The sequence below is a fragment of the Phyllostomus discolor genome, chromosome 1, assembly GCF_004126475.2.
Source record: "Phyllostomus discolor isolate MPI-MPIP mPhyDis1 chromosome 1, mPhyDis1.pri.v3, whole genome shotgun sequence".
Taxonomy (NCBI): Eukaryota; Metazoa; Chordata; class Mammalia; order Chiroptera; family Phyllostomidae; genus Phyllostomus; species Phyllostomus discolor.
Window position 1 is genome coordinate 157,972,483 of NC_040903.2, and position 137,616 is coordinate 158,110,098.

Below are 137,616 nucleotides of genomic sequence, written 5' to 3' on the forward strand. Positions count from 1 at the left end.
ATTTGTAGCCAGTCAGTTGGAAACATAGGTAATAACCTGGACTTGAGACTCGTATCAGACTGGAGGGTGGTATTCTGGGGCTGAGCCCTTAACTTGTAAAATCTGATTCTTATCTCTATGTAGATAGTGTCATAATCAGTTGATGCTTGTTGGTGTGGAGAAGCTTCCACACACACGGGTTGGTTCTGGAAACACTTTTCAGCTTCCTTATCTGTAAAATGAGGAGAAAGGGTAACACCTACCTCATAGGTTTTTCTAAAAACTGAGTTAATACATCTAAAACACTTAAAATAGCACTGGACACAGAGCAAGCCTTGTGTGCATTAGTTGTTATAATCTTATAGTCACCTTCTTGGGGCCTTCCCTTAATCACCTTATCTAAAGGCCCCCCCTTCATCACTCACTAGCATATTACATATTCTATTTTATTACCTACAAGGCTCTTTATTGTGACCTGGAATTACCTTCTTATTTACTTGTTTCTTGTCTGTTTGCTCTAACACATACATTCATAGGAGCTGGGCCTGTGCCTAGGACATAATAGATACTCAGCACATATTTGTTGCATTGAACTGAATTATAGTATTGGATTTTCCCAAATTCTATGAAGCAGATTTTCATGTTACCCCATTTTATGGAAAAGCAAATGGGCACCAAAAGTTTCCTTTGTCTGTTCAAGGTCACTCAACTGGAACTCAAACCCAGTTTGAAGCAATAGCCCTTACTTTTAACTACTATGCTAGATTGGCTCCTTCTACTCAAAAATTCTTAGCAAGTGGGTGGGAAGATTGCCACATCTTGTCAATTTTCTTCCTTCTAATTTGGGGCAGAAGCTGGGTCTGAAAAGTTGGAAAAAGAAGCAAAAATCTAGCCATTATTCCTCTCTTACAGAGCTCAGCCTCAGCATCTCCCTGTCCTCTTCCACCTCCTTCCCACTCACCCACCAGAGAAGTCCTTCTGTCCAACCTCATCCTCATCTTCTCCATTCCCAATCCCCTCACCATCCAGTTCCATCTGATTCCTTCTCCCTGTTCCATTCTCATTCTCTTCTCTATCTCTGTGTAGCAGGGCTTGGGTTGGGCTTTGTTCCTGGGCTTGAGACCAATATCTGTGTCCTGGGATAGAGAAAATTTGTTTTCTTTTACATTGTTTAATTTTTAAAAATCACATGAATTTCCCTGGAATCATTTTTCATCAGTCCTATTTCACAGAAATATTTTGTGGTTGCTCTTGTTTACATATTTTCCAGAGTCTAACTAACCTTTTCCCTCACCCGCTTGTGCAATGACTCATTGTCTCAACCCAAAAGCATGTTGGGTGATAGATGCCTGATCCTGCCTTGCAATCCACTTCCTGAGAAGAGTTAGTCACAAAGGCCCAAGAAGAGTGGGGTCAGTTGAGGGTTCTAGCGAATGCCCAGGCTGAAGACACTTTTACTCTCTCTGTAAGTCCTTAACTTTTATCCCAGTGACGACTGGGAATCTGGGCAAGGTTAGACAGAGCAGCCCAAGAGCCTGAATAAATGCCTCCATTTAGAACCTGGCTAGGGTGTGGAGTCAGGACTGAGGCCAGGCAAGCCAAGTGCCATCTCAGGCTACTCAAGATCATGATGGCACCTCTCTATGTCCAATTGGACATGTGCTTGGCATTGTCTGGCATCTGGGCAAGAGTGATCATGGAGTCTTTAAGAGACCCTCACTCAAGCCCTAGCAGGGCAGAGGGTAGGATTGAGTAGAGAGTGTTACAGATAATCATGACAGCCATGTTGACAACATACTCTAGTCTCACAAGGAGAGATTGAATTAGGATGGGACAGGTAAGAATTTTGAGTGGTCTTTAGAAGGAATAAGGAAGGCACTGATGGGCCAGATTTGGGCCCCCTTTTTTCTCTTCTGGAACTTTAAATTCCCACTCTTATGTTTTAAGTTCACCAAACATGAGCCTGTGAAACTCTGGGCTCCTCCCATTCTACCCCAATAAAAACAACCCTAGGCTCCCCTCTCTCTGCTCATGACCTTACTGTGTGGCCCCAGGTGTGCCACGTAACTCTAAGGACCTGCAAGAACTGAACCCTCTCTTTTTCAAAGTTTCCTGATGGTTATTGTTGAGGGCATCTCACAGTCACAATAGGAACCCCAAGGACTGGTCCAGCCACTACACTGGTTATCAATAAGCTGCAGTTGGCACACAACACCTATATTTCCCCATCTGTATAATTTCCTGGGCCAGTATCATTAAGTGGCTTCCTAAGACCCACACAGACAACTTAATAGGTGAGGAAACAGATTCAGGGAAGGTAAGAGATTTTTCTTTGTAGCTACATAAGGGTAAAATTGACACTAAAGCCCAGGTCTCTCAGCTCCTGATCCAACACCCTTCCAGTTCTGTCAGATATTACTTTATTTTATTTTTTAAGGATTGTGTTTATTTATTTTTACAAAGAGGGGAAAGGAGGGAGAAAGATAGGGAGGGAAACATCAATGTGTAAGAGATGCATTGATCAATTGCCTCTCATATGCCCCAAACTGGGGGCCTGGCCCGCAACCCAGGCATGTCCTGACTGGGAATTGAACTAGTGACCTTTTGGTTCACAGGCCAGTACTCAACCCACTGAGCCACACCAGCCAAGGAAGATTCCTTTAACGTAGAGGGCTTCAAGCCAAAGGCATGTGGCCTGTCGGAAGAGGTATGGTAGGACAATGAGGAGAGGGTCAAGGGGCCTGGGGCAGGGATGTAGAGATAGCCTGAAACTCCCTGCCACAAGGTCCTATTGGCTGTAGAACTCCATGACTCAGCAATTTCACTCCTAGATATAGTGTGTCCAGAAGGTATCCAGCCATGTAATATGAAAAGTAGAGACATGCATTAAAGAAGATAGAAGATACAAGAAACATTGCACATAGGATAATCAGGCCTCAGTCCTTTTCAAAGTAGGTACCTTGGGACCTTGCACAGTTCTCCAAATCACCATTAGCTGCCCTGTTGGATTTTCCTGAATCTCGTCAACAGTATGAAATCTCTCCCCTTTCAAAGGTGATTTTAGTTTTGGGAAAAGCCAGAAGTTGCAGGTCACCAAATCTGGGCTCTAGAGGGGCTGAGTCACCTGAGTGATTTGACGTTTCAACAAAAAAACTCTGCATGAGATGTGATGCATGAGTGGGCACATTGCGGTGATGAAGCTGCCAATCATCAGGTGCCGATAGCTGCGTCCTTCTCAATAATCCGAATAGTTTCCATGGAGGAATGTTTAAGCTTAACACAAAATTTGATGCAGATTCAATTGAAATGCTCAATCATTTTGAATATGATGGCCACACAGTACACATGCTCACTCAACTGGAGTGTACCATCCCCACTGACAAGTACACTGAGGTTGTCATGGTTCACACATGTGCATTCCAGTCCACTCTCCTTGGCTGCCAATTTACATAGCTGTCATGCAAACCATTCTCATTCTACTAACAATGTTTGGACTTTTTCCAGACAGGTGTCATAGACCCAAGAGGAATGAGTGCATCATTTCCACCAAAAGACAGATACAAGAATGTAGATAGCAGCTTTATTCCTAATTTAAAAAAAAACTAAAAACAATCCAAATGTCCATCACCAGAAGAATGGGTGAACAATCTGTGGTACATCTCTAGAATGGAATACAACTCAGCAGTAAAAATGAACAAACTACTGATATATACAATGATATGGATGAATCACAAAAACGTTTTGTTGTGTGAGAGAAGCCAGTCTCAAAAGAGTACATTCAGTATAAGTAAAACTACCCCAGAGAAATCACAGCAGTGGTTGCTTCTAGGGCTTAGGGAAGACTGAACGGAAGGGCTACAGGGGAGGTTTCTGGAATGATGCAATCATCCAGAATGACCAATGTAGTGGTAACACACAATACATGGTGATTCTAAGATTTATATACTTTGCTATATGTAAATTATACCTAAATTAAAAAAAAATTAAAGCTAAGGTTTTAGGGAAAACCAGTTGAAAAAGGAAAAGGAAGGGTCTTAAAGAGCTAAAATTGGAGGTGAGACTCCAGATCGACTCCTGTGTAAGGTAACCAACTGATTTTGTAAGGTGACTCCGGGATTTGCCTGGAAGTAAGGGGTTTGTTTCCAAGGGTAAAAGACGTTTGGTGCTAAAACTGGGAGAGTCCTGGGTAAATCAAAGCAGCTGTCACCCAACTGCTATGGAAGTGGGGAGAAGGAGTTATAGATGTCTGGCCCATGGACTGGACTCCCTTGCTCCCAGAATCCCAAGGTTGTTCCAGTGGCTCAGAGAGGGGGTGCCGAGAGGTCAGGACAGTGGGCATTGCTGGGTGACACCAGGAACATCATTGCTGGGGAGATATCTTTGTTTCTATAGATTCCTGAGCCTCTAGGAGCAGAAAAGGCTGGAGATGGGGGTGGAGGAAAAAAGCCTCAGAGACCGACTTTAGGCACTTGGGCTGGCCAGGTTCTAAGCATCACAGCTGAACTGGGCTCTCAGGATGTTCTCATTCAGCCCTGTTTTCACATCCCCACCCCATCCTCCCTCAAATTCCCAGGCCAAGAAAATACCAAAGCAAATACATCAATTTCGTGGGAGAAAATCAGACTTGGGGAACTATCAGAGGAAAGAGCTATTGTATCTCTTCACCTCCATAGCTGTCATACAGCAGGGACTGTTTTCTTCCCACTGGGTCTGCCACAACCTGAGGTGGCTTGAGCTGGAGGGGTCTCCTCTACCTTCTCAGAGCACGGGGCATAAAGAGTAATAAGGCAAAGGCTCTTCCAGCTCTCCAGCTGAGGCCAGAGGTGGATTGTGACAAACTTCCAGAAGGGCCAGTGCACAGATGGGAAGCAGGCATCAGGGAGGGCGGGCTCAGAAGTTCTCGTAGTGGTGAATGAAGTGGGCCTTGTCCTGTCTGTTGATGAGCTGACAGGCCTTCTCTACATTCTTGGTCATTCCTGGAGGGCCACAGCTGAATACGCCAATCTTTCGTACCTGTCAAGTGTGTTGGGGGAGAGTGGTTGCAGAGAGGACAGGCCTGCCAACTTCCCAGGAGGAAGCTGCTTCTCAAGCCTGGCTGGAATGACCAGAGCATCAACCCCAGGCCCCGAGGAGGAGACTTGAGCTAAGGATGGGAAGGTATGTGGGGGTTGAAGCCTTCCTCTGACACTTGACCTTATCCTGGGGCCAGGTTGGGGGGTTCTCCACTCAATATAGAGCCACAGGGTGCTTAAATGTCAGAGTCCCAGGATGGGTGTGCGTGGGACTGACCTGTGGGTGAACCTCCTGCAGGGAGTTGAAGAAGAGCTCGAAGGGGGGGCGACCAAAGTGGGTGATGGAGCGCAGGCCTGTGAACAGACTCCGATTGAGCACCTTCTGGAAGTGCCGTTCACAGATGTACTGGTGGGGAACAAACGGAGGAGGAAGTCAGAGCCAGGCAGAGCATGGTCAGCTCCTAGCCCAGACAGAGCCCCGCCCAGACGGAGCCACGCCCATCCGGCCTGGCTGGCACTGCCGCACCAGCATGGTGGTCCTGAGGTCGAACTTCTCAGCCAGCTGGGTGATGTAGATGTGCACGGACACCAGGTCCTGGTGGTCATTCTCCTCCACCTCCCGGATGATGTCAGCCAGCCACTCGAACTGCCGCTGGGTCCGCGTCACCCAGATGAAGTAGATCTGGGGACAGGGTTGGAGCTTAGGACTCAGTTCAAAATTCCTCCACCCCAGATGCCTTCACCGGAGAGGCTGGGAAGCCCCAGACCACACACAGACACTGAACCTCTGTCAGAACCCACAAGGTTGATCTAAGGCTCCTCACTGACAGACCCAGGCAGAGGCCCTTCTCGCTATACTTTCTACCCTCCCTCCAAACATTTCGTATCTGGAAAACTGGGTATAAATGGCCCTGGCAGACCTAGGGATTATAAGCCAGCAGCTTTTTCTAATGCTAATCTATTGTTATATGGAAACACAATTAGTCCATCCATTCCCATTCCTTTGAAGAATAGGAGAGAGACACTCACCTTTTTACAGAGCATTTGGCTGCCCACGGATGACTTGAAGACCAGATCTTTGAGGATAGATGCAAAGGGGGTGACCCCAATGCCTCCTCCCACCAGCACTGAAACCTCAAACTTATGCCACTCCTGGTGGCCCTCTCCAAATGGTCCATCAAGGTACAGCTGCCAACAGAATTGGGGATGAGGTGAGCCTGGCCCTGCACCAGCTCTGAGGCTAGAAATGATGTAAGGGGACAAGGAGAAGAAAAATGCAAGTATATCCTCGCCTGTTCTAAGGCACCCAGCTCTCTCCCTGCCTGGCTTTGGGGTGTCCAGTGCTTCTGATCCCAAGGTGGGGGAGGGCAGGGAAATGTCTGCCAATGCCAGAGCCCAAAAGTGTTTCCCAATGATGGGCACCTTTGGGTATCTGGCACAGCCGTCCGGTGAGGGTGAGTAGATCTCCCTGAGGCGAATGGTCCAGGGCCCCGCCGCTCGGATGTGCAGGCTGAGCGTGTCCTCATGGGGAGCCGAAGTCAGTGTGAAAGGGTGGTACTCGGTGGTCCCCAGAGCCAAGCAGGCAATCCTCACCCACTGTCCTGACTTGTAATCAAAGCCTTGGGGCCGCTGGAACTGCAGGTGGGTCACTCCTGGGGGGTCCATGATGGGCAGAGAAGGGCAGGGATCAGAAGGCTTGCTCTGGTAGCTGAGGACTGGCAGGTACCCTGTCCTCTCCACATGCCTGAGGCACAGGGAACAGTCCCATGGTCTGAACAAGTGGGGCTCCTGGGGCTGGGAGCTGGAGAATCCCCTCTGCTATATCCTGGGTAACCTGAGAGCTGGGCTTCTCTGCTCCTCTCTTCCAGCCCCTCTTCCCCTCCCCAGTCTCTCTCCCCACAAAGGGCCCAGGTTTGATACAAGCCTACTGGGTCAGAGGACGAAGGGTTCACCATGGACCGTTTCAGTGTTTGCCAAACCTCTACTATTATAGCCATACTGCCACACCTCCTACACTATCTTTTATGTATTTTTCTTTAAATTGACTTACTTTTTCAATTTGATATACCTTGACAAGAGGTTTAGGTCACTAAGGTAAGTGGAAAACCGGTATCATGTACTCTAAATAGAAGGCAGTGTGTTTTATCAAATTTTTGCTGGACACTCTTTGTGGCCTGACCACAGCTGAGCCTCAGGCCTGCTCTCTCTTTGTTGCACTTGCAAGTTTTGGAGAGTGCAAAAGGCATAATAACACCATGCGGACACTTTGTTCTTAAGTAATCTGAATTGAAGTAACATAAAAATGAAATTAATTTTCTTACTATGTGAGTCCTAAAAGTTGGATGGTCCCTGGACACCTAAAATCATCTCCACCACCCTCTACGTTGATGTGAACCCCTACTTTAGCCAACACTGACTCAATAGCAGACTTTCGAAATCTGGCCATTTGCCTGTCTCTGAAAGGGGGTTGTTCTGCAGAAAAGGGTGTGCGGGGGCATATGGCTCCCTGCCCTGAACCCAGGCCGAACATGTGGGAGAGTCTTTCTTGTCCTTAAATCCCTTAGTTTTCACTTTCAGCTTCCTCTTCTCAGAGTCACTTCTCACTGTCTGCAGATACCACTGTGTGCCCTGGCAGGGCCCCCTGGCACCACCCCCCCTCACCCCCACCCCTACATTTGCATCAGGAAAGCTGCAGCGGACCCAGAGAGCCTATCAGGAACCACAGTCTGGGGCAGGAGGCCTGGAAGCAATCTCCCCACATCCCCTAAGTTGACTTCCAGTGCTCCCCACCCAGGGTCAGGCCAGGCCTGGTACCTGAAGGCAGCAGCTCCGCCTTCACCACGCTGATCTCCACCTTCTTCCGGCTCAGGCTCACCAGCTTGTCCCCCCCATAGATTAGTGCCGGGATCAGGAAGTAGATGTGGAAACGGGGAAGCTGGATCAGGCCAAAGCTGCCATGGATGATGAGCTGGAGACATGGCCAGTTAGGATAGCTCAGGCCGAGCCAGGCCCCCTCCCTTCTTGCCCCTTGCCCAGACAATTTCTGCTTGGGCCCTGGGCCTGAGCTAGGTAAATGGGGATGGCATCAGCTTTAGAGACTGGGGTCTCAAAGGTCAGGGTCTCAGTGTGAGACCTTGGGTCCAATTCAGCCTGCTTTCCTAGCCATCGTGAGTGTTCACCCCACCCCGTGGCTGGGCCCTGCCCAGAGAAATCTCTCACCAGGATGTAGAGCAGAATATAGAGGTGGTGGGTCAGCCAGAAGCCCCGGAAGCTGCGGCGCCGGAAGTGATGGGAAGCAAAGACGTACATGATAGCCAAGACCAGAAGCAGAAGCACCCCTGTCATACCTGGGGGTATGGAACACAGAGACAGAGAAGAGTCTCAGGGCCTCATCCTGGGCTGAGAACACAACAGGATAGTCCCCCCATTCTGTCCTCCTTCCCTGACCACTGTCATCCCTCCTTGGCCCCGGTATAGCTTGCCTAAAGGGGCTGCAGCCGGGGCTTGTCCTAGAGGCTAGAAAGGGACCATTATACACAAGTGTGTGTTCATGGAAAGATGAAAACAAAAGCAGAAGTCTTCAGACAGAACCCCCCGAGCCCTCACACAGCTCCATTCCCTACCTGGGACTGTCTGGAAGAACCACCAGTAGAACTTCTGGGGAAAGTGGGACCTGTGGGGCAAAGGCACATGGAACCTCTAGCCGGGGCAGAAGGTCCTCCATCACTCTTATAACATGATTCTTTTTCCATCAGCCCAAACCACTCAGATTACTGGGCACCCACCCAGATGGACAGCCAACCCATCCTTCTGAGGAGCATGGACCCAGTCTCCCACAGTTCAGCCTCTGCTCTCTCAGCAATTCCTCCTCCTGTGTTGTCCTGAACTCTCCTAATGTGGCCAATCTTTGCCGCCTCCAGTGCTTGATTCATATTCTATAAACTCTGGGAGGGCAGGGGTATGTGTTTTGCTCAGTGCCCTATCTCTATGCTCAAACAATGACAGGCACATAATAAAAGCCCAGTAAGTATTTGCGGAGTGATTGCATGTATCTTGGCCTCTTTAATCTCTGGCTGCTGGAGGGACACATAAAACACTTGCCCACTGAATGGATGGCAAGCTGAGATCTGTGTTAGGTACATGTGGGAAAGAGTTCCCAACTTTACCACCCAAACTTCCTTCCTGGCTAATCACGGTCAGCTTCCTTCCTGAGGGCAAGGAATGCACCTCTCAGCATCCCCAAGGAGGTTGGCCTCTCAGCCTCACTCAGTGAGGGGGTGAAGAAATAGAAGGACCATCTATTTCTTTTCTGTTATACCCTTAGGCCTGCCCAGGTGTCCCTAGGGGACCCTCCTTAGAACTGACCCATCATTCACAAAGACGTTGGGGAAGAGGCAGGTCAGCAGGCTGAGGGGGCTGACGGAGAAGATGTAGACATTGACTGCATGGCCAGCGCTGTGCAGAACTGAAAGAGAAAGACCATTAGAGACCCCATCCAGGGCTGACTCTACATCTAACCCCAAGGGAGGGGGAGAGGAGGAACAGCCAGGGGAAAAGATGGAAGTAAAAGTAGCTCCAGACACCTCACTTTTTCCCCTACAGTTAGCCCCAGGGGGCTGCAGCAGTGAGGAGATTGCCTGGGAGCCACATACTGGCCAGGATGACAGCAGCCATGGCGATCCAGCGATGGAAGTCCACGGCAGCGTCGAAGGGCACGTAGCGGTTGAGAAAGGTCTCTCGCAAGAAGGTGATGAGGTTGCGGCACATGGTGAGCAGGATGTAGGAGAACATGAAGGAGATGCTGGCGGCTGTGCCCCGAGACAGGATGATGCCCACGAAGGTGGTCTCAGCGATGCCCGAAGATGGTGAGGCGAAGGAGTAGTCTGGGGACAGAGTGCGACGCTGAGGAGCAGGAACAGCAACCAGAAGGCTTCCCCTCCCCCTTCCCACTGCCTGAGACCTGGAACTCATACAGTAGGCACGCTCTGCAAACAGGCCGGCACAGATGGCTGAGAAGACTGCAATGCACATGATGTGCCGCAGGTAATTCTCCACAAAGCGCTTGTACTCCTTCAGCTTCTGGGCCAGGAGGCCCTGCTGCATCTTCTCCTGCAACGCCTCCGTGTACAACCTCGGAGAGGGCACCACTATCCTGCAGCATGGGGGAGCCGGGTAGCTGTAAGATCAAGGCACCTTGGCTTCCCCTAAACACCACCCTGTGAAGGAGACCTGGTGGCTTTGTGGGGGCCAGGATGGACCACAACAGAGAAAGGGAAAAGCATTCGTGAGGGCAGACTCCCAATCACCCAAACCTTCACCTCTCATCTTTATTTGTTCCATCCACCCCCTTTTCTGTCTCCCACTACTCTACTTCATCTTCTTCCTGTCTGGTCTGTCCTTCCCTCTGTCTGCTCCCTGCACAGGCCTCACTGCTGTGCCCAAAGCAAGCAGAAGCCAGGAGACTCCTTCCTGCCATCTTGGTGTTGCATCTGAGTGCCAGACTGTAGCCCCAAGATTAGGATGTTGATCATTTGATTGTACAGCCCACCAGTAGGGTTAGGTACAAATGGTATGAGACTCAGGATGGTCCCTAGTGTATTGAGGTGGTGTGGGCAGGGCCCAGAGACCCCGAGATCTCTCCTGTGTCTCCTGGGCCCCAGGGATCTAGGAAACACTCACTTTTTGCCAAACCTCTTCTTCAGCCCAGGGCCTCCCAGCTCTGGGGCTTCTGAGGTGGGAATTCCCACTTCCTGGGGGCAAGAACTGAGAAAAGGTAAACAGGTCTCATTCTTCCCTTGTCTTTGCAGCCAGGGGAAGAACTGTGAGATCAGAGCTTTGGGTGGAGTGAGGTAGGGTAGGGGTGAACACAACCAGCCCATAAAACTGGTCAGAGAGAAGCAGACAGGAAGCAAGGTGGAATGAATAAATATGATCTAGTCATCTGTTTGATAGGATGATTCTGTCCTGCACTGGCCGGGAGAGAGCCAGGCTCCTTGTAGCATGGGATATGGGAGGCAGCTGGAATTTGTGCTAGGACTGGCTGTGCACTAGGAGTTACTTTCAGAGGTCAATGTCTGACCCCAGGGTCAAATTCAACCAGCCCTACTTCTTTCATTTCTCTGCAGGGGACTTGGCCAAAGGGATTTCCCAACGCCCCATTCCTTCTCACTGTTTCCCAGAAGTCCGAGAGATGAATGAGACTCGAGAGCTGATGTTTGGTTTAAAGATGTCTGCAACACCTGGAGAGGAGAACAAGGGGCTAGGCAGGCTTCCCCATGAGGGTGGTGGGGTGGGGTGGGTTGGGGTGGGGTGGGGTGGGAAACTATCCCTCCATCATGACCACCACCACTGCCTACTACCCTCTGGGAAGGCTGCCACGGTGCTTGCCAGTGACTTGGTCATGTCCTCATCTCCTGCTCCAGCTTTGTTCCCCTCACTCCCCATACTGAGTACCCACTGCACACAGGGCAGCCACCGCTAGACACTGTGACAATCCCATGCAATTAGAAAAAGGAATCCCCTCCAGGTACACGCCTGGGCCCTGCAGATTCTTTGTGTAAAAAGTAATGCCTTTTCCCCTAGGCAGATACACCCCAGACCAATGCACATGACTTGGTGAGCAGTATGGATTTCATCTCACTCTTGAACCCTCAGTGCACTGCTTTGTGCAGTGCCAAATTGCACAGCTGTATGTGATACCCTTGATTATGCATACCAGGCTCTGTGCTAGGCACAAGGGCTAAGAGGGAAATGAGATCTGGGTCCTATGCTCCAGGAACTCTCATTCTGAGGATGCACCCTTCCTTGACTGTGACCATTCCTTACATACTCACACACCTCCACCTCCACCTCTGACACAGAGCTGTGTGCGGCGGAGCTCGCTGTCGTGGTCCCGCAGCATGAAGTGGAAGTCCTCCCACGTCAGCTCCTCCTTGTCCTGGAAGCCCGACTCCTGGAACATGGACTCCACCACCTCAGCCAGCTGGGCCTTGGACAGGCAGTTGTTGGAGATCTCGATGAAGGACCTGGTGGATGACCAGAGACAGAGCAGCTTGTCACCCGGTGAGGTCAGGCTTAGGCAGGTGCAGGGTGAGGCAGGCCCCAGATGATCTCATGCCGCTACCAGTGACACAGAAAATAGCACTCAGAAGGTGTTCATCCAGTCTGCACCTGACACTAAGCTGGGTGGGGTGGCCACAGGCTCAAAGGGCAGAAAAAAGCTGAAAGTAGCCTTGACCCATTAAAGATAGCAGCCCTCCAACTGGGGGTGGCAGGCATCTGGCAGCACAGACAGCCAGGGGAGGGGATGTAGCTGCAATGGCTGCTGCTTCCTTATGCCAAAACCCCAGGGCATGGGGAGGAGTGTGTCCAACCTAATCTGACAGTGTCCTTCGTGGCAGCAGCAGTGGCCATACTCTCTTAGGCTGTGTCTTGGGATGAAACAAACTAACCATGCAAGTTTGTGTGAGTCCAGAAGAAAAAGACCTCCCCCCACACGACAGAGCAAGTGCTGCCATTGCATTAAAAACAAAACAAAACAAAACCCAGCACACACATCATCCCACTGAGACTGAGCAAGATCCACGTACTGAGAATAGGAGGAGAAGGCAGGAGCTCACCCCTGGAGGGCAGGGACCCACTGCATATGCCCTGGGCCCAACCCCGCTCCGGGCCTGCAATGGCACAGCCAGTGAGGCACAGTCTGCAATCAGCTGGCTTCACCCTGGCCCTCCGAGAAGCCCATGTCCAGTTGTGGCATCTGGACTGTAAGAAGGATGTGACAGTTAAGGGGAATGCAGAAGTCAGTGGAAAGGTTTAAAGGAGCAGAAAAGTTATAAGGATCTGGGTTGTTGTATGAATTCTGTTCATTCTTTGTTCGTTTAGTTCATCTTGTTCAGTTAACTATGTGCTGATTGCCTGTTGTGTGCCAATCACAGTGCGGAGGAGGTGCATTCAGCAGGGAGCGACGAAAGATGTGAACCCTGTCCTTAAGGAGCTGAAGGAGACTGTGTTATTGGAGCATTATCTTCAGGAATAAGAAGTCTCAAAACTGATTTTTATCAGGACAGTACAATCTGAAATGGCTTAAGAAGCAGTAAGAGAGAAGGGTTGGAAAACTGAGGAACTTTCTAATGTTTTTCCTCTTACCAATCATGGTGATTAACACTGGAAGAGTGACCAAGGTCTTCCATCCTCCACCCACCCACTATTTCACTCTGTGAAGCAGTGTTTGGCATGCTGTGGACTTCACAAAAGTCCAAAGGCATCCAAAAGGGGTTAGTGGATTTTGTTAGTGGTCATATTGGTGTTGGTTGTGCCTTTGTTGTTGCTGTTTCAATAGGAGGGAGAATTTTCCAGCTGGCGTTGAGAGTGCAGATACAGACCCTCCTGGGGGCAGGTGCCTAGCCAGATAAACTTTTGAAGCTGGCTGCTCTGAGAGTCTAGGATGCACTGAGGGCCAGCTCTCTGCGCAGATCATCTCCTCACCTACTCTCCTCTGACCTGACTTGTTTTCCTGTATAAAACACCAGAAAGTCTCAGGACCAGAAGGGCCCAGCCCATACCTCATCATAGTGAAGAATTCCTCCTTGGAGAGAAAGCCATTTCCATCAAGGTCATACATGGTGAACATCAGCCGGGACTTGTCTTCTGGGGAGCCTGGGAAGAGAAAGGGGAATGAAGACCACCTGTCTGCTGAAATAAACCTAGCTCCTGGGATGGCCCAAGGCCTCCTACCTTTCATGAAGACCACCAGGATGTCCAGGAACTCCCGAAAGGACAGGTAGCCGTTGCCATCTTTATCGGCCAGAGAGAACATGTACTCCACAAACATGTCCTGGGGCTTGAGGCCCAGAGAATCGGCAAACTCAGCCCTGCTCAGCTCACATGTCAGAGCCTCTCGCACCTTCTGTGACGAGTCCAGGGGCAGGGCCCCTGCGTCTCTCTGGTTGATGTCCAACACCTGTACCCGGGAAGCAGCACAGGGAGGGAGAGAAAGAAGTGAGGCCTGGCTGTTTACAGTTCAGGGACCCTCACATCTCTCCAAATCCAGCTCAGAAAAGGTAAGCCCTGGTATCTGCTACTGGTCCTCAGATATACCCTTGACTTGGGCCTCTGCTCTCCAGTAAAGGGGGATGACTCAAATCTCTATCATCAGCTCATTTTTTTCCCTGGACTCAAGATCCAGGAACTTTATACAATAGGATTAGTGCTGGGTCTTCGGGGAGCAGAGGTTGGGATCAGGGAGGGGCAAACTTTGGGAGTGCAAAGTGAGCGAGCCTATACTCAGACAGAAGATGGAGCAGACAGGGGTGCACAGGCAGGGAGAGGCTAGGGCTATCTATGTTCTCTTGCCAATTCAGACGGGCTGCCACGTGACTGATTTGATCTCCACAAATTATGCAAAGATCTTAAAAGTCATGTATGTGTAACAACCATTTGTTAAATGCCTACAATTTACAGTTGAGTCCTCACTTAACAACATCAATAGATGCTGTGACTTTAAGCAAAACGATGTATAACAAAACCAATTTTACCACAGGCTCACTGATACAAACTTGAGTTAAGTTCCTATTTCATCAACTATGGAGTGCATTAGAATCCCCTGGTGGTCTTGTGGGCCCCAGCTCCAGAGTTCCAGACTCACTAGGTGGAGAGTGGAGGCATGGGTTGGGAAGGGTTGCTGAGGACTTGGATTTTTTTTAGGGAATTTGCATTTTTAACATTCCCAGGTGAGGCTACTGCTGTTGGTCTAGGGGCCATACTTTGAGAACCACTGATGTAGACTGTCTCACTGAATCCTCGCAACAACCCAAAGAAATGGATCCTATTTCAATACACTGTTTTGTAGATGAGGAAACTGACATGCATAGCGGAGATGATGTGATTTCCTAAGCTCACACAGATAGTGAGTGGCAAAGCTAGGATTCAACCAAGGCTATGAGGCCAAGGTTCCCTCCAGCTCTGGATTGGTCCTATCTCCCAAAGGCATGGCCATGGCACCTGGGCAAAAAGGTGTCTGAAGAAGACCTCCAGGATGCGGCCCCGCTGCTGCTTGGTCACAGCCTTCCTGAACAGCTCATTCTCGGCCATCTCAGCCACGTTGATGCCCAGAGCCCAGTGCACACAGAAGTCTTGCAGATGCTGTACAAACATGCCTCGCTCCTCCTCGGAGTTAAACAGCAGCACCTGGGTGGGAGGCAGACTGAGTCAGTGCTCAGAGCTCCAGCTTCTGGTTCAGCCTCCCTTCAAAGAACCTTAGGTTGGGGGTAGAAGGAAAAAGCTGCCTCCATCCATCCAGGTTGGGGACAGGTGAGTGGCCCATGAGGGCCAAAAGGAGGGTCAGGTTGAGTCTGGGGACCTCTGAAAGGAGAGTTTCTCCCATCATCAACCTTCACAGGTGAGCTCTACAGCAAAGAAGAGGGTAACCTGAGAGGACTCGCTGTGGGAGTAAAGGCAGGATGGGCCGTACCAGGTCGTACTCCTTGGGGATCTTGAGCAGCAGAGCACGGCTTCCACGGTTGCTGGACAGAATGAGGTTGACCTGCTGCGGGGGCCGCAACTGAACAGTGCGCAGCACAGAGAGACGCCTATCCAGAACCTGCAGACGCCTGTCTGGGAGCAGCTGAATGGTGACGGGGTAGCTCCTCTCCTGAGGGCCTGGCCACTCCATCGCTGTGAAGGAGATAATTGTGCAGAGCAGTTCAGCGTAGGTTCCCAGGCCCCTGCCCTCAGGCCAATTCCACTCTACCAGTCCGAGCAGGCATCCCAAAAGCTGGCTTGTGAAAGCCAGCTCTATAACCCACATCTGTAACCTGGTTCTTTCTGCCAGCACCACTGCCCATCTGTCCCTACCTCCTCACCTCCTCAGCTCCATCTCACCTGGTACTCCATCTTTGTCTGCCTCCTTCTTCACACTCTCTTTGCTTTTCTTTTGTAACTTCTTGAGTTCTTGGCTCCGGAAATAGGCCACCACCCCAGAGATAAGCAGACTCACTAAAGGGGATTAGAAGGAGTCAGTGGGTTGGGGAGACCCTCACTTGGAGCTTCACTGAGGCTTGGCTGTTGCCCCTCCCTTCTCAAGGCCATTGTGTCTGGCTTTAACTGTAACCAGGAACTAGCCCTGCAAGCCAGCAGGTAATGAGGGGCGAGGACAGTCTGTGGAAAGTGGGGAGACATGAGAAGAGAGATGGGAGGGAAAAGGGCTCACCTAGTGGAAGACAGCAGAGAGCCACAATGGTGATACCAAAACCAGGACCACTGCCCTGGAAGTAGTTAGACACGGTCATGGGCACACAGGGTGGCAAGCTGTCAGTTGTGAGCTGCTGTGGCTGAGGGCAGGGTGCACCTGAGAGAGAGGGCACAAAAAATCTCAAAGCCTGAGTATCTCACTCCTTGTGCAGGTGCCCTTCCCTCTCTCCTGTGAAGAAGCAGTAACCCTTTTTTCTCCCTGGAACATGTTCCCCTCAAAAAGTCCCCTTCCATATTTCTCAGCACCCACCGCAGCTTGACCACAGGGTACAGCCTGCAAACCAGTCCGGTTCCTACTGAGGGAGGCAGCCTAATGTAGACCCCCCAGACTGACACAGGAGGGGCTGCCTGGTGCCTGACTCCCTGGACAGCACCAAGAGACCCCCCAAACCTTGTTCCTTTCTCTGGAAGCATTTCTTGTGTTCTCCCAGGCCACCCACCTTCATGCCAGAAAAAGACATTGGGCTGCAGGGCACTGGGGTCCACACTGGTGACAGCCACCAGCACATCCCGCAGAGTGGTGTTTCTGATCTCTGCAATTTCCTCCTTGGAGAACAGCCTAAGTTGGGGGAGGCCAAGCATTATTGGGATGGGGAAGGGTTCCAGGCCTCCAGAACCTCAGTCCCAGGGACCCAGATAAGGAAAGAGACCCAGAGGGGCGGGGGAGGGGCGGGGCCAGCTGGAAATCAAGGGCCCATGGGGGCTGTTTACAGGCAGAGGGCCTGAGCCCAGGCCAAGGTGCAGTCTGAGGTGGGGCCCGGGCAGGCCTTACCCATTCCTGGTGTTCTCAAACCAGTAACGGTCACCATCCCGCAGCCGCACAAACTGGTCAAGGACAATGGTGCTGAAGAGGGGCCCGGGGTTCCCATGGCTCTCCAGGAGCCCCCCAGGGAGCAGCTCCAGCAGGGACAGGTCCTGGTTGTACAGGGCGGCTGTGGCCTCCAGCACCTGGGGCACCACAGGAGGTGAGGAGTGTATGTACACATGTGTGAGTGTGTGTGTGTGTGTGTGTGTGTGTGTGTGTTGCCCCACCCCTCAATCACAAGACCTCACCAGCTACTTGGCTAGCTGCTCAGGCCTGAGGAAGTCTCCTTTTCCTAGACAGCCCCCTTGGTTGTTGGCAAATATTGTGAGAAGACCAGTGTATCCCTGCTCATGGTGAGACTACTGTCAGATCCCTAAGGACCACATCTTGTGACCATCGCTACTCAGACTGCCTGGCCCCAATGATTAGCAGCTTCAGAGTCACCCAACTCATGGAGGGAGGGAACCCTGTAGGAATAGGGCAATGGCACCCACTCGGGGGCCACCCTGCAGGAACGGTACAATGTAATGGGGAGGAACATACTCTGGAATCAGGTGGCTGAATTTAAATCCTGCCTCTGTGGCTGACTTAACAACTATGTCATTGGAAAGATGGGGATAATGGTATCTACCATACGACATTCCCTACGTAGATTAAATGAGCTACATGTGCAGAGGACTTGGAACAGTGGGGCCACAGGAAAGCTCTACCCGTTATTATCATCATTACTGCTCCTGACCTGCGGGTCCACATCGGGGTTGAGGTCACTCCAGTTCTTCGGGGCCTTTAACCCCAAGGCCAGTAGAGCTTGGTTATAGCTGGGCAGCCCCATATCCCGGCCACGTTGGATGCTGCTGGCCACATAGTCTGTGCGGGAGAACCTGCCAGGGCCAGGCCAGTAATCTAACGAGGGGAGAGGACTAGGCTATAGATTCAGTTGCTTCAACCCTTCTTTGCCCAATAGCCTTGAATTGGACTGTTGGCACTAACTCCCAACTGCTCCTCCCACCACCCCCAGCTCTTGTCTATACATGACCTGTATCCATACCAACCTCGCCTTGGTGTGGGGTCAATGTCATCATGTGTGATTGTGGGCAATTTTTGTGGCAAAACTCTTCCCCTAAGACTCAAGACTATTTCAGTTACCAAGTAGGAAACTCCCTGGCCTTTACCTCCTTAACCTCAAGACAGAGCTACATGAAAACCTCTAGAAACCTAAGCACCAAAGAGATTGTGGTGTGACCCCTCCCCTCCTTACTCCGATTTAGGTATTTTTGAATGAAAACAACATTAAACTGTGAGTCGAAGGGAATTTTTCAAAGCCTATTTTCTTCTAATGGCTATTTGCAGCGTATGTATCTGTGTTTCTGCATTGCAGGTTCCCTAGGTCTGCCTGATGATTAATCTAGAAGAATCCCCAGGCAGCCCGGCCCCTGGGCACCCATGCCTTCTGGCTCCAGAGCTCACCCCTCAAGTCTTCAACCACTATCCTGTCCTCCAGCTCTGAAATCTGGGAGGCCATTCCCAGCAGCAGCTGGTTCACTGCCTGGGCACTGTTCAGGTCAGGGTTCTGGAAGTAAACACACTCGGTCAAAGTAGGCTTTCGGGTCTCTTCCCAAAGCCCAGTCCCTCTCATCTGGGACTACCGCAGTACCTCAGGACAAAGGTCCCTTGGCCAGTCTCAGGCTCTCTGGAGCTGTTGTCCCCAGATAATTTTCTGATCACTCTACCCTTCATCTCCCACCACCCTGGGGCAGCAACAGTCAAGAACTGGAATTGTTGCTTTTCCCAGCCTGTGTGATGAGACTGACTTTGACTCACCTTCCCCTGACCCTGAACCCAAGCTGACCTGACGAAGCCAGTAGCTGTTGCAGACTCTGACAGCTGGGGAGCTGCCAAAACCCTTGTTCACGATCTTCTGGAAATGACAGCTGGTATTTCTGAAGTGGGGGATCAAGAATTGGTAAGGGAATTCAAGGAGGAAGCTGAGATGAGGTTGAGTAAGGTGAGGGACTCCGAGGGGGTTGGCCAGGACTGAGGGATGGCCCCTAAACTTCCTTGAACAGAGCAGGGACCTGGCAATGTGTGGGGGTTAAAGGTAGAGGCTGCTTTTTTCCCACACAAGGTGGAAAGGGAAGGGGGGAAGTGGGTGGACCAGATGCTGAACACATCCAGCTCTCAGCAACTGAAGTTCAGCCATTAGGAGGAGTTGGGGAGATTTCTCTACTAAGACTGAACCTCCTGCCTCAGGGTGCTGTTTCAGGACCCCAAATTCTGCTTCCTCCATGACACTGTAGAGGCATATAAAAGGCTCCAGGAACCCCAGAGTCTCTGATTTGCCACCTCCACCAGTGCTGTGCTTCGTCTCCCACCACCAGCCCCTCCCTCACCTCATGTAGACGCCAGGGGGCACCATGGTGGAGAAGAACTGTTCAGAGGCCACCAGGAACTCTGGAGAGATGCTGGGGTCCAGGAAAGGGCGGTACCCTGCTCCACGGGAGCAACAGGACAATAAGCTCCTTACCCATCCCCCCTCCTACCAGAACAAGCACCACCTGTCTTTCCCACTATGGATCCCAACCACCACCTCCCCTCAGCCCAGGTGCCCCCAGTGCCCTCACCTGTATATTCTGGGGGTGTTTGCTGCAGGAAGCTGGGCAGCCACTCATACACAGCAATGTTCTGAGGGCCAAGAAAGAGGAGAGGGAAGGTAAGTGCTCCAGCTGCCAGGCCAGGGGGGATGTGAGCCCAAGGAAGCCTTAAGTGGGAGAGGATGACCAGGCAGGGGCAGTCATGGGGAAGGCGACCCAAACAGCAGAGATGCTGAGGCCATCCCCTCACGGCACAGGGGACTTCAGGGGGTGGGTGCAGCTCAATTTCTTGCATAAGTGACATTTTGTCTCCTTATCATTTCAGAGTCTATTCCTGGACATTAGCTCTCTGGGCAGGGGTGGACTCCCGGGAGAGGGTGTTTCTGGGCGGGGGATGTCCGAGGATGGAGGGCTCTGCAGGGAAGCAGAGTGTCCCGTGGACCAGGAGATGGGCTGGGGAGGAGGGGGCAGTGCCACTGACCTGGTAAGTGGCGATGACCCTCTTGCGCGCGTGCTGGAACAGCTCCTCGTCGCCCCAGTGCGGGTGCTCGCCAGCCAGCTTCTGTGCCACCAGATTGTGGTAGCGGAACCAGAGCAGGCCCAGCGCCTGCAGGAAGGGCTCGCGGTTCCCTCGCTCCGCCCCGAAGGCTGCAACCGACGTGGGGACACAGGGGAGGACATGAGCGGCTGTGGGACCCAGGGGAGTGCCACCTCGCAGACCCCAGTCTGTCCTCCCACCAGCCGCGCGGACGCTCCAACCCCAACCCGCCCGCGCCCCTGCGGGGCCCCGCGGCCTCACCATACAGCCCCTGAGGCCCGCGCTGGCCCGTGGCGGGCTCGGGCGCAGTCCACATGAGCAGGGGGGCCTGCGCACCCCGGGGGAAGGCGGGGTCGGGGCCAGACGCCAGCTGTCCCCCAGAGAAGCTCCGCAGCGCGTCGCTCCAGGAGTGCGAGGAGCCGTAGATGGCGCTGCCGTCCAGCCAGCCCGTCACCTGGTTGATCTGCGAGGGCATTGGACAGGAGAGCGGGGGTCGGCTAGTCTGGGCGGGTAAGGGAGGGCCAGGGCCAGGCGGGTGTCTGCGGGTGGGGGGATGGGGTGGGAGCCTTTCCCCACCGACGCCTGCAGACCCAGAGCCCAGAGCCCCACCTGCCTGGGATCCAGCTCGTGCCCCGCCTCCCGCCTCGTCTTACCAGGTCCCGGGGGTTGCTGGGGCTCTGCCCGGTCTTGGGGTCCCAGTGGCTCCTCTGGAAGGGCAGCACCACGTCCCCGCGCCAGTCGGGGTCGAACACGGGGTCTCCGGGCGGGATGCGGATGTTGAGGAATTCCGCGGGGCAGCCGGGTCTCTCTACACTCACCAGGTCCGAGAGCACGTGGTAGCCTGAAGGCGAGGGGTGCAAACTGGTGAGAATCGCCGCTTCCCATGGCCAGGTTTCTTAAGAGCAAAAAGACAGAGATTCGAGTGCAGGCTCCGAAGCCAGCTTTGCGGCATTTTTTTTTTTCTAATCTGCAAAGTTGTTACGAGGATCAGCATAATTAATGTAAGGGAGACTCCGCATCCGTCCCCATCTCCTAGCAGATCCTTGCATCTACCCTCCCTGTTCGGGGGAAAGAGAGTAAGTCATATCGGGAGGAGAGTGGTGGCAGGGGACTCAGATCCTAAGAGCAACAATAGGGGTCCGGTGGCACTCCTGGGTTTCGAGTGAGGGGGTAAAAAAAATTAACGAGCGAAATGTCCCCGAATCCACAGGCCAGGTCGCTCCGAGATGGAACAGTGCTCGGCCTGCTGCTAGGTTGGTGGAAGAGGTCCTTCGGCGCCTCAGATGGGTCTCCTGTGCACTTGCAGAGGGGCTTCAGGGGTCAACACCAACGACTCCCCACTTTCTCTCACCAAAGAAGACCCCCAGCACGGTGCGGTTGTGGCGGGATGCCAGCCCGGCTCTGCCTCGCGTGGCGGCGTCGCTGAGTTGGCGCGGGTTGGGTAGCAGAGGCTCTTTCAGAGCTTGATACACTCCGTCCGCGTAATTGGCTGGTACAACGCGTTGCAGTCGACAGCCTGCAGGAAGCAGGTGGGAGATGGGCAGTGTTAGAGCACTCGGTCCCCAAAGAGCCTACAAACCTCGCTCTACTCCTTCACTCCTCCACTCCCAGTGACGAGACCCCCTTTCCCCAGTCTCCTGGTCCCAGGAATGGACAGGAGTTCGAGGCTCAGGCAGCCAAGAGGCTGGCGATGCGCCCTCTCCTTTTCTCCGTCCCTGGACTCACCTGCCGCGCCGCGATCGTGGTGCCTCAGGTTGTTGAACCAGCCGTCATAGCGCTGCACTTCCCAGGGCAGAGTGAGTGCGTCCCGGCCGCCTGTGAGTCGGACAGTGGTCCCCTCAGTGCTAGCCTCCCTGCCACGCCCAGGGTGCCCCACGGCCTCAGTCTGTCCTTCTCCCGCTCCTCGAGCGTCCCCAAACCATCCAAGTGGCTGCTGTACCCGTGCGGCGTGGAGGCTGCGCTGGGAGTTTCCCATCCTGCTGAGCCAAGCAGCAGTCTGACCTGATCTTCCAGCCTTAGGGAGCCGCTTTACGGCAGTTCTCCCTTCCTTCATTCCCATGGGGTACTAAGTGACTTCCCGAAGCTGGGGATGCGAGATACTTACCTGCTGGATTCGGGGAACCAGTCAGGAGAGCTCCCAGGAGCACCAGCGTCTCTGGTCTTGCGCAGAACATGCTGAGCCTGCAGCCTGGGGGATAGGAGGTGGTATGTGAGGGACAAAAAGCTGGTGTCCCCAATGCCTGTGGCTGGCACAGAGGGAGGAAGCGCCAGCTGTTTTCACTTCTGGAGTGAAGATTTTAGAAGCATTACCAAGAACCCACAGGCCACTGTTTTCCGGGCACATGACAACCATCCCTGCTCTCCATTCTGTTGAAGAAACACTTAACCCAAACACAGAAACCCATGGGGCCCAAGCCTCCTGGGGCATGTCAGTCGTGGGCAGGACTTTACCTCCAGCTTCCTGGAGCCTGCCCAAAGCCTGGAATCCTTGCTCCCAGCCCTCCAGGAACTGCTTCTAGAAAAAGCAGAAATGGAAAAGCAACTAGTAAGCTGGGGGGCTGAGACATGCAGCCCTTCATACTTTGCAATGAATATGTGTGCATGGACACGAGGAGTGGGAAGACCAGGCCTCACCCCCCAGTCCGGACTCTGGGGTAGGGCCCCAATCTGGATCAGAAGTCTTTCCTTTTGGACTCTTCTTTTTTGCTCTGCTTTCTGCCTCCACCACCCGGCTGCCACCCCTACCCACCAGCTCCTGAGAGGAGAGCACCTTCCCCGCTGCACTCTCACCCTACTCTCTGGATCCTGTGAGACCAGCTGCGAGGGTGTCCACTCCCGCCAGGCCAGCACTAGGTGTGAACCTCTGGCCTCGGGGCTCGCCCTCCAGCTGAGAAGGCAGTGCTCTTCTCATTTGCATAGCGGCCGCCGCCTCTAATTTGCATGATCTCTTCCCACAATGACTGGCCTGCCAGGTCCCGACATCCTTGCTGGGCACGCTGCTCACGCTGCTATAAAAGGGGTCCCGGTCCCACACGGCTTCCAAAAGCTGAGCAACCCGCAGGCCCGCGAAGGTAATTGCTCACACACAGAGAGAAATAATTCCACTCTCCCGCCTCTCTGACTCCTCCTGGACCAACCCAGGGAGCTTGAGGGCAGCCAGCTGCTGCGCTTCTTCAGAGGTGAGCCGCCGGGCTCAGACTTGGCCAGCCCATTGGATCGCGCCCCAGCACGCAGGGGTTGGGGGGTGAAGAGAAGTGGGTCCTGGGCTCCGATGCTACAGATGCCACAGATGCGCTATCCCCTCTCAAGCAGGGTCCGCTCCCGGCTTGGCCACCCGCCGGTCAAAGCGCAGCGCTCCGCAGTGTTACAGCATGACTCTCTGGGATGGCGAGCTGTCTTTCTATCCCCAGCCCCGGCATGCCGCCGGCATCAGCGTCCCGCTGCTCATTGTCATTGTGGTGTTCTTGGCCTTGGCGGTCAGCTTCTTGCTCATCTTGCCCGGGATTCGTGGCCACTCGGTAAGTGGGGTTAGCAGCTCAGGTCTGGGGATGAAGAGTGCCACGGATGGACGGCTTGTTGCTGAAGGATAGGGAATAGTCAGATGAGCATAGGTGGAGCAGACCCAGAAGTCTAGTGTAGGAAGCACACCTTCCCAAGGACAGGGAGGAGTCGGGTTCAAGACATCGTAGAGACTGATGCAGCTGGAATCATTCGGGAGGCTGCTGCAGAGAGTAGGAATCTGGTCCAGTAATCCTGGGAATGATTCCAGTTTTCATGTCCTGCTGGAACTCCCACCTCTCCCCAGACTGCAGTGCCACTCCCACCCAGTCCCCCCAAAATCGTTATCTTTGGGCCAAGAGGACAGAAACTGGCAGCTCAGACTGCTGTGTTTCAACCGTGTGCTGGGCTAAGAGGCATGTATATGGGTGTCCCCATCCTAAAGACTCAGATGCTTTGACACAGGATTCAGAGCTATAGCAGACTGAGTACTTTCCCTTGGATTCCCCCCTCTCCCAGAACCTAAGTCGCCTGTTTTCAAGTCTAGAAGGACCTCGCCTCCCAGAACCTTGGTTTCCTTAGAAACTGATGCACCTAGGAATATGTGAGAGGCTGTCTTTCCACCTCCTGTACTTGGCCACCAAACCAGGGCCTCCGTCTCTTGGGGGGAGGTGACCCTGCCTACTTAAGCACTTTTGGAATCACTGAGCCATACCATAGCAGTGACCTGAGCAGGAGGTGGAACATAAGTGGGGGAATGAAGGTTGTGGGAGAGTACCAGGCAGAGCAAGATAGTCCACTTGCAGGGTGGATTGGAAAATGGGGTTGGGGAGGCACAAGCTCATGGCCAGAAAACATCAGAAATGTGAGTGGCTCAGAGAGACTTGCATGAAAGGCAAGTCTGATTTCAGCCTCAAAATGCCAGGAATGTAACTGGGAAGAGGGCATGGGTCAAGAGCGGGCAGTTGCAGGAGCACTAAATATCCAGGTGGCATGGGGTCAGGGGAGGTCTTGGGGACTCTGGTTGAGCAATACCCAGGCCTGACCTGGTGTCTGTTCCTGCAGCGCTGGTTCTGGTTGGTAAGAGTTCTCCTCAGTCTGTTCATAGGCGCAGAAATTGTGGGTAAGTATGTGGTGCATCAGGTGGGGGGAAGACCTGGGGTGAGGAAGGAGGCTGTCACAGGGCACCTCGGATTGGTTTCCATCTCCCTCTCCATTCTCCAGCTCTTTCTAGCGCCCCCTCGTCTTTCCCTACCATGTATATATACCACATTGGACTCCTGGACCCCTGCTTCCATTTCTCTTCACAGTGTCCCACCTTCCATCACCACCCTCCCAATTCTATCTCTCCAAATGTTTCCCTAACCACCCTCCACCTTGTGCCTCTTCCCCACAGCCGTGCACTTCAGTGCAGAATGGTCAGTGGGTAGAGTGAATACCAACACATCCTACAAAGCTTTCAGTGCAGCCCGCGTCCGAGCCCACGTCGGTCTGCACGTGGGCCTAGAGGGAATTAATATTACACTCACAGGTGAGGAGACTGGGGGGAAGTGAACTTCTGGTATGGGCAGACCCCAGGGTGGCCGGGGTGGGGGAGCATGGCAGAGGCAGCTGCAGGAACTCTCAGATCCCACAGGTTCAAACAGCTTTCCGTCCTCATGAATTTGTGTTTTCCCCAACCGCTGCCAAACCCGTTTCTCTTGAGCCTCCACTTTACTATCAGAATCGGCTTAATTGCCTGGTCCCAGGCTGCGCGCAGCCAGATGACCCTGCCGCCCTCCGCAGGGATCCCAGTGCAGCAGCTGAATGAGACCATCGACTACAACGAGCAGTTCAGCTGGCGTCTGGGCGAGAACTATGCGGAGGAGTACACGGAGGCTCTGGAGAAAGGGCTGCCTGACCCAGTTCTCTACTTGGCGGAGAAGTTCACTCCGAGCAGCCCTTGCGGGCTCTACCGCCAGTACCGCCTGGCCGGACACTACGCTTCAGCCACACTGTGGTGAGCACTGCAGGGAAGGCACCGTGTGTGTGTGTGTGTGTGTGCGCGCGCGCACACGCGCGCTGGAGGATGTGAGCTGTGGTTACAGCCCAATATGCTCGGGAGAGTATGACATCCCTTCGGGTCAGAAGGTCTTGAGATCCGCACAAACCTTCGGAATCCCGAGAGACTGGACCACGGCCGGGAACCGGCTACGCCTTTAGGCAGTTGCACCTGCACTTCCGCCACCCCAGCGCGGCACTCATTCTGGGGTAGGGACTTCGAGGAAGCGAGGCTGTGAAGACCTGGGTGGGCGGGGAGAAGCCGGCTCACAGCGCAGCTGGTCTCTCCGCAGGGTGGCGTTCTGCCTCTGGCTCCTCTCCAACGCGCTGCTCTCCATGCCGGTCCCTCTCTACGGAGGCCTGGCGCTCCTGGCCACCGGCGCCTTCTCGCTCTTCTCCGTCTTGGCCTTCGCCTCCATCTCCAGTGTGCCGCTCTGCCCGCTCCGCTTCGGCTCCTCCGCGATCAGCAGTCACTACGGTGCCGCCTTTTGGGTTACGCTGGCTACCGGTGAGGACCGAGCGATGGGCCCGGGGAGGCTGGGGATATAGGGACGGCACCTATACCGGTGCGCACTTTCCAGTTTACAAAGTGAGTTCCCCTATTTTTTACCAATTTACCCCTCTCAGATAGTTTGTAGAGGCAGACACGGTTATGCCCTTCTTACAGAAGAGTTTATCTTGAACAGTTAGCACACGAACCCTTGTATCTTGTAATCCATATTAAAGGTCTATTCTGCCTGTGAGTGTGCGGATGCGGGGGGGAGGGGTGATTGTGAGGGGTAACCTCCAATATCTGCAGGGGGCAGTCCGACTTCTGTTTCGGAGCCCTGACTGCCCCCCTTTTTTTTTTGCTTCCGCACCATCGCAGGTGTTCTGTGCCTCTTCCTTGGAGCGGCCGTGGTGAGTCTCCACTACGCTCGTCCCAGCGCTCTTCGAACCTTCTTGGACCAAAGCGTCCGGAACTGCGGTAACCAAGCGAGAGAGGGCTCGCCTCTCAACTTCAGCAACCCAGTACACAAGCAGTCCGGGGCCTCGGACTTAATCATCAGTACTAACCTATGAAGGGATCTCAATCTCGGACTCCTCCTCCGCCTCGGTCCCCGGCAGTCTGGAGCAGTGCCCGCCAGAACTGGGCCGGGAGAGCTCAGGGAGAGGCTGTGCACAGCAGGAGCCCAGGGAAAGGTGGGCTGCCTCAGACGTGCGCCGAGCACCCTGGAGCCTCCCACGGTGAGCTGTAAATAAATTTTTTTCCTTTTGTTTTTTAGATTTTTTTCTCCGTTAATTTCCGTGGCTTCTCAAGGCTCTTGGGGGACATGCGTCCTCGGGAGACTTCTCTGGGCTGGTGGCAGCCATACAACGTTCTCTTTCCCTGCCTTGTCCCGAACTGGGATTCTGTCTGGAGAATCCGGAGTAACCCGGGAAAAGCTCTGGGAGAGGCGCCCTCTAGTGAGCCCAGAGGGGAACCAACCGGAGCCCGCTGCTTCCCGAGCCGCCCCAGGTGGATTGAATGGCAGGGCACAGCGACCAGGCAGCTCACCCTCCAGCTCACCGTCCCACTGACCCACTCACCTGGGACCCACCCATGGGGATCCTTCTCTGCCGGCCCGGCTAAGTGAGCTAGGCGGGAATGGCATTTTGGAGTTTATTCACTACGAAATGGTGTCTGAGGCCCAAGGTAGATGTCAGCAAACCATAAAAATGTGAATCCTGGGATTTTTCTTTAAGGTCCTTTGGCAACTTCTACAATTTTATTTGGCAAATTTGAGAGCTGAAGCTCAAAGAGAACGTGGCACAGCTCATTAATATTAGGCCTGGGGTAAGAGTTTGGTTTCTTTTTCCTCAGAGTGCTGTCTTGCATTGTACCAAGAGGTCATACAAGCTGAGGAAGTAAAGGAAGAACAAAGGGGGCCCAGGAAAAAGGAAAACAGGAAATGTATGGGATCAGAGGGAACACAGAATCATGCTGTGACCTGCTCCACACACTCACACACACACACACATGCACGCACACACATCATTATGTGGATAAACTGGATTTTAATAAGTGGCAAAGAGGCAAAGCATCAAAGAAAGGCAGAGTTGCTTGTGGAAACATTTGGTTATACCATGTGACGAGGTTTACGGGCAGCCCCAACATCTGTTCAGCACCATAGGTGTTTATTTTGTTTTGTTTTATTCGTGTAACACTAATAGGTAGAGTCTCCATTTCTACTCCACCTCCAGACCAGGGCTGGAGGGGTGAGACATTAGGTCCTGTGGGCAGTTCTGATGGTTTTATGGAACTCAAAGGAGGTCTGGAGCCAGATTGGAAATCATGGTGGCCACCTGGTAGAGGAACCTTATAGGGCACAGTCAGGTACTCTGAGGTGCTCCTCCTTGATGCATGCCCTGGAGGAAGCCTCTGACAGAGGAATGTCCTGGGGCACAGGACTCTCAGCTGTGGTCCTATAGCGAGGGCTCAGGAGTCCCCCTTCCTCAGGATTCCACTCCAGCCCAGGGTTCTCCCCCACCACTCTGATTGAAGAAAGCCTTCAGTCTATGGGGCTGCATCCTGTAGGCCACCACCATGACCAGGCCCAGTAGCACACAAAGCAGTCCTGGAAATGAGGCAATAGGTATCTTGCTTAGTGATGGTGACACCCTCCTAAGGAGTATTTCTCCTAAGAGCATCATAACAACTCTAAGGGAGTCCTAGCATCCCTGCCTCAAGGCAATGGACTCAGAAAGGTGGTTGTGAGTTTTGGACTCTAAGCCCAATGCTCTTTCAATTATATCTCAGGGGAGTGGGGAGAGAGAGAGAGAGAGAGAGAGAGAGAGAACAAACAAATCTGTAAACAGAAAAAAACCCTTAGGGAAGGGCAGAGGCACAAAGGAGTAGCATGGGAAAGGGCATGAGGACAGGCCAATGGGACAGGAGAGGACATTAAAACTGCAGGACACTTTAATACTATGAAAGCAGGGACAGGGAAGGGTTCTAAGCAATGGAGGACACAGAGAAAAGTGTTTAGGAGAAGTGGGAGGGGAACATTGTAACAAGGTGCAGCCAAGAGGGGGGACCCCAAATAGAGATTTGGAATGGGGTCCAGAACCTCAAGGTGTTCAGGAAATATTGGATGTCCTCACCACCCCACCCCCACAGGTGTGGGTTGGGGGAAGGGACACATGGAGCAGTGCCTTTGAGAGCTGTTTTGCATAGCAACAGCTTTGCAGCTAACCTCTGGTGTGGTCATTTAACAACATCTAACCTTTAACTGGTTACATAGATATGTTTAAATAGCTGTGGCCATGCTCTGAGCCAGGGGAGTGGAAGTAACTTCCCTACCAAGATGTAACTGGGAGGCAGGTCCCCAGAGTTATAGCACCTGTGTGGGAGCTTGGAGAAGATTGGCTCCATGACATGGGGGCCACACCTGCCCAGACCCATGATGGCAGCCCAGTAAAGCTGGAAGGATGTGAAATTGATGGCAAGTGTAGCTGAGGTGGGAGGAGTTGGAAATGGGGCTTGCAGAGGAAGGTTGGCATTGGGGAATTAAAACCCAGACACGGCAGCCATTGCTAGAGAGAACCACGCGGTTTTGGCTGAGTGGGGACTCCCGTGGCCAGTGTGCAGAGAGGACCATGCAGCTGGGGGCAGTGGAGAGAGAACCTCATGGCTTTGCCAAAGTGGGGACCCCACAGCATTAGAAGGGGGAACTACCACCCGGCTTTAGCAGAGATCTCACTCGGCAACACAGCTGATGGTGCTGGGAAACCGAGGGAGGCCTACCAACGGAAGCGCGGATTACTGGGAGGAACCGGGGGCTGCCTGAGCCACGGACTTCTATTTCTCTTCCTGAGATACCGTACCCCAGACTGGGCAAAGGGGGAAGGAAGGATTGTGTATGTTTGTGGGTGTTTTAAGGGACTTTGGGATTTTGATGAAGACATTAGGTCACTCACTACTTTAAGTCTGTATAGCATTAAATAAACATTTCCTTTCCTTGTCACCATCTCTGGCATTGAGACATATCTTTCCTATAGGCGGTGGACATAACGAAACCTGGGGGTTCCTTTCAGATAATAGTATATTGCCCTTGGCTCCCCCTTGTTGCTCTGTAACAACATGAGATTGGAAGATTTGGGAACAGGTGGGTAAAGAGAGACTTAGCAGATGATGGACGTGACCAAGAAAGAGAGAAGACCCAGGGAAATAGGCATATACAAGGAGACAGGGGAAGTGAAACTGGGGAGAGAAATCTGAGAGATGAGGGGTACAAGAGAGAGAAGCTATAAACAAGAGAAAGGGCATCCTGGCACTGAGGCCCTTAGCCCCACCAAACATTATGGTCCCTGACCCTCCCCTCCCTGGCCCTGAGCTCTCCAGTGCTGTCTTTAGGGCTGGGCCTCACCTGTGGTCAGTGTAATCCAGAAGGCAGGCCATGGTGAATGTGCAGTATAGCAGTGCCCAGGCGCAGAGGACAGGGTGGGGCGAGTGACGTGGCCATGGAGAAGAAGAGTAGTCCCAACAGCTGGAAGGTGCCTGTCGCCAGCAACATGTGGCCCCCGTAGACCAGCACAGGGCATGGACAGCATCACATTGGCCAGCAGCCAGCAGAGGAATGCCACCCTGGAGAGCCAGGACCCATTGAAGGCTGGCCCAGGCACCTGTACCTGGGGGGCCCCAGGTGGAGGCTCAGGGACCAAGGACACCCCAAAGACGTGAAGTAGGGATTTTTGCCTTGGGCTTCCCAAAAAATACTGTTGTGACTGGTGCCAGCCTGTCCCACCGGGAACTCCACATGAGTGGGAGAGATGACAAAAACCCGTTCTGGGGTCTGGGCTAACAGGATTCCATCCCGCCCCACCACAGAATGGCCGAGGTGTAGTATCCTGCCAGGCGGTACTGGCCATGCAGGCCACATGGGCTTGTTGGGGTGAACTTCTCAGCCAAGTAGAGCACAGGGTCTGGGAGCCCCTTCTCCAGCGCTCTTGCATACTCCTCAGCATAGTGCTCTTGCCTAGATGCCAGGTAAACTCCTCATTGTAACTGATGGTTTCATTCAGCTGCCGCACTGGGGTCCCTGAGAAATGGGGCACTGTGCTCAGGCAGGGATCCAAGGGCAGTTGCTTGGGTAAGGGGCTCACCACAATGGGTAGAGGGAGAGGATCTGGTCGTCAATGGAGAAAAAGCAGCTTCCAAGGCCTGGGAGTTCCCCTTCCTCCCCATCCCTCTAACCCAGGTGGTCACTCTTTAAGACCACAACAAACTAAATCCCAAAGACACAGAGCGAGCTTTCCTTTCTGTCACCGGGAAGAAGCTCTTCCTCACCTGTGAGTGTGACATTGGCTCCTCTCAGCCCAACCTGGAGCCCAACATCAGCGCTGATCCACTGGGAACTGAAGGCCTTGTATGAGTGTTTGTTGCTGGCCTGGCCACAACCCCTCAGTACTGAAATTCACAGCTGGGATGGGGAGTTGGACAGATGGGGTACTTAGGGAGTGCTGGGCATTGCTGGGTTAGAGTTAGAGGGAAAGCTAAAAGGTGGCCACGTCTGTTTGGCTCATAATTGTATATGCATTAATTAGCCTAGGGTCTGGCATATGGTTGGTTTGCCAAAAATGGGAAGAATAAATTATTTCCCTTGGTCATACTCCTCTTACCCCTTCCCTTCCTTCCTCTTCTCATTTAGGGAGGGCCACTCAAGAAGCCTGGGGAGGGAAAACATTAAAGTAATAACATGCTAGGCAAACACAGCTTCAACTTAAAGACTTTCCATCTTTCCTATTTGCCTAATTCTGAAAGCAAAGCAAGCAGTCCTCCCTCATTTCCTCCCTCCGGTCTCCAAAGGTCATCTCCCCATTCATTTTAACCTGCTTTCCTCTAAATAAAAATGTTAGGAAAGTTGGAGAGATGCACCCAGGATGGTTTCCTAGGGCCCACACCCCTCTTGGCAATGGTGAAAGTGAAGGGATAAGGCTACAATGAGGGAGGCATGTGGGCAGGGTTCTAGAAGCCCACCCTGAAGCAGAGACTGCTGTGGGGAAACAAGGAAGGGCCAGATGGGCTGCTGAGGGAACCAGATGGGGTGGAGGCACTGCCCAAGACAACTGAGCTTCACACTCACCCAGGATTGCAGCTCCGATGAATAAGCTGGTCACCACCCGAAGTAGCCAGAACAGCCTCTGAGCCATAACAGTGTAGGTGGATTTAGGAAGGAGCACCCTCCTTCCAAGTCCCCCCTTCCTTTTTCCAGGTTTGGGTCATTCGGTCAATTGTGATCAGAGTGCCTGGCACATAATAGGTGCTCAATAATCATCTGTGGCATCAATGAGCAGGGGAGCTGTCTGCCGGAGGTGAGGGGTTGCTTTCTCAGGACTGATGTTTCTTTCCTGAGTCTGGTTTTAGTGAGAGAATCTGGCCCCTTCACATCAAGGCCAAGGTCTCTCTGGGGCTGGGGTCTCCAGGGCTGGATTTATTTCTTACCATTTTTCCCCGAATGCCAGGCAGGATGATGATGAAAGTGACAAGTGCAGTCAGAAAGATGATGACGATGATGGCCAAGGTGGTGTCCATTGGGAAGGTTGGCTTGGGGCCAGGATAGAATGGGAATGTGTGTCCAAAAGCAGCCATTTTGGTGGAGTTGTGCAGGGGAGGCGGATGCTGTACAACAATAACAGGTGTTTATTGAGTGCCCTCTGTGCCGGGCACTGTTCTTGGTGCTGGAGGTACCTCCAAGAATAAACCAGATCAGGCCCCTCTTCTCTGGAGCTCACCAGATTCCACTGTTACTGCCAACCCACTGCTCCTTGGCCATCCACCTGTCCGTGCTTTGGCTGTGAGAGAAGGAGGGTCTTGGCAATCAGTCTCCGTTGCCCTGAGTCCCCTTCCTAACCTGTAGGCCTCCTGAATCAGTGCCACCGCTACACTTGAGGCTTCTCTGCTTCCTTTGGGACTGTCTTAAGAAATATAATTCTTTTTTTTTTATCTCCCTCAGGCCTCCAGCACAAGCAGACAGAACATAGAAAGAGCTATATTTAATGTCAAGTGAAAGCATAAGGGTGAAAGATGGTACAGATTGGAAAAACATTGGCTTTCCTCCTCAGTCCCCAAAGCAACACAGGCCAGACAGCTCTGCTAAGTATAAAGCACATTTCCAGACCTCACCCCTGCCCACACTGGTTTTTCCAGCTTTCTCAAGCACCCGGGTCCTGCCCTGGCGACTCCAGAACAATGGAGCTAAATTGAGTTCACCTTAATAAGCACTGAAGGAGCACCTGCCCTCCACCAGGCACAGGGTTGGGGCCAGATGTCCTTCTACTGCATGCACCATCAACCGCAGCCTTCCTCCTTGACTTAGGTTCCCAGGCCTCATTTCAGCTCAAACACTGGCTCAGCGATTCTCTGCCTGTCCCTGATCTCAGAGCTAGATTGTTGACTCTAGTTTGTTCCTTCGAAAACAGAATACTGGGAAATGGTACCAGAATTTGTGTCTTGTTAAATCAAGGCAGAATGGATTACAAGACATGCTATTATTTTTAGAAAGGAAGGAAGCAAGCAAGCAAGCACACAAGCTACAAATTAAACCATGGCAGCCATTCTGGGTAGGAAACACCTCAATTTCAGAGATGTCAAAATGTGAGAAAAAAACATGGATCTTATAATCAATGATCCCAGCTCTGCTCATTTTCCTGAGTGATGCAGACACGGGCCTGCAGTGTCCTCATCATTATGGATGAAATGAGACATTCACACAGACTATTGAGTCTGGTGGAGGAAAAGGGACAGCATGGCTTTTCTCTCAAGGGGAGCAAAAAGCCTCGGCCTCTGCCATGACAGGCTTTTATTGGGTTTCTCTGCCCATTACATGATGGTCCTCATTTACTATGCACAGGTTCACTTTAGGTGGTTACCTTTTACAGAAAACACAGGAGCCAATGCCACTAATCACATCACAGAAGAGGGATATTTGCAAATGAAAAAGCAAAAGTGGTTGAACTGGTTATACTCATCCTTGGAAGGTTTAGCATGGATTCTAGGCAGTTACTTTGCAGAAAATGTTTGCTACAAATCAGGGTGAGGGAGTTTTTAGCAAAAAGCAAGACTCAAAGTGGCCTAGGCTCATTGCAGGCCTGATTCCCCATGGGAGAACCTATCCATGGGCATGGGTCCTGTGCATCTCCCAGTGGGAGCTGGGCCCACACCACACACAGCGGCCTCCCACACCTGAGTGTGATCTACGTTGGGGCCTGAGTTTGCTCAGGAGGCTCTATAATTTATACTCTGACCAGGTAGTGTCTTGTTAAGTGAGATAGTGAAAGAATAAGCTCCACAGTTAAGTAGCTCTGTGTTTGATTTCTGCCTCTGCCTCTTGTAGAGAGTTTTATTAAAAAATGGGGATGATAATAATGTTTACGTCACAGGGTCATTGTGAGTAGTATAAAATGAGACTGTGTATGTAAAGTGCTAAGAATAGTACCTGGAACAGAATAATATCAATAAATGGGAGCTACCAGATTGGGGAGGAGGGGGCATTTTATTACTCTATTTATCTCTGATCCTTCTTGCAGAGAACTGGGCTGGAATCACTTCTGGGTCTGGGTCCAGTTCTTCAGTCACTAATTTAACATCGGGAAGACAAATGACACAAAACCTGGTCCTTGGTTTTCTTATCTGCAATTGGATGTGATGATCTTTGGTTCCCTTCTAGTTCTAAATACTGTGATTCTCCTAACAAAACATTGCAGCCCCCAGCCATCCTTCTCCTTCTGGGCTGGCCATCCCCTTGTGCTCTCCCTTAGGGTATCACAATATCACAGAGAGACAGATAGTTTTAACTTTTAATTCTGTCTTTTGGGTGAGTCACATAACCTCTACATCCCAGTTTTAACACGAAATTTTGCTTTTTTTTCTTAACTTGTCAGCTCTCCCACCCCAGAGAGGTGAGCAGACCTTTTTCTCTGGGCTATGTGAGCAGTCCTGCCTGCCTTCACCACCACCTTTCTCACCAGGTATCCCTTGGCGACTTTGCAGCTTCTCCTTCTCTGCGGGCTCCTTCTTTCAAGGCTAGGCTTAAGTGTCTCCCATCTTAAGAACACGAAGAATAAAGACTCTCTCCCTTGACCTTCTGAGTCCCATCCAGCTACCACCTTATTCCATTCTCTTCCTTTTACAGCCAGGCATTTGGTCTACGTTGGTATTTCCACTGCCTGATCTCTTGAATGCATTGCAATCTGGCTTCTCCCCAGCCCAAACTTCTCCATTAGGTCACCAAGTGCTAAATCCAAAGGGAAGTTTCTACTTTCATCCTTGCTGACCTCTCTGTAGTATTTGACACTGTGGACCCCTCTCTCTTTCTTCAAACATTTCCTCCTTGAACATTTATGACACCATGTTCGCCTGAATCTCCTGCCTTTGGCCTTCTCGTTCGTGGCTCCTTTGCTAGTTCTTTCTCCCTCGTAAATGTTTATGTTCTCCAAGATTCTGCCTTCACTCTCTTACTTAGCACTCTTCTTGATTCCCTGGGCCAGCACACCCATTCCCATAGTGTACGCTTCTCAAATCTGTCTCCAGGTGGACCTCCTATCTGGGGTCCAAACACAAAAGGGTCAGTCCATTACCCTACAGGCTTTTCACTTGGATGTTCCATGGATGCTTCAAATTTAACAGGTCCCGAACTGAATTCACTGTCTCTACCCTGCTTTTGATTGATTTTTTTTTTTTGTCTCTTTGTTGGCATCACCATCCCATCAATCAAATAAGCCAGTGACCTGGAACATCTTTTTAAACATTCCTTGAAACCATTCATTCATTTCCCTCACTACTGCATCTGTCCTAATCCAGACTTATCCTGACTTGCCTGGTGTCAGAACAATTTTTCTAACAAGCAAATATATATATATATATTTTGTCTAAGAAAAACCCAATCTTCTCACCATTACATAGAAAGTCCTTTGTGATCTGGTCCCACCTACCCTTCTATCTCCACCTGTCAGCCAGCCTAATCTCTAGTCACACTGAATTACCGGCCTGTCCCTGCATCTGACATGCTCTTTGAAGCTTTCATACTTTTGTACATGCTATTTACTCTGCCTGGAATGCTTTTACCTTCTTGGCAAACTCCTTTCCTGGCAAACCCTTCAAATCTCAGTCTGTGTTAACTTCTCTGTGAAGTTTCCTCTGATACCATCAGGTCTGTGTGGATGTTTCCACCTTTAATGTTCTGATTGCATTTGGACCATACCTCCGTGATCCCAATAATCACTTACAGTCTAACTGTTTGAACATCTGTCTCCTCATTAGCTTCTAATCTCCTTAGGGGTAGGGACTTTGTCTTCCCAAGTTTGCATTTTCTGATAGGTATACTAATCAGTTTGTGGATCAAACAACCATGTGAATGCATTCCTCTCCTTGCAGTAGAATCTCCTACTTGGAACACAAGAGGGAGCTGTGCTCTCTCATGGCCCCATACTAGACTCTCATTCAATGTTAACTTACCACCAATATAGAGCTAAGGACAGGAAGGAAGGAATTTGGCCAACCTTGTCAATTTTTAATGCTTTTACAAAATTTTCCAAAAGTCTCTTCAAACAGTTGGATTCTCTAAAGCATGAATGTTCGTGTTCAATTGAATTTGAAACATAGATTTTAACTCTAGCTGAAGATGAGTAAGAATTTGTGGACTCAATTATTTTGTAAAATATGTGATAGTGATATTTATTTTAAAGCAGATAGACTGAAGCCATTACAATTTTGATGAAATGTTATGTTTTTAAAGGATATAAAGTGTAAAATATCTTGGTTAGTAAGATAGAAAGAGTATCTTGGTTAGTAAGACAAAGCAAGTTTGCTAATAGTTAGAATACATGTTACATTATGGAACTTTAAAAAACAAATATTTTCAACATAAGCAAATAATAATAATGCAATGTATTTTGATCAGGGTCACATATTAGCATTATTCCTGTATTTATTTGAAAAGGAGTATATAAAATATTCTACAAGAATAGCTCATTTCTATTAGCACGGTGCTTCAAAGAAACACTAACGAAAGGCTTTCTGTATGTTAGGTACAGGAGAACGATATTAACTTATTTCAAATTCTCCAAAATATTTATTTATATACTAAAGCAAAATGACAGTGGTGAATGAAATTTTCCTTGATTAATTTCTTCTTGTTCAATTTAATGAATTACATCTTCCTTAATCTACATTGCCCAGTTTAATGTTAATTTTTCATGACCCTGATCTTAATTTGATTTTAATTATTAAGCCAACAGGCCTCCTGTATAAAGAGATGGGACTAACATAAAAAGTTCCCACATCCAGTAATTCTCCTTTTCCTATGAAGCTTAGAGTTTCCCATAGATGTCTTCCTCCCTTGTTGGGAGCCACCCTGCCTGGTTTCAGGAGCTGTAACCACTGCCCCCCCCCCCCCCAGCCCACCATGGCTAAGGCTGAGTGAGTGACCTTCAGACCATAAGCCACTGAGGAGGCAAAGCTTATCTTCCTGGCAGGGGCACCGCTTCTGCTCCTTTTTCCATAACTATGTCCTGATGCTTGATCAGTTAGCCAACGATGGGTAAGATTCCCCAAGTGGGGAACAACCTAAGACAGATATGATCATGTGGAGGCTCCAGGGAAGGACTTGGGGGACTACAGCAAAAGGGGGTAATGGACCCTCAGCTTTAACAAAGCCCGAGTCCTCATTCTGTCTTTGAGAAGTCTCCTAATCTCTTGGTTGCCTTACTTCCCCTGCCTGACTTAAGCATGAAACAATGACAGAGGGCGGTGCAGCCCTGTGCTGGAAAGGGCAGGTTCCCCAGGCGATCAGGACTGAGAAAGAATACGTAAAATCCTGTGAAACCTGCTTTGCTAAGAATGCCACAGTGAGATACCACTTCACACCAGTCAGAATGGCCATCATAAACAAAGCAACAAACAACAAGTGTTGGAGAGGTTGTGGAGAAAAGGGGACCCTAGTGCACTGTTGGTGGGACAGCAGACTGGTACAACCACTATGGAAAGCAGGATGGAACTTCCTCAGAAAACTAAAAATGGATCTGTCTTTTGACCCTGCAATTCCACTGCTGGGACTATATCCTAAGAACACTAAAACACCAATACAAAAGAACCTTTGCACCCCGATGTTCATAGCAGCACAATTTATAATAGCTAGGTGCTGGAAGCAACCAAGGTGCCCATCAGTAAATGAATGGATCAATAAACTATGGTACATTTACACAATGGAATTCTATGCAGCAGAAAGAAAGAAGGAGCTCCTACCCTTTGCAACAGCATGGATGGAGCTGGAAAGCATTATGCTAAACAAAACAAGCCAGGCAGTGAAAGACAAATACCTTATGATCTCACCTTTAACAGGAACCTAAACAACAAAACAAAGAAACAAGCAAAATATAACCAAAGACACTGAAATAGGGGACAGGCTGACAGAGACCAGAGGGGAGAGAAGAGGGAATTTCAGGGGAGAATGGGAAGGGTTTACAGGAACAAATTTAAAGGACACATGGTCAAAAGCTAGGGGAGGGTGGTAATGGGAGGGAAGTGGGGAGGGTTGGGTGGGTGGGCTGGAATGGGAGTAAAAGGGAGAAAACTACTTGAACAATGATTTAAAAAAAAGAATGCTCTCAATTAAATGACAAGGGTCTGAGCAGGAAATGAGTTTGTTTCCCAAAGTTTTGTAGCCCTTTAGCTAATAGACCCTGACTCAGAATAGGCCCTAGTAGTTCTTTGTATGCTATCTATTGTTTGATCCTTACTGCCTGACAATGATTGATGAGCTTTACCTGTATTCCTGTGCAAAATGAACCCAATAAAAACCTGTCATGGGAAAGATCGGGGCACTTTCCTCTTGAGAGAGTTGCCAGGCCACTCCGAGGCGCTCTCCCTTTGAGAGAGTAGCTGTGCCATCCCTTTCCCTCCACAGGACTCAGTAGTTTGTGTGAATTCATCTTGTATTTCATCCATAATGCCATGGACACTGTGGGCCAGTGTCCGAGTCACTCCCTAGTCTGCCAAGGAGGTTCTGACTGTAGAATTTCTTCCTATCTGACAAAAATCTTATGTCAGTCTTCATGTTTCCCTGAGCTTACCACCATGATTGGTATATATACACAGTGTATATTTGTATTAATTAGCACAAGATACAATCAGACATGCACTATAAGTTCATATAAACAGAAACACAGGCACCAGAAAGGAGTTCTCAGCAACATAGACATCTAGACAGAAAAACCCTGCACCAGAGGCCCCTGCGACAACACTGGGGCAGCTCTCACTGGGGCAGGCCAGTCCTCACATGCTGGGGTCCTCCTTTATCACCCGACCTGGAGAGGCGAGGAACATCTTCCCTTACAATACTGAAACATTCCTCACACTTGGTTATATTCCAGACATGATCATCCAATCCCCCCTGCCATAGGATGAAGTGGGTTCCTGTGTATGTATGAGGGTTGAGCAAGAAATAGTTCCAGTTTTTAAGAAAATTTGTCCTAGTACAAGCAAGAGTCTTTAGCATCCAACATTCTTATGCACTTTCTTATAGCTCTGTGGCCTCTCTTGTAGCTTGACGGGAATTTCTTCCTGAAGTCTCCCGTCCCCTTCTCCCATCTCTGGAACCCACAGAGTAAGGACTATTAATTCTCTACAAAGGGTGGGTGGGTCACATGCCTGGAGTTACCAAGAGCTCTGATTGGTGATACACAGTTACTAGAATGTGATTGATTGATGATGTATATCTCTGGTTGGGGCTGACCCCATTAAAAGTTTACAGCCCTGGCTGGCTAAGGAGACTGTCAGAAACTCCTGTCCCAGCCTCTCCTCTTCAAGAACGTGTGTGGGCATGTGTATATGTACTGTTGCACTAAAGGAAAAATTAAGTGGAAAATCAGAACAAGATCTGAAAAGTAGGTTGAGGCAAGAATCCCCAGTAAGGGCTGAGGTAGGTAAGGATCCCAGGGGTGTTGAATCATACAAACCAACCTATCCAGACTCCAGATAAGGATTTGATGTCTGTAAGCCTTGTGGCATTTATGGCCTTACAAGGTTTTCCTTGCCTCCTCTTTGTTTCTTACCAAGCTTTCTCTTTGAAAATCTGATTTTGATCCGGGTGGACACCAGTGCGCCCCTAGGGGCCAGGGCGAGGGCGGCACTTTAAGGCCGGGTTCAAAACCCACCCAGACCGCATCCACCCCAACAGCCATGTTCCCTCCACTCACACGGGACTAGGGATGCCTACCTTCTCTTTCCAACAATCCGTGAGGCAACCAGTGTGGCAACTCGCGCAGCTGGCCTCCTCCTTGTGGAACCTCACACGCGATGCTCTCGCGGGTGGAATCAGAGAGGGACGCTGTCCGGACGTTCTGTCACCAAAGTGCAAACCCTTTCAATCCACGGACCTCCCTTCCATCTCCCACTCCTCCCATTCACTTAAGGGCCAGGCTGTGACCGGACAAACGGGGTCTGCGATGCTTCCCTGCCTCCCACTCTAAGTTACCCTCGACCTTCTCAGGCCGCACCCCGGGCCCCGCAGCGCCGCTCCACACCAGCCCGGCACAAAGACTGGACACGTGCCGGTGCACTTCGCAGCCCTCCTTCCGACTTCTCCTTCTCCTCCCCCCATGCCCAGCACCCCAGGCCTCTCCAGCGCAAACCTAGCGGCGCGGTCCGCGGTGCGGGCGGGGCGCGGGCACAGTGAGACCTTGGAGATCTCACGGTGAAGCCTCCGGCGGGTGTGGTTAGCACAGGCTCCAACAGGGTCTGAAGACGGGTGCCCTGCTTGGACGCCTGGGCAGGTCTTCGGGTGTTGGTGGATCCTGTTGGTCTTAGAGCCCAGAACCAACGGTGTGGAGAGAATTTGGGGACCGCCCCCTGTCCCTCTGAGTGCTCTCGGTCTTTCTCCCTCTCCCAGCTCCAGCAGACCCGTAGAAGCGAACTTGCCCTGTTACCCGTCCACTAGGCAGAACTAGCCGAGCCCTAGTCACGGACAGGGCATTCCCTCCATCTGAATCCCGCAAGCACGTGGCGTCTCACCTTGCGCGCCCAGGTCCCCTTGGAGTACCTCACCCGGTCCCCCGAGCTCAGGTTTCTATCCCGCCCCACTCCGCCCCGCCCCGCCCGTAGAACTGGGGCGCACCATCTCCTCTGCACTCCCCAGCCCCGCCCGACTCCGCGCAGAGCGGCAGAGGGAACCGGACGCGAGCAGGCGTCGTGGACCCAACTTCGAGCCAGACGGGAGTCAAGCTGCAGTCCCTGCTCAGGCGACACCGCAGGTCAGATCCCGAAGGGCTTCTCCCCGCCCGCGGATCAGGGCGCTCGGACGCGAGGTTGGGTGGGGACAGCTCCAGCGGCAGGGTTGCGTCAGAGCGCGCCGCAGCTCCACATTTTTTGAGGGAAGGGGAATCCAGCCTGACCCTCTTCTTCGCCTGAGGCTACAGTGGGCCCTGTTAGGGCCCATCCCCTACCCTATCGAGGTTTTGGGAGACTGGATGCTTTAGTTTCTGCGTGTTGGGTGGCCTGGTTTGCTTGGACTTAAGGGAATCCTTCTGGAGCTCCTCCTGGCACCAGCACATGATGCCAGGAAGGGGATATGGGGCCTTTAGAAACCATGCTTTCCTCTTCAGCCCTCCCTTGGGACCAAGTTGGAACTCCTAGGGCCTCAGACTCATCTTTTCCCCACCACACCAAGACTTCACGGCTGGAAAATTGCCATGTGGGTCAACAAGGAGGCAGGCCTGTGTTCTCTCCTTGGTTCTGCCACTGCCTGGGGCTTTACTGCCCTTTTCTGAGGTTTACTGCCTTCCTTTCAAGGTTGCTGAGAAGTTACTGAACTGATGTTGCTGTGTAAACCATGTGGCTGCCCACCCACAAGGAGAAGTTATTAAGCAAGTCCATCTTCTTCAGGTCGTCCCTGCGGCCTGGCCTGAAGGCTCGCTGCATGCCTCTGTGGGTTGGATGGTACATTGGCATCTGGCACCAAAAATCCAGAAGCCAGAGTGGTAGAGAGGAAGCGGCAGGACATCCTAGATCATGCAAGGACCACTGTGGCCAACTGCAGCATTCCAGCCTTACGGCTTCAACCACCCAGAGCCCTACTCTTCACAAACTACCAAAGGCTGGCCTTTGGACAGTCTCTGGGCTGGAATGGGTAGAACACTAAGCTTCTGAGTTATGACAGGGCCTACATTTTTTCATTCAATGGGAGATAGCCAGCGGGGATGAGGTTACCCTCTGGGTTCCCTCCTGTGAAACTAGACAACCCATCCAGAGGCCCAGAGGGTCTGGCTAGAGATGAGGCTTTGCATGAGTTCCCCCTTCCTCCACCAGATAGTTCCCCAGCCCCAATCCACCCCCAGGCTCCACTTTGCCTTTGGGAGGTCTTCACTGGCCTTGGGCACACCTGTGCCACTCAGAAGTCACACACTGAGTTCCCTGCTGTCCTGTTTCCCTGTTGTCCCCGGGTGATTTATTGGCCTAGGGAGAGAGAGCAGAAAGTCAGCACTGAACACAGGAATTCCTCTGAGTAGACTCAGAGGACTCAATCTCCAACCCACCCTCTCTATATCACCTTTATATAACACTTGCCACTTTTTAATCTCACATTTGATTCCAGCAACCATGCTAGAAGGTAGACAGTTCAAACATGTTTACTTTCATAGATGGAAAAGGAAACCAAGGTCCAGACCCAATAAATGACCTGAGATCTACACAGTGCTCTGGCGGCAGCACCGTATCCAGGGTCCTGGCCTCCAAGCAAGGCTCCATTAAAGGAACACACTCTGCTTCTCCAATTAATCTGAGGCAGTCAAGTCCTGGAAGGTGAGGATTTCCATTTGCTTTGTTCACCACTTAATCTCTAGTGCCTAGGTCAGAGCCCACTACATAGTGAAAGCTCATTAAGTGCTTGCTGAACAAACGGAAGATTCTTGGGAAGGAGGGAGTCTCCTGCTCTTTGCCACCCCTTGGCCTGTGCCTTGATTCACAGGGACCTTAATTCCAAGGCCCTGGCCTGACTTTCCTCCACTGCTGGGGCTCATTCTCTCTGTGCTCTGTCTTTTTTAGGGGCTCCATTTGAAAGTATTCTCCATTTTCATCATGGACGTTTGCCTGGCTCTGGCATGGACTGTCCTAGTTGGGCCATGGATGGTTACAGGTGAGTACAGATTGGGGGAGAACTATGGCCAGGAGCAGAGGAACCCAGCATCTTCTGGACTGTCCCAAGGACAGAAGTTGTATCACATGCATCTCTACCCCTGCTCCCTAGGTAGAACAGTAGCCTGTACGCAGTTAGGTGTTCATTTGTAGCTTGCTGACTAGATGGATGGGTAATGGAATAAAATATTTCCCCAAATCAGCACTTCCTATTCCATTACTTATAGTCTGGGGTCCTTTCATCTCTCCACTATTTTCTCTCTTCCTAAAATAAGGACCCTGACCCCAAATAACAAAAGATTGATTAGACACACAAGAAAATAAAGGATCTTGGTGTCAGGTTGGATTGAAAGCTCACTTCCCCAAAGGGAAGTCGCTAATGTTTTAAAACAATATGGTTAAAAAAAATTCAATCCACAAGGGTTTCATCTGGTTACCTTCAGCTTTGGACAGTCTGTTGCTAGAATCTGAGGCCATTCCCTGTAGTCTGAGTCTCTGAGGAGGGAAATGGACTTAAGGTGCCACAAGTCTGCTTACAAAGAACAAGTCCCTGATCATCAGGAGATGCAGGAACAGGGAGCAAAGAAAATCTGTGGAATAATCTGTCCTGGCTTGAGGCAGAGGGTGGTGAGATGGCCCCTGCAGCTTCTCTCTTGCCAAAGCTGTTCCCATTCTCATTCCTGCCAGGCGTCCCTGTGCCTTGGCCTTAGATTTTCCTGTTCTCTTGCCTCTTATTGTCAAGAGGCATTCTCCCCCACCCCTCCCCTACAGCTCCCACCCTATGTTCTGCCACCAGTTCATCTTGTTTTGTTTTATTTTTTAAACTTTGTTTATCCATTTTTTAGAGAAGGGAGAATGGAGGGCGCATGAGAGGGAGAAAAACATTGATGTGAGAGAAAAACACAATTTGTTGCCTCTGAGGGTGCATGCCACAACTAGGATGGTCCCACAACCCCAGGCATGTGCCCTGACTGGGAAGTGAACCAGTGACCTTTCACTTTGTGGGACTTTGCCCAACCAACTAAGCCACACCGGTCAAGGCCAGCTCATCTTAGATCACATGTATGTGGCTGCCCTATTTCTGCCCCAAGTTTAGACCCTTAGTTGGGTTCTGTAGTGGTGTGAAGTTTTCCCCTTCTTCCCTTCTAGGTTCTTTGGCTGATCTAATAATTAAATTGACATAAGACAGATTAATGGGGGAAAAACAAATAGAATTTCATGCATATGAGAGCACCATAAAAACAGGAGACCTAAGAGCAAATGGGGTAGTTGAGGCTTCTTTGCTGATCCTAAGCTGAGGAATGGGATTAAAGGGGAGGAGGGAAAGTCACAGGACTGTGAACAGAGCAGATGTTTGGTTAGATGTTTGCCCTGCACACAGATAAAAAGTTATCTCTAGTATTAGCCCTCTTCCTGAGCCAGGCCCCCTATCTAATTTTTTTTAGGTGGTTAAAGGGAAAGGTAGTTTTTTTTCTTGAGCACTGTGTCTTGATTGCCTTCAGCTCAAAATAATCCACATGCCAAAGTGACATGTTTTGGGGTCACTTATTCTGCTGTCCTCAATTCTTTGCTCAAATATTTGCTCAGGCTCAAATTCTTTGCCTGAGTCATTTTCCCTCTCTGACCTCCTGGTGTGTGTGTGTGTGTTGGGTATGGGGCAAGAGGGTCCTTTTGAGATCCTATTTTTCAACTAAGCAGGGAGACAATCAGAGGAATAGGTCTCTCTCTGGCTGGTGAAAGTTCTCTTCTTTGCTGCGTTCTCTGAGGTGAGGAGAGAGGGAGGTTCAACCTTGTAGCCTCCTAGTTTGGGGAAAGAAATCTGGCTGGTCATCCGATGTACTGACCAGGAGAACCCCTGCTATATTTCTGATTTTGGATCCTTCCCTCTGCCACCAAAGCTGAGTTTTTTTCTCTCAACAACTGAGTGCTCCCTCCCAAGTCCTAGTTTTTTGGAGCACAATAAGGTCAAGAGGAAGAATTATATGGGGGACATGATACCCCCAAAGAGGGGAAGGGGTGGGGTTATCCACATGACTATTAGTCCCTGATCCCACCCAAGAAACTGGGGAAAAGACCAATACCAGAACCCCATGGCCCACATCCTTGCCCTGGGCTCTGCTCAGCAGGAGAGGGCCAAGCCCCTCTCCATACTGCCCCTGCCTAGAGATGGATCACAGGATCACACATCCCTCCCTGGGTGAAAGAGTGGCTGGCTTTTGGGGAGTGGCTGGCTCTTGCTCTGTATGATGTCTTAAGGCTTGGAATGGCTTCTGTCTTGCTGTGTCCTCAAGGGAGCTGAGGTGTGAGGACAATGGAAATCTCCTGAATCCCCTTCCCCATTGCCACCCTTCTTCTGCTTCCTTTCTTCTCTGAGGCCATTTGTCAGGACACTGCACCTGGCTACCTAGCTACAATCCTTTAGTGCTCCCTGCCGTAGCTCTGCCCGCCATCCCCACCAACAGCTTAAAGATTGGTCTTGAATTTGGATATCGCTTTGCTCTGATTATCTCCCTCTGTACTGTACTTCCCACATTTGTGCTGGGTATCCATGCTCTGCTGACCCAACTACCAGGCTCACAGGATGCATATCCTGCAGGCCTACTCATCCTCTCTTGTACTGACTTGCCCATCCACCCCTTCCTCCATTCTCACATAGGAGCTCAGAACCCCATTTCGTGGGAGGTACAGCGATTTGATGGGTGGTACAACAACCTCATGGAGCACAGATGGGGCAGCAAAGGTAGGTGAGAACCAAGTGGATACGGAGCCCCAGGGTCAGGGTGGTACCGACCACTAAGGGGCACAGACTGGCAGGCACCAGCAAAGGCTCATCCATTCCTAAAGTTTTATGATTGGTGGTATGGAGGAAGCCTGGGAAGAGGAGGTCAAGGAGCCCCCCCTGAGGACTGGTCCTTGTCCCCGCACTTCCCATTGTAGGATATCGGCTGCAGCGCCTGGTCCCAGCCACCTATGCAGATGGTGTGTACCAGCCCTTGGGAGAACCCTACATGCCCAATCCCCGAGACCTCAGCAACACTGCCGCGAGGGGCCCTGCAGGGCAGGCCTCCCTGCAAAACCGCACAGTGCTGGGGGTCTTCTTCGGTAAGGGCCTCAACCTGTAGTGGAGGGAGGCCAGTGGGGTCAGCTAGACACCTCTGTGTCTGAGGGGGGACTAGGGGAGTGAGGGAGAGAAGTGCTGGAGGGTGAGAGAGACAGGGGAGAGAGATGGAGGCGCAGGTGATGGGGAGGGGTAGGGGTGGGAGCAGAGGGAGGAAGTCTGGCTGGAGGAGGTACAAATGTGCCCCAGGATGAGCTGTTGATAGGGCTGGGGGTAGAAGCAGGAGCATGAAAATAATCTGGTAGGGATTCAGAATGCTGTTCTTATTTGGCCTCTCTGGTTCCCAGGACAAGCACAGGGCAGGGTTCTTAACTTGGTGGGAGGCCAGGAGGGGTGTCAAAATGGGGGTGCTAGGACCCTCTGACTCCAATGACTGGTCTGTTGGCTCCCAGCAGGAATGCCAGGCTCCTGATGGCAATTCAGGTGCCCACACTTGTTTCCCAGTGTCCACCATGCCACTGAAGCTGGCAGGTCCCCTGGGCAGGCTGCTCCCAGCAGCTTGTTGGAGCCCATGCTGCCAGCCTGAATGCCTAGGCACACTCACTGGGCACTGCCCAGTTACCAAGGAGAAGGCCGAACTGGCAATGAAAAGTTTGGACTAGGATGTAACACAGTATTGGGAAACTATGGGCAAGGTCAAGGCTGGGACTTGCCCATAATGGCTCTTGAGTCTTTTGAAGCTTGGGGCTGGGGATGGAGACGCTAAATACCTGGGGAAGAAAGGAGAGTGGTCCTAGCTGGCCCTAGCACTCCCTCCCCATTGCTGGCAGGCTACCACGTGCTCTCAGACCTGGTGAGCATTGAGAGACCTTGCTGTCCTGTCGAGTTCCTCAACATCCACATCCCACCCGGAGACCCCGTGTTCGACCCCGACCGGCGCGGGGACGTGGTGCTGCCCTTCCAGAGGAGCCGCTGGGACCCCAAGACCGGACAGAGCCCCAGCAACCCCCGGGACCTGGTGAGACTAGGCGGGAGGCGGGGCACGAGCTGGATCCCAGGCAGGTGGGGCTCTGGGCTCCGGGTCTGCAGGCGTCGGTGGGGAAAGGCTCCCACCCCATCCCCCCACCCGCAGACACCCGCCTGGCCCTGGCCCTCCCTTACCCGCCCAGACTAGCCGACCCCCGCTCTCCTGTCCAATGCCCTCGCAGATCAACCAGGTGACGGGCTGGCTGGACGGCAGCGCCATCTACGGCTCCTCGCACTCCTGGAGCGACGCGCTGCGGAGCTTCTCTGGGGGACAGCTGGCGTCTGGCCCCGACCCCGCCTTCCCCCGGGGTGCGCAGGCCCCCCTGCTCATGTGGACTGCGCCCGAGCCCGCCACGGGCCAGCGCGGGCCCCAGGGGCTGTATGGTGAGGCCGCGGGGCCCCGCAGGGGCGCGGGCGGGTTGGGGTTGGAGCGTCCGCGCGGCTGGTGGGAGGACAGACTGGGGTCTGCGAGGTGGCGCTCCCCTGGGTCCCACAGCCGCTCATGTCCTCCCCTGTGTCCCCACGTCGGTTGCAGCCTTCGGGGCGGAGCGAGGGAACCGCGAGCCCTTCCTGCAGGCGCTGGGCCTGCTCTGGTTCCGCTACCACAATCTGGTGGCACAGAAGCTGGCTGGCGAGCACCCGCACTGGGGCGACGAGGAGCTGTTCCAGCACGCGCGCAAGAGGGTCATCGCCACTTACCAGGTCAGTGGCACTGCCCCCTCCTCCCCAGCCCATCTCCTGGTCCACGGGACACTCTGCTTCCCTGCAGAGCCCTCCATCCTCGGACATCCCCCGCCCAGAAACACCCTCTCCCGGGAGTCCACCCCTGCCCAGAGAGCTAATGTCCAGGAATAGACTCTGAAATGATAAGGAGACAAAATGTCACTTATGCAAGAAATTGAGTTGCACCCACCCCCTGAAGTCCCCTGTACCGTGAGGGGATGGCCTCAGCATCTCTGCTGTTTGGGTCGCCTTCCCCATGACTGCCCCTGCCTGGTCATCCTCTCCCACTTAAGGCTTCCTTGGGCTCACATCCCCCTTGGCCTGGCAGCTGGAGCACTCGCCTTCCCTCTCCTCTTTCTTGACCCTCAGAACATTGCTGTGTATGAGTGGCTGCCCAGCTTCCTGCAGCAAACACCCCCAGAATATACAGGTGAGGGCACTGGGGGCACCTGGGCTGAGGGGAGGTGGTGGTTGGGATCCATAGTGGGAAAGACAGGTGGTGCTTGTTCTGGCAGGAGGGGGGATGGGTAAGGAGCTTATTGTCCTGTTGCTCCCGTGGAGCAGGGTACCGCCCTTTCCTGGACCCCAGCATCTCTCCAGAGTTCCTGGTGGCCTCTGAACAGTTCTTCTCCACCATGGTGCCCCCTGGCGTCTACATGAGGTGAGGGAGGGTTCAGTGTGTGTTGGGAAATGCCAGGGGCAATGGGGCTCTGGGTGGGATGTGGGGGAGGGTTGGGGGGGGCACGTTGTCAATTGGGAAAATTGCCCTCAAGGATCTTCAGAACCACATTATCAATCTGAAGTCGTGCCCATCCCCCCAGGGAACAGTGAATATGGAGGGGAAGAATAAAAACAATTGTTTAAAAAGACATATTGTTGTGGTTTTTAAGCACCTTTCTGTTGGTTTTCCTGCAACTGGTGTGGATATTAATCCCCCAGTTTAAGACAGGCTAATTGAGGCTCAGAGGGTGAGTCACAAAGCCTGTTGCTCTGCAGTGCAGGTCTCAACACTGCCCTGGGGGCATTTTTAGCTGTAAACACAGGGCCTGGTGCTTATAAATCTTTTTGGGGCAATTATAGTAAAAATGTGTGAGAGCTCAAGAAAACACTGGCTCCAAAATGATAAAAAGGAGCTTTAAACTAAAAATATACATTTAAGTAAATGTATACAAAGCAAAATATGTCAGTGCACCTTTTACAATTGCATTATACTTTAAAACAATTCAAAGATTGGATTTTCTTACTCTGGAACAATTTTAATGTGCCTGGTGATGGCCAAGGAATCGTAGCAATTGAGTTATCCATAGACAAGTAGTTTCAAAAGAACCATTAAATATTCTTTCAAAATGCATGTGTATATGTGGAGAGAGAACACACGAGAGAGCATGCACAAGCTCTATGGACCCATTTTTTTATGTTTGGTCTGATGTGGGATGAGGGACCGCCCCAAAATCAGGTTGTTCAGGGCCTACCTCGACCACATACCACTCAGGAAAGCAAGGCCTGGAAGACCAGAGCTGATGCCTGACATTAGGACCCCGGGGTCTCAGTCAGCACTCCTCTATTCCTTGCATTTCAGAAATTCCAGCTGCCACTTTCAGAAGGTCATCAATCAGAACTCAAGTGTCTCCAGAGCTCTCCGAGTCTGTAACAGCTACTGGAGCCGAAAGGTCAGGGCTGGGGACATGTGTGTGTGTGTGTGTGTGTGTGGTCTGTGCTTATGTGCATGTGTGTGTGCATATTAGGGTGTGTGGTGAAGGTGGGCAGTAGGCAGCCAGCTGGGATGGGCTGGAGTGGAGGAGGCATCCCTCTACTAGTGTCTGAGATGACCAGGTAGCTGTACATGGTCAAAAGTCATGTACAGCTCTCTACTCTCCCCTCAGGGCTGTGTGAGAGGCAGTGGGACCTGTATAAGTGTGACTCTGCATTCATTGCTTCCTCCTAGGTTTTTCTTCTCCCTTAACAGCCCTGTAGGCCTTGGAGTACCCCCCCCCCATTACACCCCCTAAGGAAACTTCCTAGTTAGACACACCCAGGGCAGCATGTGAATGTATTTTTGTGGGTTGGGGGCAAGGAGGAAGGAGGGATTCTGAGAGATTACCAGGGATGGTCTGCCCATCCAAACCAGGTCAGTGTGGGTCAAGAGCATTGATTATTAATTTTAAGCAAACTCAGATTTTTTGTGTAGAGCGTTCATAAGAGAGGAAGGGAGGAGGGGGGGAAAGAGAGAAGAGGAGGGCACAGGATCAGAGTCACGGACCTGAGTTGAAAGAGACCTCAGTGTTCTCCTAATCCTTTTCTATTATTTCATTAATTTTATTTTATTATTTTATTGGTCTGTAATGCCCTTTGTAGTCAGGAGAGGACACTGGGTTCAGAGAGTTCCTATGACTTTCCCATAATCACACAGCTGATCAGTGAACAGAACAAGGACCAAGACCTAAACCTTCTAGCATCTTGTCAACCATATTCTCAAGTCTCCTAAAATAGAAGAAATAAAGTTTTTGGTTCCTTGTACTTAAGGAGACCTATATCCCAACAGCATGGGTTTTGAATGGGGGCATCACTCACCCTGAGCAGGGAATCAACTTGTGGAAGAATGACCCACCAGTCTGAGAGTGAACAGCGGGACTGAGTGGGGGACTATGGGGTGGAGGGAGCCTGGCTGCCCAACCTCTGGCCCCATTAGCCACACCTCTCTCCTCTCCTGACCCCTGTAGCACCCAAACCTACAAAGAGCCGAAGATGTAGATGCACTGCTACTGGGCATGGCCTCCCAGATTGCTGAGCGAGAGGACCATGTGGTGGTTGAGGATGTTCGAGGTGAGGCCAAGACTGACCCTATAGGCTATATACGCCTGGCCCCTAGGAGAAGATTCAGGTGGAGCTCCAGAGCCAGGCAGGGAGGGCTACAAGGGCTGGGAGCCGGTACTGTCTCACTGCTGAGAGAACTTCTGGCCTGATGGCCACAGCTCCCTCTGTATGGCTCAAGTCCCCCCGGGCTGGTTGGAGCGTGGGGCGTGGGCTGGAGGAATTCTGGTGTGACTGAGCTTCCTCAGACTTTCTGCTATCGCATTCACAGATTTCTGGCCCGGGCCACTGAAGTTTTCCCGCACAGACCACTTGGCCAGCTGCCTGCAGCGGGGCCGGGACATGGGTCTGCCCTCTTACACCAAGGCCAGGGCAGCGCTGGGCCTGCCTCCCATCACCAGATGGCAGGACATCAACCCTGTACTCTCCCAGACTGATGGCACTGTGAGGAGGGCCGGGACCCAGAGGGCAGGGCGGGAGCGTCAGGGCACACTCTGGCTTGAGACCCAGGTACCAGAGACAAGCACCTGGCAAAAGGGGCAGGGCTCACCCAGGTTGCTTTTCCCAGTATCACACACCAGGATGGAGGTTATCAGACCAGCAGGATTTGGCTTTAGACTCTGTGACTGTGCAGATCATCTGTTGCACAACAAGCACTTATTTTATTTGCTCTCCCCAACAATTCCCTGAGTTGGTATAGAAGGCCCTTGGCTCGGGAACAAGCCACACTTGCGTGCACTGCTGTTCAGGCTGCCTTTGGGGAGTCAGCCCTGCACCCTGCGTGAGTGGCATTGCCTGCCAGCCAGCAGACCAGTTTTAGCTGCCTTACCATCTTGGCACAGCAGTGTTTCTACAGCTGTATGACAATTTTGTTGCCTTTGCCCCTACTATTTTATAAAATCATTGGAAAGTGGAAAATTGAAAGGCTGGTAAGGAAGGGATATGTGTGTGGGGCTTGTAAACTTTATAAAATCAGTATAAAGATAGGAATTACCAGATATACCCATAGTGGCAAATCTTTAATTTCAATTGTGCCTTGTTGGGATTAAGCTGTTCAAGTGTTTATTTACACTGTGAAGAAAAGAACTAAAGTAAAAACAAGTAGAATATGCTGCTCATATATTGTTGAAGCCTGTTTTTAAAAGGCAATATATTGTGGAGATTTGATTTTTTAAACATACTTTTTTAGATCTAAAGGATAGAAACCTCTTCTAACACATCATTCTACCATTCAACATCACTAATTTTAGTTCTTCAACTTTCATACCTGTTCAAGAATAAGCTACGTAGGAGACTGGCCGCCTGTTTTATTCCTACTTTATAAAATAGGCAGCTGAATCTGTGAGAGCATTCCCATAATGAGTTAACTTATGTAAAGCACTCAGCAGCGCCTGGGGCGTAATAAGTGAGTTATTGTTACTGTCATTTATTATTATTATCATCATCCCTGAGGCTTATGCCTGGGAGCCACCTCTTTGACTGAGGGTGTGTCCAGGTTCTTATACTCACTCCTGTCCCTTCCTGGCCCCAGGTGCTGGAGGCCACAGCCGCCCTGTACAACCAGGACCTGTCCCTGTTGGAGCTGCTCCCTGGGGGGCTCCTGGAGAGCCATGGGAACCCCGGGCCCCTCTTCAGCACCATTGTCCTTGACCAGTTTGTGCGGCTGCGGGATGGTGACCGTTACTGGTTTGAGAACACCAGGAATGGGTAAGGCCTGCCCGGGCCCCACCTCAGACTGCACCTTGGCCTGGGCTCAGGCCCTCTGCCTGTAAACAGCCCCCATGGGCCCTTGATTTCCAGCTGGCCCCACCCCTCCCCAGCCCCTCTGGGTCTCTTTCCTTATCTGGGTCTCTGAGCCTGGGGAGTGCATCTCTCTCCCACTCTGAGAACTACCCATCTTCCCCACCCCCAGGCTGTTCTCTGAGGAAGAGATCGCTGAGATCAGAAACACTTCCTTACGGGATGTGCTGGTGGCTGTCACCAAGGTGGACCCCAGTGCCCTGCAGCCCAATGTCTTTTTCTGGCATGCAGGTGAGTGGCCAGGGGGTAGTTGCAGGGGTTGGAGGTCTGGCATCTCCTTCCTCCTCAGCTGAGGGTGTGGTTCAGTGAAGCTGGACCGTAGACTCCAAGGAGGGCAGTGAGCTCTGGTTCTGTCCTTGGGGACTTTGGATCTGGGCATCGAGGTTGCCACGCACAGCTGTGTGGGTTTCCCTCTGCACAACTGCAGGAGGGGCCCAAGTCAGGGCAGGGCTGAGGCTCAGCGAGACCTGGTATGGAGACTCACATTCAGCCGGGATGGGGCTGGGCGTGGGTGGAACATTAGGAGGGCTGAGTGAAGTGAGGAAATCCCAGTGCCACAGCAGTGATGAGGGAAGAGTTGTGTATGTGTGTGTGTATGTGTGTGTAGCTGAGGTTCCTTTTAGACCCCACTTGTCACCCAAGGAGGCAAATGCCACATTCTTGGTACAATGGCAGGGACAATGGCAGGGGTAAGCAGCCCGCTCCCCTCTGACCCAGAGCCACTCCCAACCCCCTGCTTTCACTTCCCTAACCTTCTCAGTGATCCTGTGCCTGAGCCTGTGGCCCAGCACCCCAACCCCTCAGGACTCCACCTTTCTCTGTTTCCCCAGGAGACCCCTGCCCGCAGCCAGGACAACTCAGCACCGAGGGCCTGCCAGCCTGTGTTCCCCCCGTCATGAGGGACTATTTCAAGGGCAGTGTATTTGGCTTCGGGGTCACCATTGGGACCCTCTGCTGCTTCCCCCTGGGTAAAAGTGATGGGCAGGGTGGGGCTGGGTGAGAGATGAAAGCTGAGGGGTGGGGTTGGTTCGGTCTGTGGCAGCAACCATGCAGAGTACTATTCCTCTGGACAGAGGGTGGAAACATCAGAGCAGGAGGGGGCATGAGAAGTGTCCAACCTGCACCTAAGTTGGCACCAGGAAGAATTTGCTTCCCTTTTCTCCTGGGATCCCCTCAGGGCCCAGGTTGGTCAGGTACCACAGGGAGTTCACAATCCACAGATATTTGAAAGAGCCTGGGCCTGGCAAACTGTCGTAGGCAAACCCCTGTTGGAGAACCAAGGCTGGGATGTAGTTGCTGGGCCAAAGGCTTCATTCAAATTTAGTCTTTGGCATGGCTGTGTCTGGGTCGACCAGGAGTCAGGCAGAGTGGGTCCAGTCTCTGGCTGGGAAGGGACCTGGGAGCTCAAAGCAGGGGAGGAGGCTGCACAGGCATCTGAGGTGCTACTCAAAGTTCCCCGTAGGATGCAAAGTGGCTCTCCTCTCCCAGAAGGGACCTTCTCAATTTGAGGATGAATAGAACTAGGACTTGGGGAAAGCAGTGTCTTGCCAAGGAAAGGAGTCTGGCAGAGGAGCCACTGACCTCCCCAGACCCCTGCCTGCCTCTGAGCATCCTACTGCCTCTTCCCTCCCAGTGAGCCTGCTTGTTGCCTGGATTGTTGCCTGGCTCCGGAGGAGAAATTTCAAGAGGCTCCAGAGCCAAGACCGCCAGAGCATCAAATGTGAGAAGTTTGCAGAAGGCATGGAAGGTAAGCCTGGGGATGGCCAGGGTGGTTGTAGAGAGGACCCAGATCAGGGTGGCAGCCTCTGACTCCACCTCAGCAGCCTCAGGAAAAGGCCTCCTCTTTCCAGGCCTCCTGGCAGCCAGGGCAGGAGGAAGAGCCACAGGGGCATTGAGTAGAAGTTGGACCTGGAATCCTTCCACCTCCATAGCTCCTCCCAATGGCCCCAAATACAGAGATTGTGATAGACTCATGCAGAGGAGTCACAGGCCTGAGACTGCATTTCACAGAGCTACTGTGACTCACAAATCCCCCAAAACTGCTGCTCTGTGCATTTCACACTGGAATTTCAGGCAACAGAGAAGTAATTAATAAAGGTCTAGAGTCAGACTGACTGAGGATTGGAATCTTGGTTCCACTGGTTGGCCCTCAGGCAGATTTTTTTATTTCTCTAAGCTTATTTTTCCTTATCTGTAAAATACGAATGACAATAGCACTTACATCATAGATTTATAAAGATTAAATGAACTCATTCATGCAGAGTACTTGGTACAGTGTTGAGCACATCATAACCACTCAGGAAATGGTAGTTGTTCTTCTTGTGGGCCAGAGGCACAGCAGGATTGTCGGGGACGGGGACGGGGACGGGGACGGGATGGCCCTCAATAGCCAGGAAGAGGTGAGGAGGTGAAGAGGGCTTGCTCCAACTCCAGTTCTCAGCTGGCCTTCTTCCTTTGGATGTGCTTTGGGCAGATCAGGCCCAGAGGGCCCCGGCTGACCCAGCTCTGTCTCTCCCCAGCGTTGGAATGGCAGGGCCGCAAGGAGCCCTGCCGGCAGGTGCTGGTGCACCTGCAGCCTGGGCAGGTCCGTGTCCTGGATGGCAGGTTCTCCCTACTCCGTATCATCCAGCTGCGGCCTCTGCAGCAGATCAGCCTCATCCTGTCCAACAACCGTGGATGCCGTACCCTGCTGCTCAAGATCCCCAAGGAGTATGACCTGGTATGGCCCAGCTGACCCCTGGCTCCTTGTCCACAGCCACAGCCAGCCAAGGGGGTGGAGGGAAGGAGCACTGGGCCAGACAGGGTTTCTGGCTTCTGGTTACTGGCTGTCACACCGCATAGAGAGCGAAACTGGAGCGCGTTTGTCCTGCTCTGTGATTTCCACAGCCCCCAATTCCTCTTACAGACACAGTCTGCCCCCTCCCTTTCTAAGGACACTGTGGCAGGTCCTAGTTGGGATTCCTTGAAAGAAGCTGGGAGCTCCTCCGTGTCCCCTGATTTCAGGCTGTAGTGATTTGTTAAATATTTTTGGAGGGGAGCTCAATTAAAGGCTAATTTTCAGCTCTGGCTGGCTCACGGTCCCTTCAATCCTCTGGTCGCCCTGCCTTCCCCTTCTCCAGTATGGAATAGAGAGGAAAGAATGGCTTTATATATGTATGTGACTTTGAATGCTACTTCTGCACTTACAAGAAAACCACTTAACCCACTGCGCCCAGGAAATAACAGTAACTTTTTTGCAAGGGGTCTCTTTCCAGTGACCACCCCCCCAACAAAATTCATGTAAAGCTCTTGGACCCAAGAAGCCTTGACAAATGGTTGCTCTCCCTTCTGCTGCCTCCGTAGGTGCTGCTGTTTAATCTGGAGGAAGAGCGGCAGGCACTCGTGGAAAACCTCCGGGCGGCTCTGAAGGAGAGTGGGCTGAGCTTCCAGGAGTGGGAGCTGCGGGAGCAGGAGCTGATGAGGGCAGCCGTGACACGCCAGCAGCGGAGCCATATCCTGGAAACCTTCTTCAGGCACCTCTTCTCGCAGGTGTGTATGTGGGATCAGATCCGTCCTTGTGTGTCTGCCTGTGGTGGTGCCCTTACCTGGGCAAGGCTACTCGGAGTCAGAAACCCTGAGATCACAGCTAAGAATCCATTCTCCTGTGGTTTTGGCTGAGTCACCTGACCTTACTGCAAGGAGATGCTTCTGCCCCCATCCCAATCCTACCCAAACCTGTGAGACTCCAGAGAGGTGTTCCCTAGGAAGGGGCTTATGGGCCTATGTCAGTCTCTCTCCTCAGGCTCACCCAGCTCTCTGCCGTCCCTCAGAAGCTGCAGAAACCAAGGGTGAGACAAGCAATGTTGGGCAGTGAGAACTCTTTATCACCCTTCCTTAGGGGAGCATGGCTGCCAAAGGCCCCCAGGGGGTGTCACTGCCCAGCTTGCAGACTTCTGAGAGCTACTGAAACAGGGAAATGAGATCAGTAGAGAACTGCAAGGCTTTGAGCCTGGGAGCAGGATGCTGGAGAGGAGATGCTTGGGAGACACACCATAAAACAGCATGGGCACCCACAGAAGGAATTCATCATCCCACTAGGAAGATGGGATGCGTACAGAAAGGAAAATGACTGGCAGAGAAAGACAGCTCTAAATGTGACCATGGAAAGAAGTGGTCTGGGAGTCCAGAAAGGCTAGCGTGGCTTCAGGCAGGTGTATAGTCACGGTGGCGGTGAGGTCTGACACGTACTCAGAGTTGGAACAGTGCTGGCTCAGAAGAAAGGAGTAGGAAGGACTGGGCAGAGGTGCCTGGTAGAAGGGCAGAAACCAGCATTTGAGGAGAAGGAGTAGGGGGGCTGGCTAGCCAGGGAGAGGATGCAGAGGGAAGTTACCATCTCATGGTCATTTACTGTGTGCACATGACTACTTCATTTACTCCTCAAACAAGTTGGACCTGAGTGTATACTAGAATGGAGGGTCTTCCAACTGGAGTGACTCATTGCCAGGGCCCGGGCGGGACCTGGGCACCTCCACTCAGTTCAGGACCTGCCAGGGCTATGAAAGAGGACTCTGTCTGCTGGTTTTTTTTGTGCTACCATTTCCTGAGGGTAGCTGCCAACCCTTCCTATCTGCACAGTGCTTTCAGCTTCCAAATATTTTTTCATACAGCCTCTCTTGTTGCTTCTCACCATAACCCTGTGAGATAAATAGGGCAGGTGAGGAAATGAATGAAGGTGCTACTGAAGAGATTTTCCCAAGGCCACACAGTGAAACGGTGGCACAGTGAGGACATGAACCTGGGTCTCTTGCTTCCAGGCGCTTTCCACCAAAACACCTTGTTTCTAGCAACAAGGTTTACTTCATGAAACCACAGCCAGACTTGAAGTAGGGGCTTCCAGGTGACAGGCGGAAGAGGCAGGGGCTGTGGTTTGCAGCCTGCGTGCTTCCCTCGCTGCCTCCTCATGCTGGGACAGCCCCTTGGGTGGGCTGAAGATGGCCTGTGATGAGAATTCCCCTTCCCAAGCCCAACTTTTTCTCAACCCAGCTGAGGCGTTTTTTCAGTCAAAACTGTGGGTGAAATAGCAACCCACTGAAGCTAGCATTGACGAAGGGTCAGCTGACTCAGGCTATAGCGGTGACTCAGGAACTCCAAAGGGAGGACTGTGACTGGGCCTGGAAAGGACCAGCAAAGGGAAAGCTACAAGCAAGCAAGGCCACACCTCTCTCAGGCTGCCTCCTTTTCCTCCGTGCCTCTGCTTTGCTCTGTGTCTGTGTCTCTGAGCACTTGGAAGAACAGGGTGGTCCATAGCTTCTGAGTTTCCTTGTGCTCAGGTCAAAACAGACCTAGGACCTCCCAGTCCCAATTCCAGGTCCCCTGCTTGGCTCGATTGTGCATCCCTGGTGCAGTCAGCTAATGCACAGGGCCAGGGTCTGTGGAATAAATGGCCACAAGGACCGCCCAAAGGGCTTATGGGGTAGTGCTTAGGGGAAGGGGTGCCGGGCAGACACCTTAAAAGGTGGCTCCTACAAGCCTTAGCTGGACTTTAAGTCAAGGAATCCTTGTTTCCTTCTTTCCCTCCCTGTGCTGCTGCCCAAGTGCAGGTGCTGGACATCAACCAGGCAGATGCCGGGACCCTGCCTCTGGATTCGTCACAGAAGGTGCGAGAGGCTCTGACATGTGAGCTGAGCAGGGCTGAGTTTGCCGATTCTCTGGGCCTCAAGCCCCAGGACATGTTTGTGGAGTCCATGTTCTCTCTGGCCGATAAAGATGGCAATGGCTACCTGTCCTTTCGGGAGTTCCTGGACATCCTCTTGGTCTTCATGAAAGGTAGTTTGGGAGTGAGTAATTGTTCAGATGGGAGAAGATGGAAGGGGCTGGAGACTGGGGCTGGAGTGTAGCTGACCCATTGGAGATAGGGAAGGCCTGGGGCCAGGTCTCTAGCCATGGCAGACATCTGGGAGTACCCAGATAGGGTCAGGAGGCAGCACAGCCTTTCACTGTGTCCAGCAGTGGGTCACCCTGGTGTATGGTCCCTTCTGGCCAGCCTTGGGTTTAGGCAGGTGGTCTGGGCCTCTCACAGGGTCCTCCTTCTCCCAGGTTCCCCTGAGGAGAAGTCTCGCCTCATGTTCCGCATGTACGACTTTGATGGGAATGGTCTCATTTCCAAGGACGAGTTCATCAGGATGCTGAGGTTGGTCCAATGGGACAGCCAGGAGAGTGGGCCAGAGCAGGGACTGACAGGGAAAAGGGGTGGGACAGGAAGGAGGAAACAGGAGGGTAAAGAGCAGGGGCCTCCTCCTTCTCACCCATATAGCCACAGACTATTGTAGTTAAGAAGGAACGTAGAATCTGGTCAGTCAGAGTTCTTCCATGTGGGCTTTGAAGCCCTGGTGAAGTGGCCAGCGGGCCCTGTGTCTAGGCCCCAGGCCCCTTGTCAGGACCTGATGGCTCCTGTCCCCCAACCCCCAGGTCCTTCATCGAGATCTCCAACAACTGCCTGTCCAAGGCCCAGCTGGCTGAGGTGGTGGAGTCCATGTTCCAGGAGTCGGGCTTCCAGGACAAGGAGGAGCTGACATGGGAGGACTTCCACTTCATGCTGCGGGACCACGACAGCGAGCTCCGCTTCACGCAGCTCTGCGTCCGAGGTGAGGGAGCCTGGAGGCAGGGCTGACATCCATCAGGCACAGCGGGCCCGCACACGGGAGTAGGTGGAAATGTTTTAATTTCTTTTAAAATCAGAAGAGAAGAATGAATAGAGTAATAATAAATATGTAATAATGTATCCAGCCTAGATTATATTCTTTCCATCAACATAATTATAATATATAATTTTTAATTTATTTTTTTAATGGAGGAAGGGGCCCAGGAAGGCAACAGTGCCTGGGGCCCACGGAAGTGGTCACGCTGCACTGCCGGTGGGGGTGGGGGGTCAGGACAGGGTGGGGCACGGCAGCTGGAATTCCTCTTTCTTGACAGAGACCCCTGTTCCTGGAGACCAGTACTGCGGGGGGAGCAGTGTCTCCTCATTACAGCCCTCCCCCAGCCATGCCCGCCTCAGCCGTGGTGGCAGGGGGTGGCGGGTGTTTTGGTTTTGTTTGCCACTTTATCTCCTGGAGCAGTGCTCAGTAAATGTTTGCTGAGCACACGGAGACCCACTTCTGTTGTTTCTCCTCCTGTCTCCTGCCCTACCTGTGTCTGACTCAGGTGGGTGGGGGCTAGACTCAGGGTGAGGAGTGGGCAGAGACCAGGCAGAGGGACCGCCTATGGCCTGTCTGAGCTGTACGGTGCCGTCACAGCCTGGCCTGGGGTTCTCACTGGGGCATGTTGAAACCAAACCCAGCCCATCCCGAGATTATGAGAAGCAGGAGGAGCTGCGCAGTCCGGATGGGGAAGAGGGGCGAGTTAGACAAGGCACAGCTGGCCCGTTGGTCAGGGTTTCCCCTGCCCAGGCTGGGAGGGGAGTTGGTAGCAGACGGAACCGCCAGGCTTGATTCTGCAGCTTTTCACCCTTCCCAGGCACTCAGGCCTGAGGGCAGAGCAGGGGGAGGGGCCTGAAGGGAGCCCAAGCCACAGTCCCAGGGATCCAGCCCCTGGAGCGGAGGAAGGCTGAGGCTTGGAAAAGAAGGATTAAGTAGAGGGTTTCCAAGAGTACCATTTTGTTTGGCTTTTAATTGTTGGGCTCAGTTGTTTCCTCCAAATTTTATTTTAAAACATTTTTAAACCTACAGAAAAGGTCCAAGCATAGTACGAGGAGCATCTTTTTCTCCCTCACCTACTTCAGCTTAATCACTTTTGGCCTCTGGCCTGTGGACCAGGGTGATCTTCAGGAAGTGACCTGCAGATTCCCAGCTCCTGTGAGAACCCGGATTTGCTGCTCACTCCAGCCCTGCCTCACGTGCTCAGCCCAGAGAGGGGACAATGGGCGGCTCCTGGAAGGGGTTCCCCCCCCACCAACATTTTCTTATGAACATTTTCAAACACAGAAAAGTAGAGAAAATTTTATAGTGATCTTCCATATATGTACCTCCTAGATTCCACATTTAACTCCTGGGAGATTTTAAGCTGGGAAGGTCATTGGCAGGATTTTGTGGCAGAAAGATCTTAGCAGGCAGGTTGCATACAGTTCCTGAACTCTACCCCATGAGCCTGATTCTGGTCCCAGGAGTGAGACTGAAGGTAGACACACACTCGGGGGAGGCTGCCTGGCCAGCGTTGCTTCAGGCCTTCTCCCTGCCCACTAGTGTCTGGGAGTAGCTCCTACTGGGGGCACAGGCTGAGCCAGGGACACTCAGAGGCAGAGTACTGGCCAGAGACCCTCTGTAGTGTCCATAGATTTGAGCCTGGTCCTCATAAGGCTCTGAGGCCTCAGCAGCTTCCTAGCCCGGCTCTGCATTTTACAGGGGTGGAGGTGCCTGAAGTTATCAAGGACCTCTGCCGGCGTGCCTCCTACATCAGCCAGGAGAAGCTCTGGTGAGCCCGCATCTGGGAATGTTGGAAGGAGGGCCAGGGTAAGGTAGTTGCCTTTTCTCTCCCTGGAATGACCGTGATCACAGCCCACACCAGGCCACATCAAACCTTTGTACAAATTAGAAAAGGCACTTCTTACTCTCTGCAGACACGGGCCTGCGTTCACCTGCAGCCTGGGTCAGACGCCCTTACAAAGGGCACAGCTATATGTGACAGCCTTGGCAGGGACCTCCCCAGACTGGACTCATTATCTAGGTCTCTGTGGGAGTCCTGCCATCCCCTGGCTGGTAGCTCTGACCCTTCCTCAGTGGAGTGGGTCTGGAGGCAGACTAAGGGCAATGGAGCACCAAGTGACTTCGGTAACCAAGGTCCCATCTCTTGCATTTCTGCCCTAGTCCCTCTCCCAGAGTGAGTGCCCGCTGTTGTTCCCACAGTGATGTCGAGGCGGAGCTGACACCACAGAGACTGCAGTGCCCCGTGGACACTGATCCTCCCCAGGAGATTCGGCGGAGGTTTGGCAAGAAGTACGCCTGCTCCTCCCCCTAAGCCCAGGAAGTCCACCCATCCTTTCAGCGTGCATACATTGATTACTGGGTGCCAGCACTGTGCTAAGCACCGCCTTAGAACTTCACAGTCTGATGGGATAGCCTGGTACACTGAAAAATACAATGTCCCACTGATGAATGGTATCATAGTGGTAGGAGCAAGGGGCTTTAGAACTCAAGGCAATGCTCATTCCTCTCTGCCTGGGAGGTGAAGGAAGGCCTCCTGGAGGAGGTATCCTTTGAGCCTCCAGTAAAGTGTGAGAACAAAGCCGTGGGAGTTAGGAGCTACAGGCTGGGAGGGGAGAGGTGTGCCTGAGTGTGAGGACTTGGGTAGATGAAGTGCATCCCTTGGTATGAACTGACTCAGTGACCACTTGTGATGTAGTTTCCCTACTTTGACAGCTTGCTTGAGTATGCTATAACCTTTGGGGTCTGAACCATGCTTGGCTTGAGTAAGTGACCGGTCCCGCACCCACTCTCCCCTCTGGGGAGCTGGGCTGCATTGGAGCTGAGTCCTTACCTAAGAGCCAAAGCTTCCTGTCTCCCAGGGTAACGTTGTTTCAGCCCCTGCTGGTCACGGAGGCTCACCGAGAGAAGTTTCAACGAAGCCGTCTTCACCAGACCATGCAGCAGTTCAAGCGCTTCATCGAGAACTACCGGCGCCACATCGGCTGCGTGGCCGTGTTCTACGCCATTGCCGCAGGCCTTTTCTTGGAGAGGGCCTACTGTAAGTGATGGCCACGGGCTGGGGACAAGACTTGGAAAAACCGATAACCTTGAGGGCGGGGCATACTTGAGTGACAGCTGCGGGAAGGACAGTGCGGGGCAGTCTGTGAGTGACAGACAGCGGTGGGGCGGGGCCTGCATTTGGTGCCAGCTGTGGGGGCAGGGCCTGCTGTGACTGCTTGGGCCCGTTTGAATGGAGACTTCGGGAGGCGACTGTGAGTGGTGGCTGGCCAGGGCCTACAGTGACCTCCCTCAGTGGTGCTCTGTCCTGTGCGCTGCAACCCCCTTATCGCCTGGGCCCCTCTGCAGACTACACTTTCACCTCGCCACCCTCCGGCATCACCGAGACCACCTTCGCGGGCATCATCCTGTCGCGGGGCACGGCCGCCAGCATCTCCTTCATGTTCTCCTACATCCTGCTCACCATGTGCCGCAACCTCATCACCTTCCTGCGAGAGACCTTTCTCAACCGATACGTGCCTTTCGACGCCGCCGTGGACTTCCATCGCCTCATTGCCTCCACTGCCATCGTCCTCACAGGCAGGCCCTGGGTGTCCCCGGGATCCTCCATGTCCTCCTGCCCCCACTGGCTTCCTCTCCTCTGAGAACCCCCTCCTCTCTACCTGCACTTAACTGGAGTGTAAGTCTTGGGTGTCCTTCTCATAAGGATGGAGGTGGACCCAGCGGTGGTGTGAAGGGAGCCCAGGAGCCCCTCATTGCCCCACTGGTGCCTCTTGCCACGCTTTCAAGGCCACCCCGCCACCCCCCAGCTGACTAGTTACTAACACCCCAGAATGAGTGCACATACTGTGCAGTCTTACAATTTTTTTTTGTTTTAAAACATATTTCTGTAAGAAAGACCAGAAAAGTAAATTTCTAATATAATTTGGACTCACGTGGTTGTGTTCATGGACATGGGGAGAAACTGAGAGTTGATCAGAGATCAGAAATCCAAACCCCTAGGGTCCTCCTTCAGGCCCCAACTCTGGCTGCCTGGAGTTCTCCACCTTGGGCTGCATGGGTTGAGCACCCCCACCCAGCTGTCCCCAGGCTCACCGCCCCCCACCTGGTCTTCTTTAGTTTTACACACTGCAGGCCACGTGGTGAATGTGTACCTGTTCTCCATCAGCCCACTCAGCATCCTCTCCTGCCTCTTCCCTGGCCTCTTCCATGATGATGGGTGAGTACTGAGGGGGTGTGGGGAGGGTGTATTATTTATAGGTGGAGAGAATCAGCCCAGGTTGTTGTAGCTCAGTGGATTCAGTGCCGGCCTGCAAACCAAAGGGTCACAGTTCAATTCCTAGTCAAGGCACATGCCTGGGTTTCGGTCCAGGTCCCCAGCAGGGGGAGTATGAGAGGCAACCACACATTGATGTTTCTCTCCCTCTCTTTCTCCCTCCCTTCCCTGCTCTAAAAAGAAATACATAAAGTCTTGAAAGAAAGAAAGAATCAGAGAGTATCACCTTCCAGGTTATAGGGCAAGGACAGACAATGGCCAGCCTGAGCCCCCAACCCTGAATCAGCAGAAAGAGAGACTGGTGGTTGGGTTGGGGTGCCTCATCTTTCTGGAAGACCTGAACCTCTCCTCTCAGGATCCTCCCTTGGGTTTCCTTCCCTACAGGTCTGAGTTCCCCCAGAAGTATTACTGGTGGTTCTTCCAGACTGTTCCAGGTGAGAGCCCTTCCTGTTCTGTGAATTTCTGGGCCTGGCTCCGAGCTCCAGGTTCTGGGCTCTCATGGTGAGCCAGGCTGTGCCCTCTGGCCCTGAGGACTCTCCTAGGCAATAGGAGACGGCTTTCCAGTGCTTCTATCAGGAGCTCCACTGGGCTCCCACCCCAACTCTGAATTAGCTCCTCCTCTGTGGAGTGGGAGTGGTCCCCCTCCACTCTCCAACACACACACCTGCTGTGCTGGTGGCTCTGAGAAATGCCATGCCCCACCTGCACAGGGGAGGAACCGGGCTCTTTGTCAAGCTAGGTAGACGCCCCCAACCCCACCCCGTTTACTCTATCTTGACAAGAACTATTTAGAGGTATATTCCTAATTCCCCATAATCACCCATTTAGGGCTATTAGCTGTGAATCTATTCAAACACTTCTTGAAAGTATTTATGTTTTCAGTCTGTTCCCTCCTTGGGGTAACACATTTTCCACACTCACTCCTCTGTGAAACAGTGCAATTAAATTTTTTTTTTTTATTTTTTAATCCTAAAACGATCTGCTTTGAACTTCAGAGACTGCTTGCTAATTCCTGCACACTGGGATTTAGAGGATAAGGCTGTGTTTATGCTCTTCTCTCCGTTCTGTACTTTACAGGCTTTGGTTAGACCCCTTTCTTAACCTCTGCTTTTCCATACTTCAAGGCTCTAATCTTCCTAATTTCTGACTCTCTCCTCCTTGATCATTTGAGGGGCCATTCTCTGGCCCCTGCACCCCCACCCTGGCTCCATATTGCCCTCCTGTGTAGCCCAGGCCTGGGTTTCCCTGTGAGGAGGTTCCTCCCACGAACCCAGGGCTCAGCCCAAGGGAGCTCTGTGCTGTGGCAGCTAAGTACAGTGCTGCAGGGATGTGGACCAAGCCTTGCCTCTGTGAGGAAAAGGCCTGCAGTGTCCAGAGTCTGACCCAGAGGGCCCAGAGTAGATGCACCATGCATTCATTCATTCATTCATTCAGTGTACATTATATAAGGTCTGCAGTGTGCCAGGCCCTATACAAGGCACTAGAATTCAGTGGTGAGCTAGCCTAGCCTAGTCGCTGTTCTTGTGAACGTGAGAGTCAGAAGGTGATGGGCATAAAACAAATAATGACACAGCTGCTTGAAAAATACCATGACAAGGTCTGTGATGGATGAGTAGGGTCTGCTGAAGTGAAAGGTGCTGTGATCGATGGCGCGAGGGGAGAGGAGCAGAAGGAGATGCTGGGGTTTTCCCCACCCCCTCCTAGGACCATGGGGTAGAAAGGGGATAAAGACCTTTGGCAGGCTCAGAAGAGCCCTACTCCTTTGCCCTTCACCCTGTGTTCATTCTGCAGGCCTCACGGGGGTCATAATGCTCCTGGTCCTGGCCATCATGTATGTCTTCGCCTCCCACCACTTCCGGCGCTGCAGCTTCAGGGGCTTCTGGCTGACCCACCACCTCTACATCTTGCTCTACGTCCTGGTGAGCCAGGCCAGGGGGGTCTGGGCAAGATGTTCCCAGGGAGGCAGTGAGGGCTGAGACATCAGTTCTCTATCCTCTTAGTTATTTCAAGTATCCTCTTCATTTGTCACTTAAAAGATGGAGATGATAGTACAGGACTCTCGAGTAGACTGGCCCCAATATGCAGCACTTGGAAGATGGACTCGCTGGCCTGGGGGGGGTTGCAGTAGCGGCTCTACCAGGCTGATCTGCATTCCTTGCAGACACCCCCACATCATTTCTGCCCAGCCAGTCTTTCTCTACTTTGAGTGGCTGGTTTGGGCTCCTGAGTGGACCACCTGCATTCAATGGAGCATCACCCTTTTTAAGGGAAACTTATCTTAATTGAGTTTTGTCACTTTTGTTCTGGTCCTATTTTCTGGGATGTTAGCCACCCCAACCAGTTAAGTGCCATGTACAAAATTAATAACCTTGCTCAAAATGTCTTTACTTGAACTGTTGATAAAATGGATTTTTAAGACCCTATCCATCCCTTTTCCTTCTCCTTCAGCTGGGCCCCTGACTGCCTTCCTCCACATTCCCTCCCTTCTCCTGTCCTGTTCCCTTCCCATTCCCTGGGCTTGTCACCAGCCGCTTCAGCTCGTTGGTCCCAGAGCAGACTGTGGTCTGTGCCCCTGTGTCACAGTTCTGCTTGGCCTGCCCTCCTCACAGACACAGGCAGCTCCCCAAAGGGCACCCTGAGGGGCCCTGTGTCCCCTCTGATGACAGCTGGGCTGCCAGCACTCAAGAAGTAGAGCCCATACGACTGCCCTCTCCATCACCTGGCTGCAGGCAGAACTGCACACAGGGATCTCCCATTGCCTGCGTCAGGTAGGCACCTGTGGTTGGCCCCGCCTCCTCTCAGGTGCGGTACTGTCCTCTGTGATAGGTAGTAGTGCCTGTCTCCATTTTTCCTGAGGCTCAGCACTTCACAGATGTGACGATGACTGCCCCACCTTGGCTTACGTTGTTTCCTGGAATTGATGATGTGTATTTCCAAAGAAAGCTCTCTCTAGCTAATTTGTTCCTTCCTCTCCACCTTCTCAGGCATGCATGAAGCTCTAACATCCTAGTTATTGTTTGTGTTAGCAGTGGAGGTGGTGTTCTTGTTTCTGGTGAAAAAGCAGCTTCTTTGAACTAATGGGAGACCCAAATGAGAGTAGTCAGACTGGCTTCCTGAGACCAAGCCCCCTTTCTGATTTATCTCTGGTTTGGGGGGATCACTGGAGTTCAGAACCACCCTCCCTGCCAGCAGGGAAGTCAGCGGCTCAGAAAGGTGCAGGCCCCTCTGCTGGGCAGTCCTAGCCCTGACATCTTGGAAGTGTCTCCCCTGGGGGTAAATCGGGGGCCAAAACACCTGCTTCCTTCTTATTTATCACAGGTGTGGCCACTTGATCTCAGGCAGAAAGAAATGTTACAAGTAAAGGACCCAGTGTAGGGTAGACCTTCAACAAGCTGTCCAGGCTCCTTCTCGAGGCTGGAGAGGGCCGGGCTAGCACCACCAAAGCTTAGCTGGCAGGCTGCTCACCCAGCCTCTCAGCCAACCGTGAGTCTGCAGCAGCTCTGTGGTTTAAAAGTAGAGCCAACGCCAAACAGGGTGTATAAACATGATGTCAGCCTGACATTGTTCTCAGCCTGGTTGGATGCTCAGAAAGCCTTGGGGGTGGGCGTGGGCTCAGGCTCCACAATGAAGGAGGAACTTGGGGAACCAGGGCCAGTTCAGAGGAGAGCACAGAGAGGTTTGAATAAGTCCTGTGGGGAGAGGCTCCAGTACTCAGGAACACCTGCCTGGGGGAAGGGAGAGGTGAATGAGCGACCGGAGTTCTCTTTGGTGGTTCTGTGTTGTGAGTCTGTCCCAGCTCTGCGCTGAGCCTGCAGAGGAAGGGGAAACTAAGCTCTGCCCTCCAGAACTTAGGATTTGCCGCAGAGATAAATGCCAGGCATGGAAATGATCGAAATAAGCAGACAATACAGGATTAACAGCTGAGCTGAGTGTTCCAAAAAGCAACTTACAGGAGCTCATTGAAGGCAGTTTCATTTGAGCCAAATTGGTTAGGGAAGACATTGGGAAGAAGATGGGACTTGGGCCAAGCCTTACAGAGAGATAAGCTAAGGTTTGGTAGTACAGAGTAGAAGCTGAGGAGCATCCCAGGTAGAAGGAAGGGCGTGAGCACAGGTGTGGCGGTGTGGACGATGATAGAACATTCCAGGCACAGAAGAGACAGGCATTGATGGCTGTGGGTGGCCATGAGGCGTTAGGTGGTGGCGGGTCATGGTGGAGCTATGTGAGTTGCACTGACGCGTAGGGGCTGTGGCTCAGCTGAGAGGCCACACCATATGGGAAAGCACAGAAAGGCAGGAGCAGAAGGTGAGGAAATCGGGCTTGGGCAACACACAGGGTTGGGAGTGGACAAGGAACAGAGTCAGTGCAGGAGGTGAGAAGTGAGCGGCTTGAGGGGAGGGAGACTCAGGAGAGCATCGTTGCAGAAGTGTCAAGGAGGGGTGGTTGCTGAGCCACAGACTGCCAAGGGTGGGAGCAAGAGTGGTCTGAAAGGAGACCTCAGGGTGTGGCCATTTGTGAGCCCTTGGTGAGCAGATCCTGAGAAGAGGTGGAGTGGGCAGCCAGACTGACCAGACTCAGGAGCAAGCAAGTGGGAAGAATGGGGCAAGTAGTGTCTGATCAGCTTGTCGCAGAAAGGATTAGAGCTGGACAATACCTGGCAGTTATTTTGGGGAAAAGGGAGACTGGTTAGATGTTCTTAGACCCCAAAGGGAGAGGATAAATTGAGGAAATTCTTTTCATTGACTCAACAGTTACTGAGTGCCTACCATGTCTCAAGCAGAACCTGCTAGGAGCTGAGAGTTATAGTGGCAAACAAAATGGATATGGTACCTGCTCCAACAGTCCCCTGGGGAAAACAACAGTAATCATGGCAATGAGTGAAGAAACAAAATTATTGTGGATGGCAAGTGCTTTGAAGGGAGCTAACAGGGAACTGTGACAGTGAGGAGTGGGGGAAGGCCTGAGGAGGTGGTGTTTCTGCTGAGACCTGAAAAAAGAGATGGAGATCATTATGGGGAGAACCAGGGGAAGGGCATTCCCAGCAGAGGGAACAGCAGGTGCAAAGGTTCTGAAGCAGAATGGACTTGCTGTGTTTGAAGAACAGGGAGAAGGAAAAGCTGGCAGCTAGGGATTGTGGCATCACAAGGCCTTGTGGTGCAATGGGAAGGCCACTAAGTCTTTTTAAGCAGAAATTACATGATGAAATGAACTTTAAAAAGTCACATTGGCTACCTTGAAGAGAGTGGATCACAGTGGGGCAACCCAGGGGAGAACCAGTCAGGAGGCTACTGCAGGAGTGCGGGGGAGTGTCCACATGGCTTGGTCCAGGACAGTGTCAGAGAGATGGATGTAGTCTCATTCATCTGGATGCTTTGGAGGAGGGTGTTAGGAGTAGTTAGGTTTTGGAACCTGGAAGGAGCTTGGCACACGGTGAGGTGGGGTATTGGATGTGCCAGTTGGGGAAGGATACAGGGGTCTAAGTCCAGAGCTGGCCTCAGATGCTGTTGTGGGAGTGGCTGGGTCTGAGCTGCATTCTTCACTCCATACAGCTCATCATCCATGGCAGCTTTGCTCTGATCCAGATGCCTCGTTTCCACATCTTCTTCCTGGTCCCGGCACTAATCTATGGGGGGGACAAGCTGGTGAGCCTGAGCAGGAAGAAGGTGGAGATCAGCGTGGTGAAGGCGGAGCTGCTGCCTTCAGGTATGAGCCCAGAGGCTGCCAGGGGTCCAGCTTGGTGGTCCTGAGGAAGCAGAGCGGAGCCTGGACCTTGCGGTGCGCTAGCCTGGCCCAGTGGAGTTGGCAGGGGCCTCGGGGTGGAAGGGATGAGGGAGCTAGTAAGAGAAGATCTTTGCCAGGGGATCTGAGCCTCTGTCACAACAGCGGGGAGGAGCCCAGGTCAGGCTGTCCCTGGCCCTGCTGACCACCAGCCCCTCCCTAGGGCAGACATGGCCTGAGGGTAGTAATGACTTTTGATGGGCAGAGGTCCCCTGACATATTCCAGCCTCAGAGCTGAGAGTACAGCTTGGGGAACTCTCTGGAGACCACATTGTTGCAGGCTCAGGACAGCTGCCTCCGGCCCACCTCCCCTCCCCTCCATAGGAGTGACCCACCTGCAGTTCCAGCGGCCCCAAGGCTTTGAGTACAAGTCAGGACAGTGGGTGAGGATTGCCTGCTTGGCTCTGGGGACCACCGAGTACCATCCCTTCACACTGACTTCGGCTCCCCACGAGGACACGCTCAGCCTGCACATCCGGGCGGTGGGGCCCTGGACCACTCGCCTCAGGGAGATCTACTCACCCTCACCGGATGGCTGTGCCAGAAACCCAAAGGTGCCCAGACCCAGGCCAGATGTACCACATGCTCCCATCCCCTTAGCAGGCCTTGGCCCTGCAGCACCAGCTGCCTCATTGTGTTCCTCCCTTCCCCCACCCCAAGGCTGGCTGTTCCAGATAAAGCCACAGTCTCCCTCTTCCCCCTCACCCCACAAACCTACCTGCCTTATCTTGCCTCTCATTTCTGGCTTCAGGCTATGATGGTAGCTGAGAGCTTAACTCAAACCCACCCCCCTCCCTGCAGCTGTACCTTGATGGACCATTTGGAGAGGGCCACCAGGAGTGGCACAAGTTTGAGGTGTCAGTGCTGGTGGGAGGGGGCATTGGGGTCACCCCCTTTGCCTCCATTCTCAAAGACCTGGTCTTCAAGTCGTCAGTCAGCTGCCAAGTGTTCTGTAAGAAGGTAAGTGTCCCCTCCTCTGGCCAGCCCATGGCCCCTGCTCCCTATCACTGGGTCCATCTGGGTCTGTCTCCCTAGTTTGGGCAAGGCCAAGCTGGCCTGGCCCAGGGGGGTGGGGCGGGGGATGGTCAAGAGACACCCTGATCCTAAAGGAAAGAGTTGGTTTGCTAACGTCCCCAGGTTCCTTCCCTCAGTTATGAAGCACCGCACATAGGGTTTGCTTCTGGGAATCACCCCAGGCAGGGTTGCAGAGGGATGAAGAAACCCATTCCCTCTTACAGGGGAGATTAGCACTTGAGGCATTGTAGGACTGGAAGAAGAAAGGGCACACTTGGGTGGGGCTTGGAGTGGGACATGAGTGAAACTGGCTGAGCTCTTGGGAGAAAGTGCAGAGGTGGTGGTAGGCAGGGCTGAAGGGCATGGCTGGCTCCAAACAGCCCAAGCCCTCAGCCCCCCTCCACACCGGGCTCCTTCACCCCAGCCTGAACCTGGTGGCAGGCCCCTGCTTGTCTCTCTAGGCCTGGCGGGTGAGTCAGGAGCACAAGAATGGAACAGGCAGAGGCCCAACCTGTATGCTGTTAGCATTCAGAGGTGACAGACAGTTCCTGTTCCTCTGTCCAAGCCAGCTCTGCCTGCCCCTGCTTCTTAACCCAACAACCCCACTTCTCCCCATCAGAAGCTGGAGATGGGGCCTCCAAGGGAAGCTTCCGTCCCTGTGGTCTCTCTCTGAGTCCATTCCCACCTCCTCCAGGCAGCCAGCTGGGTCTTCCTAGAGGATGTTCTATGACAAGCCCCTTAGTGGGATCCTTTCCCTCTGGGCTAGGGTTGGTTGGGAGCCTCACAGCCTAAGGAGGGCCCACTGGAGAGGGTGGCAGGATAGGCTCAGTGAAAAAGCTCCTTCCACCCCATCAGACCTTGGGGTGCTCCAGGCTGTCACTCACTTGTACCTCTCCATGCCCTGGGGCAACTCCTCTCCTGTCCCAGAGCCTGGCCCTGTGGCCCCATACACTCCATCACCCCAGGATGTCTGGAAAGAGGCACAAACTGGCCAGAAGGGTTCTGCTGGTGTGTAAGTCCCTGGGATATAGAGAGCCTGAGCTGAGCCGAGTCCTAAGCTCCAACCCTGTCCCCAGATCTACTTCATCTGGGTGACGCGGACCCAGCGGCAGTTCGAGTGGCTGGCTGACATCATCCGGGAGGTGGAGGAGAATGACCACCAGGACCTGGTGTCCGTGCACATCTACATCACCCAGCTGGCTGAGAAGTTCGACCTCAGGACCACCATGCTGGTGCGGCAGTGCCAGCCAGGCCGGATGGGCGTGGCTCCGGCTGGGCGGGGCTCTGTCTGGGCTAGGAGCTGACCATGCTCTGCCTGGCTCTGACTTCCTCCTCCGTTTGTTCCCCACCAGTACATCTGTGAGCGGCACTTCCAGAAGGTGCTCAATCGGAGTCTGTTCACAGGCCTGCGCTCCATCACCCACTTTGGTCGCCCCCCCTTTGAGCCCTTCTTCAACTCCCTGCAGGAGGTTCACCCACAGGTCAGTCCCTACCCCATGTCCAGGTTCTCTTCAGTTTATCATCTGCAGTTTGAGCACAGCTCCCAAACCTGCTTCATCGGGGAAGAAACTGACTGCTGATGAGAACCCATTATCCCCTGGCAAGTTGGTGGCATAGTGACTTCAGAAAGAAGGGGGGTCACCCTGAGGGTCTAAGCGGGGAGGCAGGTGACGGGAACTTGCCACTTCTGAGACCATGATGCCTTGTTCGAAAGGAAAAGCTTAGTGATGCAGTTAGTCCTCACCACAAACCCAGAGCTACCCTAACCACCAATACCGAGCCAGGCCTCGCACTGGGCTAATCTTCGTCATGAACAATGGGCACACCACTGCTGTCATGAACACTGGGTTAGCCCTTAGTGAGACACTAAGCTATATCACAACTTGAACATTGATTAACCCAGCCCCTATCGGAAACACGGACCTTGCTTGCACTTGAAGCTGCCAAATGCCTTGGAAGGGGTAGAGGCTGGACCCACAGAGAGCAGGTTTACCAAAATGAGTTAGATTTAAAAACACAGAGCTGGCCCTCACCATGCATGCTAGAAGCAAACCTTCCTCAGGAACACGGAGCAAGCCCTCATCAAGGACCCTTTGTGGCTTTAACATGGACACTGAGCGAGCCCTCCCTCTGAACACTGAGCTAGCCTTCACTTCTTCCTCCCCCAACAGGTCCGGAAGATAGGAGTGTTTAGCTGTGGCCCGCCTGGCATGACAAAGAATGTGGAAAAGGCCTGTCAGCTCATCAACAGGCAGGACCGAACTCATTTCTCCCACCATTATGAGAACTTCTAGGCCTCCTGCCCAGGGGCTTCAACCACCCACTGCTCAGTGGGGCAGAGGTTTGGGTCACACCTCACCTCACCACCTCCTGTTTCTGGCTCCCTCAGCCTTCTCCCCATTCCCACCTCCCGACCTTGGTCCAGGTGGCCATGGCCAGTCACTTTATGTGGGTTCCGGGACCCCCAGGCTCATAATGTCCCAGCCTGGAGAAGTGGGAGGCACTGTCTGGGGCTGACTAGAGGCTGGGAGCTATTATTGTTTGGGGGCAAAGTGACATCTATTCTTCCAAACTAAGAAAAACCTTAAAAGATGAGCTGACAAGTAGTGTGTGTGTGTGCGCACGTGCGTGTGTAGGAAGCTGTGAGCCTAAGGATGAAGTGGGAGCACAGATGCTGGCATCTAAGAACGCCTCCCCTAAACCCTCCCCCTCCTTTGGACTCCCCACTGTCAAAAGGGCTGGCAAATGACTTGAAGAGGGTAGAAGCTGGGCCCATAGAAAGCAATTTATAGGAACCCCCAGAGCACCCCCATTGAACAGCACAATTGGTCTTCTCTCCCAAGTTCTTGAAACAGGTGCTGTAGTCAGAACTTGGCCCAATGTCTATGTAGTGCTCTTCGGCCCTTCTCTCTTCTTCTTGTTCCCTAGTCTCCTTTATAAATAAACCACTTTTCTGCACTCTGGTTTTCTTTATTTTGCCCCAGAATTAGGTAAGTACTGACAGAAAAGCCAGTCAACCAGCTGGTTAATTTAGGCTGATGCATTCTCTGAGCTTGATAAGTATCCACTGAATAAAGGAACCCACCCAGCTAGAGACCCCTTTCCCGGCTCAGGGCCACTCTTCCAGACAGAGGGCCTGAGTGGCTAGTGTGAGGCTTCTGAAGCCTGATGAGGAGGTGGAGAGAGAGAAGGTATGAAGGGTTGTGGAGAAGGTGGGCTGTGCACAAGGGTAAGTGTGGCAGGGGTTGGGGCTGCTAGAGACGGCAGGAGTCTACAGGGAGGCAGAGTTGGCCTGGCCTGCTCCAGGACTTGTTACTCCCAGCTCTTCTAGTGAGATGACAGCAAGGAGACAGATGAACACATCTGTTTTGGGAACTCTGTTTTTGCATCTGCAAAATGGATGCCCTCCAAGTCTACTTAAAGATAGGCCGACCCTCTGTGAGGGCATTTCTAAAGCAGTGCCCAGTTTAAAGTGATTCAACTGTCCCCACAGAATCCTTACATTTGTCAGATCGCATATCCTCAATTTTGATAAATTAACTGGATTAAATAACCCAAAATCCTATGATTCACACCACACTTGGGAATTGCAGATTTAGGTTCTGGAGGAGGCCCTCAGATGTCCTCCTAAGGCAGTTGTCCATGAGGAGCGGGGGTGTGCATTCAGCCCGTCCGGGTGTTTTTGTTCAGCCTGTCCCTGGGAGCAGGAGGGCAGGCCTGGAGTGGCTTGACAGCAGCTCCGCCTGGCGGCCCAGTGGGTATTTCCAGGGGCCGGGCCCACAGGCCTCCGCGCATTGCAGCTATGGACGAGGGTAGGGGTGCCACCTGGGCCACAGGCGGGTGTGGCCCCACGCCCGGGGCCCGAAGTTAGAGGCACCGCCAGCAGAGGGCGCGCGCGGACGGCCCTGCCAGCCTCAGCCACAGGCAGGAGGCGGATTCGGGCCCAGGCCCACAGGCTGTGGGTCCCCGGGGCCGAACCCATCTTTCAGGGAGTGAGGGAGGCTCCGCAGGCCCTTGATTCCTCTGGAAAGGGAACGCAGTAGGCCGTGCCAGCTTTCCCCGGCTCCGCGGGCGCACAACTTCCGCGTGGCAGGACCACCCCCACCTCCCGCCTGGCGCGGTGCCTCTTTGTCTCTCCGCGGCTCCCCTCCTCCCAGACAAATGGCTGTAGGCAGGAAATTGGACACGCTCCTAAGTAGCCGCGCTCGTTGGCGCGGCAGGGAGGGGGCGCCGCGAGGCCTGACGGCTCCGGGCACCCCCCCTCCCCACAGCCAGGCGGGGTGCTGGGGAGATGTTTTGACATCTTGTCAAAGGAAGGAACTTGATGCTTCGAAAGCGCTTTTCACAGCCGGGCTGTGTCTGCTCCAGAGCTGATTTATAAACAGATCTGTGCTCGCTTTGCCGCTCCTCACCCCGTCAACCGGGGGTGCGCGCAGCTGGAGGCGCGGACGCGGTTCTGCCTGGCAGCACTGGGTTTATTTATTGCCTCTGGCCGGGTGCCGGGGCGGCCCGGGGACCGCACAAGTTCCCTCAGGCCCCAGCCCTCCCCCACCTCTTCCTGTCCCAAGGCCATCCCCATCCCAGGGGTCTGCCCTGTCCCCAAGCTCTACGCCAGACTCTGGATTGATCCCCGCCAGTGGATTGGGGATGGAGGAGAGGAGATGGTCACGGCGCCCTGCGTCCTGTTCCACCTTACACTGACCCAGGGAGTAGAGGCTGGTGGGGAAGGGGGTCGCCACCTCTGCCCCAGAGGCGGAAAGGTTCTGGAGCTGCAGATCTCAAACTCTAAAGGATACTCGCGGTCCTGAAGCCCTCTTCCTCCAGGGACTATCCTTTCTCCCCAGAGATTTCTCTTTCCTCAGCTCCAGGCCACCTCTTACTCCAAGGCCTCAGTAGCCCTTTTCCCTTCAAAATAAATTAAGGAATCTCCAACTTCCACTCTATCCCAGGGAGAGGGGAAGAAAGGCTTGGGAGATCATGTCCCTGGGAAGGATCACAGCCCGTAGCCAGGGGACGGGCACAAGACTGGATCCAGATCTGTCACAGTGCCCAGGCTTCACATCTACAGAGTCCGGATGGCCACGGGGTAGAGCAGGGACATGTGCTCAGCCCCCTTAATGGGCAGCTTGCGGCTGGCGTAGTGGTGCACGATTTCAGGGACACTGCTGAATGGCGGGCTGTTCTGGCCCAGCACGTACTTGTCTTCCTTGGTCCGAGACAGCTTCATATGCATGAAGCCCTGACTGCTCCTGGGAAGAGAAGAGGAGACCCTGATGAGGGGGAACCCTCTCCATTCCCCTTCCCCTCCTCCATCCTGGCAGCAAATGTCTTGTTCCAGACCAGCAGAGAGCGGCAGTGACTAGGGAAGGTGGAAGTCAGTCTGGAAAGCTGGGGGCGGAGGGGGTTTTGTGAGTAGGTAACAGTAGGTATTGGCTTTGTGCTAAGGGCACTGGGTGTGCCAAGAATGTATGTCTGGTGAGTGTACAGGGTATGTGCAGGTGGCAACTGGAGGGACCAACACCTCCCACCCCAACCCCAAACCCTGGTATCCAGGAACTCCTGCCTTCCAGCCTATGAGGCCTGGACCAGTTCACCTTACCCCCCTCTCTGGGCGGTGAGGGAGGACACCAGTGAGGGGCTCCTGGTCACTCCTGCAGAGACACGACACCCTTGGCAGGACAGTGCTGGACAGATGTGACAACCAAGAGAATCTTGTTTGGGGCACTCTCTTGCAGATGCTGGGAGAGGGGGCAAGCTACTCCCCAAATCTGGGGATAGTCAGCCACCTTTTCCTGCGGACATCCCTTCACCCTGCTGCTGACTGGGCCTTGGGTCAAGCCCCCAGCTGGCTCATCCAGCCCTTCAGCCTGGGCCGACATTATTGCTGAGGATGCGGCCCCATTCCCTTTCTCAGCGAGGACATGCTCCATTGCCTCTCCCATCTCCCAGCCACAGGCTGAAGGGAGGAAACCAACATTAGTGGCTGGCCCTGTCCACAAGACGAGGACCCCCTACTCAGGGCTCTGGCTATCTCCCAGACGTCTGGGCACCCTCAGCCTCAGAGAGAGTGTGGAGGTGATGCCAGAGCAAAAATGACGTTTGTCCGAACTGCCACAGTCATGGGTGGCCAGGCCCCAGGCCTGAAACTCACCCACAGTCAAATGGTCAGCACTGCTTGGGGGAGCCTGCTGGCCAGAATCTACCTGAGGACAAGGACAGGGCTCAGAAGCAGGTGTGGGAGGTAGGACAGGTGAGGAGGCCGACTCATGGTGAGGCCCCCACTCATTTTGAGGAGCTGGCAAACCTCCTCACTTGCTTTCCCTGCCTGGGCACAAAGAGGGCTCTGACTGAAACTATTTCACTAGGCCTGTCAGTGAGAAAGGTGGGAGAGTGGGATGATTGAAGAGGGGAAGGGATGAGAGGAAAACACAGGCCCTTAACTTCATCCTTCCCTCCCCTCCCCAGAGTACAGTGTCCTATAGAGCCTGCTGGGGGCCCCCAGTCCCGGGTGTGTGCATCAGGGTGTGGGGCCATCCTTCATCTGTAGGTCTGAGATAACCACTGAGGCTGGCAGTGACCACACAGGCCCTGGAGAAAGGAGTCAAGGGCCTCAGGAAAATGAACAGTGCCCCGGGACCGTAGAGAGGGGAGGGAGTAAGTGGTCCCCTCCCGTCTGCCCTGTGCCAAGATCCAGACCCAAGGCTGTGGCAGCAGCATGGGCCCTGCCTTCCCTCGGTCTCTCACAGTTTGGGGACAGCCCCTTTCCTGCAGTCTACTTGGGAAAATCACCTCTCCTAAAAACTGTCCCTCTTTAAGGGACAGATCTGGCCAAAAAGGGCAACAAGCAGCAAGAGGCCAGAGGTGCAAACTGAGAGCTCAGCCTCCACTTGGATAACTGACTTCCTAAGACAAAGTCCCAAGGGTCCATTAGGATGGAGCAGAACCCTTGCCAGACCCTCAGGGAGCCTGGGTGGGACTAGCTGGGCCGCAGGGCCAAGGCTGGCTTGACTTTTGGAGGAAGCTGTTTAATTACCAGTGAAAGCCCTTCCATTACAGAGAGAGGAGAAACCATAATTGTATTTCCCAGAAGCCATTTATATGCAAAAGAGGCTCTGCCAGACTGCTGGTGGCAGCCGATCAGCCTGGGCTGGAGCCTGGCGTCCAGGCCTGTTCCCCCCTGTACTCCCCAGGCTAAGGCAGGGCTGTCTGTGTTCTGCTGTGCTCTGCTCAGGGAGCCAGACCCCTGCAGTCTCCCCTTGCCTCGGACTGTTCCAGACTTGATGGAGGCTAGAGCTGCGCAATGGAACGGATGGAACAGTGTGGTTATTAGAGTCAGATTGAGCTGAGTTCAAATACTGCTTTGGGAACTTTGTTAGCTGGTAGCCTTGAGCAAGTCACCTACCTCTTTGAATCTATTTTTTTTGTTTATAAAGACAGATTGATCTTGCAGGATGGTAGTTGTTTAGAGAAGGTATATATGCTACTTGGCACGTGGCAAATGCTCTATGAACCTTAACTATAATTTTTAAAGCAATAGACATTCCTGAAGTTATATAAATCACATTTTTGACAAACGAATTTTCCCCTAATGCCCCTACGATTTAATAATTCAGACTCCCAGAGTATGAGAGCTGGGAGAAACCTAAGAGGTAACCATTAACACATTTGCAAACAGAGAAACTAGGCCCAGACAGATTAAGGGATTTGCCTATGGTCACATAGCTGGTTTTATTAAACCCGAGAATAAAACCCAGGTTGTGATTATAGTCTGGCATTTTTTTTCATCATCTTTCAGTGAAGCTGAATAATTATCTTCAAATGTGTCTGTGTAGTAGTCCCAAATTTCCATATATTGGTTTCATTTGAAGTAGGGATACATCTGTATTCTACTGCCCCCAGGAAACGTGGTAGGAAGTGGTACAGATGCCCCAGGAGTGCTGTGGGGATGCGAATGGACATGCCTCTCTGAAAGGCTGCCCTGTGGGGTGCGGGCTCTACCAGGTGGAGCTCCTGGGTGCCAAGGAGAGGACTTGCCATCCAGCCAGGAGAGCCTGGGAGGCCGATGCTGGCCTGTGTGTATCTGCTCCCAGGGAGGCTCCCAGAGAGGAAGGCTGATGGGGAGGGAGGGCCCTGCCTCTCCACCAGTTCCAGGGTCCTTTAAAGCTCAGCTGTCAGCCACCAGCAGCCAGGCCTCCTGCCCACTTCTTCAGAGTGAAGAATGGCTTTGTGCCCACTGCCCTGCCCTCCTCCCAGGACCCGGCCTCCACCTCACCCTACAGATCCTTTCAAGCAAAGTCCCTATCTCCTTGCCTGTGCTTCTAGAATATCTTGGGCTTCCCTGAATAATGATGATGACAATAATTTATTGAGCGCTCAGCACCATGCTAAGTGTTCCCCATATATTATTTCATTTAATCCGTCCCTCGAAGGTAGATATTATTATTCTCTCACTTTGTAAGTAAGGAAACATTGTGAGTGAGAGGACCCCAGGCCACACAGGTAATAAATGACAGAACCCTTCTGAGCTGGACACTAGCTCAACTATTTCCCCCAAGAAACTACGAGCTCCTTGAGCAGGGGCTGAGCTCAGACCGCTCCAGAGCCTCAGGGCCTGGCCCCAAGTTGGCAAATGTCCCTGAGACATGGGGTTCTCCCCAGCAAGGTCGGGTATGGAGTCTCCTCTTGTCCTGGTGGCTGTCCTCCCGCTGATTATCCTTGGTGCCATCTTGACAGGCTAATCCTACTAAAGCTGTCAACCCGCCCCACTCACTTGAGGGACAGGGAGAAGTCATTCTTGCTGGTCTCACTGTTGCGCACCAGGTAGCTGGCCTCTTTGCACAGCCGGAGCAGGTTCTCGGCATCTGTTCGGCTGATGGCCCCGTGGTACCAGCTGAGGATGAAAGAGAGGGAGGGGGGCATTTCTGCTGGGTCCCTTGCTGACCAGGCCCACCCATTCTGGGTGCCCCCTGCAGGCAAGCCAGTGCTAGGAGGGGAATGGAGGGGAGAGTCCCCAGCTGGACACAGACACTCACACCTGGTTTTCCAGAGGCAGCGCTGGGTCTGTCCACTCCCCCAGGGGGCTGCTGGGCTCCATGCTTAGGGGCTTGGGTGACTTGGGGTTCCCTGCAGAGAGTCGGGGAGGTAGACGCCCCTTCTCCTCCCGGCCAGGTGACAGGCAGCTCTTCTCAGATCCTTCAAACTGGGCTGTGGGGAACATACCAGTCACAGACTCTGAGGCCCTAGAGGTCGAGTCCTACAGAAAACTGGTGCCCCACCCCCACTTCCTGCCAAAAGGGGTCAAAGGCTTCTTCCAGAAGGGCTGGACATGTTCATGTGCCTGAACGAGTCTGGGGACCAAATTCTGGGTCCATTCCCCAGGCAGGGGCAGGGGTGGAGGTGGGTGCAGGGCTCAGCCCTCCTGTCCCACTGAGGGCCTGCCAGTACCCACACTGTGGGAGGGGGGAGAGGAGCTACACGAGAAATCACTTAAGTTTCTCCCTCTGGAGCAGCTGACTGCCTTCCCCTATTCCATCCTCCTCAGGGTGGCTTCAGCCCTGATAATATTGTTTCTTTCTCCTCCTCAGAGTTCATTACTGTTCTCCAAATCACCCTGCCAAGCCATTCTGTAGAAATGACTTATTGATCCAAGAACAATTATCCGATTCCCCTTGGTGCCATCCTGACAGGCTAATCCTACCCAAAGCCGCCAGCTGGTCCACCTCTCCCCCGCCCCAAGGTCGCTGCCCTCGGGCTACCCACCCCACTCCCCTCCCCCCCACCAAACCAGTGGAGGTGGCTCTGCCTTTCCAGACCTCCCATCACTAAGCCTGCACAAGGGACTGCCAAAAGCCAGAGGGCCACAGGGGCATAGACACACCTGTGCAGGTGACAGAGACCCTCCTTCACGCTGTATTTATGAAATACCCCCTCACACTCAGACACAAATGTGCAAACAGGTGCTCAGGCCTGTGCGCGCGCGCGTGTGCACACATACACACACACCCTTGGCTGTGCATTCTGGGTAAGACTGAATGTAGATGAAGTGTTTAGTGCCTTCTCTCTCCCCATTTGGACTATTTTTTTTCTCCTTGCAAACACTTTCAAGCCCTTACTGTCTTTCAGACACCAGATGTGAGGATCAGCTCCTTCCCTCTCAGGAGTTAGACACGTCCTGTGCTAGCCCGTACTGCCCCAACCTCAAGAGTTACCTGCATTGCTGGAGGTTCTGGTCAGTGCATTTGGAACACTGTGTTTTTTTTGACATGGTGTGGAAAAAACTGGAAGGGATCTCCCCCAGGAGACACCTTTGGGGGTGGGGGGGAATGGGTCCTCTGTCCATTCCTTCTTCTTCCAGGAAGAGGGGAATCCTTCCTGGGTTCTCCAAACCCTAACCCACTTCAGCTCCTCCAACCCAAGCCCACAGGGCCTGAGGGGTGAGAGGACACGTCACCCTAGCCAGAAGCCCCCACAGAACCCACCGCTGCCGTCCTCCAGGCTGGGCTCGGGGAGGGGTGAGGCTGGACCGGAGATGTCCCTGTCCCCGTCAGGCAGGGAGGGGCTGCTGTCCAGCTGTCCCACCGGTGGAGGCCAAGGTAGGTCTTTGATGACCTTAATGTCAACTGGAGCCAGTAGCAGCAGGGAGAAGGGAGACAGACAGGAACAGGGACAGAGACAGAGACAGAGAGAGGCAGAAGTTGAGACACCAAAACCCAGAGCCAGGACACAGGACAGCCTAGAAAGGAGGATCAGAGTAGAGGCAGGGGCGGCTTCTGAATGGGGAATAAGACCCTCAGCAGGCTGGACGGAGCCACTGACCACAGTGGGCTGGTGACAGTGGGTGGGAGGCTCAGGCAGCAAACTGAAGGACGCAGGGTCAGCCCTGAGGGTCCCCTTCATTTGCCCTCTCACAAGCCTCCAGGGACCAGAGGGACCAGGAAAGGAGGAAAAGAGGGACAAGGAGCTGCCCACGCTTCCCAGCACCACACCGCGGTTTCCTCAGCCTCCCAGCATCCCCAACCTTGTCTCCCTTCCTCCTCTGCCCACACCCCAAATCCCGAGCCCCGACAATCAGGAGAGTGAGCCATTGGTGGTTCCAGGACTGCTAATGAGGTTTCCTAATGACAAGCATAGATTTTTCCATTAAGCAATCCAAACAGTATTGATTCTCCAAGGAGACTTCTGGAGATAAACGGCCCATCCTCAGTGGTGCGTGCTTTACAGGGAACAAATCAGAAACCTGTGGTTTCTCAGTCTGGTTGCCAGGGTAGGGGGGACAGAGCAAAGAGCCAGGTCCAGCTCCAAGAGGAGCCTCTTGCCCAAGGGGGAGTGAGGGGACATGGGGATGGGAATGCAGTCTGATGGCACTTAAACCCTTTATGTTTTCACTGAATCAAGGATTCAGGAGCTAAAGCTGTGTTTGTTCCCCCTCAAACCACCTACACACACCTCTCCATGTTGGACTCCTGGTCTGGGACTGCCACTGAGGTGCTTGCTACAAGAAACCTATCCTCACACAGTAAAGGCAGTTTGTCACAGCATCTCTCTCCACTGGTCCCTGCTTCTCAGAAACCCCTCTGGGAGCAGGACCCCGGTCTGGCATGGCCTACCACTGGAAGACACAGCCCTCTAACTCAGGGCTGGTATCTCTAAAGGGTACACAGGCAGCTGTTTGCATTGTCTAGAGTGTTAAATGCCTTCCTTTGTTAGGTGCAAGTATTTAACATGTGCCACAAGTTTTATAATTTTGTTTGGAATTTCTTTATTTTTAAATATACCCAATCCTTCAAAAGATGGAAGTGGTCCAAGCCTGTCGGCCTCCGAGAGGTGATGATGCAGGGAGACGCCTTCATCCTTCTCTTGTGCCAGGCCTCTGACCCTGCACACAGCACTGCATGCACTGCCAGCTCACAGCTCTCCACGGTGCAGACTCAACTACACTCCCCCACCCCCCGCCCTCCACGGGGCCTTCCCTGGTCCCAGGGCTCCACTCCTTGCATTCCCGAGTCCAGAAAGCTGCTCAGAGGCCCCAGCAGACCTGCCATCTCCACCTAGGACTCACCAGCAAAGGCCTTGGAAATTCGCTCCTTCTTCCACTCCCAGGGTTGGTCATACTCCTCAGGGGGCCTCTCATCATCCTCAGGCAGGCGGGACTCCCGGGGCCAGGGGGCCCCCTCACCCTCCGGGGTGGCCCCCTCCTCCTCTGGCTCATAGGGTGTGTCATACAGAGGCAGGGGCTGAGCTGCAGTCTCCTTGGAGCCCCGAATCTCTGCCAGGGCAAGGCGGGAAGGGAGGTGAGGGCAGCCCTGGCTGCCTGGCTCCGCTCCTCCACACGTGCTCCTCTACAGCGAGTCAGGCCTCCTCCAGAGGAGATACTGCTGGCTCTGGGGCACACATCCCGGGTTCCTCAAAACACCTGCGGGGTTCCAAAAGCAGGGACCCAACAGAGGCAGGAGCAGAGAGGCGCCAGAGTGAAAGACAGGGGGAAGGTCCTGCAATGGCCAGCAAGGGCTGGGAGCTGGGGCTTACACATTTAGGAAACCAAGGCAGGGCCCACTCCTAGTCCAGCTCCTCCTTGCTACCCAACTGCATAGATTACCTGTGTCCCAAGGGATGCCATTCTGCAATCTGAAAGGCCTTTTTGTTGTTCAGACACTGCTGACCACCCGGTCCTTGAAACCGGCCCCTTTGACAAGTCATTTTCACGGACTGTCCTCCCCTCTGATCATCCTGTTTGGCCTCTTTCCCTGGATCCTCCCTTGGTCTCTGTTTCCCAAGGCCATGCTTATTCACTTCTTCAGGTCCTCCCTCCTTGTGCTGCTTGCCCAGTCTCACAGAACCCTTTGCATCTATATGCTTCCAACTGCCATAAAGACGTGTCACTTTGATGTTTCAAACTCACCACTTTCCCGAAAAGCTCTTCTAGTCTGTTCTGTGATTCTCTTTTTGGGATTTCTGACCCCAGTGAAACTATGATAAAAGCTGTGGAGCTCCCCAGGAAAATGTGCAAATATTCTCATCAATTCCAGGGCACTCATGCACGTCCTAGGAAGCCACACCCCTCTGCTGTAAATACAGTGGCCGCCCTCTCACTTTCTCCATTTCTGTTCACTACTCCGCTCTCCTTGGTCCCGGCCTTCCTTCATTCTCAGAGGCCCATCTGTTTATTGCAAATGCCTGATGAGTCTCACCCTCATGTCTCCACATCTGGGTTACTGCTAGGGTGAACCTCCATTCTCCAGGCTCCTGTTTCATGGGCTCCATGGAATAACACTCCTGACTGCTCTCTGCCCCCTCACCCACCTCTCCCAAGCAGGGAGAGAAACTTATCTGATCTGCCCTCTTACAGAGAGAGAACATTCTGGTTCTTTCTCTTCCTGCCCCTGTGCAGGGCCCTACAGCTGTCCTACGCTGCCCAAGCCTGAGTGGGCAAGTTTAATTCTGTGGTGAAGTATGAAGCCCATTGTGGTGACATAGCTAAGTAATGTTCTCCAATCACCTTTATCAGTAATAACGCTGACACTGTAATCTCCGTCTTTCTGTTTCCTTGATCTTATTTCTCAATTATTTCCAAGCTCCAGAGGGGAAGAAAGGGGCATTAATTATTGGTTCCTTAAAGCCTCAGTAATTTCCACAACAGCCTGCTAACTCATCTTTCTAATGCCCAGTTCTTCTAGTCTGTTCTGTACACCAAAGCCTCTGTAATCCCCTTAAAATGCCATATTTGTCCTATTCCTTTCTTGCTCAAGAATCCATAATGGCTCCCCTCCCCTTTTGGAGCAAGTCCAAACACCTTATTCTAGCCTTTGAGGCCCTCCACTGCCCCTCTGGCCTCTCTCATCTAGCCTCTCCTGTACACCCAGCACTAAGATCATTGGCCCCAAACAAATCCTCCTCTCATACCACCCTAGGGCCTGGGCTTAGACGGACTCACCTGTGTCCTCCTCTCTGATCCCCCCGTGTGGTCTTTCCCTGGATCTTGTCTCAGTTTCTGTCCCCAGGGCAAGGTCTTACTCATTTCCTCCTGCCCTCACTCCCTGAACCACTTGCCAAATATCATGGAACCCTTTGCGTCTGCATTTATAGTCATGTGTTTCCAATTGCCATGAAGAGGTTTCACACTGACATCACATTGTTTCAAACTCACCACCTTCCCAAAAGCTAGTGATTCTCTTTTGGGGAACAATGACCCCCCCAGCTCACACCACCATCTTGCCCTTCCTGATGATCCCAAATGCTTCCATCTGTCTGATCTCCAGTTGTGTGGCCTTCTCTACCAACTCAGGTCTCAAGCACCACAAATCACAGCTCCATCTCCAAAGTAACTGTCTTGAAAGCAGTGGTCACCTTTCCCGAGAACCAAGCAAAAGCATTCTCTGTATTTTCTAGAGATCAAGGAATTGGTTCTTAGGCTGTGGGTACCAGAGCTCGTTTTGCAGATACTCAAGCCTCAGGGGACAACCCCCCACCCTGCTAACCCTCTCCCTGACTCTTACTTACCGGCCATCATCTTTTGGGCCTCATAGGGCTCCATATAGCCATCATTTTCTGGGACCTTCTCTGGGGCTCCTGAAGCTCCAATTGGGGCGTCACCAGTCTCCTGGACATCAAACGGGTCTGCATAGTCTTCTAGGATTGCCAACTATGGGAAGAGAGCAGGATTCAGACATATGACAGGTAGCTCTGCGTCTCCCCAGATACTCTGTCCACAGGAGCAAGAGTCCTGAACAGCCTAAGGTACCCAAGGGAAGAATCTGAGCTGAGGTGGGGACAAGCTCTGGCACTTCCTTTGCAGGGCTCTCCCACTAGATTGTTGAAGAGTGGTACTTTCTGTTAATTTTGTGCCTCTGGGCCATCTCCTAGGGTAAATGGCCAGGATGAGGCTCTGGGCCCTAAAGCCTGCCTCAGTCAGGGTCCAGGCAGGGCAAGAGCTTGCACCAGGTGGTTCTGCAGAGGCATTAATTCAGAGAACTGGTTACAGCGGTGTTGGAGAAGTTCGAACACTGAGCAGGACACAGTGGGCAACTTGGAGATTAGCTTGGTCCATGCCGACCAGAGTGCTACCAGATGCTGAACAAAAATACATTTGCTGACCATCAAGAACAGAAAGACTGAGTCTCACTTTATGCCACAGTTCTGTGGTTAATCTGCAAAACACCCACCATATCATCGTGTGGGTACTATCCCCATTTTAAGGGAATAGAGATGCAGAGCAGGTAGAGAACAGTGTGCCCAAGACCATGCTGCATAAATGGAGGAACCAGGGTTGGAACCTGTGCCCTTTGTACAAAATCATGCTGCCAACCTGCCACCAGTGGGCATCTTAGCTGTCCCAGGAGAAAGACAACCTTAGGACAGACACGAGGAAAGCCAGGATTTGGGCTCCGCTAAAGTCCCCTGGGCTCCTGGAGGACAGAAACAGGAAAGGCCTGGCCCTGACCCTCCACATCCCACTTTTTCCCACACAAGTGGCTCACAGCCACCCCTCTGTCCCTGCTCCCAGTCAAGACAGAGGGAACCACAAGCCACAAACCCTGCAGAGGAGTTCAAGGTGCTCAGGGCGGGGTGCAGCTGAGGACAATAGAGTCTTTCTCCAAGCTGGGCACAGGCTCCTGGGGGGCAGGGAGGGGAGGACTGGCTGAGCAGAGACAAAGCCCAGCCCACCCAGGGCCGCCAACCCCTCAGGGGAGCCCTGCAAGTGGGTTGACAGGCATTGACAAAAGGTGATTCTGGGGCCAGCAGCATGGGGAGGGGCCACTCCTGCCTCTCCTCCATTCTTGGTCTAGGCTTTGGTTCTCAGCCAAGATCCCACAGATCAGGACTGTGGGAGCCAGCTGGGCAGGGAGACTGTGGGGGTCACCTCCCTGCTGTGGGTTTGAAGATTGGGGAGCCCTAGCAGAGATGGAAAGGGGGCCCCATGAACATGCCATCTTCATGTTCTTAGACTGCTGCACGCCCCTCCAGGGTCTCTGAAGCACGCCCTAGAGGCTCCTACCACCTCATACTTCAGTTCTTCAGCTTCTTACTTATTCCACTTTGTTCTAGTCAAGCCGCCCAGCTCCTTTCCTCCCTCAGATCTCTGCCTGCTTCTGAGAAGACTGGCACCACCATACCATCCACTAGCCTGGAGCTCTTTAGCATTTTTATCTCTCCAGCTCCAATAAGTACCCGGCTTCCAGAAGAAACTAGAAAGATGTTTCTACTGGATCACTGCCTATCTCCCTTGGAGCCCACTACCCCTCATCCTCCTTCCTCTGGGTAACGAACAGAAATCCACTCACCCCCTCCCTCTCCAGGCTTCTTCCTCCCAGGCCAACCCAGCCCGGCTGGCACCCAGCCTCACACTCACACATGGCAGCTACTCAACAGTGACTGAATCAACAGGCAGGCTATCCTTAAACCTTGCAATGGCTCTCCAGTGGCTACAAGAAAAAGTCCATAGTTAAAGAGATTTAAAGATTCTACTTTCCTTTTTGGTTTCTCTTCACCCATCTCAAATCACTTTGTTACCTGAAAACTCTATGCTTTCTTTCTCACCTCGAAAGTTTTCCCTCTGCCTGGATCACATTCTTTTCTTTCTTCAGAAAAAAAGCCTTTCCATTCTTTCCCTGGGTCTGGTTAGGTGCCTCTGAGCTGAGTTATCACATGTACAGTAAATACTTGTTTTATCATCTGTTTTCCTGCAGACTGTGAGCTTCCTGAGGGCAGGAGCCATATTTATTCCTAAATTCCCAGGGCCTAAAAGTGCTCAGTAAATCAGTTTGCATAAAACAGGAAGATGGACAAAGGAGTACATTTTCTTGTTCATTCAGAAGAGGGAGGAAGCATAAATCTGGGTGGGGTGGAGAGGTCAGACAAGGGGATTGAGACCCTGGAAGCTGCTTAGTGAACTGAAGCAACCCTCCCCAACTCCATAGAGACCCCCAGCCCTTCCCTCACCACACCTGGTCAGAGCCCCATGCAGCGCCCTTCCCACCAGAGTCATGGGCCAGTGCCCAGAGCTATGACTCCTCCCAGTCCGGCGTGGGCCTCCCCAGCGCCAGCCCTCGGTGCCTGTGGGTGCTCAGGTGGCAGCTCTGCGGGCAGCTCAATGGCTCTTCTGTTCCACTCCTGGCTCCACACCCTGTTCCAGGAAGCCCAGCCTGCCCACCCTGGACTGGGGTGCCCAGAGCAGCCACCCATGGAGCTGGGGGTCGGGAACAGCAGCAGAGACACCTGCTGGGAAGCCAGGCAGGGTGGGCACCTGCCCTGGACACAAAGGATCCCTGTCATAGGCCTGGCCTGCTTTCCCAGAGGCTCCTAGGTTACACAAGAAGGCACAGCTGCTCAGTGGGGGAAGCTGGTCCTGACACCTCTACCCTACCATAGTTTATTTCATGTATGGGCTCTTCACTGGACTCTAATGTGCTCACTATTGTACAGTGTGCCCATCAGAGCCTGGCACACAGTGGATGCTCAGTGTACATTTCCTGGAGGCTCAACAGGCCTCCTTCTCTTCCCAGACCCACAGACTCTCAGATCCCCATTCGCCTCAACTCTGACCAACCAGTAGCAGCTGTAGGAGCAGAACTGACAGTGGAATGGGGATCAAAGCCTCTGGCTCAAGGGCAGAAGGAAGAAACGAGCAGGGAAGGCACTAAGACCAGGGCTGATATTGAGGCAACCCTCTGGTAGAGTTACAACTCTGTTAAAATGCTGAACTATTTCTGAACTGGTATGTAAGTAGCTGCTGCCCAGAGGACCCCCTTGTGCCCATACCTCCTGCTAACCAGACCCCCCTCCCTTCTATCATCCAGCAGGGTACACCTCCAGGAACTGGCTCCTATGCGTGTTCCAACCGGGCAGTGCCCCTCCCAAAGCAGCTGTCAGGCTTCAACTGTCCTTCCTGCCCAAGCCTCTCCTGAGGTAGCGGCAAGCCCACCATCTGGCTGGACCTTCCACTCTGCAGCTGGGCCCTGCTGGGAGTCCCTGACCTCTGCACCCCGTGGGGCTTGTACCTCCAGGGGGAGCAAGGGGACAGACAACATAGGATTTGGCTCTTCATGGTCCCCCAAATCTATTACTGCCCCCTTTCTCCATTTCTTTAGTTTACATTTAATGTCTGGACGCCTCTGGTTTTTTAATTTGTAAAATGGGGATAGTATTAATACCTACCTCAGAGGACTGGGAAGAAGACAACGAATGTAAAAGTCCTTGGCCCAGAGGCTACTCCAGAGTCAGTGCGCAACAAGTGTCAGCCCTGATGATAACCTCCTATATTCAGGCATTAAGGCCCCAGAGGTTAGGGACTTGTTTAGGGTGCACAGCTTGTAGCAGCAGAAACAAGACTGGGGCCTAGGTCTCCTGCCCCTCAGTGCCTTGCCACAGATTTTCCAGAAAATTGGGAAATGTAGCAACAAATACACGTTAACATGTTAAAGTTCTGAGAAGTTCTGTAGCAAAGAGAGCAGTCTAATTTTGTTTAATTGAGCATTTGTCTAAAGTATTTAACTATGAAATCCTTTTCAATGGAAAGTTTGTCAGTTTGGGGAATGGTACACTAGTTACCTCCCCTGAGATCAAAGTTTTTCACCTTGTGTTCCCACTGTTGTTTTGTTTTGTTTTGTTTTGGTTCCCACTTATTGGAATGCCTGTCCCAATTTTATCTGCCATGGAAATTCCTTCACATGAAACAAATTTGTTATTATCCTTTCTAATTACAAAGCAATGCCATGCTTGTAAAACATCCCAACATCACAGACATGCAATCAATGCCACCAACCCTTTTAAGACCGTTATAAGGTGTATCTGTGGTGACACCAAGATTGGGTGGCAAGTGCTGGCCTTTGTCCATCAGAAACTGGCGAACTCAGCCCAGAGCACACTCCTCACTCCTTCTCTGAGTCTCCTTCCCCTTGTTCATTAGCAAATGCTAGTGATCAACTGGCCTAATACATGTACCTCTTCAAAATGGTACCAGACACATGGTAAGTGCTCTGCCCTCACATTATTAGACATGAAAAGACCAAATTCCTGGTCCTACAGGAGCTCACAGTGACAGACACAGAACAAGCTCCAAAGACTGAAGCATCTTCAGGTGTCGTGAAGCCCCACATCTGGGACCCGGGCTCTGGAGGCACCACAGGCTCCCTGCATGTAGGGACTGGGCCTTGCCTCTGCTGTCACATAATGCCACACTGGTTCTGTGATGAGGGCAACTGGAGTGGGGAGCACACACCCCTTCCAAGCCCAGGCCACAACTGGCTGCTCCCATTCCCATTCATGATCCACAGGGTCCCAGCTGTTCCTGACTCCCAATGGACAGAATGCCAGGGCTGAAGTGTCACTGGGTCACTGGCCAAGCCAACAAGCCAAAGATGTCTTCCAGAGAGACTGAGTGCTGCAGTGTGAGGAGGTGGCGCTGGGTGGAGTGGACAGGCCTGCCATACAACATCCCACAGACCTTAGGTCTTGGCCCTCCCCGAAGCACCAACAGCACCACAGATGGCCAGCTCAGGCCACAAGGGTTAAGAGGTCTAAACAGTCCACAAAGGTCCAGGATCTGGACCCTCCTCTTCTCCCTGTACTTCTACTGGAGGTTATGTGCGAGATAAATGGACCTGCAGACTCTGTGGAAATCATAACAAGGAAAATTAATGCAAACAAGCAAACTCAAAAAGGTCAAGGGCCAGGTCTTCTGAGTGGAGAGTCCCTTTCAGCACCTAGGTGTCACTGAACATGTCACTGAATGATATATAAACACTCAGTGAACACTGGGTAAGGAAGGCCCCTACCCATCCGTCTAACCCCAGGGCAGGCATGTCTTGTTTGATTTCAGACACTCTAGTATCTCCTTCACTTGACTACACTCTTTCTACCGATCTGTCCACTCACTCTGAATTTGGGGCTGTGGGATCTAAGTCCATGTGGATGCCATCTATGAGGTACATCTTTTTTTTTTAAGTTCTTAATATTTTGGGCCCTGTGAACCCCTGTGAGAATCCGAGAGCTGTGAGCCTTTTCCCAGAAAAAATGCTCATGTACCCAAATATCTGCATAATTTCTGGAGGTTCATGAGCCCCAGAAACACCTCCATGAGCTAAGAACAAGAGCCCTAGTTTCACAACATACAGGGTGCCTGTCTTATTGTTCCCATCACATCTCTCTTTCTTTCTCACTTACACACACACACACATACACACACACACACACACATCTTGGCATGATGGAGGCAAAGGACACTGCGCAGATGGCCACAAACAGCTCAAAGCTTCATCCAATCAGAGGCCCTTTCCCATACCCATCCCCCTTTCCTACACTAGGTTTTTCCTTTTGAAAAGGTCTGAGAAAAGGGAGCAAAGCAAGGGAAGGCCTAGTTTTCTAGCCCTCTGTCAGAGCACAGCCTGGAGGCCAGAAAGGGCCCAACACCGTGAGGGAGCTCTTCCTGTGACCAGATGGCAAGTCCCTGCCTTCCCACCCTGTGCTGGGCGGGGCTCCTGCTGCTCCCACACCTGCCCTGCCAGGCCTGCCCAGATGGCCACCGGGGCACCCCTGCCAACTGCAGCAGAGGGCCTCAGGGTGGGCCAACAGCCTGAGTGCTGCATGGGGAGAAAGCTAATGGTCCTGAGCCCCCTGGGCCTCTCAGGGTCCTGTCTAAGTCCCCATTCTCTCCTACCCCATAGTCACTGAGCTCATTTCCCCTCAGTCTCTCTGGCTCATCACAGAAGCATTTCCACCCCTTTCATCAAACCTCACAACCCAGCCCCTTTCAGAGGGTTCTGTCCCCCACCCCTGCCCCCAGTATCAGTCACTGGGTTGCAGGAGAAGGAGAGAAATTGATCAGCCCAAGACACATCCTGGTCCTCAATCCACACCTCACCTCGGGAAGTGACCCAAAAGCCAAGAGGACCTGCAGGGCTGAGAGGAAGAACTGAGAGTAGGGAGAGAACAGCCACACAGAACAGAAAAACTGGCTTGGCACCGACTCCAGGGCCGCAGCCAGGCCAGCTCGTGTCCAGGGGCAGCACCCCTGTGTGAGCTCTGCAGGCATATGCTGACAGTTGGATTTAGGGTAAGTGGCTCAAGTAGCTTGTCTGCACTCTTCCTAAGAGAAGCCTCTGGGGTCCCCCAAACTCTGCTGTGAAAGCGGTGGAACTATTCTCTCTGAATGGTGGGAGGCCCATGAAAACGGCATCCCTGCCCCTGAGCCATCCTAGATGGCATCCTGGGTCCTTCTCATCATACCAGGTGAAGAAACCACAGATTGTGTGGCTCCCAGGAGATCCTGCTGGATCTTGTTCCTGTCCCTGCAGCTGACAAAGGAGTCAGACACCTCTTGGACCCCAAGGTCTGAACGGCCCACAGATCACAGAGCTGACCCAGGGTGAGGTATGGACACCTCAGTGAGAGGAGGCTGTAGATCTGTGCATGGTTGTGTGCACTTCACTGTGGGATTTCTGTGGGGAAATGTATAAGGGGACTCTCTGATCCTTGGGTCATCCTGGCAAAGGACAGCCACCATTCAGGATACAGTTATGCACGCTCTTTATGCCAAGCATTGTGTCAATCACCTGGAAGACACAGAAATGAGGAAAACACCGTCCTTGTCCTGGAGGAGCCCACAGCTTAATGGGTAGTCTAAGAGGAGGAGGGCCAGGAGCAGCTCAGGCCCACATGCCAATGGGCTGTGGGCAGGGAGGGGGAGATTCACTGGTCAATAGTAAGAACAAGGTCTAGTGCTCCCTCTGCCTTGCTGCCACCACTGCCATCACATCACCCAAGAGTAGGGGACAATTAGGAAAAAAGAGGACCAAGGACATGTGAAGAAAGCACAGCCTCCTTCTGAGGACTAAGGGTCCTAACCCAGGATGGGCAGCCTTGCTCCATGGCAGGAACTAGGGGGAAAATAATTCACATTCCTAAGGTTCCTGCTCTGACCCTGACATATCTCTCGTCCAGGAAATCAGGAAGGATGGTATTCTCTCTGCTGAAAGCCTCAACCCTGGAGCCAGTGGATTCCGACAGCAACTTTGCCCTCCAATCCAATAAAGCTGAGGAAAGGGGAATAAGCCCCAGAACTGAGCTCCCAGGGGTGAGAAAAGAGGGACAACAGAGTCAGAGCAGCCCGGAGCACCACAGGACTTAAGGCTAGAGGGTCCTGGGGATGGCTTTCAGCTGTCAAGGAGGGATAGGCTGGGGTTGAGCAGGGAGTGGCTTCTCCACGAGGGCTCTATGAGGCACAGCGGGTGTTCTCAGGACAGTGAGTGCTGGGCTCTCCTCTCTATCCCAAGCCTGCAGATTCATGAAAGGCTCTAGCCATCCTCAGAATAAACCAAGGGAGTGGGAAGCCAAGAGGAGAAGAAGAGTGGTTTCAGCTGCTTGGCCCCTTCTGGGCAACAAGTTCTGAGCACTGACTGTCCCCATTCCTAAGGGGACAAGGGAAGAAGTGCAATAGTGGCTCTGCCTGAACCTCAGTGGTCAGCATCCTCAGCACAGAGCTGCATACTCCTTGTCCTGGCTTCCTGAGAACAACAGTCCACCCAGCTCCAGTCCGACTGGGTGAGGCAAAGGCCAGCTCTTGCCGTGTCCACAGGGAGAAACCTCAGCCTTCACCTCCTTCCTGTGGCTTCAGCACCTGCAAGGATGCTTGGGCTCCCAGAAGGGGAGAAGGAGTGGAGCTTTGTGCTGGCACTGCCCTAGGGGGAGGGGTCAGAGATCAAAGGGCAGTGAGCTGCTGCTCCCAGGGGGCAGCAAGGCCATAAAGAGCGGGGTGGGGTGGAGGACTCAAATCCCGTTAGAAAAAGCTGACTGATTAGGCTCCAGGGGGCCGCGAAGAGGAGAGCAGAGCCCCAGAGGGGGAGGGTCACCAAGTCCTGGGACGATAATAGGGGATACAAGCAGAGTTTGGGGCACACTTCCCAGATTAGTAGGTCGAGAATCTGAACAAAGGTGGATGAAGACTCCGCGTCCCAGGGTCAGGGACTAAGATCGTGTCTCCAGAAACTGTGACACCGAGGGGCCCAGCCCAGTTCAGGCCACCTTTGTCCCACTCGAAAGCCCTAGACCACCAACCACCTCTCCCCCTGGTCACCCCCGCCCGTCAAGGCACTCACCCTGTCGCTGCTGGCTGGGGTTCCAGAGATCCTTTCCTCGGGCGGGGGCGCTGGGGGACCCGGGGTCTCGACCCGAATAAGGCGGTGGGGGGGCGAGCCGTGGCGCGGGGGCGGCGTGGGGCCGGGAACCGCCGGGGTGGCTAGGGCAGCGGAGCCAGACGGACCCCTGGAGTAGGGGTCTTCGAAGTCACGCTCCCTTTGCAGCCGGTAGGCAGCCAGGATGTCCGGGGGTGGTGCGGGGGGTGCGGCGGGAGAGGGTACTGGGGCGCGATAGTCCGGCTCCGGGGGAGCCGGTTTGCCCCCACCTCCGCCGCCGCCCCCACCACGGAAGCCCAGGTGCTCCCGGAGCCACTTGGCTACTCCGCCACTGCTGCCTCCTCCTGGGCCGGCTCCGGTACCCCCAGCGCCCCGGCGCGACCCGCCCGGGCCGCTCCCCGCGCTCCCCTGAGCCCGCGGCCCCGGGCCGGAGCCCGCCGGAGGGGCTCCGCTCAGTAGCATGGGGCCAGCCAGACTGAGCTGGGGGAGCGCTGTGGTCGCGCCGGGGGCGGGGTCGGGGGCGGAGCTCCGCTGGCGACGGGAGGGGGCGGGGCTCGTCAGTAACAAGGGAGGGGCGGGGTTCCGCTCGCTCGCAAGGCTGACCTCCGCCGGCCGCCGAGGAGCAGCGGGGCGCGGGCTTCCAGAGGTGTGCACTCCAGAGAAGCAAAGCGGGAGACTTTAGGACAGGGGATGCGATTCCTGGACTGAGGATGAATCTGTGAATCCTCCACGTGTCTCCACGCGTGCCCCTGTGGGGGCGCACCTGCCCCATCAGTTCTCCCTCCCCAGCTTCCAGCTGGTGCGCGACGCCGAGAGGGGAGCTCTCGGGCACCTTCCATCCCTCCCAAACCCTCTCCCAAGGCCTAACTGGGAAATAATATCCTAGGAGGAAAAGCTAGGAAGGGCGAGAAAAGGAGCTGTTCCTAAAATGTGTCTGTAACTACCCCCTGCCTCGTGGGAGGCCCACCTACCTCCTCCCATCCAACTGTCCGCACTGCACAAACTCGAGCCCACGTTGCTTCCCAAACCAGACAGACATCCCATCACAATCAACTTCCTAGAGGCACGCCCTCCCCACACGCAAACAGCCCCCGCATAGACGCCTTTTATTCACGGGAGCACTCGCTTCGAGCAGGCCCACAGGGCCCTGACCGCAGCGCGTGCACACGCAGAAATCACTTTAATTCACATCCCAGGCTTCATTGTCAATCAGGTTAGTGACAGAATAGAAACAGACAAGCCAATAAATCAAGTCTAGAAACAGTTTCATTGTTGTCTATCACAAATCTCTTATCCTGAGGTTCGGATGCTGAAAGGATAGTAGGCATTTTTGTCTTAGAAGCCAAGCCAATTTCTCCCCAGAAATGTAGCCCTGAAGCAGAAGCCAACATTTGCTTTTGGCTCTGCTAGGAAGGTAGCAGCTTCACCTCATCATCATCCCCCTGGGCACTACCTCCCTCTCAGTCTCACATCTACCTGTGAGGGAGCAAAGAACGAAGGGGGCTCACAGCTGGGGGAGTAGAGTGTGAAGAGCTGGCAAAACTGAGAACCCCTTAGGATTACCAGGGCCCCAGGTCTCAAAATATTTGAGTTTCTGCTTAATGCATAGTCTAGTTGGTGTTGTAAGACAGTGCTTCTCAAACTTTAATGTGCATGTGAATCTCCCAGGTAACTTGTTGGACTGCAGTTTCTGGTTCCAAAGGTCTATCTGAGTAGGGTCCCAGGCTCTAGTTCTAATAGGCTCCCAGTTGATACAGATGCTGCTGATTCCCCGATCACACTTTGATTATCAGGGCTGTAGGACATACTGAAATATCTAATATTCCACCTGGCTTCAAGAGGGAAAATAACATCTGTACATTGTAAAAATAGACCTAAGCTGGGTAGAATTTGGACAGGTGAAGCAAAGGATTGAAAGAAAGGTCACTCCAAGCTAGGAGGTCAGCATGAGCTGAGCAAAGGCATTGAGATGGGAACCAGAATGCCATAAAGAAGGTGAGGACCCATAGCAGGGAAGAGTAGGAAATAAAATTGGAGAGGAGAGGATGTCATAAAGGTAGAGTTTAAATAATTTAAATGCTGTAATACCTTGTGTGCACCATGTTCTTAATCTTGTTTTAAATGATCTGTTAATGCAGTTAGTTTCCTCCCCCACCCAAGTGTGGACTCCTGTAAGCAGGCATTGTTGAGAGCCTCATGGGGCCAGGTAGCTTGCTAGGATCCAAGGATACAGAGGTGAGGCTGTCACAGCAAGGGTCCTCTGAGGCTTGGGTGGAATTGGCCAGGTCCAAAGTCTTGCATGTGAAGCATCACTGGGAAGTAATATCCTGGGAGGAAAAGCTAGGGAAGTTGATAAAAGGAGCTTCTGAAGGGCAGCAAGGTGTTCCCATCACTTAGTGCAGAGCCTGTCATGTGGCAAGAGCTTAAATGTTGAAATGAAGATTATCTTATTCTTATTTTATAGAGCTATTCTTGTGGTATACACAATTTTGTTTTTATTTTTAATTAATATTGCATAATTTCCCCCCATTTTTTGGCATGTTTTATTATCTCCCAACTCCTTTTTCAAAAAATTTCAAACCTACAAAAAAGCTCAAAGAAAGCACAGTGGAAACCTGTATACCCTTCACCTAGATTCACTAGTTTTTAACATTTTCCCATACTGGCTCTATCCCTTTTTCTTTTTTTCTTAAGCACTTGATTGCAAGTTGAAAATATCATGACACTTCACCTCTAAATACTTCAGCAGCCATTTCCTAAGAATAGAAAATTCTTCTATAGGTCCATAAAACCATTATCACAATAGTATTGTCTATTTTGCAGTCTATGCTGAAATTTGTCTATTTTCCCTCCAAAATGTCACATATATTTTAAATTCAGGATTTAATCAAGATTACCCCATTTTATTTGTTTAAGTTTCTTTAGTTTCTTTTAATATTAAACAGTTCCCCATTGAATTTGTTGTTCGAGGCATTGATTATTTTGAAGTGTCTGAGGCAGTTGTCATGTAGAATGTCCCACATTCTGGATTTTCCCATAGTTTCCTCATGATTAGATTTAGGGTAATCATTTTTAAAAAGACTTTCCAGCCAGGGGTGGAGGGGTATAAGCGGACTAAATGGTAATGGGAAAAAAGTACAAGAAACATTAAATTTAAAAAATTAAAAAATTAAAGGACTTTCCAGTTTTGAAAAGACTGCTACATAGGGGATGTTGTGGACCTCCCAGCGTGTCACACTGGGAGGCTGATAGTGCACATTTGCATCTTTATTAGTGATGCTAGGCTTGATATCTTGGTTAAGTTGAATTTTATCAAATCTCTCAACTTTGCAACTTAAAGTAAGCTCTGGTGTGATTTCCTAAGACCTTTTCACTAGTTGCTTCCAAAAGTGTTTTACCCAGTGGTTTTAACTTCCATGATGATCTATGCTTGCATTTGTTATTCTACTGGGGATTGCAAAATGCTGACTCTCTAATTCTGTTATTTCTTCTGCATTTATTATCTGGAATTCTTTTATCGAGAGTTCCTCCTTCTCTTCTTCTTCCTCCTCCTCCTTTCTTTCTCTCTTCCCATGTTCTCAAAAATTCTTTTTTTAAAAAAAAATTCAATATGATATAATCCATTACTATCAACATTGTCTTTGATGTTCAAATGGCCCTAAATTTGTCCAATACGAGCCCTTTCAGAAGGCTTGTGTCTTTTTGACTTGGTCCCATCAATCTTTAAGCACTTACCTGCTTTCTTACACAAGATATTTCACTTTCAACTTGTACTTGCCCTGCTGCAGACATGTAAACAGTCATTTCTTTAAGGAAATCTTACTCTTTTTAGTTGTAAATGATATTAACAGTTGATTTAATAGTTTTAATTGACTATTTAATATACCACCAAATGTTCATTAGCACTTTTATTGGTTGAGCATTTAGGCTATTTCCACTCTCCTCTCTTCTAAGTTATTGTGTAATAAACATCTTTATACAGATAACTTTTCCAAATTTAGGATTATTTTCTTTGGCAAGATTCCCAAAAGTGGAATTATTGGGGCAAAGAGTATATATATTTTTTCTGACTCTTGATACATATTGTCCAGTTGTTCTCATGGAAAGTTTTTAAAGTCAACAATGACTTCTAAGTAGCAAACCTAATGATTTTGATTCATTCCTCTTTTTCCTTTGCAGCTCCTGAGTTTGCTGACCTCCTTTGTGCTTGAAATCTTCTCCCAAATGTTACTTAAAATGACAGTTTCTGGTTCTTCTCCCTTCTCTCAGGCCACATCCTGTCTTCTTCCATTAACCTCCTAAATTTGTGCATGTCCCAAGGCCTAGTCCTTACCTCTCACTTTTCTTTCTGGGTAATGACTGAATGGGGTGTCCTCACTTTTGTGCCTAACTTTGGATGCTCAGTACTGTCCTGAGCTCTGATCCCTTCTGGGTTTTGCCTTCCTCTAAATCTGGTCTTTGCCTTGCCTTGGACACAACTTGGTCTGAAACCTTGAGAGGATTAATATATCCTAGTACATTCATGTGCAGTCTGTTCTTTGAGATTCTGGATGTAGATGGAGCTTCATTTGGGCCAAGTTTTCTATTTGTCTGATATAAAAATAACATGGTTTTGTGTTGAAAGAATACAATTTAAGATGAAGCCAAAAAGCAAACTGGGCCACTTCATTCATTTATGGACTCCATAAGAAAGCTCTGTTCAAATATTTATGGAGAAGATGTATGCTTGGAACACAAACATAGTAAGATTCAGTTCTGCCTTCAATGAACTTGAATTTTCTAACTTCAGTGGTTTGTGACTTAAGTTGGGTCCTGACAGTAAGACTGGTGAGAGATGGAAGTAGAGAATCTCCAAATATTAACAAGTTCCTCTTCCCAGTTCTAAACCCAGGATGCTTTCCTGCACTTCCAATCTGAAATCAAAATAGGGCTGCTTCCCAACAGAGGGTAGGCTCCCATCCAAAGTTTTTTATGGGCACAGTAATGAATCACTTTCCGCACTCTTCAACGCAAACATCTCCCATCCTCCCCAGCCAGGAGCCAGGGCTTGGGGAGAAAAAGGACAAGATCAGGGTGGGTGGTGATCCCTTTCAGGTATGTGTACTATTTTTTCCTGTAAAGGGAGATTGCCTACCAGAGCAAATCTGTCACATCAAGTTCTGACTTCTGGAAGAGAAGGGAGGAGGCCATTTGTATTTTGCAAGAAGCAAGGGGGAATATATTCACATACATACATATATAAGTGTTTATACAAAGACTGTCATGGAAAGATATACCTGAAACTGGTAATAATTGGTGAATGGGCTGAAGAATGATAAGGAGGGTTACTTTTCACTGGACTTGTGCACATGCACTCTCTCTTTAAAAATGAAGAATTCAGTTTTTAAAAAATGCATGAAAAGGAAAAATATAGGGAGGTCGTGGAGTGAGAGGGGCGCTGTTTTATCGGTGTAGGAGAGTGATTTAGATGCCGATTTTCGAATTGTTTGGCATGGAGCTGAAGCGTTAAATGAGACTTACTGAAGATAGTGAATGATCTTAGAAGTGAGAATCGCTCAGCATTCAAGGTAGAGAGATACAGTGGTTTATTTCAAGAAGAGTTATGGTATTTATAAAGCATTATCAACTGGGGAAAGGAGGAAAAATAAAATGCAGACCCCTTGCCGTGCCATTGTTCCCACAATGCCGTGACTCGGATTCGAACCGAGGTTGCTGCGGCCACAACGCAGAGTACTAACCACTATACGATCACGGCGAGCTACCGGAGCCTTGGGACTAAACTCTTTTTAGTGTCCTTTTCAGTAGTCATACGCTTTCCCAGTTTGTACGTCACTGAACGGCCCGCCTATGGGGCGGGGTTTCAGCCTAAGACTGAGTCTGAGAATGCGCAGGCGCATTGCACTCTCGTCAGTTGCTAGCGTTCTTTTCTTGTTTTGGTCCTTTAGCCTCCGATTCGGTGATAATGCAGAGGGGAAGAGTGGGTTCCATGTGAATGAAGCAGGAATTTAGAGGTGACTGTTTGGGCATCAGGTACGGGACTGGCCGGAAATCAGAGTGTTCACAAGCTTTAACTCCCATTCCTTGAACGACACCCATCTTCTGTGCCCGGGAGACCCTTCAAGGGACCCTGGGCCTGCAGGGGCCCTCCTCAGGGGTTCTCTTTCTCGTTGATCCCCCCAGAAGTAACACAACGCCGCCTTTGCGGAGGAGGTGGACACCCTACAATCCGGTTGGCCACGTAGAAGGGATTCAAAGCATCACACCCTGCCATTACCCTCCCTCCAACACCCACTTCTTTGCAGCTTCTCCTTTTCTCCGAAGGCCCTGATTGCCGCCTCCGCAGTGCTCCCGCCGCACTCGGTGCCCAACTCTGTTGTGCCCCTTGGCGGTAGCAGGGCCCAGGCTGGGTTTTTCTTGTCTATCAGTGCTCCCACCTCCACGGCGTCTAGAACCAGGCCGAGTCCAAAGTACGCGGTGGCTTTTTGCTAAACTGAGAACGCACCACTGGTTCTGAAGCGAAGCCACGAACCAGTGTCATTTGCTGTAATCAACCCCCCCCCCCTACACACACACACACACACACACACACACACACCCTACAGAATCGCCAGAGGGATCTTGCTAAACACGAATTGAAACGTTTGACCGCTCCACCATTCACTCCCTCCCACATCCCAGACTGCAAGAAATTTGTCTACCTTTTCCAGTTCATCTCTTGGCTTTCCAGCAGAGTCGTTTCCCATTTCCCTAATTACTTGCATTCATTCACTCAACAGGTCCTTGAGAAGCGCCTGTCAGGCCAGGGCCTTTGGGTGTCTTGGGGATGGAGAAGAGAGAAAATTTGCAAAGAGGAATTACGATAGATAGTTCTTTAAGCCTCTGCACAAGAGATTATTCTAGCTGATGACAAATTTTCTTTGTGCCTTCAAGAGCTGTTTCACAGGTCACCTGCTCTGCGAAGCCTTCTCTCCCTATTATTGGGAATCCGTTTCCAGCGCTGCCATGGAAATTCTTACAGACCTGTGACAAAGCAGCCTTGTGAGTGCTTTGTGCTTGTCTCCAAGAACAACAACATGCGTAGAGCTGGAGTAAGTGGAAGCTTATATATGTCGTATGCCCAATTTGGCCAAAGCTGGAGAAAACGTCGTTTCGCACTGTCACAAAGGGATTGGAATCCATTTTCCGAAAGTTATAAAAGACCTCGCGAAAAACGGAGGAGAGCTCTAAAAACTGAACCCCTTGCCGTGTTATTGCTTTATGCAATGCCGTGACTCGGATTCGAACCGAGGTTGCTGCGGCCACAACGCAGAGTACTAACCACTATACGATCACGGCGAGCTACCGGGGATCCAAGGGCAACGTTCTTCTTCCGAGACCTTGTGTGTTAAATGCCACGCCCCTCGACGGGTCACTGACTTGTCATGGCTTGTTCCCGCCCAGTCCCAGATTCGCCGTTTTCTGAGCCTAAGCTGGAGCGTTTGTCTCCTCGCTTTCCTGATTTCAGTTTCCACTCGTTCCTGGGCCGGATTCCTCCTCTTCACTTCCAGGGAGGCTGCGCTGGGTCTTCCCCTTCCCGGCGTCACAAAGGAAGTTGTGCGGGGGAGGCGGAACTGATTTTCCTTCTTGTAGAACTTAAAAGACAGACCCATTCCGAACCAGAATCTATTCAGACAGCGTGGGCGCCGGCCGGAGCACGGTGGGTGTAAGAGGGATCTAGGGCCACCGTTTGGTCGACTTTGGGGTCTCACATCCCTATAGGCTACGTCGGCCTGGCCTCACTGGAGTCCTTTAAGTTTGCAAAGCACTCCCATATCTTTTCTTTTATGGTCCCTCAGGGTGACCTGCGGGGATTTCGGCTGACCCGGGAGTTCACGGTGCCCGTACTCTGCCTCAGGGTCAGTACGAGGGCCAGTGGAACCTGATCGACACTGGTCAATTTGGGAAGAACGGTGGCCTTATACAAGAGGACAATACTTGACAGAGGTTGGCTCACGGCGTCCCGGTAGCTCGCCGTGATCGTATAGTGGTTAGTACTCTGCGTTGTGGCCGCAGCAACCTCGGTTCGAATCCGAGTCACGGCATTGTGGGAACAATGGCACGGCAAGGGCGCTCATTTTAGGTTTGGGAAGCTGCATTCTTCTTTATGATTGCTCCGTGCCTCATACTTGACTTTAGGCCAGAGCAAGTCGAAATTATACTATGGAAAAAGATGGAAGTACTTTTGGATTTGGCTCTCAGGTGGCTGACAGCAGCTGTATCACTGTTACGGAGGGAATCAGGTAGGGCTCTGAAGACTGAACCTCTCCAGCTGCTCCCAGGGGACATGGGGGTGTGTGGCAAAGTAAGTCAGGAAGCATTCCTGGGGAGATGGGCATTGCAGTGGGTGGGGTTGTATCCCCTTTACCTACAATCCACCAGCAGAGACTTACTGAATGGGGTGTTAAGAGCAAGACACAATTGAGGACTGTAATTTGCAGGTCTCCCCACAGTCAGTTTCCTAAATTTGATGAGTTTAAAGCCATGCAACAGGACAGCTCAGACCATGAGAGAACAGAATGGGGGAAGGTGAGTCAAAGAAACTGCCAGATTTAAGGGATACACACAGCATATGTGTATGTGTATGTGAATATGAAATCAACATCACATGCAAAAATAAAACTGGCCAACAGAAATGTGACAACTTTCATGCCTCTGACCACTCACCGAATAACTACACTGAAGGTTTTTAAATCCACAGGCTGGAATAAGGTGTCAGGTAGGAAGCAAGGAAAGGCTTTGGTTCCTACCCTGATGGCCCTGCCACCCATCTATCCTCCCAGTCCTTTCCTGCAGATGCTTCAATACTGGAGCTGTTCCCAGAATCTGTTAGTCTCCTCTAACAATATTATGAGTAAAAACAGTCAACCAAGAAAATAAAAACCACCAACATACTCTGTCTGAGGTAACCCACTCTAGTCATTCACATTCATCCAAGGCAACTGAAGTATATCTGAGGGCAGTAATGCTCTAAAGAAAGCTAAACAGAAAGGTCCTGGTTGTAGGAAGAATAACAGAAGGGGAAGGTGTTCTCTTGCACTTCTGACTGCTGGCCTTCTTGGCAGGGATAGCTATCCTGGAGATGGGTACATAGAGCTCTCATAATTTTATAGTATCTTTTTCTGAGGTCACTCACTTGATTCCCCTTGCTCTGACTTGAGATAATGATTTGACTGCCCATGTAGTTGTTCTTACAGGGAAGAGCATTGTTCTCAACAACTCAGTTGTTCTTGTTATTGGTTTTTGATGTAGAGTCTTAAGAATTTTTGGTTGGTATGATTCATTTCCCTTGAGTCTCCTTGTGTCTGGGTGCACTGACAAATGAAGTTTCTGGGCTGGTGAAACGGAGCTACAGATCCTGACCTTGGATGACCTCACCTGCTGCTCTGGGACACCCTCTCTAAGCAGTCAGACAACAACCTGTCCCCTCAACCTCTTGCTTTACACCCACCTTTTGTAGTTTCTGATTCTGGGATTGTGTCCTTTCCCCCACTCCTTCTAACTTGAAGTCTAAGCTATTCTTTAGGTCTCAGCACTAGGAAAGAGGCAGGCAAACCTTCAAGAGGCAAACCCATCTAGGGAGGAGGCTGCAGCCCTGGACTTCCACTAGGAGGCTCTGCATCCCAGGAAGAGATGTGGAATGCTGAGGCTGGAAGCTCCTGTCCTGCACCTGTGGCCCACAGGTCCACAGTCCAGGGCCAAGAGATGTGCGATTTTAGGTTTCCAGGAAGCACTCCCTGGCTTCTAGATTTTATTTATTCAACAAAGTTTAAGGAGCCAGGTTCTGATCTAGGCACTGGGGAATTAATCCTGAACAAGACAAAGCCTACCTCCTTGCTCACTGATTCTTAAAAGCCCTTAATAGGGCACAGACACCACATGAACTTCCTGACTTTGTTCCCACTGAGGCAGCCGGCCTCAGATCCTTTCCTGAGGACAGATTTTGATCAGGCCAGAGAGAAGCCAGAGAATGGAGAAAAGGGAAAAGAAAGAAGGGGGTTTTAGCTCCAAAGACTCTGCTTCCCATTTACCTGTGCTGTCCTGTTTCAGTACATGTCTATTGCATAACCGCTTCTCTCCATGTCCCCATCTGACCCAGGTTGGACCCCATTTCCCTCCCCCACTCTCAAAAAGATGACATGGACAGTGATTTCCTTGGAAAGAATGGGATTGGGGCTGTTTGCAGAGGTGGAAGGGAGAGGAGCTAAGCCAGGAGATGACAGCAACTGCTCACTCCCTTCTGTTTTTCTCATAGGCCACAGAATCAGCAGACCCTCCACCTGGAAAAGTTCTTGAGAACATAACCTGTGGACTGAATCATAGGTGGAGTTTGTAGGCTTCAAAACTGGTGCCAACCCAGTGGCTCTTCTCTATTAGAGTTATTTTAATTCATTTTAGTAGAACAAAAAATTACACCTATGTTCGTTGCAATAATGCTTGCAGAAAAGCTTTTTTTTCAGGAACTGAGAGTATCTTCCTGAGAACATATGAACTGAGAGGCTGAATCAGTCCCCCTTCAACTGTGCAATGTCCCATCAGCACCCTCTGGGGCTTTAGGGAAGCCAGGGGGCAAGTTTGATACCTATCACTGGAGGTTTGTAACTCTGCTTGATAAAATACCCAACTGTCTAGATTCCTATCTAAGATTTCCACTTAACAGTTGTTGGGCAAATTGCTTAACTTCTCTAAGCCCCACCTTTTGTAAAATACTGGCTTAATAATAAAGCAGTAATTACCTCCTAGAGGGTTGGGAGATTTCAGTGAAATAAAGCATGAAAGGCCCTTGGCTCAGAGTTTTGCATCAAGTAAGGTCTTCATAAAGGTTACCTAATATTATTACTATTAATTGAGTTTGTTGATGATCATGCTAGGACATGGTTTCTGTGAGCATTTTCTGCTTCTCCCTGCAGGCCTTTGTCACGTATTAACAAGACCATCCAGTGCTTTGACATAGAGCTTGACAAAACCTCATCAATGTCTAGGCTGGGCCCATAGTTCCTGGTCACCAAGTTCAAGCAGGGCCTTCCAGGCAGGTGGCATTCACTTGCTGTGGCATGGAGTATTTTTCTTTTACCAAAATATGGCTCCTCAGAAGGCTTTTCTTTGCCTAGCATTTCTTGCTTATATTCTGCAGTGTTCCTTAAAAAATATCTAATATTTTTAAGGGCCACCATGTGTTGTGGCACTTTTTAAAGGTCAGGGATATTTGGAAAACTAATTTTTTAAAACCCTAAGTTACTTTAAATGGGAAAATGTAGCATTTAATTTAGCTATAAAATATTTAAGGCATAATATAGTTTTTGGTCTGAATGTTATACTCATATGACAAAAGGATTACTTGCCTGTTTATGGTCAATATATTTGCCTCTAATATCCCATATTAGGATATCAGTAATAAATAACTTACTGAATGCAATCTATATAATTTATTATATGTCATAGATCTGAACACCTATTTTCCTAAGAAAATGTACCTTATTGTCCTGTGCATTTTGTTAATTACAAAGAGATCTTCTTTTGATCAAGAATTTAAACCTAGGGCATAAAACAGGGGAAAAGGAGATCCTAATTTTTCTTTGTAAGGAAGTCAATGTTGCAGATGTAATGTTCACTTCCTTTAAGGGAACAATGGCTCTTGAGAAGAAGAAAGGTGGTTTGACAAAGAACTATCTGCTCCAAATTTGTTTAAAAAACCCAAACAAGCAGACTTAATAGCAGAACTCAACTCCTGCATCAAATATATGGGAAGATATTTATAGTAATATTTACAAGGAAATCCGTAAACTGATGAGTGGAATACCTTGAGCGTGTGTCAGTAAACAAAAAAGGAATGTTGTGCTTTCAAAAGTATATGTTTCACTTGGTTAGAAACAAAGGCAATACCATATGATCTCACCTTTAACAGGAGTCTAATCAACAAAACAAACAAACAAGCAAAATATAACCAAAGACACTGAAATTGAGAACAGGCTGACAGTGACCAGAGGGGAGGGAATTTCAGGGGAAAAGGGGAAGGGTTTGCAGGAACAAGTATAAAGGACACATGGACAATAACAAGGAGGGAGGTTGGAAATGGGAGGGAGGTGGGGAGGGCTGGGGTGGGCTGGGCTGGGCTGGGGGTAAAAGGCGGAAAACTGTACTTGAACAACAGTTAAAATAAAAAAATGATTTTAGCATAAAAAAACAAAGTCAAGTTTCTGAAAGATTTCTCTTTAATGGGCAAAACTGTATACACTGAAGTAAAATAAAAGCTGTACTGTGGTAGTTGCCTATTGCTATGGGCCATGTGTGTGCATCTCCCCTTCACCTTCCTTCTACCCCCCCATACACCCAAATGTTGAAGCCCTAACCCTCACTGTGCTGGTACTTGGAGACGAGGCCTTTGGGAGGTAATTAGGTTAGATGAGGTCATGACAGTGGAGCCTTTTTAGTGGGATTAGTGCCCTTCTAAGAAGAAAGTCCAGAGAGCTTGCTTGCTGTTTCTGCCATGTGTGGGCACAGCAAGCAGGAGGCCATCTACAAGCCAGGGAGAGAACTCTCACTAGAACCCAACTATGCTGCACCCTGATCTTGGACTTCCAACCTACAGAACTGTGAGCAATTTAACAGAAATTTAAGTTTCTGTTGTTTAAGCCACTTACTCTCTGGCATTTTGTTATGATAGCCTGAGCCAACTAATACACCAATAACCTTTCCAGACCATGTTTCTCTTTCAATGAAAAATGTTTTCACATGGACTAGTATTTGCTTTGAAACCATCCAATGACCTGGGTACCCTTTGTTTTGGCTTTGAGGTCACCTTTTGAACCTGAGAAGAGATTTGGTTCCACCAGTCTGGATCTCTGTCCTTGTACCTTAAACATGGCCTGGTGCTTTCTATCTGGCTCTCTCATCCCAAACCCAAGCTCAGCCCAGTCTCTTGTCCCCCTCCTCGGGGTAACGCCCAGGTGAAGGGCAAATGATCAGTCATGTCTCAGGAACCATCAGAGTACAATAAAACACAAGGAACATGGCATGATAGACCAAACATCAAACCTAAATTTACAGACAGAGAAAGAAGGGAGAGCTGCAGAGGGAAGAGAGAAAAGAGAACATTCACTGAACATCTCTATGTGCCGGACACTGAGCCAAAGACTTTAATTTAATTAAATTATTTGTTTCATTCATTCCACAGCCCTGTGGAGATGCTGCTGTTATCACTCTTTCACCTGTTAAAAGGCTTGTCTAAAGATTTTGCCTTAGGTTGTAAATGTGAGACTAGTAGGGAATACACAATAGTTTTGTGGGGCTGGAGAGGACATGGTTGTTATGTGAGTGGCTCTAGACGTTAAGAGAGGGAATAGGAAGGAAAGCTAGATTTCACTCTGACATCTGGGTTCACTCTCATGTATCTAGGCTCTTCCTACTGCCCCAGGCTGGGTTGGCTCATTGTTGACTCTGTAACCCAGGAAAGAGAATGTCACCACTCTGAGACTTCAATGTCTTATATTGAAAATGGGGAAATACATACTGTTACTTGTCATACTATTTCAGAGGTTTATTGGCAGGATCTGGTTGATCTACAGGAATGAAATTCCTGTAGAGGAAGAAAAGCCATACAGATTCAGTTCAACACCTTGTTATAGTTGCTATTCCAAGGAGGTTTTAATCCAGCTAAGGGGACTTGGCATAAACCATATGATAATGATCTACCTGTGACTGCAGTGTTAATCACTTGGATGATCCCAAGTCCTCTGACCTGCTGGGATCCACCCTCACCCTATACTTTAACATTTAAATAAAATTTTCTTGAACCCACCCGTCTTCTGTAGAATGAAAATAATACCATCACTCCCAATATTTCTGAAAATTCTTGAGGCCTCTCTCCTGGTTGTCTCTGGGCCTGTTTGCACACTTTGGCTGACTTCTCTAACTTGGCTGCATGGGATGTCTGTCTATATCACCTATATCTATATCTATATCTATATCTATATCTATTTAATCTGTCTATATCATCTCATTGCCCCTGCTCCCTGGCAGCCCTGAACAATATCTAGCTTCCTGAATTCTCCACATACTACTACACCAAGCTATACATGCCACAGATTTTACTAAAGACTTGAGGGAAGGAGGGTGAAGTTGAAGTCCAGGACAGAAAACGTTAACTGTTCTTTTCTTTAATTGCCTCTTGGTCTTTCACCTCTGAAAAGACCTCACTGGTCTGGTCTTTACTTGGAGGCCCAGTGACCACCATATGACTCCATTTCTTTCCCTTCTCCTTCCCTTTTCTGCTTGCTCCTCCTGAGAGGCTCCAATAATTCCTGCCCTATTACTTATATAGGACAAGATAGCCATCCCCTATTGAATGCTTACTTTGCACCAGGCGCCATACTAATTACTGTACACTCCTCAAGTAACTGACATTCTCACTTCCCATTGCTCCAGATATTGGGGCTTGTACCTAGGAGTTTTAATTTTTTTCAACAGATAAATTTTTCATAATTTCTGTGTGATAGTGGTGAGGGTCTCTGCTGTAATGGAACTTCATAACCAAAAAGCCAATTAAGATAATTTGTGGGGAAAAAAACCCCAAACAACCCCCAAAATGACTTCTGGCCAAGATGGAGGCATAGGTAGATATACTTTGCCTCCTTGTAGAACCAAAAGAAGGACAACAACAAATTTAAAAGCTAAAATCAACCAGAAATGTCAGAAAATTGAACTGTATGGAAGTCTGAACAACCGAGGAGTTAAAGAAATATTCATTCAGACCTGTAGGAGGGGCGGAGACAGGCAGCCACTGGGGCAGAGGTGGAGACTAGACTACTGGGTGGGCTAGGCAGTGGCTTGCACTCCCACATTTATGTGCGGATAAACTGGGAGGAACAACTGGGGAGCAAGACAGACTGTACAACCGAAGGTTCCAGCATGGGGAAATAAAGCCTCAAAACCACTGACTGAAAAAATCTATGGGGATTGCTGCAGTGGGAGAAACTTCCAGACTCACAGGAGAGTTCATTGGAGAGATCCACAGAGTCCTAGAATATACAAAAAAAAAACCACCCATAAGAGAATCAGCACCAGTTTTTAAGTATATTATATTGATTGTGCTATTGCAGTTGTCCCATTTTTTTCTGCCCTTTATCCTCCTCTGCCCTGTGCACCCCCTCCCACCTGTATTACCCACCTTAGTTCATGCCCATGGGTTGTAAATACAAGTTCTTTGGCTTCTCCATTTCCTATACTATTCTTGGTAAGTGGCTGAAAGTCAGCTGAGAGCTGAGGAGCAGCATTGCTCCCTCTTGGACCCCTCCCCCACATACAGTGCCACAACATGGTGATGTGGGTTGCCCTGCCCTGGTAAATACCTAAGGCTCTGTCCATTACTAGGTAACAGGTACACTGAGACAAAGAAATATGGCCCAAATGAAAGAATAGGTCAAAACTCCAAAAAAAGAACTAAGTGATGACAAGACAACCAACCTATCTGATGCAGAGTTCAAAACACCGGTAATCAGAATGCTCATAGAAATGGTTGACTCTACTTGCAAAATAGAGGAAAAAGTGAAGGCAATGCAAAGTGAAATAAAGGAAAATATGCAGGGAACCAACAGTGAAGGGAAGGAAACCAGGACTCAAATCAATGACTTGGAGCAGAAGGAAGAAAAAAACATTCAACCAGAACAAAATGAAGAAACAAGAATTCAAAAAATGAGCAGAGGCTTAGGAACCTCTGGTACTACTTTAAACATTCCAACATCCAAATCATAATGGTGCCAGAAGGAGAAGAGGAAGAGCAAGAAATAGAAAACTTATTTGAAAAAATAATGAAAGAGAACATCCCCAATCTGGCAAAGGAAATAGACTTTCAGGAAGTCCAGGAAGCTCAGAGAGTCCCAAAGCATTTGGACCCAAGGAAGCACACACCAAGGCACATCATAATTACATTACCCAAGATTAAATATAAGGAGAGAATCTTAAAAGCAGCAAGAGAAAAAGAGTTACCTACAAAGGAGCTCCCATAAGATTATCAGCTGATTTCTCCAAAGAAACCTTACATGCAAGAAGGGACTAGAAAGAAGTATTCCAAGGCATGAAAGGCAAGGACCTACATCCAAGATTACTCTATCCAGCAAAGCTATCATTTGGAATGGAAGGGCAGGTAAAGTGCTTCCCAGATAAGGTCAAGGGAAAGGGGTTAATAATCACCAAGCCTTTATTATATGAAATGTTAAAGGGACTTATCTAAGAAAAAGAAGTTGATCAAAATTATGAACAGTAAAATGGCAACACACTTACAACTATCAACAATTGAACCTAAAACAAAAACAAACTAAGCAAACAACTAGAACAGGAACAGAATCACAGAAATGGAGATCACATGGAGGGTTATCAGCAGGGAGGGAGGCGGGGAGAGAATAGGGGAACAGGTACAGGGAATATGAAGCATAAATGGTACAAAATAGACAGGGGGAGGTTAAGAATAGTATAGGAAATGGAGAAGCCAAAGAACTTGTATTTACGACCCATGGGCATGAACTAAGGTGGGTAATACAGGTGGGAGGGGGTGCACAGGGCAGAGGAGAATAAAGGGGAGAAAAAAATGGGACAACTGCAATAGCACAATCAATATAATATACTTAAAAAAACCCCACCCCTGTTGGTGTGGCTCAGTGGATTGAGTGCTAGCCTATGAACTGAATGGTCATGGGTTTTGTTCCCAGTCAGAGCATATGCCTGGGTGGCCAGCCAGACACCCAGCTGAAGGCATGCAAAAGGCATCCGTTTGATATTTCTCTCACATACATTGATGTTAGTCTCCCTCTCTTTCTCCCTTCCTTCTCTAAAGATAAGTAAATAAAATATTTAAAAAAAACTCCACAATTCTCAAAGAAGAATAATGCTGCCACTTTTATATAAAAGTTTTTTACTCCAGACTACAATATGAGAACATTACGACAAACAGCAATATCAGAGAAGAATATAAAAGATGCCAAATGATTGACACCCAGGTAGCTCAGGCAAAAGAAGAGGAGAGTGAGTTCACTGGATGCTGAAATGGAGTCCAAAGGCTTTCAGAAAAAGAGGAAGTCATCTGAGCTGGATCTTAAAGTGTGAGTATTATGAGAACAGGAAGAGGGGAAGTATCGGAGACCGTTCTGTGTGGCATGGGCCCAGCTCCCACTTGGAGATGCACAGGACCCACACCCATGGATAGGTTCTCCTGTGGGCAATCAGGCCTGCATTGTACCTAGACTGCTATGAGACTTGCTTTTGCTAAAACTCCCTCACCCTGAATTGAGACACAAGTGCTTACTGTAACTTCCTAAAATTCCCATTAAAACTCCCCAGTATGGAGTGTAACCAGCTCAACCACTTTTCCCTTTGCATTTGCAAATATCCCTCTTCTGTGATGGGATTAGCAGCATTGGCTCCTTTGTTTTCTGTAAAAGGTAACCACCTAAAGTGAACTTGTGCATAGTAAATGAGGACCATCATGTAATGGGCCCAGAAAAGAAATAAAGGCTTGTCAAGGCAAGGGCCCAAGGCTTCTTCTCCCCTTGAGAGAAAGCCATGCTTGCCCTTTTCCTCCACAGGACTTGGTAGTCTGTGTGAATTTCTTGTGCCTCATCCACAATGTGGTGGACCCCACGAGCTGGGGTCCGCATCAGGGAAGGAGGCATAAGAGGCTGGGCCAGAATGAAAAGTAGAGAGTTGGGATTAAGAGCAAGGACTCTGGGCTCAGGCATAATTCTGTCATTTGCTCACTTTGGTATTTAGTGAATTGCTTCATCTCTCTAAGTCTGAGTTTCCTCATCTTGAAAACTGGGATAGCAACAGTATCTTCTTCAAGGCTATGTGGTCAGAGTTAAATGAGAATATGTGTGGAATGCATTTCAGTGACTGAAATATGGTAAGTGAACAACATAGTTTTAAAAAAGCAAAGGATCTGTATTAGGAACTTTACACTTCAGCTATTACATTTTTTGGAGCACATTACTATTTATACAAATGTTTTTTCATTCACTTTTGTTGTAATTTAATCATTTGGGAATGAGGTCACTGTGCCCATGGAGTCTCTGACTCCAAATCTTTCCAATCCTGCCTTGAAAGTAAAAAACCCAGGAGAGATAAACCTTGAAATGCTCATTAACAAATAGAATTACTTCTTATCACTTATTTCACAAAGACAAGCAGACTTTCATCAATGGAATAAGGTTAGAGCATCATGGGGGAGGGTCAGGATTGGGGCACCAACACCAACTTTCTTAGACTTTGTCCACCTAGCAATTTAGCCATGGAAAATCATTACCCAACTCTAAATCAATGAGCAATACTAGAGGTCAGGCTTTTCTAATTAGAATCCAAGTCAAAAGGCTCCCAAGAAGTTCAGCAAATAGAGAATAAAGATTCTAATGCACAGTATGACTAATTGTGGGAGGTGGCTGTTGATGCAAAGTCTCTAGAACACAAACATGCTGGCAGGGTCTTGCTGGGTTCTCCACACGCCTCATCCATTCCCATCACAAAGCCAAGACAGCTCACCCACCTGCTTCCTGACACGTAGGCCCTTAGCATGGTCAGCCTCCATCACCAGCTCTGCTCTGCAAGGATGAAGCATCCCCCACAGTGGTCCTGGAGTCTGTTTTCCCAGAGCTCTATCACAGCTTTCTCGGGTGGAGCACTGCAGAGTTAAGTGGAGGAAGGTGTTGGAAATGGAGAGGAAGGTGTTTGAAGGAGAGACAGAGAAAAGAGAGGGAGGGAGGTGGAGTCAGAGAGACAGAAATTAAAAGAGGGATATAAAAGCAGAGGGTAGAAAAAAAGATAGAAATTCCTAATGGCAGGGCAGATGGGTTATAAATCCTTAGGACTCACCGTATTCTCACTCTGTTTTTTTGTGGTCAGATAACATTTCTTTGATCTTCCCATTAAGGATTTTTGGAAACTCTTTGCTGAAAAAGCAGGTTGTCGAGCACATGGTCATTGAACTGGCCAAGCACAGTGCTGCAGTATGGAGGGGTATTCATCATCTCCCTTCTCTGTTTCCACACCCTTCACACGTTCAGTGTCTCATTACTCTACAAGGAATCTGAGTTGGGCCAAAGCTAGAGATAAAAATACCTTAAGGTGTTTTTAAAAAGATTTGACTTATTTAATTTTAGAGGGGAAGGGAGGGAACTAGAGAGGGAGAGAACCATCAATGTGGATCTCATGTGCCCCTACTGAGAACCTGGCAGGAAACCCAAGCATGTGCCCTGAAGGACCTTAAGGTTCTTGAAGGCAAAATTGAAAAAGCATCAGGATTCCATGAGAAGTGCAAAACATTTCTTAAAATAAACTATAATTGGACACCTAAGACATTATAAAAATAATGGGGTTCTTGGAAAACACTTATTATCACCACCCCTTTAAACCATATTAATTGCCTCCAGTAGTTCAAATGGCTTGGTATTCAGGGTCAACTCTATCCAACTCTATTCAAATGTGAGATTTGAAGAAATGTATACTTAAATTCTTCCCTTTGTGTTCTACTCCATCCATGTCTTTTTTTTTTCCTCCTTCACAAGCTCTTCCCTGCAGGAACTTCCCCTCCGGTGAGCAGGAACGAAGGCCTTAGCTCTAACTAGCTCTAACACAAACTCTATACTTAGCTGTAATACATGCTTAACTCCAACTCATGGCTAAGTGAGGGAAAGTGCCAATGGGAGGGGGTGAAAGAAAGAGACAAGTGAGTATAAGGATTGCTTTACCTAGGGTAGGAGGTGGCATCTGAGAAGATAACAAAATTCTTGTTTAGGACATATTGGTGCTGGAACATCAGTGGGTCATCTAAGAGGAAATGACCTTCAGGTTTCTGGGAAGATAGAAGTGTGGGAGGAGATTTCTCAGGGCCAGGGTTAGAGAAAGGGATTGGATATTGTCTCCATGAAGTAGAGGTATGTGATAGGCTGCTGGGTTCAATGAAGGCCTGAGTACGTGGCCAGCAGAGCACAGAGTCCTTATGCCGTGCCCACCAGGTCACTGCCTGTGGCTTCACTTATGATACCTATAATCAGGGCACTTACAGTTAACCAGAACGTGTTAAAGGTCCGTTTTTGCTCTGAAAATCTATATGACTCTGCAAGATTAACTGGCTCCACACCCCTAGATAACAGCTATTTTATGATCTGGCTGGCGCCAAGGCAAGATGAAATTGAGCAAGGGGAGGAACAGGAGGGCCTCCAACTACTTCTCCTTGGTACATTGAGCTCTTCAGCGATCTTCTTGGAAGAAAGATAATTTCCTAATCTGTGTTCTTGCTTAGCAGATAATGAGATAACACATCCAACATTAGCTCAGCCACTGATGAAAAAGCTGGATTTGCACTTTGTTGGTTCTCTGCCTTTCCTCTTAATTTACTTTCCTCTGGGCATTTCCCCTAGTTAGAGGGAATATAAGCTTAACTCTAGCATAAGCGCTCTACCCAGATTTATCACATGCTTAGCTTCATTTTAAACATTTTTTTAGTATTTTCTCCAAAGGCAGCTAAACGACATTAGGTGCATTAACACTGGTGGACCCAACCAGTATTAAGGCCTTCCTAAAGCTCAAGAAGGGGTCATATGTGAAAGTGCGTCAGGGGTGTCAGAAAGGTCCAGGTGTTCGAAGCCATCTAGAGCCGTCTTCCCTTAGAGCAGGTCTTCTGTCTTAGATAATAGATTTTGGGCCATATGTGTGTATATATGAGTATATGCTTCATTTGCATTTCATAGATTTTGATGTTTTCATTTTCACTCAATTAAAATGTTTTCTACTTTCCCTTGTAACTTCTTTGACTTATGGGCTACTTATAAATATTTTTTAATTTCCAAATGTTTGGGGATTTTCAAGATATTTTTTTATTAATGATTCCTAGCTTAATACTTTTATTGTCTTAGAGTATATTTTGTACAATTTCAACTATTTTAAATATTCTAAGGGCTTGTTGTCTGCCCCCCGCCCACAATATGGTCTATCTTGGTGAGTGTTCTGTATAGACCTAAAGTCAATGCATATTCTGCTCTTGGGTGAAATGTTTCAAAAATGCCAGTTAGGTCAAGTAAATTAATAATGTTGTTTATTTCCTCATGTATTTTCTGTCTGCCTGTTCTATCAATTACTGAGAGAAGAGTATTAAACTCTCTAAACATAATTGTGTATTTGTCTATTTCTCCTTTCAGTTTTGTGGGTTTTTGTCTTACATCCTTTGAAGCTACATTGTTTAGTCCAGATACATTTGGGATTGTTGAACATTTTTGGTGAATTTACTCTTTTCCATTAATACAGCATTTTTCTTTATCTCTAGCAACATTGTTTTTTTCTGAAGCCTACCTTTTCTGATATTAATATAGATACTCCAGGGTTTTGTTTTGTGTGTGTGTGTGTGTGTGTTTCCATAAAATCTTGTTTTTCATTCTTCTACTTTCATTTTATGTTTTTATATTTAAAATGAGTTCCTTACAGACAGCACACAATTGGGTCTTGCTTTTATTTTTTAAATCCAGCCCAGCAATCTCTATATTTTTGGTGTGTTTAGACTATTTATATTTAATGTAGTTATTGATGTGGTTTGATTAAAATCTGTCATTTCACTAGGTCTTTTCTGTTTGTTTCATTTGTGCATTTTTCTTCCTTCTTTTGGATTAATTGATTACTTTTATTTAATTTCCATAATTGGCTAATTATTTAACCTCTAAAGTTTTTTAGTGGTTGCCATAGGGTTTGCAATTTACATCATTAAAGATCAGATTCCATGTCTAAATAATATCACAGAGCTTCATACATAGTAAGAAAACTTTACAATAGTATACTCCACATTTGTTCCTTTGACTTTTGATTTTCAGATATTAAACCATTCTTGTATCTCTGAAATAAATCACACTCAATCATGGTGGATGATCTTTTTAACGTATTGTTGAATTTGGTTTGCTAATATTTTGTTGAGAAGTTTTGCATCTATGTTCATCAGAGATATTGGCCTGTAATTTTATTTTGTGTTGCCCTTGCCTGGTTTTGATATCAGGATAATGTTGAGGGCTCCCCTCAAGCTCATAAATGAGTTTGGAAGGCATGGGCTCTAGAAGAGATTGTCCTTAGTTCACCTCAGCCCTGTAGGTCTCGTGCACGTGAGCCCAGCTGTTCCTTAAGGCCAGATGTTTGCGGCCTTGTCCCTCAGGTGCTGGTCTTAAAAGTTAGGGTGCACAATGTGGAGTACAAACCCTTCATTCCTGAGGGAGAATCTTCAGGTTTTGAGTTTTTTTTTCCTGATGGTAGGTTGCCATGCCAGGGGGTGGGTGGGGCTGGGAGCGAGATTTACGATGGATGGGATTGTGTCTCAGTTTCCATGTGTTTTCTCCCTTGTTTGCCTGATGTGAAGGGATCACCCCACCAGTTTTTAGGGTTTTTTTTTCCAGATGAAGTTATTCCATATATAGCTATAGATTCAGTGTGTCTGTGGGAGGAAATGAGTTCAGGTTCTCCCTCTGTCACCATCTTGAACTGGACCCGTTTTAGTGCTGAATTTTAATTTCTAGAATGTGCATTTATTTTTTTAAAGATTCTCATTGTCTTTTCAAAAATCTCTATCTTTTTATCTATTTTGTCCACCTTTCCTCCTACTTTTTGAAAAAATAATTGTATTTATTTTAAATTCCTTAGTATTTCCAATATTTGAGTCATTTATGAATTTGTTTCTCGTATCTGTTTTTTCTCATGGTTTTGGTCATTTGGTCCTATTTTTAAAAGATGCCTTGCAATTTTAAATTAGATGCTGGGCATTATAACTAAAAATCTATGGAGGCTCTGGAGATGTCCCATATACTTGAAGAGTGTTAGCATTTCTTTTATTAGGAGTGTCAGGTAGAAGTGGATCAAGTTGATCTTGTTGAGACTTTGCTTTATGCCTGTTATTTTGCTTTGTGTTTCCCCTAGGGCATAGATTTTATTGCAAAGGTATGTCTCTTATTACTGGGTTATGGCCCTTTTAGGGTCTCAGTAGAAAGCCTGATGTGTTTCTGAAGGTCTACATCCAGTGGGGCTTGAAATGAACACTTAACCTCTCCAGCACTACACAGCTGCTGTATTTTTATTTTTATTTTTTGCTGAGTTTTTTGGTGTCTTGTTTTGAACATATACAACTTTTAATCTGGCCAATGATTTCAAAACATAGTTACAGATTTTTCCTGTTTTTGGTTCTCTTTCTTTTTAAATGATTTTTCTCTTAAATTGCAGCCATTTGGGCTGCCCCAAAGTCCATCCTCTCTCTCTTCAACCTTATACGACTTCTTGGTTCTGCATTGTGATTTGAAAAATAAAATGTCCTCAGAAAAAGAGCTAGCAGAAAGGTAGAACTCAACTGTGCTTTCCTTCTCTCAAAGATCATAGACCCTCAATCCCTTTGTCCCTCGGTCACTCTGAAATGCTTTCAAACTGTTGGTTTGTATATTTCATGTAGCCTTTTTTGTTGTTTTCAACAGGAAGGTTAAAGACAAGCTACTTCAATGAGGCCAGTGGCGGAAGTCCCTTTCTTCTCTCTAGTTTTGCCTGCTTCTACTAGTAATCAAGGGACAGGTAAAAGCAACGGGATAAAATCTTATATTATTTATACTCTACTTATTTCCCATGTAGGTTTGTGGTAGCCTACTTACTTTCTCTGGGGGTAAAACCCAGGCGCTGTAGCTTCCGTGGCTAACGAGCAGAGCTAGCCTCTAATCCAGGCTCTACCCTACCTAGCTGTATGACTTCAGACAAACTTTATCTTTTTGAGTCTAGTTTTCTTTGTATCTAATATAGGATTAGTAGCTGATTTGCTTATAAGAATTTTATGAGGATAAACAGTGAAAGTAGAGAAAAATCTTTTGAAAGACTATAAAAGGCTGCAGAAACAGAGCATCTCGTATTTAATTTTCACCCCACAGCCCATAAGTGGCACAAAACTGAGAATGAGGATCCCAGGATTTGCATTTGGCTTAGTCACTAATTAGCTATTGACTCTGGGTAAATCAATTCATTCTTCCTGATCTGTAATTTGAGAGAGCTTATCAAACTATAGTTAATAAGACGAAAAGAAAACTCTGAAGCAATGAAGCCCAAGACTGTTTGTAAACCTACAGTTAATTGAGGGAAGGTACCTGCCAGATCATTCTCTTCCTCTTGGCAGTTGGGTTATGTCAATAATACCTGCATTTAAAGGAAACGTGGATCCCTTGGACAAGTGAGATGAGTACTGTAGCCTGCACTTAGAAGATGAACATGGATTGTTATGCCTTCTACAGGAAAAGGAAGAAGGAAGAGGGAGGGTGAATGAAGAGAGAGAAGTGCTCACTGGCATCGCTGCACCTGGACCAAATGCCGAATGTCAGGATCCATGCCTATCATTACGCCTATGCCTGGCCCCAGAACTGGAAATCATCTAAGGTAAAAATAAAACCCAGAGATTAAGTGTGAGTGAGGATGAGTAAAATAGACTTCACAGCCACAATGAAATGATAGTCAGACATCATTGAGTATCCTGCCAGTGGGGGCTGTGTTCACCTTAGGGCAGCCTGAACTTCCTGTGAGGAGTTGCTACTCTTTGGTTCTTGAAGCCTAGAGCTAGGCAGAGTGGAGAGCAACTGAAAGGGCAAGTCCTGAGTCTCACTGAGGAAGGTGTAGCACTGCCGGCCCGCACCCTCCATTCCCGTCAAAAACTGGCAGGAAGAGACCTTGGAGAGTGATTAACTGATGTATTAATTTGATGTATTGGTTGGAAACTTCATCTACTTGATAGCAAATGTCTAGATAATAAGCTTAACATTTAATGATTCAGGTATTTTGAAATAATCCTATTTTTGCCATAATGTAAATGTAAATTTATTGAATTCCCTTCTTCCTCTGTAGTCTGTTAACTGCTCCTGCAGTGCTTAGCAGCTGTGTGTATTTTCTTCCTTGCTAAAAATAATATTTTAACTCCCCTCTAAAGTATCAGACTGAAAAATGTCTCCAAATTTCCTGAATTATTACAATAGTAGCCCACAACTATAAGGTCATACGTTGTTTTTCAAAATCTTTTTCTATATTAGATTACAGAATTTTTCATAATGATCTTGTGAGATGGCATTGAGCAATTAGGTAGGGCAGAAATAACAGAATCGGGCCCAGAGAAGTGAAATGAGTTGCTCTTTGTCGCAGAATATAACACACATTTACTCTGCAGGGCTTTTATGGATGTGTGTGTATGTATTTCACTTATTTAACAAATATTTGTTGATTGCCTAATATTATGGCAGGCCTTGAGGCTGGGAATACGGTGGTGAACAAGACAGCCTGTGCTCGAGGAGATCACAGTCTAGTGGGAGACATGTAAACGTTTAGAGAACTACGTCTCCTGTCGAGTTCTGCAACAGCATGTTGCAGCAGGAGTACCGGGGAAGAGGTCCTAAGTCTTGTCTGCAGAGGGACAAAGAAGAAAGCCTCAGTGAAGAGGGTGGCCCTGTAACAGACACCTGAAGGAGGTGTAGGAATTTGCTGGGTAGATAAATAGGGCAGCGTGTTCAAGTCAGAAAGAACAACATCCACACACTCCCACAGGCACAAGGGAACAGTGTGTCTTTAGGGCACAACATGCAGCGAAGTATTACTGGAGGGTAGGAGTAGGCAGAAACTAGATCATTTTGAACAGTTTGGAAGACTCCTCTTTCCCCTTCCATACACTCTCCCTGTGCCCCATCAATCACCAAGTCTTACAGACTTGTTTCCTTCTATGCAACTTTGCTACTGCTTTGGTTAGAGCCCTATCATGTCTGACCTGCACTATTGTTTTTGTTTCCTGGCCGGTGTCCCGTCCTCCATGTGCATCCTTCCAATCTGCCCTCCTCTTGCCTCCCCATTTGGTTCCGAATAAGCCCAAACTTTGAGCCTGGCTTACAGAGCCCCCCTCCTCTCATACCTGACTGCATCTCCAGACTTATTTCTGGATAGACCACCCCCATTCCACCCCCATTCCACATTTTCCCCCTTCATTCCTTAACTAATTTCTTACTTTATTTTGTTCTTTCTTAATTCCTCAAAAATGCCTCTCCATTCTTTAGCTAACTGTTGAAGCCTCCTTAGGGGGCTCCTTAGGGAAGGCCACACCTCTGTGCCTTTTTGTTCAAGTTTCTGTTGCTGCTGCCATATCTTCTCCCCTCTCCATCATTGATCCTCTACTTACCTTTCAAGACTTTCCAGACTCAGGGCAAATGTTACCGACTTCACAAACCTTTCTGACACATCTGTGTTCCCTTAATGGTCTGTAAGTTCCTTCATAGCCAAAGACAATGACTCTTTCATCTTTGTGTCTTCAGCACCCAAAACAGTGCCTGGGTGGTAATGAGTACTTAATAAATATTTATTGAATGGATTAATAAAAGACTTCCTAGCAATCATTTGGCATTGAATCCTGTATAGCCTTACTTTCTGTTTTTTTTTCTCCCTACTAGTAATTGTCTTTTCCATACAAAAAACTAAGTTTTCTGAGGGCAGAAACCTTTCTCTTACTTTCTTTTACATGCTCCCTAGTGCCTAGTCCAGTGCTGGCCAATGCTTCTGCTCATATGACTGTTAGGATTTTCTGCAGACTCCTTACATCTGACCCTACAAATTAATAAAAATACATAACTGTTTAACTTGAGTGCTGCGCACAGAGGAGGGCCCAAGACAGAAGAGCCAATCACAAGAAAGCCAGTCCCACCCTGTCCTTTCAGAGTCTAACCCTGTGACTGACCCCAACTCTGCCTGTGCTTACAGGAAGAAGGATTAAATCCTGAGGGAACCAGGATCTTTTGGGGCTGGATTTTTCTTTCCATCCTTTATTGAGGAGACAGAAGGAACCCTTCAAGCTGGTGTAAGAAAGGGTGTTTGGGGAGGGCAGTAACCTGACTTACCAAATTTCTTAATTGATCACATTTAGACCAAATTTAGGTTGTTCTCTGCCTGTATAGGAAGTTCCTATTTTACACAACAAAAATCTGTTTATATGTGTTCAATGAAATTATATTTAAATGCTTGAAGAGATCACATACTGAAAAAACCAAGTTAATGGGGAAGGAAATTTTCTAAAAAGAAATACCTCAGAATGAGTTTATAAGTTTGAATGTTTGCCTATTAAGTTTGCTTAGAGTTAAACTCAAATGTTGCTTTAGTTTCTTGATGCTCTCATTTGGTTTTAAAACTTTATTTGGGATAATTGACATTCATGCTGACTATCCTAAGTGTAGGTTTCTTTTATTTAACTAATGAGGAGCTCTCTTAAGATCCTCCAAAACCAATTTGTGCTACAATATAGTCAGGAACTTGAAAGCCTGTTAATCTTTGTTTTCTCAGCAATGTGTTGGGGTCTGGGGCCTTCCCAGCACTCTGCCTCCCTTTCTGCTTTCTTCTTACCTAACACAGCTCACAGGGCTGTCCCAGGCTAACAGGAGTAGTAGCCCTTTGAGTCTTCCTTCACGAACCTAATAGTGTCCTTTTTAGTCTAAGACCTGGGGACCTGGTTCAACCACTGATTCATTTCAATTCCTCCTGCCCTTTATTTCTCTTCTCCTTGTTAACTCTTCTTTGCCTATTCACAATAGGACACAGAAGTCTATATTTCATTATTTATTATATTAAAATTTTGCTTCCAATATTCCCAATTTTCAGTTCTTAAAGAAATCAACTAAATCTCTAAACATTTTTCGCTTTGTTTTTCCTGTGGGTAACTAGCTCTAAACATTCTCCCTAACCCGACATTACAGAATGACCAGTCTTTCAGCCTTGCCTCTGAATTTGTTTTTCAGTTGAGGAGAACAGGAGATGGAGGAAACAAAAGGAAGACAGGACACTGCTCTGTCCACCATGGGGACTGTCATAGAGAACCCAGGGCTGGAGCCCACGGTAATCCACCGGTTTAGTTTCTGTGGAGCTTTGTGGTCAGCTGCATGGCCTCATGTAGGGTCTTTGGCTGCTCACAATCCCCATGAACCTTGGCAAGGCCCCGTGACTGACCGCAACTCTACCTGTGCTTACAGGAAGAAGGATTAAGTCCTGAGGAAACCAGCAGGACTGAAGAACAAGGACAAAACCTTGGGGATGTGCTCGGCCTTTCCACACACCAGAGGTACAGGTGTTCTGGAATGGGTTCAGTTAGGACCTAAGGAGCGAGGGTGGGTTAAATGTGGCCAGTGGACTCAGAAAAGGTCAAAATTGCCCATCGTCAGGGAGCTCATGGTCTTATTGTGATGATAAGACTCACAGCCACCTGGTGTTGCCATAGGCACATCTATATTTATATGTAATTGTTACATAATCTTTGTGCTGTAAGTAATGAGAGGTGGTCAGACTGACAACAAAGATGATGATGAGAATAATAACAGCTAATATTTATTAAGTACTCACTATTCTGCAGAATGCCTTATGTCGTTAATTTAATTTTCACAGCAGTGTGTGGGTACTAATTTTATTCCCTTTGTTTTCAATTAGAAAACTGAAGCTTAGAAATGAACGTAGCCGTATCATTGAAAGAAACAAAAAGCTCTTCAGGAATACTCAGATTTGGGGATGGGGAGCAAAACAATCAGATTAAAAAGAAGGCAGAGAGGGACCATCATGAGGGATGATAGTGAAAGTAAAAAAGTACCCTCTTGAAAGTCCAAAGAGAAGGAAGTGTCAGGAATGAAGGCACAGTTCACAATGCTGTCTGAAACAGAGGTCGAGGAAGGAGAAGTGAGAAAATCTTTGAATCTGATCGTGGGTTTGGTTCCAGAAGTCATGTCTGAGACATTTGTTTGGGTAAGATGGGTCAGATGAAAGCCACACTGCATAGTGTGGGAACAGTCTGGATATTTATAAAAACCTGCAGAAGTCATACACTGAGAAGCTTAGACAAGGCTATTGAATAGTAGTTTCTCAAGCTAATATGATCCAGAGCAGCTCCCCCCAAAAGTTTATTTTTGTGTGTTTTTTAAAATTCATTTTAAAGAATTAACAAAAAAATAACCCTAAAGATGAAAATTCTATTTTTTCCCCAGAAATTCATTTCTGTATACAAATTGAGATATATCAACATGGGCATGTGGGAATAAATTAGAGAAGTTAAATCCCAGAGACACTTTTACAGTAAAATTGACAAAATTTAGTGGATAACTAAAGGCCAACCATTTTCAGTACATATACTCAGACCTGTTTTTATCCTAACTCCTGTTCTTGGTTCCTCAGAAAATCCTTAATCTGATCCTGCAATGCAAACTGTTTTTAGCTTCTCTTTCTTTGTGTAACTATCTGAATTTAGCCATGTATACATATATATCTTATCTTATCATATCTTATCCATTCATCCACTGATGGGCACTTGATTGGTTCCCTCTCTTGGCTCTCGTGAATAATGTTGAAATAAGCATGGGAGTGCATACATCTCACCAATATTTTGTTTTCATTTCTTGTGGGTCCTGTGGGTATATACCCAGAAGTAAAATTGTTGGATCATATGGGATCTATTTTGAATTTTCTGAAGAACCTCCATATTGTTTTCCATGGTGGTTGAACCAAATTACATTCTCACTGAGAGAGTACAAGGGTTTCCCTTTTCTCCACATCTTTGCCAACACTAGTTGTATCTCATGTCTTCTTGGCGATAGCTACTCTAACAGGTGTGAGGTGATAGCTCATTGTGGTTTGGCTTTGCATTTCTCTGATGATTACTGATAGTGAGCATCTTTTCATGTACCTGTTGGCCATTTGGATATCTTCTTTGGAAAAAGGTCTATTTGGTGCCTCTGCCCATTACTTAGTAGGATGGTTTGTTTTTTCTTATTGAGTTGTATGAGTTCTTTATATATTTTTGAAGCTGGGATGACAGTGAAGAGCTCAGATTCTGAAGTGGGACTGCCTGAGTTTATTGTCTTTACTCCTTATAGCTTCCATTTCCTTGGGAAAGTTACTTAACCTCTTTTTTCCAGTTTTCACATCTATCAAATGGGAATGATAATAATGAACAACCTTAAGAATTCTTAGGAGGAGTCAATGAATTACTACTGGTAAAGTTCTCAGAAAGTACTCACACATAAAGAACACTACATAAATGCTCATTAAGTCAAACTTGAATAGTCTTACCTGTTGGGCATTTGCTCTCAGGCCCTGCCCACCCAGGGATTCTTGATGTTTTCCTCCTGGTCTGTCAATGCATATCTGATTGGCTGTTCAGAGTTATGGGTTTGTGTGGTGTTTGGGAAGGTATGGTCAAAGCTGCCTCTCAGAAGAAAAAGCCCTTTTTCTGTATCTGGAAGCTGAGCAATGCCTTGTCCCTAGGAAACAGGAAAGGAGTAGGTCCCAGGATCTCTCCCTGATGTGACCAGTGTCTGCCTCTGTGGCAGGAGATTACTGAGAATAATGCCTGTCTAGGTTGGGTAGGCTTATTCTGACCTACTGCCCATAGGCACAGTTCCATTTGGACTTTCTGGAATTGCTGGAACACTACTCAATGTCCTCCTGGCTGGATAATTTTCCATATTGATTAGGAGAAAATTCTTCCTCAGGCCAGGTAATCTAAGTTCTGGAATTGATATAAATGGGAGGGAGTAAGTTTTATATTTTAATTTTTGGGTTCTCTTCAGGAGGAGCCTACAACCTTTCACCAGGGTGAGACGTTTCTGCAAAACACACGCCAGCTTGCTCAAGAAGATTCTGCTGTACCTGTTGTGTGTAGGTGAGGTGCTGAGAATTCCTGGAAGTGAGAGACGTAATTGTTTTAGAAAACTGACCTCGTGTCAAGACATTTCTAGGTGGGATGCAACTTTATCCACAAACTGGTCCAAAGGACTATTTGATGTATAAATCTTAACACTGGCTTTGTAGTTGAACTACATTTATTAAGTTGCATTTCCAGGATAAGTAAAATCTTAGCAGAATTTATCTTTCAAAGTTGTTTGATAGACTTAAATATTTCAGAGAATCTGAGCTTGTCTCTATTTTGGTGTCTTGATTCAAAGCAGGGCATGGTTTTTACAGTCTTTACAAGAGAATCCTGTAGTATACATAACTTATTTGCTGGTTTGCTAGTAATACCGATGATATAAAATATTTTTTTAATATAACAAACCTCTATTTAAAATATACTGTCATGATATATAGGTCTTAGACATCAATATTAGAGGCAGCTGGTATGATGAGAGCAAAAATTTTATTTGGGGCTCAGTCAGGGAGTCATGGGGTGGAGACTATATGGCTGTACATTAAGTCCTCACTTAACATTATCAATGGGTTCTGTCACTTTAAGTGGAATGAGGTATAATGACCCAATTTTACCAGAGGCTAATTGATATAAACAAGAGTTAAGTTCCTATGGCATCTCATCCACATTATAATGAAAGACATCCTGAAACAACTTGTTATGCATCCTAGTAGTAGCCTTGTTTATGTGATTTTGCTCAAGAGGAAAGATGAAAATGACTGGGATTATAAAGTTTTAGGAAAGATGACTTTTGGGGTATCTAATGGTGGATCCTGATCAAATCTACTTCAAGGGAAAAAATTTATCAGAGTAAATTCAAGGGGGTTCATTAAAGACAAGTGAAAACATGTAACATTCCAACTAAGTTGGACACTCCTTGGGTATCCTCAAGAAGGAAACAGCCACCTAGTCTGGCCTTGAGAACTGCAGCTCAGTCTGGGGCTGGGCGGCAATGTAGCTGGAGGGTTATTATTGCTTTAAGCCCCAGACATTCATGACTAGAGCTTCATTTGCCTCTGGTGAGCTCTGACTTGCTCATCCTTACTCTGCACCTTCTCTTTTTAGCTTATGCAGCCTACTTCCTGGCAGCCTGCATCTTGGATTTCCAGAGGGCACTGGCCTTATTTGTCCTCACTTGTCTGGTGCTCTTGGTCCTGGTTCACCGCTTTCTGAAACCGTTCTTTGCTAAAATATTAACAAAATGTTTGAAGCCATTTGAAAACTCCTGTCTGAAGCGTTGGATAAAATGGTGAGTTAAGACAAGAATCTCAATACCCCTGGCCCCCTAAACTTGTCCCGAACTGAGTCTGCTTCCCTTTTTCTCCTGTGACAATTCCTGAGCTGTCTTGCAGACCTTCACCTATGCTTTTCAAAATCAATGCTCAGAGAGCAAATAGCAACAGGCCTCTGAGTACTGGACTTCATTTTCTCATAGCCTCGGGTATCAACATTGCTAGGGGGCAAGATGGGTTAAGTTTCAGAAAAGAGTTTCAGTCTGTTTATTGTCAGGGTCTGTGACAGAAATAAGGAAAACCATACTCTTCTGCAATGAAGTAATCAAAATGAAGAGGCTTACAGCTGCATTAAGCTATCAGATTGATTTGATGGTTGTTTTACTTCTAGTCCCCCAGACTTTCTGCACCCATTGGTGTCTTTGACAATTCCTTAGAGTATAACCAGCAAACGTCCTGTTTAGTGAATACTAAACTGGGTCTTACAGTGGCCACAGCTCATCTAACTAGCTGTATAGCATGCACATGTCCTTTGATCACAGGCCTGGAGCAACAGATTAACTTTCTGACTCTATAGAATTCCTCTTTTCTGCCTGTTCTCCAACGGGTGCAAAGAAATAGGTGTTCAGAATGTTCGCAACAGCAATTATTTGGAGAAACACATGAGACCACAACCTCAATTTTGGATCATTGATTTATTTGACACTGAGGAGACAAAGCTAAAATGACACTGTTTATTAGCAGGACAGATTCTGGAAGCCAGATTTTATTCACCTTAAATGAGAAGAGCTCACAGTAAGAATAGCTCCAAAATTCAACCCTGATTTACAGTGCTGTTTGTCCTTGTTGTTCTTTCTGAGGCATCTCAGTGGACAATGTGTTCTTCTTGTTTTGCTTTCTTTTCACGTGCACTCTCTTTTCTAATTTTTTAAAACGACTTCACACTCAGACATGAGGAATCCAGTCTCTGTATTTATCAAGCATATTTGGTACATCAAGGGACCATAAGACCATAGGGGTTGATTTGTGGCTTAGCCTTTACTCTTGCCCTTGGAGTGGTTGGAAATTGGGTGAGGATTCCTGGGGACCATGCGTACTTTTCCTCCTTTTAAAAATATTTTGGTTATTCATTAGTACCAGCTTAAAGAATGAGTCTTTATTTTACATCTTACTGATGTGGAAGCTTGAGGAAGGTAGGCCAAGTGATTTGCATCCTCACTTTGGACTCTTTAAACTTCATTCTGTGAGTAAGAGAATTGAAGAGAGAGCTGCTAGATAGGAAACCACCAGATGAATGTTTTTCAAGACAGGTCTCTATGTCTAACCTATTGAGTTATTTCACTTACCCTTGGGTTAACGTCTGTTTTTTAGAGGTAAGATTAATTATTTGTTATTCTTATTGAGTTGATGACATGATATTGTCATTCTCTCTTCAGGGTGTTCGCTGGAGTCTGCCTGGTTGGCCTTATCCTGTGGCTTGCCCTAGACACAGCCCAAAGGCCGGAGCAGCTGATCTCTTTGGCAGGAATCTTCCTGATCATCCTCATCCTCTTTGCTTTCTCCAAACACCACAGTGCAGTGAGTTTGGGGGACGCAGGGTGGGCCAAGGGCTGCATATTACCAGTTACAAAGTACATGTGTCAAATATTGATTACAAAGGTAAAACTAAGTTATTTACAATCTCTGGAATTTGCTTTTTTGATGTTTTTACTCCTAAGAGAAGTTTTAAAGTTCTCGAAGGCCCTAGACCACTTATTTTCATATAATAAGTTATAATCCATAGTGAGCCTTGATATGAAATTTGTGTATCTAGGCCAGTGTAAAAAGACAAAGGAAAAAAAAAGGATAGAAAGAAAATAGAACACAACAGGGGATCAGATTGCATTGTGCATAGTAATATTGAAGTATTGGATTTGATGTTTTTATTTGTATATCTGTATGTATGCGCATGTGTCATCTAATCTGTAGACAGTTTTATAAATCAAATGGACATATGTGGGTCTTTACTTATTACTGCCTTGTTTCCTCCTGTTCCCCACTCCATCTTACCCCATGTTTCCTGATAACATCCTGGGTTAGTTTCATCCTCAGTACACGTACCCATGTTTAAAACTCCAACCAGGTAATGGACAAGTAGGATTTAGAACTCACATTGAAATAATGTTCTTGTTGGTCCCAGGTGTCCTGGAGGGCAGTGCTTTGGGGCCTGGGTCTTCAGTTTGTCTTAGGGATCTTGGTCATCAGAACTGATCCTGGATTTATTGCATTTCAATGGCTGGGAAACCAGATTCAGGTATGAGAAGTCGAATGAGAGGGCTCTACTTTTTAGATCCCTAGAGAAAGGAGATTTGGGGGAAGCCTGCAGAGATTGGGCTGTCTTGATGATGATGGTGGCAGATCTGGTGGGAAAGGAAAGAGTACCCTGGGGTACCACTCATCATATGAATAATGAGAACTGAACTGTGCAGTCCTCTGTCATTCAGTGAGCAACTCTTAGGGACATGGCTTGCCCCCAGGTTGTCAAAGGGAGGCTAGCTTCAGAAATAACAGTAGGACCTAATTATGCATGAGGCTGATCACATATTCCTTCATATCCTCCCTGGCTTCACTCTTGTTCACTCTCTCTCTCCTTACAGATCTTCCTGAACTACACTGTGGCTGGCTCCAGTTTTGTCTTTGGGGATGTGCTGGTCAAGGATGTCTTTGCTTTTCAGGTCATATCTGTTTTGTAGGCAGGAATGAGTGTCACTGTGGGGTAAAGCAGAAGATGCAAATGTATGTCCAAGAGATCAGCCAGTCTCTACACCAGTTTGAGCCGAAGAAGGGGATTTGATCCCACCAGTGGAAGGAACAGCACCAGTCTCTCGCCCTTTGATCATTTCCATACTGAAACTGGAATAAAATAGGAGTGGGGGAGAAGGGCTCAGGAAAACATCTCTTGTGTCTTGGTACTAATGGGATAATAGATATGTGATACATTTAAAATTTATTCCTAAAGTAGCTTGTGTCGAAGTATCCATTGAGTATCTACACTGTATGAGCTGCTCTTGGGAGGCTGAGAGCCTAATTTGGAGTCTGATAGGCAGTCTGTTTATGGCATACACATTCACACAGCGGTCTGCCTTCACCGGCGAGGGATGCATTCTGAGACCCCCAGTGGGGGGATGCCTGAAACCGCAGGTAGTACCAGACCCTATATATGATGTTTTTTCCAATATACATACTTACATACCTTTGATAAAGTTTAATTTAGAAATTAGGCAATTTCACAGACAGAAGATTCATTCTTACCATAGATCTTAGCAACCTTAGCATGCATTTTTTCCCTATTAAGTTGAGAATGTTCACTTTTTTTCTTAAAGAAAGCACTTTACAGGTTGTCTTTGGCATATTCAAATTGCCTGCATTACAACTCTTGTGCTTTGGGGCCATTAAGTAAATAAGGGTGACCAGAACACATGTGCTGAGATACTGCAATGATCTCCCTGACAACCTAGATGGCTGCTAAGTGCCTAACGGGCTGGCGGGTATTGTGTAGACTAGACAAAGGGATTATTTGTATCCCAAGCAGGACAGAACAGGACAGCATGAGATTCCATTACACTATTCATAATGGCACACAATTTAAAACCTAGGAATTCTTTACTTTGGGAATTTTCCATTACGTATTTTCTAACCATGGCTGACCATAACTGATAGCATGGAAAGTGGAACTGTCAATAAGAGGGACCACTGTAATATCTCATTAGTTGCCTGTCATTGTCTTTACAGACCTTACCGATCATCATTTTCTTTGGATGTGTGATGTCCATTCTCTACTACCTGGGCCTTGTGCAGTGGGTAGTTCAGAAGGTGAGTCATTCTCCTACACCCCTCAGGAGGTGGGCCTTCATCTTCTGATCTGTCGAGAAGCATGAAAATGACACTTCATTTGGAAAAATGCTCCTATGTAGGATCTAGATGTTAGAGCCAATGTAAAAAGGCAAACTTTCAAGCATGCCCTATTTCAGATGGTCAGGCCCAGGCTCTAGGCTGACTGAGGGGCAGAGCAGGAAGAGAAAATGGGCTGGACTGTCATTTCATACTGACTTTTAATCTACATGTTCTGGAAGCCAAGAGTCCTGAGTTCTGGTCCAGGCTCTGTTTGTAACTTGCTCTGTGGCTTTGGGCTTGACACTCCACTGCTCTAGGTCTTAGTTTCCTTACCAGTAAAATGGGTGTGGGGGATTTGCTGGGTACTCTCCAAGATTCCTGCTAATGTTAATGGTTTATGCTTTGTATCCCTTTAGATCGCCTGGTTTTTGCAAATCACCATGGGCACCACTGCCACAGAGACATTGGCTGTGGCAGGAAACATCTTTGTGGGTATGATAAGTACACTGAGGCCTTCTGCTCTTTTCTTTATTTTTTAAAATATTTTATTTATTTATTTTTAGAAAGAGGGGAGGGGTGGGAGAAAGAGAGGGAGAGGAACATCAACGTGTGGTTGCCTCTTGTGCGCCTCCTATGGGGGACCTGGTTCACAACCCAGACATGTGCCCTCACTGGGAATTGAAGTAGCAGCCCTTTGGTTTGCAGGCTGGTGCTCAATCCACTAACCACACAAGCCAGGGCTGCTCTTTTTTCCCGAGGAACAAATAGTGTGGAGGAAAACAGGTTGAGAAAAGTGTTTTCCTTCTTAAAAGTCAAATAAATGAACTGTATGGGAAGATAATCAGTAATGAAATAAAACTTAAATGTTCAAAGGAAACTCAGTTCATTGCTTTTACCCTTCATGTGTAAGAATACTTAGCTTGGCCTACTTAGTTTGGACATCCTTAATGACCAATGCAACTTTTAAAAAAAATTTTAAAAATTGATTTGAGAAAGTGAGCGAGAGAGAGAGATTGAGCTTTGTTGTTCAGTTTATGTATGCACTCACTGGTTGATACTTGTATGTGTCCCGACTGGAGATTGAACCCACGTTCTTGGCATATTGGGATGATGCTCTAATCAACTGAGCTACCTGGCCAGAGCCAATCCAATGACTTAATATAGGAATTTAGGGAAACTTCCTGGTCCAAATTTAATCTTCCTTCAGTCTCTATGAAGGGTATTTGTTCTATGTTCTTGTTTCTCCTGCGATCCTTGTTTTCCAGGGTCTCTAAGGAGCTAATAGCTTGCCTTGGTCAGTGCTAACACCAAGGCTCTTCTCCATAATACACTGTTTGATACATTTATATGGAATAGGTGCTCTGTATGTGCTGTTGACTGATTAGTTCAATGTTAGGGACAATGGCTTTTCAAATTGAAAAGGGGTTAGTATTGAGGTCCTTCTCTCTCAAGGTCTTAGTTGGATTAACTGTTTCTGAAATGTTTTCTGAGTGCTTCTGCACATTCCCACCATAGCATTCCACATTTTACTGAAATTATCCATAATCAGCGTAGTTTTTAGTGTTGGACTATAAGCTCCTAAGAGTAAAATTCTGCCTTATTTATATTAATATCCCTAGTACAAGACTAGGCACATGATTGTCACTCATTAAATGACATTATCTTAGGTTGATGCTAAATACAGTTTACAGAGTTGGATCTTCATAATTTCATCAAGTTTTCACAAACCTTATTTTTTGATTCTTTCATCAACCCTGGGCTTTAATAAACTATTTTGCATTTAATTTAAAGAATACTTTTTAAGCAACTAATTTGTGCTCAGGGAGTGCACTATACTTCATATGGTCATTCATTAAGTACATCAGGTCCTTGAAGAATGTCTGAACAAAAATTATTTTATTTGTCCCTCCACATCTGGCTTATTTCACTTAGCATAATGCTCTCCAGTTCCATCTATGCTGTTGCAAAGGGTAGGAGCTCCTTCTTTCTCTCTGCTGCATGGTACTCCATTTATGATCTCACCAGTAACTGGAACATAATCAACAAAAGAAAAGAGCAAACAAAATATAATCAGAGACATTGAAATTAAGAACAATCTAACAATAACCAGAGGGGAGGGAGGAGGGGACAATCAGAGGAAGGGTTTTCAGGAACTACTGTAAAGAACACATGGACAAAACCAAGGGGGAAGGGTGGAATCAGGGGAAGAAGGTGGGTTTGGCTGGGGTGGGGGGAAAATGCAGACAACTGTAAATGAACAACAATAAAAGAATTTTACAAAAGTGTTTCATTCAACTTTGTTTTCTTATAAAGTTGATGAGATGTCAGAGGAACTTAACTCTTGTTTATATCAATTAGTTTACGGTAAAACTGGTTTCATTATACATTGTTTTGCTTGAAGTTGCAGAACCTATCAAAGTTAAGTGAAAAATTATTGTGTATGATTTTAGACATGGAAAACATACCAAAAAATAGATACCATTTTTCTTCCATAGCATTTTGAAATCTAAACAAATGAGACAAACAGGTATGAAAGCAGATGAGAACAGTGTCAGCCAGGGTATGATAAGGTGCCAGAGAGACTGAGGCAGACGCTGGGAGGACCTAAAAGCAGCACTCAGTGCTGCAAGGGCACTTACACTAGAGGGATGTGTCCCTAGGGTGGGAGTGGGCACTTTGGGGCAGGGAGTCACACACTCTCTAATCTGACTTGCTTCTCCTTCTTCATAGACAGAGGCACCTCTGCTCATCCGCCCGTATCTTGCAGACATGACACTTTCCGAAGTCCATGCAGTGATGACTGGCGGGTTTGCCACCATCTCAGGCACTGTGTTGGGAGCCTTCATATCCTTTGGGGTAGGCATAGTCTGATGACTCCTGGGTGAGCCCACATCTGGGTTCTGCAGATGCCGATTCCTAAGTCTACCCTTACAGATTGAAGCGTCATCCTTGATTTCTGCATCTGTGATGGCTGCCCCTTCTGCTCTTGCCTTGTCAAAGTTGGTATATCCAGAAGTGGAAGAATCCAAGTTTAAGAATAAGGAGGGTATAAAATTATCCCGTGGGTAAGTCCATATAATTGGGGAGATGATGAGGTCAGGTGCAGACTCAAGGGTCGTGCTGTGGTGACAGAGGTTTCAAGTCTCCCAGAGAAGGATTAATCTGACACCATATCCCCTCTTGTCTACCTCTGCTTCTAGCTAATCGTGCTGATTTTGTTTGTTTGTTTCACCCTCCACCTGCCTCTGTCTTCTGCATACCAGTATCCTCTGTCCTTGGTGTCAGTGCAATTTCATGGCAATTACATCTGATAGTGCTCAGCATACTTTTTACAAAAAGGGTCACTAAGGAACCCCATCACCTCTCAAGCTGGTCTGGCACCCTCCTCCTGCACTCCCACACAGAGGGAAAGTGGGATTTCTCTTCTGTGAGGGGCTGAGACTAATCCAGACATCATATCCTTCTCCTATGCCCAACAACCACAGCAAAGAGAAGAATATCCTAGAGGCCGCCAGCAGTGGAGCCACAGATGCCATAAGCCTTGCTGCTAATGTAGCAGCCAACCTGATTGCCTTTTTGGCAGTGTTGGCCTTCATCAATGCAGCCCTCTCTTGGCTAGGGGAATTGGTAGACATACAAGGGCTCACTTTCCAGGTAAATAATTACATTTGTTGGGCTGTCCCTCTAAAGTGTGTTTAAGTAGTCCTTGAAATGTACATGCCCTCCTGACCCACAATGAGCTAAAAGAGAGCATGGATAGAAGGGTGGGAGAGATTGAGTTAAGTCTCCAGAGAAAGTCCTTTTGTCTTGACTTGTGTTATTTGTTCTTTCTTTTCCTGGGGTATCTCTTTCTTTTTACCTAGGTGATTTGCTCCTACATCCTAAGGCCCATGGTTTTCATGATGGGTGTAGAGTGGGCAGATTGTCCAATGGTGGCTGAGATGGTGGGGATCAAGTTCTTCACAAATGAGTTTGTAGCCTACCAGCAACTATCTCAATACAAGAACAAACGTCTCTCCGGAATGGAAGAGTGGATCGGAGGCAAGAAACAGTGGATTTCTGTAGGTGACAATCCAGAAAAGCATAAATTGTCTGTGGGCAGACAGAAAGTGTCACACCAGTTTCCTTCCCACCCATGAATCCCTTTCCAGTGTCCCAGCCTAACCACAAAGCCTGCATAATGCTATGCTTAGCTCTAGCACCCCTGCTGCCCTGAGGTCTGTGTGCTACTCCTCTCCTGCACTCTGACCCAACTTTTATCTGTAAGGGACTTGTTGGGGCTTTACAGTTGAGACAGTCCAGAGTGGACACTATTTTTGATGGCCTAAAGTCCTCTTCTTCATTTATAAGTTTAAATTGCTATTAATTGATCTCCTTTTCTCTCTTCCTCTCTTTCTTCCCTCTCAATCATCCTCATTCTTAGGCCTTCTTCTTATTGAAGGGCTTCAACAAGAAGAGTGTTGGGCAAAGAGGCCCATAGTGGTTTCCATATCCTTATCCCTGTGATAACTCAGAAAACGATTATTTTCTGAGCATCTTTTCCATGTCCCTTAGGGTAGTGTGGACAAGATTGGAGGTTTCATGTTCTTTGGAATTTCTATCATGATTATATGACTGCATATATGGAACTGTGTTTGTTTACTTATTTATTTTTGTTTGGCCTAGGTGAGAGCTGAAATCATTACAACATTTTCACTGTGTGGATTTGCCAATCTTAGTTCCATAGGAATCACACTGGGAGGCTTGAGTGAGTTCATTCATTTTTTCAACTACGCTATAAACCAGCCGGATCCTGGCTTCTGTACCAGGCAGTCCTGGTGCTCCAGTACAAGTTCAGACCAGATAGAGAAGCTGATGTGAAATGAGCCTTCTCAGGCACAGTTAATTTGGAGTTAAGGCAACCATGCTACCTGGGTGTGCATGGAGCCCAGACTGGGTTTACCATCTCGATTTCTGTTACTCTTTTTCCTTTCAATTGGAGGCCCACAAGACCTATTTTATTTTTATTTTCATTTTGAGGAAGATAATGATATTACTTTTACTTTGCCATTAAATGGTCATAGTGCACATATAAGTAAAGATATTTTTTTTATTCAGTAGCAAAGGTACTTTCTGAAATTAGGGTGCTCACCAGTTGTTTTCACAGAAATGGACAAGGAACCAAAAGACAAATAAAATCATCAGATACATAAGACAGATACATAGTAAGAGCCAGTGGTGTCAAGTGTTGGACTAAAAGCTACAAATCACCAGGTGTGGGAGAAGTGATTATCTGAAGCAGACACAGATATATTTGATTGCTGAAGATATTGCTGAATGTGGGTGATGATTGGGTGAAAAAATATGAGAACGTGGAATTGTCTTTGAGGGCAGGGGCAGAGAAAATGACTAGCAGATTTGAAGAGTTTGGAAGATCCAAGTTAGAAATACAGTATAAGAAATACAGCTCAGTGTGTCCATTTATTGTTACTCATATTCTGTGGTAGAATCATTCAGTTGATTTATTTGGTAGCTGATAGAACAATTTAAAGGTGAAACAATTTCCTTTTGGTTTAATTTTTCCCTTTGTTAAATATCTGTCTGTACTGTTCTAGTTCTGATGCCCTATCATGGTCTGATTGTGAGATTGTGTCTGGCAGCGGGATGTGTGCATGTGACTAAGGCTTAGGTGAATGTTGCTGTCCTTATCCCTCTGGCTCAAAATGGTCCCTCTAATTCTGGTCCCAGATCTTAACTAGGGAACACCCAGGCATGTGTGCCTGTCTGGAGCAAACCAGAGCTTTGCTTGACCCAGATATCTTGGGAGAGTTCTTGGAACCACTGAGGTTAGGGTCAGACAAACATTCCTTGACCCGGGGAACGTCTGAGTTAGTGAACCCTCAGAACGTATACACACACTTCTTAGGGTACTGCTGGCCAGCCTCTGGTCATTAGTGGTAAAAAAAAAAGCTGTTCATCTGCATTTGTTCTTGTGCATTCTTTAGTTGGGTCTCATAAGAAATCCTGCATTGGCTGATGAGAAAGAGATCAAGTTATTTTGTTTTGTTGTCTGCAGCATCAATGGTACCCCACCGGAAGAGTGACTTATCCAAGGTTGTGGTCAGTGCCCTCTTCACAGGAGCCTGTGTATCCCTTATCAGTGCCTGTGTGGCAGGTAGGTAATTCAGCTTAGTCTCTTGGCAGAAATCACATACCTAGATCCTGATAAGATCTCTCTCAGAGTATCAATTTAACCATCCATCTCACAGATGCATAGAAAAGGCACCCAGTCTACAATGTTCTCAGTTTACACCCAAATCATTAAGATCCTTCAGGAACATGTATGAATCTTCCCCTTAGTATCTCTGTCTTCTTTATCCAGGAATCCTCTATGTTCCCAGAGGAGCTGAAACTGACTGTGTCTCCTTCCTAAACACAAGTTTCACCAATCGAACCTACGAGACCTATGTGTGCTGCAGACAGCTCTTTCAGAGGTGAGTGAGCATGAGGATTCCAGCCCCCTCCTCCTATACGCTGTCTTCCACCCAGGAATCTTCGGGCATGGGAAGAAATGAGGTCTGAGAGTAATCATGGGAATGCTGAATAGAGTTTAAGAAGGAAGATGGGTATTTGTGGTAGTCCAGATTTATGTTCTTTTCTCTTACCTTAGTATTTATTATCTCTAGTATAGAGAAGTGACAGATTTTACCTGTATTGGTGGGACACTGAAAAGTGGAAGGGCAGGGGAAGAAGAAAGGACATGTGACTTCCCTGACAAGAAGTTACTATATTTATTGTGACTGGAATATTGTAGGTGAAGACTTGGCAATGCTCTTAAGTGGCTAAAAAATTGTGGGTTTCTTCAGACAGAAATGATGACTGAAAGAGTATAAAGCTGAATCAATAAAATCATAATGCATTCATATAGCATAAAAATGAGTCTGTTTACCAATTTCTGGAATATTATATCAATAGTTTTCTGGTTCCTCATGTACGAAGCATGAAAGTCACCACTCCATTCTAACAAGTTAAAAACTAAACAATCTGAGAAAGCAATAATTTGTAGATTCATATGAGAGGTGAGGACCCAGGGCAAACCACTGTCCCCGATATTGGACAGAGAGGGGAACACAGGGAGTCATGATTACTGGAACAGAAACTCGTGAGTGGGAACTGCTGCGGAAACCTGTGCAGGGGTAGGAAAACCTGAAACTGTAATTGCTGGAGACATAGTGAGGACAAGTCTGAATGTTTAAAAACTTGGGAGTAGGGCAGTCATGGGGGGCACACCACACTTTTGTGTTTTACCTCCAGGAGATAAACCAGGTTCAGAATAGCTCCTTTTCCCCTTCCCTTGTGCTTCTGGCTGGGTGAGGGGGAAAAGGGAACCATTTTAAAATACACCAGAATGCACTGAGTTGTTTGTTTGTTTATTTGTTTGTTTTTTGGTGGACCTGTGCTTTTGATTATTTTAGGTAAGTACCAGGAGTAGAAACGCTGGGTGCTGAAGTAGATAAATGTGTGATGAAATGTATGCCATTGGAAAGCTGGTCCGTAGAGCAGAACTGTGTGGTCAAATAGATTCACTTTATCTGGTGCTCCATTTGAGTCTTAGTTTTCTATGAGTTCTCTTCTCTTTTTGACTTTAAGTTTTCAATTGCAGATGGCATGCAAAATTATATTACTTTCAGGTGTACAACCCAGTGATTAGACATATAACTTACTAAGAGATCATCCTGATAAATCTCACACCCATCAGACACCATACAATTATAACAGTATTGTCTATATTCCCTATTCTGCATTTTACATCCCTGTAACCACCAATTTGTACTTCTTAATCTCTTCACCTTTTTCACCCATAACCCTGACACCCTCCCATATGGCAACTGTCAAAATGTTTTCTGTATCTAAGATTCTGTTTCTCTTCTGCTTGTTTATTTTGTTTTTAGATTCAATCATTGATAGATATGTATTTACTGCCATTTTATTACTCATATTTTTATCTTTTTTCTTCTTAAAGAAGGCCCTTTAACATCTTCTATAATACTTGTTTGGTGGTGATGAACCCCTTTAGTTTCTTCTTGTCTGGGAAGCTCTTTTTTTGACCTTCAATTCTAAATGATAGCCTTGCTGCATAGAGTAATCTTGATTATAGGTCATTGCTTTTCATGGCTTTGAATATTTCTTACCAGTCCTTTCTGGCCTGCAAAATCTCTGTTGAGAAATCTCTGTCTTATGGGAGCTCCTTTGTAAGTAACTAACTGCTTTTCTCTTGCTGCTTTTAAGATTCTCTCTTTGTCTTTAACTTTTTGCATTTTAATTATGATGTGTCTTTGTGTAGGTGTTTTTTGGGTTCTCCTTGTTTGAGACTCTCTGTACTTCCTGGAGTTGGATGTCTATTTTCTTCACCAGATTAGGGAAGTGTTCTCTCATTATTTTTTCACATAGGTGTTTAATTCCTAGCTCTTTTACTTCTTCTGACAACCTCATGATGCAAATGTTGGTCACTTGAAGTTGTCCTAAAGGCTTTTTATGCTATCCTCATTTTTTTTTGGATTCCTTTTTGTTTTTGTTGTTCTAACTGAGTGTTGTCTGTTTCATTCTCTTCCAAATCTCAGATTTGATCTTCT

General features: G+C 49.4%; 6 protein-coding genes, 2 long non-coding RNA genes and 3 other non-coding genes across 23 annotated transcripts in view; 5 read left to right on the plus strand and 6 right to left on the minus strand.

The window, feature by feature from the left end:
* Positions 1-3,710: 3,710 nt before the first annotated feature.
* On the minus strand, positions 3,711-23,336 carry DUOX2 (dual oxidase 2). Of its 3 annotated transcripts, XM_036032851.1 has the most exons (35): positions 22,966-23,012; positions 22,627-22,690; positions 22,280-22,363; positions 21,901-21,990; positions 21,527-21,691; positions 20,829-21,016; positions 20,437-20,638; positions 20,119-20,285; positions 19,668-19,728; positions 19,437-19,533; positions 18,896-18,986; positions 18,514-18,616; positions 17,786-17,949; positions 17,014-17,189; positions 16,682-16,800; positions 16,201-16,338; positions 15,873-15,986; positions 15,463-15,665; positions 14,994-15,179; positions 13,728-13,953; positions 13,556-13,649; positions 11,829-12,016; positions 11,161-11,230; positions 10,671-10,754; positions 9,965-10,143; positions 9,644-9,874; positions 9,357-9,456; positions 8,615-8,664; positions 8,211-8,338; positions 7,806-7,959; positions 6,414-6,643; positions 6,021-6,179; positions 5,518-5,673; positions 5,269-5,397; positions 3,711-4,992 (listed from the first exon to the last, which is right to left on the minus strand). In XM_036032851.1, exons 3-35 carry the CDS (start codon positions 22,347-22,349, stop codon positions 4,870-4,872), a joined length of 4,635 nt encoding a protein of 1,544 aa, XP_035888744.1. In that variant the 5' UTR covers positions 22,350-22,363; positions 22,627-22,690; positions 22,966-23,012; the 3' UTR covers positions 3,711-4,869. The 3 variants fall into 3 exon arrangements, with proteins under 3 accessions (XP_035888744.1, XP_035888751.1, XP_028363596.1); XM_036032858.1 differs by lacking the exons at positions 22,627-22,690; positions 22,966-23,012 and adding an exon at positions 23,313-23,336; XM_028507795.2 differs by lacking the exon at positions 22,627-22,690 and having other exon boundaries at positions 22,966-23,049.
* On the plus strand, positions 23,250-26,977 carry LOC114492628 (dual oxidase maturation factor 2). 3 transcript variants are annotated; one of them, XM_036032911.1, is made up of 7 exons: positions 23,250-23,354; positions 23,488-23,693; positions 24,739-24,796; positions 25,070-25,204; positions 25,459-25,672; positions 26,007-26,302; positions 26,582-26,700. In XM_036032911.1, the coding sequence occupies exons 2-6, from the start codon at positions 23,547-23,549 to the stop codon at positions 26,260-26,262; spliced, it is 810 nt and encodes a 269-aa protein (XP_035888804.1). In that variant the 5' UTR covers positions 23,250-23,354; positions 23,488-23,546; the 3' UTR covers positions 26,263-26,302; positions 26,582-26,700. The 3 variants fall into 3 exon arrangements, with proteins under 3 accessions (XP_035888804.1, XP_028362850.1, XP_035888800.1); XM_028507049.2 differs by having other exon boundaries at positions 23,256-23,354; positions 26,007-26,221; positions 26,582-26,977; XM_036032907.1 differs by having other exon boundaries at positions 23,267-23,354; positions 23,485-23,693; positions 26,007-26,221; positions 26,582-26,977.
* A 294-nt stretch (positions 26,978-27,271) lies between these two features.
* LOC114492627 (dual oxidase maturation factor 1) lies at positions 27,272-40,646 on the minus strand. Its single transcript, XM_028507048.2, is given in 14 exon segments — positions 27,272-28,223; positions 28,225-28,310; positions 30,102-30,131; positions 30,134-30,272; positions 30,274-30,319; positions 30,558-30,706; positions 30,709-30,773; positions 31,022-31,134; positions 31,136-31,154; positions 31,818-31,875; positions 32,177-32,353; positions 35,798-35,800; positions 39,948-40,032; positions 40,363-40,646. Coding segments are annotated over 11 exon segments (1,023 nt in total). The 5' UTR covers positions 32,324-32,353; positions 35,798-35,800; positions 39,948-40,032; positions 40,363-40,646; the 3' UTR covers positions 27,272-28,052.
* A 273-nt stretch (positions 40,647-40,919) lies between these two features.
* DUOX1 (dual oxidase 1) lies at positions 40,920-72,980 on the plus strand. Of its 3 annotated transcripts, none has more exons than XM_036032824.1 (35): positions 40,920-40,980; positions 41,699-41,703; positions 42,770-42,860; positions 45,516-45,599; positions 45,797-45,961; positions 46,748-46,935; positions 47,126-47,327; positions 47,479-47,645; positions 48,036-48,096; positions 48,231-48,327; positions 49,246-49,336; positions 50,387-50,489; positions 50,749-50,921; positions 52,009-52,184; positions 52,390-52,508; positions 53,108-53,245; positions 53,911-54,024; positions 54,797-54,996; positions 55,620-55,805; positions 57,857-58,082; positions 58,353-58,446; positions 58,725-58,900; positions 60,656-60,725; positions 61,118-61,246; positions 61,816-61,994; positions 62,303-62,533; positions 63,074-63,173; positions 63,615-63,664; positions 65,022-65,149; positions 68,780-68,933; positions 69,333-69,562; positions 69,810-69,968; positions 71,099-71,254; positions 71,375-71,503; positions 72,194-72,980. In XM_036032824.1, exons 3-35 carry the CDS (start codon positions 42,803-42,805, stop codon positions 72,314-72,316), a joined length of 4,656 nt encoding a protein of 1,551 aa, XP_035888717.1. In that variant the 5' UTR covers positions 40,920-40,980; positions 41,699-41,703; positions 42,770-42,802; the 3' UTR covers positions 72,317-72,980. The 3 variants fall into 3 exon arrangements, with proteins under 3 accessions (XP_035888717.1, XP_035888730.1, XP_028363991.1); XM_036032837.1 differs by having other exon boundaries at positions 61,157-61,246; XM_028508190.2 differs by lacking the exon at positions 41,699-41,703 and having other exon boundaries at positions 40,924-40,980.
* A 1,396-nt stretch (positions 72,981-74,376) lies between these two features.
* Positions 74,377-93,663, minus strand: SHF (Src homology 2 domain containing F). Of its 7 annotated transcripts, none has more exons than XM_028507163.2 (7): positions 93,110-93,652; positions 84,519-84,660; positions 82,081-82,287; positions 80,501-80,641; positions 79,055-79,226; positions 78,793-78,912; positions 74,377-75,271 (listed from the first exon to the last, which is right to left on the minus strand). In XM_028507163.2, exons 1-7 carry the CDS (start codon positions 93,605-93,607, stop codon positions 75,085-75,087), a joined length of 1,467 nt encoding a protein of 488 aa, XP_028362964.1. In that variant the 5' UTR covers positions 93,608-93,652; the 3' UTR covers positions 74,377-75,084. The 7 variants fall into 7 exon arrangements, with proteins under 7 accessions (XP_028362964.1, XP_028362965.1, XP_035888781.1 ...); XM_036032868.1 differs by lacking the exon at positions 74,377-75,271 and adding an exon at positions 77,008-77,315 and having other exon boundaries at positions 93,110-93,659; XM_028507164.2 differs by lacking the exon at positions 80,501-80,641 and having other exon boundaries at positions 93,110-93,648.
* Positions 93,664-98,828: 5,165 nt separating this feature from the next.
* On the minus strand, positions 98,829-98,900 carry TRNAH-GUG. The gene has a single exon. It is a non-coding gene; the product is annotated as a tRNA-His (tRNA).
* A 130-nt stretch (positions 98,901-99,030) lies between these two features.
* LOC118502073 lies at positions 99,031-101,356 on the plus strand. The gene is made up of 2 exons (XR_004904750.1): positions 99,031-99,175; positions 99,922-101,356. It is a non-coding gene; the product is annotated as an uncharacterized LOC118502073 (long non-coding RNA).
* TRNAH-GUG lies at positions 100,409-100,480 on the minus strand. The gene has a single exon. It is a non-coding gene; the product is annotated as a tRNA-His (tRNA).
* On the plus strand, positions 101,155-101,226 carry TRNAH-GUG. Its single transcript has one exon. It is a non-coding gene; the product is annotated as a tRNA-His (tRNA).
* An 18,243-nt stretch (positions 101,357-119,599) lies between the features above and the next one.
* Positions 119,600-137,616, plus strand: part of SLC28A2 (solute carrier family 28 member 2) — a 35,781-nt gene continuing 17,764 nt past the window's right edge. Inside the window, exons 1-17 of the mRNA XM_036032930.1 lie at positions 119,600-120,041; positions 120,973-121,069; positions 121,204-121,292; positions 123,784-123,875; positions 124,965-125,148; positions 126,568-126,709; positions 127,311-127,424; positions 127,768-127,845; positions 128,903-128,983; positions 129,421-129,501; positions 131,735-131,860; positions 131,939-132,069; positions 132,490-132,658; positions 132,868-133,065; positions 133,670-133,751; positions 135,060-135,158; positions 135,366-135,477. Coding sequence (XP_035888823.1) covers positions 120,989-121,069; positions 121,204-121,292; positions 123,784-123,875; positions 124,965-125,148; positions 126,568-126,709; positions 127,311-127,424; positions 127,768-127,845; positions 128,903-128,983; positions 129,421-129,501; positions 131,735-131,860; positions 131,939-132,069; positions 132,490-132,658; positions 132,868-133,065; positions 133,670-133,751; positions 135,060-135,158; positions 135,366-135,477 — 1,859 coding nt within the window. The 5' untranslated portion in view covers positions 119,600-120,041; positions 120,973-120,988. The remainder of the gene's footprint in view (positions 120,042-120,972; positions 121,070-121,203; positions 121,293-123,783; positions 123,876-124,964; positions 125,149-126,567; positions 126,710-127,310; positions 127,425-127,767; positions 127,846-128,902; positions 128,984-129,420; positions 129,502-131,734; positions 131,861-131,938; positions 132,070-132,489; positions 132,659-132,867; positions 133,066-133,669; positions 133,752-135,059; positions 135,159-135,365; positions 135,478-137,616) is intronic.
* Positions 122,039-137,616, minus strand: part of LOC118502075 — a 23,815-nt gene continuing 8,237 nt past the window's right edge. Inside the window, exon 4 of the long non-coding RNA XR_004904751.1 lies at positions 122,039-122,051. This is a non-coding gene — a long non-coding RNA (uncharacterized LOC118502075). The remainder of the gene's footprint in view (positions 122,052-137,616) is intronic.

What these genes read in the sequence shown, in the direction of transcription:
- LOC114492628 (XM_028507049.2), top strand. Translation starts at nt 23,547, where the DNA reads ATGACTCTCTGGGATGGCGAGCTGTCTTTCTATCCCCAGCCCCGGCAT. An exon ending in TACGCTTCAGCCACACTGTG is followed by an intron (nt 25,673 to 26,006) that starts GTGAGCACTGCA and finishes GTCTCTCCGCAG; the next exon opens with GGTGGCGTTCTGCCTCTGGC. An exon ending in TTGGGTTACGCTGGCTACCG is followed by an intron (nt 26,222 to 26,581) that starts GTGAGGACCGAG and finishes GCACCATCGCAG; the next exon opens with GTGTTCTGTGCCTCTTCCTT.
- DUOX1 (XM_036032824.1), top strand. Translation starts at nt 42,803, where the DNA reads ATGGACGTTTGCCTGGCTCTGGCATGGACTGTCCTAGTTGGGCCATGG. An exon ending in CGGGCCCCAGGGGCTGTATG is followed by an intron (nt 47,328 to 47,478) that starts GTGAGGCCGCGG and finishes CGTCGGTTGCAG; the next exon opens with CCTTCGGGGCGGAGCGAGGG. An exon ending in GGGTCATCGCCACTTACCAG is followed by an intron (nt 47,646 to 48,035) that starts GTCAGTGGCACT and finishes CTTGACCCTCAG; the next exon opens with AACATTGCTGTGTATGAGTG.
- SHF (XM_036032868.1), bottom strand. Translation starts at nt 93,607, where the DNA reads ATGCTACTGAGCGGAGCCCCTCCGGCGGGCTCCGGCCCGGGGCCGCGG. An exon ending in AATTTCCAAGGCCTTTGCTG is followed by an intron (nt 80,642 to 82,080) that starts GTGAGTCCTAGG and finishes TACTGGCTCCAG; the next exon opens with TTGACATTAAGGTCATCAAA. An exon ending in CAGCCTGGAGGACGGCAGCG is followed by an intron (nt 79,227 to 80,500) that starts GTGGGTTCTGTG and finishes TGTTCCCCACAG; the next exon opens with CCCAGTTTGAAGGATCTGAG.
- DUOX2 (XM_036032858.1), bottom strand. Translation starts at nt 22,349, where the DNA reads ATGTTCTGCGCAAGACCAGAGACGCTGGTGCTCCTGGGAGCTCTCCTG. An exon ending in AACGTCTTTGTGAATGATGG is followed by an intron (nt 8,665 to 9,356) that starts GTCAGTTCTAAG and finishes TTTGCCCCACAG; the next exon opens with GTCCCACTTTCCCCAGAAGT. An exon ending in ATATTCTGCTCTACATCCTG is followed by an intron (nt 7,960 to 8,210) that starts GTGAGAGATTTC and finishes CCATGTCTCCAG; the next exon opens with CTCATCATCCATGGCAGCTT.